This window comes from Salvelinus alpinus, chromosome 5 (genome assembly GCF_045679555.1).
Source record: "Salvelinus alpinus chromosome 5, SLU_Salpinus.1, whole genome shotgun sequence".
NCBI classification, from domain to species: Eukaryota; Metazoa; Chordata; class Actinopteri; order Salmoniformes; family Salmonidae; genus Salvelinus; species Salvelinus alpinus.
In genome coordinates, this window is record NC_092090.1 from 75,633,008 (window position 1) to 75,777,186 (window position 144,179).

Below are 144,179 nucleotides of genomic sequence, written 5' to 3' on the forward strand. Positions count from 1 at the left end.
CTGGCTGTGCGTTTCAGGTCGTTGTCATGCTGGAAGACCCAGCCACGACCCATCTTCAATGCTCTTACTGAGGGAAGGAGGTTGTTGGCCAAGATCTCGCGATACATGGCCCCATCCATCCTCCCCTCAATACGGTGCAGTCGTCCTGTCCCCTTTGCAGAAAAGCATCCCCAAAGAATTATGTTTCCACTTCCATGCTTCACGGTTGGGATGATGTTCTTGGGGTTGTACTCATCCTTCTTCTTCCTCCAAACATGGCGAGTGGAGTTTAGACCAAAAAGCTCTATTTTTGTCTCATCAGACCACATGACCTTCTCCCATTGATCCTCTGGATCATCCAGATGGTCATTGGCAAACTTCAGACGGGCCTGGACATGCGCTGGCTTGAGCAGGGGGACCTTGCGTGCGCTGCAGGATTTTAATCCATGACGGCGTAGTGTGTTACTAATGGTTTTCTTTGAGACTGTGGTCCCATCTCTCTTCAGGTCATTGACCAGGTCCTGCCGTGTAGTTCTGGGCTGATCCCTCACCTTCCTCATGATCATTGATGCGCAACAAGGTGAGATCTTGCATGGAGCCCCTGACCGAGGGTGATTGACCGTCATCTTGAACTTCTTCCATTTTCTAATAATTGCGTCAACAGTTGTTGCCTTCTCACCAAGTTGCTTGCCTATTGTCCTGTAGCCCATCCCAGCCTTGTGCAGGTCTACAATTTTAGCCATGATGTCCTTACACAGCTCTCTGGTCTTGGCCATTGTGGAGAGGTTGGAGTCTGTTTGATTGAGTGTGTGGACAGGTGTCTTTTATACAAGTAACGAGTTCAAACAGGTGCAGTTAATACAGGTAATGAGTGGAGAACAGGAGGGCTTCTTAAAGAAAAACTAACAGGTCTGTGAGAGCCGGAATTCTTACTGGTTGGTAGGTCATCAAATACTTATGTCATGCAATAAAATGCAAATTAATTACTTAAAAATCATACAATGTGGTTTTCTGGATTTTTGTTTTAGATTCCGTCTCTCACAGTTGAAGTGTACCTATGATAAAAATTACAGACCTCTACATGCTTTGTAAGTAGGAAAACCTACAGAATCGGCAGTGTATCAAATACTTGTTCTCCCCACTGTATATATACACAAACACAACCATATGCAGGTCCTCATCAAGTCTATATACAAAATGTATAAGGTTGTAAGTAGAAGTTAAATACCCCTATATATTTTATTAAATTGTTAAATAACTTCCTGACAAAGTTGAATAAAAAGGTGCAATTATGACAGCACTATTTGAGGTAGATTGTGCTTTCTTTCATACTAGGGCTAGGCCTATTGAGTTGTACTGTATTTGGAATTTAGGGAAAAACAGTAACTTTCTTTTTTAATGCTTGTATAAACACAATATTTACAAATCATACAATGGCTGCAAATGGCTGAACAGACAGGCACCACTCACCTTCTTACAGATAGTTTACAGAAAACATACCATCATTCATTTCAAACACATTGCTTATAAATAAGAACTTCCATAATTACTCAGTGTCCTCTTGTAGCGTGATGTAGCAGCCACAGATAACTTTAGACCAACAGTCAAAAGGGATTGGCTCTCATTTCAGTCTTGATTTGATCAAGTGAAAATATCCTATTAATTGAACTGGAATGACTGAAGAAAACAAAGAAAATAATCATTAAGCCAGGCTGTAATCTGGAAGCTTTGCAATAAGACTATAGTCAACAGTTCATTTTATCCCTGTACAATTAAACCTATATAAGGCTGACACTGGGGATTCTCAGCATGAAGTCAATTTACACTGCAGTTCCCCTGCCATAATCTGTCAAAATTGACCCACCGCTCCTCTGGGAATCGCCAGAATACTGTCATGTCAGATAGGTAGGCCCTCAATCCATGTACGATGTGTCCATACCCTCACTGTCTGGGTGAAGCAGTCGCCCGGCCAGGCGTTCAATGTCATCCAGGCTGAGTTGCCGAAGTGAACGTTCATAATCCTTAAAAGAGAAAGCAGTGTTAATCAATAGCTAGAAAAATATAAAATAATTCATACAGTACAAAAGTAGTTGTAACTACACAGTCTCAGGTGAGAACATTCAGTGAATTATGTACTTCAGCGAAAGTACAGAGGGATGTTTTTGAACACTTCATTGGTAATTATTCTAGCGTAGAAACAGCATTCCATGGGTGTGCATGCAAAGCAGCTTATATACTCCGAAATCAGTATAATGATTTCCTGAGTGTTTTGTTTTTGTTGGTGAGCATGATAAGACCTATGGATATGGACCAACAGCTGCCTACTCTTGTTAATAGAAATACTGTACCTTGACAAGCTGTTCTTGCACTTTAGCTGCATCTGCAGGGCTGAAGTGCTTCGCCAGGACAGTGGACAGAGTCTGCCACACCCCACCAACAGCACTGCTACTGCTAGCCATCCCAGTCACACCACTCCTCTCCCCCGCAGGACGAACCACCAAATTTAACTTGGCCTCTGGCCCAATGGAATAATCACTCAATCGGTGTTCATCTGAAAGGAAAATTGACAAAGAGGTGTATAGCTTTGTAATATACATTGAGCATACAAAACATTAAGAACACCTGCTCTTTCCATGACAGACTGACCAGGTGAAAGTTATAATCCCTTCTTAAATCCACTTCAAATCAGTGTAGATGAAGGGGAGGAGACAGATTAAATAATTTTTAAGCCTTGAGACATGGATTGTGTATGTGTGGCATTCAGAGGGTGAATGGGCAAGACCAGGTGTAATGGTGCAGACAGTTTGTGTCAAGAACTGGTTGTCATCAAGGCAAAGGGTGGCTTGCTGCTGGATTTTTCACACAACAGTTTCCTGCATATACCAAGAATAGTCCACCACCCAAAGGACATCCATCCAATTTGACACAACTGTGGGAAGCATTGGCGTCAACATGGGCCAGCATCCCTGTGGACGCTTGACACCTTGTCAAGTCCAGGCCCTGATGAATTGAGGCTGCTCTGAGGGAATAAGTGGGGCGTGCAACTCAATATTAGGAAGGTGTTCCTAAAGTTTGGTATACTCAATGTATGTACAGGTATGGATGTTACAAAGAGTATTCAAACATGCAGCGGGTCAATGTGTAGCTTGGTAGATTCAGTGACTTGACATCATCATACACAGTTGTCTACAATACCCCAGCTATGTATGATTGTCATATGGCAGAGTCTAGTAAACTGGACTTTTCCGTTAACTACTAGCTACGGTAGTTGGTGTAGGTACCTGCAAGGGCTTTCCCTTTGTAAAGCAATCGCTGCTGATTTGCAGGTATATTCAGACGTTCAGACACCAGTTCTTTCACAGTGGATACTTTTTCATCTTCTGTGACCTGAAATTGTGACAGATTAAACAACTGACATTTAATATTCGTGACTATATTGATGAGCTACTGCACAATTTATATAATTGAACAAGTCTGCCTGACTTGAACGCGCACTAACGCCCTGAACCAAAACTACAAAGTTAGCTAGCTATCTTGCTTCTACACCTGCATTGCTTGCTGTTTGGTGTTTTAGGCTGGGTTTCTGTACAGCACTTCGAGATATTAGCTGATGTACGAAGGGCTATATAAAATAAACTTGATTTGATTTGATCTTCACTACTAGTAAGAACAAGAAAGCTACAGTAACTAGTTAGCTAGCTGACACTGCATTTGTAGCCAGCTAGCTATCATTTCATTAAGTTACAGCCCTGCTGTGAACAACATATCTATCAAGACACTCTGTAGCTAACGTTAGCTAGTTACATTTTTTTTAAATACAAATTTCTTTAAAAATGCTAACTAGCTAGTTTCCTAACTGTAACCTGTACTGAAGCCCGTGATGCAGGAAAACAACATTTTCAGCTAAGCTAGCCAAACATAGCCACCGGCTTGGGCTGACTTTTGCTCTGCTTACCTGTACGTTGCACTCCTTTCCTTGAAGTGGTTTTACAGTTAAAATCATTGTATTGACTGTTTAATTAAGAACGATTCGACGTTATTATATCAGGTTTGTTGTTTCTTCAAACAGGCCGAACCTTATCAACAATCCATGTTCTAGTTACTTCCCTACTGCTTTTACTACTCAATATGTGCGTGCTGCCCCCTATTGTGTGGAGTATGTTCGACCGGTCACTTATGAACCATTGGTGCAAGGATCATTTGTGCATGATGATATATATATATATATTTTAAATGTCATCATGATAATTTTGTTATCGAGAGCATTACACACATGTAATATTATTATTTATGTTATCGAGAGCATTACACAACTGTAATAGTATTTCTTTATAACATTAGGTTATTAAAAATGTTGAACTTGCTCATCAAATTCAGAAAAAAATCCTTAGATATAGCCTTTATGCAATAGGGCTATGTGCACCACGATTCCAATTTGTAATATGATGACATGACATCCACGATTTTACCTACAAGAAACTTTGGAGAACAAACACCCCCTTACTATTGAGCGAGTCATGTAGGCTAATTATGTACGAAAAACACTGAAAGGAGTGTGTCCCGTGTCCCAATTAGGTACGAGAGCAATGTTGGGCGACGCGAGAGAACAGGGAATCTGAGAGCCAAGAGTAGCCTACTGGCGAGAGCGTTCAGGCGTCATCTATCCATAGTCTTTCTGTAGCTACAAACATCTAATCTTCACTGACAGTATTGCAAGTGCCTGTGCTGCACCTGTCCATTCTTTTAAATCGAGCGAAAACAGAATCGAAAACAGTCAGCGACAGATGTGATTCGATTCTTTAAAACTAAAAGATAGACTATACTGCAGGCATTCGATTCTCAGACTTTCTTGCTGATGTCCTTCTGCTTAGACAGGTAGGTAAGTTATTTTACTTTGTGATTTATAATTGTTTTGCTGTGAAGTTAAAGTTTCATAGCTGAATGCATGTATACTCTTAACAATTTTACATATTTTGTTGCGTACTATGCCTATTATTTCATCAACTGCATCCTTAGTAAGAGATTCGTTTTTGAGCTGTCTTTTCAATCAAAGACAGTCTATTTAGAATGTTCTGAAATGCAACAAATAAACATTTGCAATGTAACACGCACTCTTAAGTATCTCATAATTCCCTTGCCGATCAGCTCTGCACCGCTCTACAGAGGCAATGGGTACACTTCGAGACTTGCAGTTTGCCCTGCAACTGAAGATTGAGGAGCTTCGCCAGAGGGATACACTCATTGATGAGCTGGAGCTGGAGTTGGATGCTAAGGACGACTTGATTCGGAGGCTGCAGGGTGAACTGGACCGCTACAGGGCAACCATCACTCCCCCAGAGTCTTCTGGAGCTATTGAAGGTAAAACATTATGCAAAAAGTATATCCACATTTCAGGCAATGTTTTTATTTTATGCTCTTATACATCTTATTTATCACATACAGTGCCTTCAGAAAGTATTCACACCCATTTACTTTTTCCACATTTTGTTGTGTAACAGTCTGAAATAAAAATGGATGAATTTGAGATTTTGTGGCACAGGCCTACTTATACAGATTAATTAAAAATGAAAAGTTGAAATGTCTTGAGTCAATAAGTAACCAACCCCTTTGTTATGGCAAACCTAAATAAGTTCAGGAGTAGAACTGTGCCCAACAAGTCACATCATAAGTTGCATGGACTCACTCTGTGTGCAATAATGGGGTTTAACATGGTTTCTGAATGACTACCTCATCTCTGTACTCCACACATACAATTATCTGTATGGTCCCTTAGTCGAGCAGTGAATTTTAAACACAGATTCAACCACAAAGACCTGGGAGGTTTTCCGATGCCTCACAAAGAAGGGCACCTATTGGTAGATTTGTAAAAAAACAAAACAGATATTGAATGTCCCTTTGAGCATGGTGAAGTTATTCATTACACTTTGGATGGTCTATCAATACACCCAGTCACTACAAAGATACAGGCGTCCTTATTAACTCAGTTGCCGGAGAGGAAGGAAACCGATCAGGGATTTCACCATGAGGCCAATGGTGACTTTAAAACAGTTACAGAGTTTAATGGCTGTGATAGGAGAAAACTGAGGATGGATCAACAACATTGTAGTTACTCCAAAGAAGGAAGCCTGTACAGAACTAAAGTAAAACAACAACAAAATTGTCAAAGAAATTTACTTTATGTCCTAAAGACAAAGCATTATGTTTGGGGAAAATCTAATACTTAAAATGGGTGTCTAGTAATGATGAACAACCAACTTGACAGAGCTTGAAGAATAAAACAAATAATAATGTGCAAATATTGTACAATCCAGCTGTGCAAAGCTCTTGAAGACTTACCCAGAAAGACACACAGCTGTAATCACTGCCAAAAGTGATTCTAGCATGTATTGACTCAGGGGTGTGAATTCTTATGTAAATTAGATATTTCATTTTCAATACATTTGCAAAAATGTTTTCAGGTAGTCATTATGGGGTATTGTGTGTAGATGGATGAGAAAATAAGTCAAGGAATATGAATACTTTCTGAAGGCGCTGTATTTCTATATGTGCCGACACAGGATACATTGTATTGAGTGTCTGAATATAATTTTTTATTTTATTTATTTAACTAGGCAAGTCAGTTAAGAACAAATTCTTATTTACAATGACGGCCTATTTGGGAATATTGGGTTAACTGCCTTGTTCAGGGGCAGAACGACAGACTTTTACCTTGCCAGCTCGGGGATTCGATCCAGCAACGCTCTAACCACTAGGCTACCTGCAAATACTCTACATTTGGCTATTTGTTGTTTTTAGACTTAAATTGTGCTCCTTATATGTTGCACAAAGTAAGTGAGCAGAGAAATATATGTATTTGCCTGTTTTAGGGCATTCTGCACAGTGTGAAGAGATCCAGAGAACCAGAAGAAAGACCATATTGTCAAAGCCCCTCACTCAGGATCCAAGGCAACGTGCTTTGGCCACCCTGAAAAGCTACAACAAAAGCCAACAGTGAGAGAACACACTAAAGACACCGTTAGCCTTGGCAACATTCCCTTTTAACTGTTCCACTTGAGAAATGTGCTCCTAAAGGCCCTTAAGGCTGATCAAGTGGTACCTGCACAGACACAAATGTCAATAAGGATTTTCATTGATTTATACACACTGTATGAAACTTGGCTCAAGGCTTTAGAGCCTTTGTTGTCAAACACTAGCCACAGTGAAATTACTTATTGATTGCCTCACACAATCTTTACTCCTTCAGGTCACAGGAGCTGATTCAAACCTCCTTTTTAGAGAATGACTTTCTAAAGAACCTGGAAAGTGGGCAAATCCTGGCTATAATGGACTGTATGTACCCCACCACGGTCAACCAAGGCTGCTGCGTCATTCAAGAGGGAGACAGTGGAACTCTTGCCTATGTTCTAGAAGGTAACAAGTTAAATCAACAGTGGTTTAAAAGTGGTGAGTATAGTGTGGATTGGCAATACAGTCACTTCAAGGTCCAAACCCTGTTGTCTTCTTGAATTTCCATGCATAGCCCCACTCTCAAAAAGAGGACTTAAGTATTCCCAAAGTCCCCAAGATATAGTAATTGCTCAAGATGTTTTGGTGAATGATTCTTTGAGCACTTGGTTCCACAATCTAAGAGCAGGCAGCTCTTGGTCTTTAATGTATGTTGGTTATTCGTTTTTTAAGTTTGCTCAGAGATATGCCCAGTAAATGTTACTCAAGTACACATCTCTCCCCTCCTAATTTCTTCCTCCCTCTGGCTCAAGTTGAGTTGGTATGCTCCTCTGTTAGTGCCGGCACTGCTTTCTGGCGCAATGAGGGGGAATGTTAGAATGACCTGTTTCTGGAAGGAGAGAGGGGGAGATGGTGTTGTGCATGATAAGCGGCATACAAAATGTTTAATGTCAGACAGGGACAGGGCAAGAGGCCCATTCATGATCGGCCCTGGTTTGCAATGCTCATTGATGCTGGAGCTCAGGCATTTCTCCTGCTACCCTCATATCTGATGTGACAGGCAATCGGGCACGGTTGTCCAATTTGCTTTTCTTGTTACCTGAGCCCTAGACTGTTTCTGTTTCTGCTGTGCTGTTGTAGATGAAAGTGTCTCTACCTGACACATGGCATATCTCAGACAGCTGCGTTCATCTGATTGTGTCAGTCACACTCCCTGCACCTGCAGCTGGGAGCTGGGTGAGGGGGGCTGAGCTAACGTGTGGTCACACCTCCTCAGCTGCCACCCTGCTGTTTGTATGGACGCCTCAGACTGCCATCACCATCCTTTACCATCCTCCTCTGAAGGAGATCAAACAGCAACTGCACTGTCATACACACACATAGTCTAACACGCACATGCCAATGCCATAAACACACACATGCAAACATAAACATGCACAAAGGTAAACACATACATGCATACTTAAACACAAGGACGCCACATATTGCTGCAACATCACTGGTGCACTTTGATTTTAAGCATTTGTAATCTGTTGATAACAATATATTCTGTATTTGCTGCATTGTGTATTTGTGTTTTAAATGGGCATTTAACAGAGGGGAAGATGGAGATGACGAAGGATGCCAAGAAGCTTCTCACAATTGAACCAGGAAAAGTGTTTGGAGAATTGGCACTCCTGTACAGCTGCACCTACACCTACACTATATCAGGTACTGGAGCGTTGTGCATGGAGTGCTGTGTAATGTGGTTGTTCTATTCCTTTTGTAACAACAGCTGAAGTGAATGCAAAACATGTTGTCTTGAAATCCTTTCACAATTTTGCTGTGCTTGGATTGATTTTTCATTGGCCTAAAAAAAGTATTGTTCAAGAGAGCATCGCCATCACAGACCAGCCTATTCATCACAGCTGAGTAGATTTGGTGTCAGATTGGGAATTTCTGTAGAATTTCAAATCAAAATAACTTTTTCAAACACTACATCACAGCTTCAAACACTCCTCTCCTCTGAAATGTGCGGAATAAGAAAACACATTGGCTCAAAAATTACCTGACTGCCTAACTCATCTCCTTTCTCAGCTTTCCTGCTATTTATACCATTTACTTGGAAATGGAAATTAACATACGCACATATGTATAATGATACCAGTATATCAAAACAACACATTTTATTTGGTTATACGTTTTCTCTTTATTGATTTCACTGCACTTTTCCTCATGACTGACCAAATAACCTCTCAACGAGACCTATTATTGCTCAGTGACTTGCAGTTGATTTTCTCAATGGAAAATTCAATGTGTGCGATCGTCTCTCTACACTGTCTGTGCCCATAGCCCACTGGGAAACGCAGCCACTGCTGCTCACATCTGACCTGCTTTCACAAAGAAATAGGTTGACGGAATGGACAGAATCGGTGCAAATGAAAAAAATCTGTTCATTTCTCCCCCTCTTATAGTGTTTCCTTTGTCATCCTCCTGTCCTCTTTTCCACTGTGCCACCATGTCCATTTTCTGTTTCAGTGCATTGCCGGTTTCCTGTTTAATTGTATAGTACATTTATCTTTCAGTCAATCTCCCTCACCCTATCTGTTCTCACAGCAACGTTTCAATTTATGTTCCTGGCCTTTTCTCTTTCTTCTGTATGCACGCTTCCCAACCCATTCCCTGGTTCTCCTGGCTGACCTGAAATTACTTTTTCCCTTTGTTGCCATCAAAGAACATCAATAAAGCTTTCTATCCTGTAGTCTAAAATCACTGTAACAGTAAGAGGTTTAGGTGAAAAAATGTGTTCCCTGATTTGACATTCATGGTCACACAGGATGTTCTTCCCAGAAAATGGCAAAGAGTATGACATTTAAAAGGGTTAGACTAATATCTGACATTCACATTTTAGACTCAAATATACACGTTACAATTCCCACCAAGTGGGTTAACCCTATTGGCACGATAGGGTGTTTGCCTTTTCACGACAGTGACCTGGGTTTGCTTCCCTGCCTGGTTGCCCTGCCGTTTAGTACATTGGTGTCAGAAGTGGGATGGAAGTTGTCGAGACCATCGGAATGCATGGCCAGACACGTGAGGGGGCTGCGGTAGTGATGAAGCACGGGGACGTGCCTTCCCGTTCGAAGGCAGCAGTGTAGTGACCCTTGCTATATGAGCCACGTTAGAATTCCCACCAAGTGGGTTAAACCTATTGGCGCAATGCGTAGGCCAGCGACCCGGGTTCACTTCCCTGCCGTTCGCTGCAATACGTACCATATAAAGATAACAATGGCATGTTGATTTCCCACCGTGCTTTCATTACCAACTTAAATAATGGCATGATTGGGAGGGGAAGGACTAGAAGGATTGGAGTTGTATGGCCAGTGCAGGACAGAGGCTCCTGTTCGCACAAAGCCCTGCTGAATCAATTCATCTGGATCATTATTAATTTACAACATCTGTATCAGAGTTCCATTACTGTCTGCACAGAACAGACAAAGGAAGAGAGGAAGGCTGCGTGGGGAATGTAATCTAGAATCTGTCCTCCTTATTCTTTTATCCACAACACTTTCAGAGAAAGGAACACAAACACTCAGACATTCCTTTTAAGAGTACAGGAAACATTTATGGTAGTGTTATGTAACTGTGTTTCTAGGAGTAAATTGTTTGTAGAGCCTCGTTTGCAAACCCGGCCTTGACATCTATTTATAGAGATGAAAATGTTGTGAAATAGAAGACATTTGCTAAGTCCCCTAGCCTTACATTGTAATGCAACAGAGGGTACTATCTATAATACTAACATAAACTGTAAGGGTAAGAATTTAAATTTCCACTCAACACACATACGGTATACTCACAGAATACAGAATACATTAATCCGTAAAGAGATTTCTGTTTCTTCCTACCACTGCTCTTGACATTGTGTGATTTGGAAGATCTTCTTTACCATTCCCTGTCTTTCTCTGCAGCCCTAAAAAACAGCATGTTGTGGGTTATTGACCGGCAGAGCTTTCAGACCATCATGGTGCAGAGTGGCCTCAGCAGACTGGCCCAGTTCAGAGAGCTCCTCTGCAGGTCAATACCACCCTCATCACTACACAAGGAAAATACATATCTGTGTAAAATTTAAAATACATATTTGTGTAGAATTGACACTAATCTACAATCTACGCGACTATAGTAGAACAGTTCAAATGTAATATGTTGTGAGTCAGTCGTTCTGCTGTTTTTGTGTTTGTCTGGCTGCAGAGTACCCTTCCTGCGCTCGCTGCCAGAGGATGTGCTCATGAAAGTGTCTGATATTCTGGAAGAGGTACAGAACATATGAATCTATTATACACATTCACTCCTCAGATTCACTAACACAACATGCTATAGAAAAGCCATGTTCCACAAACAGAATCTAGCTAGCTAATGATTTTTGTATGTCTTCCAAATAATAATTACCCATCTGCTATGCATTCTCTGACAGTTTACAGGTATATTTGCATTGCATTGGTGGCCTAATCAGGTTGGCACACAGACAAAAATATCTGTGTTGATTGGTTGGTGATGTACTCATGCCAAGATTCTCAACATCTCACATGCTACATATCCCTTCTCCCCCTGCCGTCATACTGCTACTTATTTCTAACTCCCGTCGCTCATTTTCCCACCTATCCACCATCTCTCACCTGTCTGTCTCAACAGAGTCGCTACAGTGAAGGTGATTATATTATTCGCCAGGGTGCAACAGGGGACACGTTCTACATCATCAGTAGTGGCCAGGTAAGGATGAGGATGGCTGAACCTTACCTTGAACTCAATAAACAAGCTTCAACTAGTGGAGGACAGAAATAGGCATCTGCAGGGGTTAGTCTGACACAACAACTGTACGGGCACAGATGGTGCTAATTAATCCGTGCATCGCCACATTTCAAAGATGGCATGAAAGAGACAAGACAGATAAGCAGTCTCTACCCCTCTATCTGCTTCCCGACCTAGGTGAAGGTGACAGAGAACAAGTCAGCCAATGAAGAGGCAGTACTCCTGTCAACTCTCTCTGAGGGCCATTGGTTTGGAGAGAAAGCACTGAGGGGGTGAGAAACAGTAATACATCATTTGCTTTTATCCAAAGGTCTGTTATACAGCAGCTTACATTCGTACACATTACATGGCTTGATATACAGTGACATACTAGCTCTCTTGTATCACAAATCTCAATAACCACTAGACAGTTGTAGTTACAGAGTAATAGAACATACATACATTATACTATATGTATAATTCAGCTATTACTAAGCCAACGTTGCCAAGTTTGATTGACGGAATCATCTGGGGAATGAGACATACTCTCCTCATGTGATTGCATTTTGCTCATCATGTTGTCCCTCATAATCAACTACAATCAATAGGACAGTGTGAGCTAGTGACAATATGCAAATTCATAATGAAAATATCGAGGTCAATGGATTCGAGAAAATGATAGTAATAAAAGCAACACAAGGTCTCACAGGTTTCAAGAGAATATTCTGAGCGATAACATTTTCTGTCTGCATGGTGTCAGTACTGTTGTCATTTATTGCAATGCCATTTTGATAACCTTTCAATTACAAACCTTTTGTTCGATTTCCAGAGAAGATGTGCGGACAGTGAATGTAATTGCTGCTGGTGATGTCACATGCCTGGTTGTGGATAGAGAGTAAGTGATTTGTTTAGACTATGGCATGATTATTTGAGAATGTTGGACATTCTGCTTCAATCTTATTTGTAGAATATGTAGTACAGATCTCCAACATGCACACAATGCCCCACCACAGTGACCCCCAAGCACACAGTGCCAGTATAGTTTTTATAAGCAACTTTGTTATGATGTGAAAATTGTTAAAAATGTTTTAAGTGACCTGAGATCATATCATCTCTCATCAGGTCTTTCAAAAAGATCATAGGTTTGGTAGATGACAGTCATAATGTGCACAAGAGCAGCGAACTCAAAGCCCAGTAAGTAGCAACTGAAACTATAGGTAACACTTTCCAGCCAACAGGTATATTGCGTTAGTACTTGTTATAAGCATGGTATAAACCTTTATAATGTCTTATCGTAAGGCTTACATGTTTTGTCTCTCTAGCTCGCTGCTTATATTTTAATGAGCCTTGATCCAAATGAACCATTTTTATGGATTTAACCTTTATTTAGAACAAGTAAAGCAACATTGGCTAATTCATATTTTCCACGTGAGCAGGTCAGAGGAAGATGCAGCTCTCCTATCCAACGCGTCTCTCAGAGATTTCCAGGTCATCTGTAACCTAGGAGAGGGAGAAACCGGTCATTCAGAGCTGGTGAGTTGTTTCAAGTTTTATTATTAGTATGTACGGGATATGCATGGAATACATCATCCAAGGAAATGCTTACTTGCAGGTGCCTTCTTGACAATGCAACAACAATAAAAAAGAATAAAAGATAAGAATACAAACAAAAAGTAAATGGCAGTAGAATAGAATAAACATTTTAGCATAAGTATTATAAAGGAAGGCACAATTTATAGTCCAATATTTACACGTGTATTGGGGAAGGGGGACAGTGTATAAACTGAGCCGTATAATAAGAGTCTGTTAGCAGCAGTTGTGTGTGTGTGTGTGTAGCATGATTGTATATGCGTGTGTGTATGTCTGTCTGGGTGTGTGCATGACTGAGGGCATGTGTGCTAAGGTGCGGAGAGTCAGAGCAGATGGTCAGTCCAGTTCAAGTGTTCAGCAGTCTGATGGCTTGTAGATAGAAACTGTCTCTGAACCTGTTGGTATCAGACCTCATGCTCCGATACCGTCTGTCCAACGGTAAGGGAGATAACAGTTCATGGCTGGGGTTTGTGGGGCCCTTGATGATGCTGTGTGACTTCCTCAGGCACCGTTTCAAGTAGATGTCCTGGATGGCTGGGAGTACGGTCCCAGTGATGTACTGGGCTGTCTTCACCACTCGCAGGAGGGGCTCTCAATGGTGCAGCGGTAGTATTTGGAGAGAATTTCTTCAGCCACCTTAAGAAGTAGAGACTCTGTTGTGCCCTCTTGACAAGAATGGTGGTGGTGTTGGTCCATGACAAGTCCTCTGTGATGTGGACGCAGAGGAACTTAAAACTCGTGACTCTCTCTACTGCAGTCCTGTTGATGTGGATCAGGTCAACAATCAACTCCTTTGTTTTTTTGACGTTGAGGTCTTTATCATGTCACCATAATGCCAGTTCACTTACCTCCACCCCATAGGGTGACTTGTTGGTTATCAGCAAACTTGATGATAGAGTTGGTGTCGTGCAAAGCCACGCAGTTGTGGGTGAACAGGGAATACAGCAGAGGACTGAGGACACACCTGGGGGGGCCCTGTGTTAAGAGAGTGTAATCACTTGGTCCTCCGGAGCAGTGAGAGTATTCCTGGATGGTTGGGTATTGTCTGCCTCGAAGCGAGCATAGAATGTGTTAAGCTTGTCTGTGAGGGAGGCTTCGGTGGGCAACGTACAGCTGGAGTTGCCATTGTGACGCGAGTCTGAGTTGTCGACCATCAATTCAAGTTTGAGTCTGTATTGTCATTTTGCTTCCCGAATGTATTGAGCTCGTACCTGCTTGTCTTGTACGCGCTGTGCACAACCGAGTCATCGGGGTTCGTTCTGCTGACATTGAATGCTGAAATGCGGGCTCTCAGCATTGTACGGATATCGCCGTTCATCCATGGTTTTTGGTTGGGGTATGTCCAGATTATTATTGTGGGTACAACATCATCAACACATATCCTAATGAAGCCTGTGACTGACGATGTATATTAATGTTGATGGATGAGTCCTGGGTGGATGAATCTTTGAACATATTCCAAACATTCTCAAAACAATCCTGCAGCATTGAGTCTGCCTCCTCTGTCCAGCGCCTCACTATTCTCTGTGTTGGTGACTCCCTCTTGAGTTCCTGCTTGTAGGAATACCGATGTGGTCTAATTGGCCGAAGTTGGGAGTAAGTAGTGGGTCAAGCTTGAAACTGTGTCAGTAAATCCCAGTGCATTATTGTCTGGTTTCCATGTTGCTTTTAATGGATTAACCTACATGTTGAGGTTTTTGCATTCCTTCTAGGTACAGCTTAAGACCAACATCAACTGCCCGTTCACCATGAGGGTGTTGAGGAAGCATCAGATCCTAAGCACTGCTCAACAGGAGTGCATCCTGAGGGAAAGACACATCCTCATGGCAGCTCATAGTCCATTCATCGTCAGGTGTGCTGTGCACCCAACCACCAGCCAAACATACCTAGGCCGGGATTCAATCCTATCGCGGGTTATAGGCATTGCGGCTTAGGCAATGTTCCCACGTTCGCGGAGATCCCATTCACTGTATAAACGCTGCATATATCGGCTCAATTGTTTTTTTTTAACTCAATGCCTATCACCTGTGATCGGACTGAATCCTTGCACTAATCTTAGATTGGTTAACTCACTATATGCTTATCAACTGGACAACACCTGTCTTCTTTGCCACTCCTAGGTTACACCGTACCTTCCGAGATGCAAAGTGCCTGTACATGCTGACAGAAGCTTGTTTAGGTGGTGAGCTCTGGAATCTACTGAAAGACAGGTAACTTCACTACTGTCTACTACATGTTGTTTTTGTATATTTTACAGTATGAATTTTATAACTGAATTGATAGCATTGGAATTCTTATTTTTAGGGCACAACATCAATATGTCCCACATTCTAATCACTATTGTGCTCTTGCTCCTACATTTCAGAGGCTCGTTTGATGACAGTAGCACACGTTTTTACACTGCCTGTGTTGTTGAGGCCCTTATCTTCCTGCACCAAAACAGTATCACATACAGGGATCTGAAGCCTGAGAATGTAGTTCTGGACCAGCGTGGATATGCCAAAGTGGTAACATGAGCTCCTTTCACTGCATTTCAAACCCACACAAGATGGAGAGGGGGTTACACAAAGAAATACAGTACTTTCAAAGGTTACATTTACAGTGCATTCGGAAAGTATTCAGACCCCTAGACTTTTTCCACATTTTGTTACGTTACAGCCTTATTCTAAAATTGATTGATTAGGGGTGGGGGGGGGACTATTTAATCTACACACAATACCTGGCCACTCTACCATCAGGGAGGTGACCAAGAACCTGATGGTCTCTCTGACAGAGGTCCAGAATTCATCTGTGGAGATGGGAGAACCTTCCAGAAGGACAACCATCTCTGCAGCACGCCACCAATCAGGCCCTAATGGTAGAGTGGCCCACTTGGAGTTTGCCAAAAGACACCTAAAGACTCTCAAACCATGAGAAACAAGATTCTCTGGTCTGATGAAACCAAGATTGAACTCTTTGGCCTGAATGCCAAGCGTCACATCTGGAGGAAACCTGGCACCATCCCTACGGTGAAGCATGGTGTTGGCAGCATCATGCTGTGGGGATGTTTTTCAGCTGCAGGGACTGGGAGACTAGTGAGGATCGAGGGAAAGATGAACGGAGCAAAGTACAGAGATCCTTGATGAAAACCTGCTCCATAGCGCTCAGGACCTCAGACTGGGGCGAAGGTTCACCTTCCAACAGGACAACGACCCTAAGCACACAGCCAACACAACGCAGAAGTGGCTTCTCTGAATGTCCTTGAGTAGACCCAGTCAGAGCCAGGGCTTGAACCCGATCGAACATCTCTGGAAAGACCTGAAAATAGCTGTGCAGCGACACTCCCCATCCGACCTGACGGAGCTTGAGAGGATCTGCAGAGAATAATGGGAGAAACTTCCCAAATACAGGCCTGCCAAGCTTGTAGCGTCATACCCAAGAAGACACAAGGCTGTAATCGCTGCCAAAGGTGCTTCAACAAAGAACTGAGTAAAGGGTCTAAATACTTATGTAAATGTCATATTTCCGTTTGTTTTGTTTTTATACATTTTCAAAAAATTCTAAAAACCTGTTTTTGCTTTGTCATTATGGGGTATTGTGTGTAGATTGATGAAGGAAAGGAACAATATAATACATTTTAGAATAAGGCTGTAACGTAACAAAATGGGGGAAAAAATCAAGGAGTCTGAATAATCTATGGAGAATATCACTTTGGAAAATATATGTTATGGATCCATTGAGATACTGAACATCCATATTCATGACTTGACTGTGCTACTATTCCTAGGTGGGGTTTGGTTGTGCTAAGAATGTGGGCTTGGGTAAGAAAACGTGGACGTTCTGTGGCACACCTGACTATGTGGCCCCTGAGATAATCCTGAACAAGGGGCACAGTGTGTCTGCAGATCTCTGGTCTCTAGGCGTCTTCGTGTTTGAACTGCTGAGTGGAAGGTGCGATTATAAGACAGTCCATTTCTCTCCAGAGCTCCAGTTTTTTGTTCTTGTCTCTGTCAGTCATTCTCGTAGATGTCTCTTCCCAATCTTTACCTTTCTAGTCTCCCATTCTGTGGCCCTGATCCTATGAAGACTTTCACAGCCACCATCCGTGGGATTGACCTGGTTGAATTCCCAAAAACCATCAGTAAGAGTGCCTCAAGCCTGATCAAGAAGCTCTGCAGGTGTGACACATTTAGCAATGACTGAAAACAGACATTCATTGTATCACACTTCCTCAGCTATTAGTTGTGTGTCATGATGACGCTCTGTCCTGGTCTCTCAGGAACAACCCTGCAGAGAGACTGGGGAACCAGAGAAACGGGGCCAAGGACATCCAGAAGCACAAGTAAGATGAAAGGCTGAGATGAAAACATCAGACTGTGTGACTGTCATCTATATAGCAGCAGCTTATAGTCTGTTATCTTGTTCTTTCTTTCAGGTGGTTTGAAGGTTTCAACTGGGAAGGACTTCGCAAAGGCACTTTGTCTCCCCCAATCATACCGAAAGTAAGTACTTGGCAGAGCTACAGTTGAAGTCGGAAGTTTACATACACCTTAGCCAAATACATTTAAACTCAGTTTTTCACAATTCCTGACATTTAATCGTAGTAAAGATTCCCTGTTTTAGGTCAATTAGGAACACCACTTTATTTTAAGAATGTGAAATGTCAGAATAATAGTAGAGAGAATGATTTATTTCAGCTTTTATTTCTTTCATCACATTCCCAGTGGGTCAGAGGTTTACATACACTCATTAGTATTTGGTAGCATTGCCTTTAAATTGTTTAACTTGGGTCAAACGTTTTGGGTAACCTTCCACAAGCTTCCCACAATAAGTTGGGTGAATTTTGGCGGAATCCTAACTGGCCTAAGACAGGGAATTTTTGCTAGGATTAAATGTCAGGAATTGTGAAAAACTGAGTTTAAATGTATTTGGCTAAGGTATATGTAAACTTCCGACTTCAACTCTATATAGTACCAGTCAAAAGTTTGGACACACCTACTCATTCCAGGGATTTCCTTTATTTTTACTATTTTTTACATTGTAGAATAATAGTGAAGACATCAAAACTATGAAATAACACATATGGAATCATGTAGTAACTAAAAAAGTGTTAAACAAATAAAAATATTTTATATTTGAGATTCTTCAAAGTATAGCTACCCTTTGCCTTGATGACAGCTTTGCACACTCTTGGCATTTTCTCAACCAGCTTCATGAGGTAGTCACCTGGAATGCATTTCAATTAACAGGTGTGCCTTGTTAAAAGTTAATTTGTGGAATTTCTTTCCTTAATGCGTTTGAGCCAATCAGTTGTGTTGTGACAAGCTAGGGGTGTTATACAGAAGATAGCCCTATTTGGTAATAGACCAAGTCCATATAATGGTAAGAACAGCTCAAATAAGCAAAGAGAAACGACAGTCCATCATTACTTTAAGACATGAAGGTCAGTCAATCTGGAAAATGTCAAGAACTTTTAAAGTTTCTTCAAGTGCAGTTGCAAAAACCATCAAGCGCTATGATGAAACTGGCTCTCATGAAGATCGCCACAGGAAAGGAAGACCCAGAGTTACCTCTGCTGCAGAGGATAAGTTCATTACAGTTATCAGCCTCAGAAATTGCTGCCCAAATAAACGCTTCACAGAATTTAAGTTACAGACACATCTCAACATCAACTGTTCAGAGGAGACTGCGTGAATCAGGCCTTCGTGGTCGAATTGCTGCAAGGAACCACTACTAAAGGACACCAACAATAAGAAGAGACTTGCTTGGGCCAAGAAACACGAGCAATGCACATTAGACAGGTGGAAATCTGTCCTTTGATCTAATGAGTCCATATTTGAGATTTTTGGTTCCAACCGCCGTGTGTTTTTTAGACGCAGAGTAGGTGAATGGATGATCTCCACATGTGTGGTTCCCACTGTGAAGCATGTTGGAGGAGGTGTGATGGTGTGGGGGTGCTTTGCTGGTGACACTGTCTGTGATTTATTTCGAATTCAAGGCACACTTAACCAGCATGGCTACCACAGCATTCTGCAGCATTAGTGGGACTATCATTTGTTTTTCAACAGGACAATAACCCAACACACCTCCAGGCTGTGTAAGGGCTATGTGACCAAGAAGGAGAGTGATGGAGTGCTGCATCAGATGACCTGGCCTCCACAATCACCCGACCTCAACCCAATTGAGATGGTTTGGGATGAGTTGGACCACAGAGTGAAGGAAAAGCAGCCAACAAGTGCTCAACATATGTGGGAACTCCTTCAAGACTGCTGGAAAAGCATTCCAGGTGAAGCTGTTTGAGAGAATGCCAAGCGTGTGCAAAGCTGTCATCAAGGGTGGTTGCTTTGAAGAATCTAAAATATTTTTGATTCCATATGTGTTATTTCATAGTTTTGATGTCTTCACTATTAATCTACAATGTCAACAATAGTAAAAAGAATAAAACCCTTGAATGAGTAGGTGTGTCCAAACCTTTGACTGGTACTATAATAATCAGAAGTTGACTATATATATACTTGCATATTGTATTTTACCCTTAGAAATATAATTTTTTCAGTTCATCAGTCACTTGGAGGACAGCAAATTGGACCCCTTCACTGACATCCTTGAGGACTCACCAGCTGTTGAGGACTCAGACTGGGACATAGATTTCTGATTGAACAATATAATGCTGATCTGGGTTGAATCCTACACATGATCTGATACGAAAATAGTTTTTGGTACTGGAAATATATTAAACCGAAGAGACAGAGCAATGGAATGCCATTGTGTTCAGCATTCTTTTATTTCAACTGGTTAGAATATTTTGTAATTCCATATTTTGTGAACTAGCAAAGAAGTAAATGTTGATAGCTGTTCCTATATTATCATGTGATATTTCTTACTTTGTATTATTGTTTTACCAAAAGTGTTATGTAGGCATTTTCAATTCATAAACCTATGAGTCAACATCTGAATATTTGGAATTAAATAAACAAACAAATAATAATCTGAGCTTTATCATGTAATTGCATTCAATAACTGGTTGTTAAATCATAGGGTGTTTTAAAGCACTTTAATTAATATATATTTCTTAATCACCTCCAGCATTTTTTTGGTTTTTTTTGTTGAAGTGCTTTACTAATTCAATAGCTTTTTTTCTCTCATGATCATTTATTTCAAGAGCAATAGAATAGCTGCAGACCTCATCTCTCAGGCCCATCATCTCTCAGGCCCCTCTCTATACTGCCACGTACTGGAGACCTCATCTCTCAGGTCCTTCTCATCGCTCAGGCCCCTACCCCTCATCTCTCAGGCCCCTCAGTGACGAACGACCCAGGAAAAACGAACCCCCTCTATCAAAAGGCTATTTGATGCTTCTCTTTCTATTGGCTTGTGACTACTTTATCGTTCTACGGGTCGCAGTAGCAGCCATTTTTTGACAGGCTACTGTTCCTGATTTATATGCTTATTTGTAAGTATTTTATTAATGGAATGCCTTTCATGTCGCTATCCCAATTGTTTCATTGACTTGTTTATTTCATTCTATTTGGGAGACAACAAATTGAACCCTATTTTGCATTATTGAAGAATTATGAATTATGTTGGATGATGACGATAATCCTGTCTGACATGTAGAGTTCAGTTCTATGGCAACAGTTCTATGGCAATCTCTGATAGATGAGAGGTGCCTGAGGATGAGGGGTATGAGAGATGAGGGGCCTGAGAGATCTCCAATAGGTGGCATTATAGAGACGAGCCTGAGAGATGAGGTCTCCAGTAGGTGGCGGTATAGAAAGGGGCCTGAGGGATGAGGTCTGCAGCTGTACCCCTCTCAAGAAGAGGGGGGTTAAGGGTTACACTTTGGTGTGTTTGGTGTCGGTTGGTGATTTCGCTACTCCTGCCGAAGTAGAAGAACACAATTTGAAGAAAATTGGGTGACCTAGATTTTGTTCAGGTAAGAGTCAGTTGCCTCGACTCTTGTGAAACTATTTCTTTAAAACTGTGGGGAAAGTTCTCTACTAGGTACAAATTAGCTAGAGTAGGTAATTGTAACACACTAGTAGTGACACTATTGGATACAAGCGAGCGTACTCATCGTGGGGCATAAGTGCAATACACTTGCTTATAACCTGTTTACCATTTCCATTCGATACAAGCTTTGAAACAGGTAACGTTACAGTACATTTTTGACGATTTTGAGTTGTCCTGCACAATTATGTCAATGAAGAGAGAGAGAAAGGCGTGTGTCTTTTCTGAAGATGATGCATGTTAAGTTATGTATTGGTCATGAATGGGACAGAAATAAGATTTTCGAGCTCGACATTCTAAACTTTGCAATGCATGGTAAGAAATTGTCAGCTGCCATAACAGTAAGTTATCAGTTTCAAGTAAGGATATATTTTAAATACTTCTTTATACTTTTAATTCTAGCATATGAGGTGAAAACACCCATTGCAGAATTATGTGGTCCTTCTTTTTCCCCAAACAAAGGTAATTGCTATATAGCTTGAAACCCATTGTATTTGGCCAGCTGGACCAAACACATGTATAGCTTGAGTTCTGTACAGTTACCAGACATAATGTCTGGCTGCATGTACCCATATGTCTGCATTGAGTTTGTTTTTGCAGGGGCTTTATGCCTTTGCATTAATATTGAAGTCTATGTCTGTCTATGGAAACCACAGGCAACATGTTTAAAAGTTGTCCATGTTGCTGGAATGCAGTCTGGGCAGGGCTGAGTTGGCATACTGTTGTGTCGCTGGTACAGTCAGATAGTGGAGGTATAGTAACACTGGGTAAAAGTAACACCTTGGACAGCTGAAGTTTGAGTGTCCATTTATGTATAGTGAGCTGTGCTGCTTTAGTGCACAAACACACATTCAAGACAGGCCCTCCTTCTAATCAATACCATGGGAGTCTAATGATGGTGGTAGGAGTTCTGCAAAGAACTCCTGTGTTCTCTGAGTGTGTGTTGACTAGAGTGATGCTGCTCTGTCCGCTCCTGGACAGTTAATCTTCCCAGCAGCCATCATCGTGACGCATACCGTGCCATCTTTCTTCCTCTCTGTCGCCTTTCCCTTCCCAAAACCCTAATTGTGACTATGTCGGTGTTTTTCACGCTTCATTTGGGAATCACAGCCGGAAAACAACCGTGCATTTCACTTGTTCTCCCCCTTACTCTGTCACTTATTCACTAACCTCACGTGTCCCCAGTGCTCTCCCCATCTCCATTCAGAGAACCGTTTGGTGTAGTGCTAGGCTATGCTGCCACTCAGTCCTTCCTCTCACCACCTGTAGTTTTCTGGGTCAGAGAATAACATGCCATTTGTCTTTCATCAGGGATGGTCTTCGAAGCCAACATCCCATTTGCTCACACGCGTAATGAGATTTTTGTAGTGTGGTGGCTTTTGATCACTGTAAATCTGGAAAATAATGAATCTGCTTGATGAAGAAATCCCTTGCCAACCATATTCCCCCATACACCTCTCTCCTGTAGAACATAGATCCAGGTCTGCAATGACATAGGTACCTATGTTATATTAGTACAAAGACAATGAGGATACAGACAGTGGCTGCAATACTGCTCCTGATCCTCATTATTTTCCATTGGACAGAATTACACATTGTGTGGTTTCTGCTTTTGTCTTAGTATTGCTCTGTTTTTTTATCTCTGTTTCTGCCTGCCAGCAGGAGTGAATATGCACAGACATGCAAACTGCCTTTGGGTGTCTGTTAAATATTTGTCACTTTTGAAACTCTTAGCTGGTGCTTTATGCCACCCTTTAATGCGTATCTTACTGAGCAGTATAGGTGATTAATTCCAGATTGTTGTGTTTAATCTACACGTTATAACACAGCAAATATATGTTAGAGGCCTACAATGGATGTATTTAATCCCTCTTAGATATTTCATTTGCTTAGTAACTGTTTCACATGTCTCCATTATTCCCTTTGTCTCATCTCTGTTTGGGAGTAAGTGCCAGGGAAGCACAATAGTCCCTGTCTGGCTCTGACAATAGCCACAATGAATGGGACTGAGGGAAGAAGGGAGATGATGCTACATTCTAATCTAGATAAAGAGAGAAATAGGGGAACATAGGGGGATATTCTTCTTAGCAAACCATTTGTTATGTGTCATATATGAAAGACCATTTATTTTGTCTTTGTATATGTCAAAGGAGCCATGGGGACCTTCCAAACTCAGACGGCCACTTTTCAGCAGGTGTTGGCTCCTATTGTAGTGCAACGCTTAAGACAATTGTAGCCATATTTATTATTTTATCGGCTAAAAGAATTGTAATTATTATGAATGCTGGGCACAGTATGAATTATGTGACCACTCCAACATGCCATTTTATTTGAGTTCAGGGCAATATACAGTGGGGCAAAAAAGTATTTAGTCAGCCACCAATTGTGCAAGTTCTCCCACTTAAAAAGATGAGAGAGGCCTGTAATTTTCATCATAGGTACACTTCAACTATGACAGACAAAATGAGAGAAAAAAATCTAGAAAATCACATTGTAGGATTTTTTATGAATTTATTTGCAAATTATGGTGGAAAATAAGTATTTGGTCACCTACAAACAAGCAAGATTTCTGGCTCTCACAGACCTGTAACTTCTTCTTTAAGAGGCTCCTCTGTCCTCCACTCGTTACCTGTATTAATGGCACCTGTTTGAACTTGTTATCAGTATAAAAGACACCTGTCCACAACCTCAAACAGTCACACTCCAAACTCCACTATGGCCAAGACCAAAGAGCTGTCAAAGGACACCAGAAACAAAATTGTAGACCTGCACCAGGCTGGGAAGACTGAATCTGCAATATGTAAGCAGCTTGGTTTGAAGAAATCAACTGTGTGAGCAATTATTAGGAAATGGAAGACATACAAGACCACTGATAATCTCCCTTGATCTGGGGCTCCACGCAAGATCTCACCCCGTGGGGTCAAAATGATCACAAGAACGGTGAGCAAAAATCCCAGAACCACACGGGGGGACCTAGTGAATGACCTGCAGAGAGCTGGGACCAAAGTAACAAAGCCTACCATCAGTAACACACTACGCCACCAGGGACTCAAATCCTGCAGTGCCAGACGTGTCCCCCTGCTTAAGCCAGTACATGTCCAGGCCTGTCTGAAGTTTGCTAGAGAGCATTTGGATGATCCAGAAGAAGTTTGGGAGAATGTCATATGGTCAGATGAAACCAAAATAGAACTTTTTGGTAAAAACTCAACTCGTCGTGTTTGGAGGACAAAGAATGCTGAGTTGCATCCAAAGAACACCATACCTACTGTGAAGCATGGGGGTGGAAACATCATGCTTTGGGGCTGTTTTTCTGCAAAGGGACCAGGACGACTGATCCGTGTAAAGGAAAGAATGAATGGGGCCATGTATCGTGAGATTTTGAGTGAAAACCTCCTTCCATCAGCAAGGGCATTGAAGATGAAACGTGGCTGGGTCTTTCAGCATGACAATGATCCCAAACACACCGCCCGGGCAACGAAGGAGTGGCTTCGTAAGAAGCATTTCAAGGTCCTGGAGTGGCCTAGCCAGTCTCCAGATCTCAACCCCATAGAAAATCTTTGGAGGGAGTTGAAAGTCCGTGTTGCCCAGCAACAGCCCCAAAACATCACTGCTCTAGAGGAGATCTGCATGGAGGAATGGGCCAAAATACCAGCAACAGTGTGTGAAAACCTTGTGAAGACTTACAGAAAACGTTTGACCTCTGTCATTGCCAACAAAGGGTATATAACAAAGTATTGAGATAAACTTTTGTTATTGACCAAATACTTATTTTCCACCATAAATTGCAAATAAATTCATAAAAAATCCTACAATGTGATTTTCTGGAATTTGTGTACCTATGATGAAAATTACAGGCCTCTCTCATCTTTTTAAGTGGGAGAACTTGCACAATTGGTGGCTGACTAAATACTTTTTTGCCCCACTGTATTCTGGCTAGATATTGTGCATTTGGAGAGGTCCTAGAACTTTCAAAGAACTTGAAGAACAAGTAATGAGAAAAAGAATGATGGATCTCTGGTAATTATTTTCTCCAGGGGAGCGAACTGGGACATGGTTGGCCTGGTTCAAAGACTGAAGGAGAGGGACACCCTTTATCCCCTTCACTTTTGAAAGAAGGGGAGAGAAAGTGGGTGAGAGGTTGAGGGGTATAGGGGAGGGGGATTTATTTGGTGAAGTGAATTCCATGTGCATAAGCAGAGAAAGTGGAACTGTGGGCAAACTCATAGTTTGGAAGGACATACAAGATTTTAGAAGACAGGAGGGTGTGAGAATGAAATGTTTTCGTAGATGTACGTTTGTTTCACGTTTGTTTTGGTTAACATAGTGTCCATGTTTCTTTCTCATACTCTGGTTTGGTTATGAGCAATTACAGACTGGCAGGGAAACATGAGGGTGGACCTACAGGCCATCACGCTGTCCCTCCCATCTCGCCACCAAACTGTTACTGTATGCATCTACTCTCCCCCTCACTCGCTCTTTCTTTATTCTCTCCTCTCTCTAGCTCCATCTATGTTGGTAGAAACAGCATTGACTAAGAGTAACCTAAGCGCATGTTTCTGGTTAGCCAATCATGATTACTTCCGAGTCCCTCTCCCCTTTACTCCCCAGCCCATTAATTCTCTCCTCAGTCCCCTTGTCTGTCTGCTGAGCCGGAGGGCCAGTGTGCTTCGGCTGGGCTTTTTAAAAACAGTGGATGTTGCATTATTTAGTTTTGGTCACCAAGTTTGTTTGTAATTTTGCTTTATTCATTTTGGGCTGTATACAATCTGTCAGCCTCATTCCTAATTGTTCCATAAACATTGACACCCCCCCCCAGCCCCTCTTATCCCTGAAACTGACATGTTCAGTCGTGGCCAAAGGTTTTGAGAATGACACAAATATTAATTTTCACAAAGTCTGCTGCCTCAGTTTGTATGATGGCAATTTGCATATACTCCAGAATGTTATGAAGAGTGATCAGAAGAATTGCAATTAATTGCAAAGTCCCTCTTCGCCATGCAAATGAACTGAATCCCCCCAAAACATTTCCACTGCATTTCAGCCCTGCCACAAAAGTACCAGCTGACATCATGTCAGTGATTGTCTCGTTACACAGGTGTGAGTGTTGACGAGGACAAGACTGGAGATCACTCTGTCATGCTAATTCAGTTCGAATAACAGACTGGAAGCTTCAAAAGGAGGGTGGTGCTTGGAATCATTGTTCTTCCTCTGTCAACCATATTTACCTGAAAGGAAACACATGCCGTCATCATTGCTTTGCACAAAAAGGGCTTCACAGGCAAGGATATTGCTGCCAGCAAGATTGCACCTAAATCAACCATTTATCGGATCATCAAGAACTTCAAGGAGAGCGGTTCAATTGTTGTGAAGAAGTCTTCAAGGCGCCCAAGAAAGTCCAGCAAGCGCCAGGACCGTCTCTTAAAGTTGATTCAGCTGCGGGATCGGGGCACCACCAGTACAGAGCTTGCTCAGGAATGGCAGCAGGCAGGTGTGAGTGCATCTGCACGCACAGTGAGGCGAAGACTTTTGGAGGATGGTCTGGTGTCAAGAAGGGCAGCAAAGAAGCCACTTCTCTCCAGGAAAACATCAGGGACAGACTGATATTCTGCAAAAGGTACAGGGATTGGACTGCTGAGGACTGGGGTAAAGTCATTTTCTCTGATGAATCCCCTTTGGGGCATCCGGAAAAAAGCTTGTCTGGAGAAGACAAGGTGAGCGCTACCATCAGTCCTGTGTCATGCCAACAGTAAAGCATCCCGAGACCATTCATGTGTGGGGCTGCTTCTCGGCCAAAGGAGTGGGCTCACTCACAATTTTGCCTAAGAACACAGCCATGAATAAAGAATGGTACCAACACATCCTCCGAGAGCAACTTCTTCCAACCATCCAGGAACAGTTTGGTGACGAACAATGCCTTTTCCAGCATGATGGAGGACCTTGCCATAAGGCAAAAGTGATAACTAAGTGGCCCGGGGAACAAAACATCGATATTTTGGGTCCATGACCAGGAAACTCCCCAGTCCTTAATCCCATTGAGAACTTGTGGTCAATCCTCAAGAGGCAGGTGGACAAACAAAACCCCACAAATTCTGACAAACTCCAAGCATTGATTATGCAAGAATGGGCTGCCATCAGTCTGGATGTGGCCCAGAAGTTAATTGACAGCATGCCAGGGCGGATTGCAGAGGTATTGAAAAAGAAGGGTCAACACTGCAAATATTGACTCTTTGCATCAACTTCATGTAATTGTCAATGAAAAAGCCTTTGACACTTATGAAATGCTTGTAATTATACTTCACTATTCCATAGTAACATCTGACAAAAAATATCTAAAGACACTGAAGCAACAAACTTTGTGAAAATTAATATTTGTGTCATTCTCAAAACTTTTGGCCACGACTGTAGAATACTTTTGTATAAGGGAGATTAGCTCCTCTTTCTTGCATACAGCACATGCTTTATGTTCTGTTTTTAAATTACAATAGCACCTCTGTGGACGTCTTTTCACAAGTTTGTAGAGAATTCCTGGATGTAATTGCTTCCCCTTTCACTTTGACTCTCTCATTACATTTCTCTCTCATTCATTCAGGCAAATACACTCATTCTCTCTCTCTCTCTCTCTCTCTCTCTCTCTCAGCTATGCATTTTCAGGAGTGGTTACAATCCCTTCGTACCAGTGGGGGGGTTCGAGGACCTGTAAACAAAGACTTCTGGAGCCTTGTCCCCTTTCTCCCTTTGTCGTCCTCTTTCTCCTTCTCCTCCCTCTCTCTATCCCCGTCCTCTCTGCTGGGTATAGGTGCTCTGGCCTCCTTCACTGCATACTGGCTGGTGACTCGCCCTCGGCCCATGCGCCCCCCTTGTGATCTGAATGCCCAGTCTATCCCTGTACAGGTGAGAGTATTGTGTTCTGGAAGCTTCAAGGAGCAGATGAGTGTTAATAAGAGTAATATTTATTCAGAACAGTCATGTTTGTTTGTGTGAGTAATAGTAGTTGTATTTATCGCTGTATTTTGGTTTGTAGTTATACTACTACATTAACGTTGATTATATTAAAGAGCTGAAGAGGGAGAGTTTTATGGAGTCTGTGTATTGCAGGGAGAGCCCAATTGGAGGCGTTCAGCTTTGCTCAAGGACGATGTCCTGTTGGAGTTCTACTATGATGACACCAGGACAGCCTATGACATGTTCCAGAGAGGACTGAGAGTGGCAGGTGAGCTGGCCGGACACAGTGGACTAATGAGCTAGTTAGGAGCACTGACAACTTACCAGACATGCCAGAGTGTACCTGACTAGACTGTGTTGATGCACAGGGGATGGCCCATGCCTTGGCTTCAGGAAACCTGGGGAGCCTTACCAGTGGATCTCCTACACTGAGGTCTGTGGAGTGTGGATCTTTGGTCTTTGATTGTTATTACCAAGTAATTACATTATACGGTATGCTCAAGCTCTATTCATTGATTTGAATTATTGTTGCTGTCTGATTGTCCTGTTTTAGGTGGCTGAACAGGCACAGGTGCTGGGCTCTGGGCTTTTGGGCAAAGGCTGCCAACCAAAACCTGAGCAGTTAGTTGGAATATTTGCCCAGAACAGGCCAGAGGTACAGAAGGCTACACATTCCTTCCCTGCTATTCTACGTAGTGAGATGCCATGATGTTTAATCCTAAGATTTCCCTGTCTGTTAGAGCACTGTCCTTGTAGAGACACCACTAACATAGTGACCAAGCATCAGTTAGGAAGGAGTCTGGGCTCTGTCTTTCTAATAGTGTTGCTCTGTCTCCCTCTGTTGGTGGCAGTGGATCATTTCAGAGCTGGCCTGCTACACCTTCTCTATGGCTGTGGTGCCCCTGTATGACACACTTGGAGAGGAGGCCATGGTGCATATCCTCAACCTGGGTAAGGCTGGAATACTCTGTTACAACATACTGTAATATATATGTATAGTACCAGTCAAAAGTTGACACACCTACTCATTCCAGGGTTTTTCTTTATTTTTACTATTTTCTACATTGTAGAATAATAGTGAATACATCAAAGCTATTAAATAACACATCTGGAAGGATGTAGTAACCAAAAAAAGTGTTAAACAAATCAAAATATGTTTTATATTTGAGACTTCAAAGTAGCCCCCCTTTGCCTTGATGACAACTTTGCACACTCTTGGCATTCTCTCAACCAGCTTCATGAGGTAGTCACCTGGAATGCATTTCAAGTAACAGGTGTTCCTTGTTAAAAGTTAATTTGTGGAATTTCTTTCCTTAATGCGTTTGAGGTCAGTCAATCCGTAAAATGTAACGAACTTTGAAAGTTTCTTCAAGTGCAGTCGCAAAAACCATCAAGCGCTATGATGAAACTGGCTCTCATGAGGACCGCCACAGGAAAGGAAGACCCAGAGTTACCTCTGCTGCAGAGGATTAGAGTTACCAGCCTCAGAAATCGGCAATTAACTGCACCTCAGATTGCAGCCCAAATAAATGCTTCACAGAGTTCAAGTAACAGACACATCTCAACATCAACTGTTCAGAGGAGACTGCGTGAATCAGGCTTTTCTGGTTGAATTGCTGCAAAGAAACCACTACTAAAGACACCAATAAGAAGAAGACTTGCTTGGGCCAAGAAACACGAGAAATGGACATTAGACCGGTGGAAATCTGTCCTTTTGGTCTGATGAGTCCAAATTTGAGATTTTCAGATCCAACCACCGTGTCTTTTTGAGATGCAGAGTAGGTGAACAGATGATCTCCGCATGTGTGGATCCCCTCGTGAAGCATGGAGGAGTTGGTGTGGGGGTGCTTTGCTGTTGCCCCTGTCTGTGATTTATTTCGAATTCAAGACACACATAACCAGTATGGCTACCACAGCATTCTGCAGCAATATGCCATCCCATCTAGTTTGCACTTAGTGGGACTACCATTTGTTTTTCAACAGGACAATAACCCAACACACCTCAAGGCTGTGTAAGGGATATTTGACCAAGAAGGAGAGTGATGGAGTGCTGCATCAGGTGACCTGGCCTCCACAATCACCAAACCTCAACTAAATTGAGATGCATTGGGATGAGTAGGACCGCAGATTGAAGGAAAAGCAGCCAACAAGTGCTCAGCATATGTGGGAACTCCTTCAAGACTGTTGGAAAAGCATTCCAGGTGAAGCTGGTTGAGAGAATGCCGAGTGTGCATCAAGGCAAAGGGTGGATACTTTGAAGAATCTCAAATATAAAATATATTTAGATTTGTTTAACACTTTTTTTGGTTACTCCATCATTCCATATGTGTTTAATAGTTTTGATGTCGTCACTATTATTCTACAATGTAGAAAATAGTAAAAGTAAACAAAAACCCTGGAATGAGTAAGTGTGGCCAAACTTTTGACTCGTACTATGTATGTAATATACAGTTGAAGTCGGAAGTTTACATACACTTAGGTTGGAGTCATTAAAACTCGTTTTAAACCACTCCACAAATTTCTTGTTAACAAACTGTAGTTTTTGCAAGTTGGTTAGGACATCTACTTTGTGCATGACACAAGTCATTTTTCCAACAATTGTTTACAGACAGATTATTTCCCTTATTCACTATCACAATTCCAGTGGGTCAGAAGTTTACATACACTAAGTTGACTGTGCCTTTAAACAGCTCGGAAAATTCCAGAAAATTATGTCATGGCTTTAGAAGCTTCAGATAGGCTAATTGACATTTGAATGGCAGCAGGCAGGTGTGAGTGCATTGAACCATTTGAGTCAAATGGAGGTGTACCTGTGGATATATTTCAAGGTCTACCTTCAAACTCAGTGCCTCTTTGCTTGACATCATATGAAAATTTAAAAAAATCAGCCAAGACCTCAGAAAGGCAATTGGAGACGTCCACAAGTCTGGTTGATCCTTGGGAGCAATTTCCAAACGCCTGAAGGTACCACGTTCATCTGTACAAACAGTAGTACGCAAGTATAAACACCATGCAGCCGTCATACCGCTCAGGAAGGAGACGCGTTCTGTCTCCTAGAGATGAACGTACTTTGGTGCGAAAAGTGCAAATCAATCCCAGAACAACAGCAAAGGACCTTGTGAAGATGCTGGAGGAAACGGGTACAAAGGTATCTATATCCACAGTAAAACGAGTCCTATATAGACAGAACCTGAAAAGCCCCTCAGGAAGGAAGAAGCCACTGCTCCAAAACCGCCATAAAAAAGCCAGACTACGGTTTGCAGCTGCACATGGGGATAAAGATCGTACTTTTTGGTGAAATGTCCTCTGGTCTGATGAAACAAAAATATAACTGTTTGGCCATAATGACCATCGTTATGTTTGGAGGAAAAAGAGGGAGGATTGCAAGCCGAAGAACACCATCCCAACCGTGAAGCACGGGGGTGGCAGCATCATGTTGTGGGGGTGCTTTGCTGCAGGAGGGACTGGTGCAGTTCACAAAATAGATGGCATCATGAGGGAGGAAAATTATGTGGATATACTGAAGCAACATCTCAAGACATCAGTCAGGAAGTTAAAGCTTGATCGCAAATGGGTCTTCCAAATGGACAATGACCCCAAGCATACTTCCAAAGTTGTGGCAAAATGGCTAAAGGACAACAAAGTCAATGTAAATGACTTAAATGTAAATGTAAATGTATTGGAGTGGCCATCACAAAGCCCTGACATCAATCCTATAGAACATTTGTGGGCAGAACTGAAAAAGTGTGTGCGAGCAAGGAGGCCTGCAAACCTGACTCAGTTACACCAGCTCTGTCAGGAGGAATGGGCCAAAATTCACCCAACTTATTGTGGGAAGCTTGTGGAAGGCTACCCAAAACGTTTAACCCAAGTTAAACAATTTAAAGGCAATGCTACCAAATACTAATTGAGTGAATGTAAACTTCTGACCCACTGTGAATATGAAATAAATAAAAAATGAAATAAATCATTCTCTACTATTATTCTGACATTTCACATTCTTAAAATAAAGTGGTGATCCTAACTGACCTAAGACTGGGAATTTTTACTATGACTAAACGTCAGGAATTGTGAAAAACTGAGTTTAAATGTATTTGGCTACGTTGTATATAAACTTCCGACTTCAACTGTGTGTGTGTGTGTGTGTCTGTGTGTGTGTGTGTGTGTGTGTGTGTGTATATATATACAGTGGGGAGAACAAGTATTTGATACACTGCCGATTTTGCAGGTTTTCCTACTTACAAAGCATGTAGAGGTCTGTAATTTTTATCATAGGTACACTTCAACTATGAGAGACGGAATCTAAAACAAAAATCCAGAAAATCACATTGTATGATTTTTAAGTAATTAATTTGCATTTTATTGCATGACATAAGTATTTGATACATCAGAGAAGCAGAACTTAATATTTGGTACAGAAACCTTTGTTTGCAATTACAGAGATCATACGTTTCCTGTAGTTCTTGACCAGGTTTGCACACACTGCAGCAGGGATTTTGGCCCACTCCTCCATACAGACCTTCTCCAGATCCTTCAGGTTTCGGGGCTGTCGCTGGGCAATACGGACTTTCAGCTCCCTCCAAAGATTTTCTATTGGGTTCAGGTCTGGAGACTGGCTAGGCCACTCCAGGACCTTGAGATGCTTCTTACGGAGCCACTCCTTAGTTGCCCTGGCTGTGTGTTTTGGGTTGTTGTCATGCTGGAAGACCCAGCCACGACCCATCTTCAATGCTCTTACTGAGGGAAGGAGGTTGTTGGCCAAGATCTCGCGATACATGGCCCCATCCATCCTCCCCTCAATACGGTGCAGTCGTCCTGTCCCCTTTGCAGAAAAGCATCCCCAAAGAATTATGTTTCCACCTCCATGCTTCACGGTTGGGATGGTGTTCTTGGGGTTGTACTCATCCTTCTTCTTCCTCCAAACACGGTGAGTGGAGTTTAGACCAAAAAGCTCAATTTTTGTCTCATCAGACCACATGACCTTCTCCCATTCCTCCTTTGGATCATCCAGATGGTCATTGGCAAACTTCAGACGGGCCTAGACATGCGCTGGCTTGAGCAGGGGGACCTTGCGTGCGCTGCAGGATTTTAATCCATGACGGCGTAGTGTGTTACTAATGGTTTTCTTTGAGACTGTGGTCCCAGCTCTCTTCAGGTCATTGACCAGGTCCTGCCGTGTAGTTCTGGGCTGATCCCTCACCTTCCTCATGATCATTGATGCCCCACGAGGTGAAATCTTGCATGGAGCCCCAGACCGAGGGTGATTGACCGTCATCTTGAACTTCTTCCATTTTCTAATAATTGCGCCAACAGTTGTTTCCTTCTCACCAAGCTGCTTGCCTATTGTCCTGTAGCCCATCCCAGCCTTGTGCAGGTCTACAATTTTATCCCTGATGTCCTTACACAGCTCTCTGGTCTTGGCCATTGTGGAGAGGTTGGAATCTGTTTGATTGTGTGTGGACAGGTGTCTTTTATACAGGTAACGAGTTCAAACAGGTGCAGTTAATACAGGTAATGAGTGGAGAACAGGAGGGCTTCTTAAAGATAAACTAACAGGTCTGTGAGAGCCGGAATTCTTACTGGTTGGTAGGTGATCAAATACTTATGTCATGCAATAAAATGCAAATTAATTATTTAAAAATCATACAATGTGATTTTCTGGATTTTTGTTTTAGATTCCGTCTCTCACAATTGAAGTGTACCTATGATAAAAATTACAGACCTCTACATGCTTTGTAAGTAGGAAAACCTGCAAAATCGGCAGTGTATCAAATACTTGTTCTCCCCACTGTATATATATATATATTTTTTTTTATAAAAAAATATTGGTCCACTCCTATACCACTGTCCTTTTACTCTTTATGTTCATTCTGTCTGTTTCACCTCCTAGCTGAGATCTCCCTGGTGATCTGTGACAAGGAGGAGAAGGCAGAGTCCCTTCTGGGGAATAAGGAGAAGGGTGTGACGCCTACTCTCTCCTGTCTGGTGCTCTTCAATCCCTGCAGTGATGCCATAGTGGAGAGGGGGAAGAACTGTGGAGTGGAGATTCTAGAACTCACACAGCTCATGGTGGGAGGAGGGTAGATGTATAAAATGTAAAGAGGATGAATTGATAGAATAGATGCCTGCTTCTTTGGTTGTGATACTGGATCAACATCACAAACAAAAGATCCCATCACACACCCTTTCGCCGGGGTTAGATTAGAAGTCACCTTGAGTACCACAGACATGACCGTGTGTGTGTGTGTGTGTATATTGCAGGAACTTGGACGACAGAACCTCAGAGATCCTGCGGTGAGTTTTCCTCTGGTAAATGTCGATTAGGTCACAATTACAGTTTTTGCTGCTTCCCTACTGTTTTTGATCCTGTTGTCATTCATCCGTGTCTGTTTGTTGCAGCCACCCCAACCCCAGGACCTGGCAGTCGTGTGCTTCACCAGTGGAACCACAGGTACCATGTGTTTTTATAGATCTCTGTGTGAGTCCTCAAGTACCCCCACTACCCTGCATGTTAATCATATACTTAAGCATTTACCCACGCTACTAGGAATGTGCCCATGGGGGCCCACTGACAACCTCTCATTAAGTTATGAGATAAATTCCGGTGTTACACAGAGCCGTGCAGTGATGCCCTCCTCCAAACTAAACTGTGTTCTGTTTATTTGGCCAGGAAAGCCCAAGGGAGCCATGATCACCCACGGCAACATCGCCTCCAATTCCTCCTCTGTTATTAAGATCCTGGAGGTCTGTTCTGGCTCCCACCTCTGTCTTGAATTCAGAAGGAGTTTCATGGCTAGCTCCATTTTCTCTCTATTTGTCTCACTCCATCCCTCGTTCCATCTCTCTCACTGTTCTTCTCCCTGTAGTGTTTTAAGAGATGATACATGGGATGTTTAATAGCCCTTGTGAATGTGAAATAGTTTACCCATAATTGTCCTTGTAAAATATACATTGCTGTTGTAAAATCTAGATTGCATATTTTAATTGGTTGTATGTCATCTCTATTATCCACTGTGTAAATTTTTTTAATGCGAAATTATTTCCCTCCAATACAGGGGTCATTTGTAATTCAGCAAGAGGACGTGTCCATATCTTACCTGCCTCTTGCCCACATGTTTGAGAGGATGATTCAGGTAGCTCAATCTCTTATGATTACAATACTACTTTTCTATGTCTGTCTTGGTGACTAAACATGTCAGACAGTGCTCTAAATGATCCTGTTTGCCTCAGGTGTCCATGCTATGTCATGGGGCCAGGGTAGGATTCTACCAGGGGGATATCTCCCTGCTCATGGACGATATTAAGACTCTGAAACCCACCTTCTTCCCAGTGGTGCCTCGCCTACTCAACCGCATCTACGACAAGGTCAGCAGATGAGTGCAAATCCTATGATACTGTACCAACCATACCAATTGTATTTGTTTATGTAGCCTTACTTCAAATTTTTTCTATGTTCTCTTCTGTGTGCATGCATGTCTGTGTGTAGATCTTAGGCTCCGTGACGTCCCCATTACGCCGGGCAGTGCTGCACTATGCAGTGAGGAGGAAGCAGGCTGAGCTCAGCAGTGGGGTGGTACGTAACAACAGTCTGTGGGACTGGCTGGTGTTCAACAGGATTCAGGTACGTCACTGAACACATACGGTGCATTCTGAAAGTATTCATACCCCTTCCCTTTTTCCACATTTTGGTATGTTACAGCCTTATTCTAAAATTAATTAAATATGTTTTTTCTCATCAATCTACACACAATACCCCATAATGACAGAGGTTTTTAGAAATTTTTGTACATTTTTGAAATTTAAGTATTCAGACCCTTTGCTATGAGACTCAGAATTTGAGCTCAGGTGCATCCTGTTTCCATTGATCATCCTTGAGATGTTTCTACAACTTAATTGGAGTCCACCTGTGGTAAATTCAATTGATTGGACACACACCTGTCTATATAATGTCCCACAGTTGACAGTGCATGTCAGAGCAAAAACCAAGCCATGAGGTCGAAGGAGTTGTCCATAGAGCTCCGAGACAGGATTGTGTCGAGGCACAGATCTGGGGAAGGGTACCAAAACATTTCTGCAGTATTGAAGGTCCCCAAGAACACAGTGGCCTCCATCATTCTTAAATGGAAGAAGTTTGGAGCCACTAATACTCTTACTAGAGCTGGCCACCCGGCCAAATTTAGCAATCGGGGGGAAAGGGCCTGACCAAGAACCCGATGATCACTCTGACAGAGCAGAGTTCCTCTGTGGAGATGGAAGAACCTTCCAGAAGGACAGCCATCTCTGCAGCACTCCACCACTGTGGAGATGGAAGAACCTTCCAGAAGGACAACCATCTCTGCAGCACTCCAACAATCAGGTCTTTATGGTAGTGGCAGCATCATGCTGTGGGGTTGTTTTTCAGGGACTGGGAGACTAGTCAGGATCAAGAAAAAGATGAACGGAGCAAAGTACAGAGAGTCTTGATGAAAACCTGCTCCAGAGCGTTAGGTCCTCAGACTGGGGTGAAAGTTCACCTTCCAACAGGACAACGACCCTAAGCACACAAGCAAGACAACGCAGGAGTGGCTTCAGGACAAGTTTCTGAATGTCCTTGAGTGGCCCAGCCAGAGCCCGGACTTGAACCCGATCTAACATCTCTGGAGAGACCTGAAAATAGCTGTGCAACGACGCTCCCCATCCAACGTGACAGAGCTTGAGAGGATCTGCAGAGAAGAATGGGAGAAACTCCCCAAATACAGTTGTGCCAAGATTGTAGCGTCCATACCCAAGAAGACTTGATATTGTAATCGCTGCCAAAGGTGCCTCAACAAAGTTGAGGCGGCAGGTTAGAGCATTGGACTAGTAACCGAAAGGTTGCAAGATCGAATCCCCGAGCTGACAAGGTAAAAATCTGTCATTCTGCCCCTGAACAAGGCAGTTAACCCACTGTTCCTAGGCCGCCATTGAAAATAAGAATTTGTTCTTAACTGACTTGCCTAGTTAAATAAATAAAAATGTACTGAGTAAAGGGTCTGAATACTTATGTTAAAATGTTTTACGTTTTTTTTATTTTATATATTTGCAAAAATGTCTAAACATGTTTTTGCTTTGTTATTATGGGGTATTGTGTATAGATTTGAGGGAAACATCTATTTAATACATTTTAGAATAAGGCTGTAGGGTAACAAAATGTGGAAAAAGTCAAGGGGTCTGAATACTTTCTGAATGCACTGTTAAGTCTCCCTTTTCAGAAAACTGTATTTGTTAGATGTAATTGGATTCTCGTTGTTTCTTTTGTGTTTCAGGCTAATTTAGGAGGTAATCTGAGGTTCATCCTGACCGCCTCTGCGCCCATCGCCCCCACCGTGCTCTCCTTCCTCAGGGCCACCCTCGGCTGTCTGGTGAGAATGCCTGCCTGGAGCTCAGACTAAATGTGTGGGTTTATTTTAGATGGGAGTGTGAGGTTTAGTGATGTGGAATGTGCCTGCTGCTCTGTGCAGATCTTCGAGGGCTACGGGCAGACTGAATGCACAGCAGGCTGCACCTTCTCCATGCCAGGTGACTGGAGTGCAGGTAAGGTGCTGACTCTCTGACTATGACTATGGGAAACTATGTACTTCATATCTGGAGACAACTAGTCACTGATCCCAGTAGCTGCGTGTTGGTTATACTCTGGTACTGTGTGTGTGTGTCTCAGGCCATGTTGGTGCTCCATTGCCCTGTGCCATGGTGAAGTTGATTGACATTCCTGATATGAACTATTATGCCAAGAACGGAGAAGGAGAGGTGAGTTGGTAACAAAGCATCATGGTATTACCGTGTTATTGTACAACATACCCAGCAAAAATGTATCCCTCTGGCTGTTGTGTATCATATGCTGTTCCTATATTAACACTGTTCCTACCTTTCTGCTGAGTTAGATCTGTATCCGTGGCCACAGTGTGTTCCGGGGATACCTGAAAGATGAGGAGAAAACAACAGAAGCCCTGGACAGTGATGGCTGGCTGCACAGTGGAGACGTGGGCCAGTGGCTACCGGTGAGCTGGGTTACAATAGAGGACAATGATCAGTAGATACTCCAGTCAGTCAAGTCATATAGACTTTTATGTGAATGTGTGTCGGTATGTTTTCCTGTTAGAATGGGACACTTCGCATCATCGACAGGAAGAAGCACATCTTCAAGCTGTCCCAGGGAGAGTACATTGCCCCTGAGAAGATTGAGAATGTCTACATGCGTTGTGTCCCTGTGCTACAGGTCTTTGTGCACGGAGACAGCCTACAGGTATTTGTGATATTCTGGTACTCACTGTCAGAGAATAGTCCCTTTTCTAAGACACAGTCATTCTCACTAACACTGTTTTATGTTCTGTTTCCAGTCTCACCTGATCGGTATTGTTGTGCCAGACCCAGAAGTGTTCATTGACTGGGTTAAGGAGAGGGGAATCTTTGGATCCTATGAGGAACTCTGCCAGAATCCAGTATGTGACATCACCCTGGTTCACTCAATAGGCCATCTGCGCCTTTACAATGTTTGCTGTTGTTGGATTGTATCAACTCCGAAGGTACTGATTGAAATCTTCTCTCACTACAGGATGTGAAGAAAGAAGTGTTAGAAGACATGACAGCCGTGGGGAAGGAAGCTGGGCTGAAGTCATTTGAGCAGGTGAGGAATCTTCAACATGAATACAGGCATACATTGACTTCATATTTGTAACAAATGTGCCATGGTATATGAAGACATAAAACATGGTGTAACAGGAAACTGAAAACAACATAAAGACATGAGTCTGATCGTTTTGCCATCTCTTTCCTCACTGTCAGGTGAAGGATCTGCACCTGCATCCAGAGATGTTCAGTGTTAGCAACGGTCTCCTCACCCCCACTCTGAAGACCAGACGAGTGGACATCCACAGGGTCTTCCAGGAACAGATCACAAACATGTATAGCACAACAGCCATCTAGAAGAACTCTATCCACTGTAACATGCTCACACACTCCAATGACATTTACAGTTGAAGTCGGAAGTTTACATACACTTAGGTTGGAGTCATTAAAACTCGTTTTTCAACCACTCCACAAATGTCTTGTTAACAAACTATAGTTTTGGCAAGTCGGTTAGGGCATCTAAGTAATTTTCCAACAATTGTTTACAGACAGATTATTTCACTTATAATTCATTGTATCACAATTCCAGTTGGTCAGAAGTTTACATACACTAAGTTGACTGTGCCTTTAAACAGCTTGGAAAATTCCAGAAAATTATGTCATGACTTTAGAAGCTTCTGATAGGCTAATTGACATCATTTGAGTCAATTGGAGGTGTACCTGTGGATGTATTTCAAGGCCTACCTTCAAACTCTGTGCCTCTTTTGACATGGGAAAATCAAAAGAAATCAGCCAAGACCTCAGAATATTTTTTTAAACCTCCACAAGTCTGGTTGATCCTTGGGAGCAATTTCCAAACGCCTGAAGGTACCACGTTCATCTGTACAAACAATAGTACGCAAGTATAAACACCATGGGACCATGCAGCCGTCATACCGCTCAGGAAGGATACGCATTCTGTCTACTAGAGATGAGCGTACTTTGGTTCAAAAAGTGCAAATCAATCCCAGAACAACAGCAAAGGACCTTGTGAAGATGCTGGAGGAAACAGTTACAAAGGTATCTATATCCACAGTAAAACGAGTCCTATATAGACATAACCCGAAAGGCCGCTCAGGAAGGAAGAAGCTACTGCTCCAAAACCGCCATAAAAAAGCCAGACTACGGTTTGCAACTGCACATGGGGACAAAGATCGTACTTTTTGGAGAAATGTCCTCTGGTCTGATGAAACAAAAATATAACTGTTTGGCCATAATGACCATTGTTATGTTTGGAGGAAAAAGGGGGAGGCTTGCAAGCCGAAGAACACCATCCCAACCGTGAAGAACGGGGGTGGCAGCATCATGTTGTGGGGGTGCTTTGCTGCAGGAGGGACTGGTGCAGTTCACAAAATAGATGGCATCATGAGGGAGGAAAATTATGTGGATATATTGAAACATCTCAAGACATCAGTCAGTAAGTTAAAGCTTGGTTGCAAATGGGTCTTCCAAATGGACAATGACCCCAAGCATACTTCCAAAGTTGTGGCAAAATGGCTTAAGGACAACAAAGTCAAGGTATTGGAGTGGCCATCACAAAGCCCTGACCTCAATCCCATAGAGAATTTGTGGGCAGAACTGAAAAAGCGTGTGCGAGCAAGGAGGCCTCCAAACCTGACTCAGTTACATCAGCTCTGTCAGCAGGAATGGGCCAAAATTCACCCAACTTATTGTGGGAAGCTTGTGGAAGGCTACCCAAAATGTTTGAACAAGTTAAACAATTTAAAGACAATGCTACCAAATACTAATTGAGTGTATGTAAACTTCTGACCCACTGGGAATGTGAAGTAAATCATTCTCTCTACTATTATTCTGACATTTCACATTCTTAAAACAAAGTGGTGATCCTAACTGACCTAAGACAGGGAATGTTTACTAGGATTAAATGTCAGGAATTGTGAAACTGAGTTTAAATGTATTTGGCCAAAGTGTATGTAAACTTCCGACTTCAGCTGTACATGAACTGTCTCTGTGTTTTCTGTAACTGGACAAAGATATGCAGTTTGTTGTATCTCACTATAGTACTAAAAACTGAGCATGTAGCCAAGCCAATAGAGGTTATTCCTACAGTACACCGCTCAATACTATCAAACACAATTGGTACGGTTTTCAGGGGATTCCATACTTTTTAGATTTTTGTACATACATCAGTATGTCAAATGTATTTTCATTGTTTGCATATCATAGACAGTAGGAACAACAACATTAAATGGGACCAAACAATTTTTTTCCTTGCAGAAAACCTGGCCATATAATTATTTTTTTAAGTGGTAGAGAAAGTGGGTAAGTAGACATTAGGTGAGCCTGATATTGCCCCCCTGGACCACATTTCCATCCTTCTTACCAATACGTAGCATCTAAACCTCGGGAAAGCTGTTTCTTACAGTGCAAATTAATTAATATTCACGTGTGTATTCTCTGATTCTAGAGATGATTTAGTGTTCTCAGTGAAGCTGTGACTGAGATACAGTATCTTTGAACAAGATATCTGCAGTAAATCATTCCCATTTACTGACCACTGTCCTTTCTCCAAAGTTATATAAGGGATTCAACTGAAACATTACCCTTAAAGACATGCTCCAGAACTTTTTTTTAAACCTCCCGCTTTGGGCTGGGTGTGTCAATGTGTAGTTCATACATTCATAAGCTACGAGCAGAATTACCATCTTCTCAATTAGCCACTACATCCTTAGTTTGAAAGGGATTGTGCTGTGTCATTTTCCCCCAAATGGGCCAGCCCCTAGCAATTCAAGATGTAGCCAATGAGCTTCGACCCCTCGCTATTTGGGTGACCGCTAGAAAGGTGCATACACAGTAGAGCCCGAGAAAGCGCAATGACGTGGTGCACATATGGCATAAAACAATTTCGGGGACTATTTTTAAAACTACTGGCAAGAAATTATACAAAAGTACTGGAGAATCTCTAATATAATTTATGCAGTTGCCATTAAATAGTGAATTTGTAAATGGGAAGTACATTTTAAACTGAATATTGATGAAATATGTTCACTGGGCACTATTTTGACTAATTCCCAACAATGTAGAAATATTATTGTATGTTCCTTAATAAAGAAACTGATGATTATCGTCAGTCAATTTCATTTAGTTGAAATGTATGACAAGGCAGATCACTGAAGGAGACTCTTCTTACATCCATTTATTGCATGGTTGTTCATAGAAAATGACAATGGAAAAAGCTTCACTGAAAACTGTCTAAACAGGATGGTAAGTAATAGAGCTAAAATAAAACAGCTTAATAAAAACCATTAACATTAAAGAAACAGATTACAAGTCATGTTTCTCACTCAATAATAATGGTAATTAAATTGAACTAGAACTATGTTTTGGATAAGCTAAAAAAAATTATAATACACATTTAGTCAAGAATGCATTTTGTACATAGCTGTCCACAAATAAAAGGCACATTCATTGCATTGTTCATAGAAAAAGAGTCAATTTGTCATGTTTTGAGGGAATTCTAAGGAACAATTTCATCCTCAATCAGAAGCATTTTTCATTAATAAATATGCAACAAAGGTGGGTATAATAGTTAGGTGATGTACTTAAATCATATGCCATGACCTCACCTTAGGCAATAACTGATAGACATTAGGAATATTTACTGGAGAGTTTAAATCAATAATTAATCTGTTTGCACAAATTAAACTGAGGACAAACAATGGAACAAAGAACCACTTCGATAACGGTCAAATGAAGGAAAGCTATGGGAACAATGAACAGTAAGTGTCACTAGAGGGAGCAAGAGCGTTGCTTTTGGAAGGCAAGTACTCTAGCTTGACTTGTAAACCTACTGTACGTGAAGAAGAACAAGAGAAGGGTATAAGGACTCAGTCTAAGACTGTCAGATTCTCCTTTTCAGAAGTAGGGGACGATTAGGGAACAGACAAAAACATTTTGACACCTTTTATACAGCCACCATCAGAGGTCTGAAGATGAAAGAGTTTGACATATATCAATAGCTGGGAAGCTGGAGTGGCTAGTGTTAAATACTACTTTCAATATATATATTTTTTTACCCCAACAAATAAGCTTCCGGTCCACAATGCACAGGCTAGATCACTGTGCATAAACACTGAGGGAGGGAGAAATACAGAGATTCAAATTAATGTAGCTTTCTGACCTACACTTCATCCTCTAGTCCGATAACATTTAAATACTAGTGTTCAATACAGTACTACCAATTTGTTACAATAAATTCCATATTGGTACGTACCTTGATTTGGAAAAGATTACAAAACTCAAAATGATCATAAACGAGTATGCAGCTTTGAAAAGAAAGTGTGATCCACGGATATCCTATACATCTATAGTTCTATGTGTAATTCTACGGTGTGACCCACAAATGAGTTCTTAGAACGGTTTCATTCCATCATTTAAAAAATATATACATATTGGCTTATGATAATAGCACTTGGGTGATGGCTTGGTGGCAGTTAAAATGCTTTGAGTTGCTATCAGTGTTTCTTTAGATGTGAGGAAAGGGTCAGATGAGAGATGTGAGAGAGGTGGGAAGATGAGTGCAAGAAACCAGTTGATGATTAGGATATGACCAAAGCTGTCCATTTGCACATTGAGAAGGATCCTGAAGAGCAATCCATTCACTGAGGTTTGAAAGGAGTCAAGGCCAGAGCTATAGAGCGAGCCCTTCCCCTCCTTGGTGTTCTCACCCCCTCTCAGTCATCAGCGACAATGGACAGAGCACGCAGCTCACTCAGCTTGGCTTCATTCTCCCTCTCACTCTGCTCATCAGTCAGCCCTGCCTGGTCCATCTGATCCATCAACTCACTGAAAATATTGTGCATCTCCGTGAAGTACACCACCTGAAAGAGAGAAGGAAAGAGAATGGTGAATTTACTGAGGTGGAAAACTTTAAGACGATGAGGGTCTTACGGAAAGAGAGCAGTTAAAGTTCAAATCAGAACCCTGCCCAGTCCACCCCCACAATCTAGCCACAGTTTACTTACAACATGCAGAGGCTCATGGTCCTATAGCCCTTCACCTCCACTAATGAGAAGCCATTCAGAAGTAAAGGAGCGAGCCCGTAGAAATCAAACAACTAAAACAAAGCCCAAACCCCAGCTCTTCAGTGGGTAGTGACCCTGCCTTTTCTCTTCCAATCTGAACATGAGATAGAGAGTGTTCGCTGAAAGCTTTCTTGACACATCCCACCCCTGCTTCTTCCCCCAGTTCATGAGTCAGGATCCCAGGAGAGATGCTTTGATGATTAATAGACTTTAATCACATTACAAGACTCCAGAAGAGTGGGCCGAGAATGAAAGTACTGGGAAATACAACCCCTTGAAACCCACACACATTTCAATATTTATTCATGCAGCGATGCATACGCTACAGTGCACTTTAGGGGACATTTCAGACTTATTTGTAAATGCACACGTGTGTTCTGCATAGAGGCTGGAATAAAAGAAGAGCTGCTGGCAGATCAAGGCATTGAAGAATAGAGAGACAGGCCATTTCAGATAGGAAAATGAAGATCTCTCTCTTGGGCAGGGAGAAGACGAAACCACATGCAACTATAAGAGATTTGTCACAGGATGCATGCTGGTAGAGAAATGATCATGTAGCCATTTTCAACTAATTACATTTGAACTGTGATTAACTATCCAAATGTCTATTCCACAGGACGTGTGCCAGCTTCAGTCCAGTTATATTAACAGAAGCTAGTTGGTATACCCAGTGACTAACCGGAAGAGGAACCCAGTTTGAAAAGCCTCTGTGTTTATACCGAACTCTGTCACCTAGACCACATGAGTGGGCCATGAGTATTGGGTTACCAGTGTATGTGGGGGCAAAGCGGATATTTTTCATTTAAAAAGTGGCTTGGTGAAAAAGCTATGGGATACATGTCAGTTATAATGTACACCAGATCACTGTGTCCGGTCTGGGGTGAACATCCTTTATGTCATCCGGTCTCTACAATTAGCCCAGTAATCATGTGCCATAAACTCCATGGACCACCTATGAAAAGGAGCCAATGGCCAAATTCATAATGGTTTATATTACCTCCTCTGACCTCAACTCTTTATTTCACTAACAAAATTTCAAAAACATACAGTACGTGAGAGAAAAGATTTGGCATCCAATAAGATCCCATCTCTATCAATCTGGTCTATCAATTGCCTCAGAAGTGCAATATAACTAAATCATTATGACAGTAGCGTGTCAAAAGAACACATTTCTTTCTGCTAGTACAAGCAGTACAGAACACCCTAACCAAGAACAACCACAGGGAATCCACACTCAGACAATGTCTCAATTATCCAGCATCCGTACAGGTGGACAGGCACATCCGATCACAGCAGAGCATTGCGTCCCATTCATAGCCGTTTCATGAAACTCCTGCTAGTGGTGCTAGAGCCTCAGAACAAAGGGAGGCATTGTGAGGGCGCCCTGGGAGCCATGGAGCAGGTCCGGGGGAGAGAAAAGAGGGGGAGTGGGAGTCCAGACCGTGCATGGGCTGCTGTGCTGACTGACCACCCAGGAGCGGCTGTGTTGGAGGAGTGGGTGTTTAGACCAGCCCAGCACTGGAGTCTGTCGCTCTGGCCCAACTGCACCCCCCCCCACCCCCGCCTCCATTCACAGTGTTCTGGAGTTAGAGATGAGCTTTTGAATTTGAGTCATCAGCGCTTATCCTTCAGAGGGCCCTCATTACTGTTTCAAGTCATTCTTTGCAGATGACTGAGTACAGACCTGCACCAATGTCCATAGAGGACAGAGCACTGAAAAATGGACACTAACAGTGGGAAGGCCCAAAATCTTCACCCAATAATTTTATATCCACAACCTGTCTCTATTAAATCCTTATCTTATAGGGCATTGGGTCCATGTTTCTATAATCATCATTCTAGGGAGAGATAATGGCTCAGTGATGTCCAGTGTTACATTACAGAGCTACTATGGAGGAGATAATCCTGATCAGTTAACAAGATTACCAGAGACCTAATGGCAGCTGCCAAGTTTATTCAGACTGCCTCCAGTGACACCATCTCCTGAGCTGTGAAGATCAGGCTACGTTACTGTTACACAAGTCTGTCTTTACTCAGACAACCCAGGAGGGCTCCATTCACTTCCAGTCTTCCAGTAACAGTCATCACATACAAGCCTACGCCCTTGTTGTAATCTAACAGAAACACAGAGAAAGTAAAGAACTCTGTCACGGAAGACAGAACTATGGATAGATCAAAGGGCGCAAATATCAACTTCTTTTGAACCCCCTCTGGGCTTGCCTGGTAGTATCAATGACAAAATGTTGTTTGAGTCTGATAGGCAGCTGTCGGTCTGTCAGTGTGTTTGGGGGTGGGGTGCCAGCCTGGCCTAGTGACGTGGCCACTACTCAATCTGATTAGGCGTGTGCCAGTCTCTATCCCAAAAAGGAAATGACATGGCTGGGGTGGGGTGCGGGGGGTAGGCGTGGGCGACAGTTGCGGGTGCCCAGCTCAGCTGCTGGGCTGGTTAAAGCGAGACGGGCTCGCGGGTTAGAGGGGCTAGAGCCAGACAGATAGACGGACAGACCTGGGCCTCCTGGGCTAATCAGGGAGGCGTGGGGGATTAATCACATTAAGACTAGGTGGAGGGAGACAGGGAGGATTACACTCTCTCTCTCTCCACTCCACTACCACTCTCTCTGCTGTTGGTCAACAGACAGCTGGGGGCAACACAACACTACAGATCAACAATATACTAAAATGACGAATAAAACCCATTGGAAACTTTTTGGCCTGGGATTGGACAGATGTGAACATGTTTTGTGTATCAACTGAATGCTCATACATACCTAGGCCTAATAATTAATAACTGTGCATGTATGTATGCATTACAAAGATGGCTCACGGGAGTTAAACTGGGTATGTGTGCACCCAGCCACACTATAGCTCACCTGTGCCCGGATGAGTGCCTCAAAGCTGGGCTGAAAGTAGTCGATGCGGCTGTGGTAGAACTTGGGCATCTCGTCCAGCAGCTGCTTGTTCTTGGCTTCAAAGTCCTCCCTGACTGGTCTCAGGTCCTCCCTGGTCTGGCCAGGGGCAAACAGAAGACAGGTCAAGACTTCAACAAAACACACCTCATCATCACTATGGAGTCTCAACAATCACATTCCAGCTACGTTCTCAGGAATGTCATCTGTCAATAACCATGAAAAACAATAGGAGAATGAAAATGTGTTCTGACGCAGAACAATAGAGAAAAAAAGAAAAAGACTAATCACGACCACAAGTGAAGAGGAGTGGGTTATGTGGGAAGACTTGGCTGTGTGCAGACCACACCATCGCTGATCAGGATGTGTGATGTATTAGTACGTAGTCTATTGGTGGGCATAAAGAAATGATATCTCAACGAATATGTATGATTTAGAGTGCATGATGTGTGTGTATGTTCGTGGGGGGGGGGGGGGGGTGTAACAGCATCACCTGTGAGCACTCATGTTTATCTTGAGAATCCACTCTGTGTGTCCGTCCTTAGTGAGTCTGTTAAAATGGTGTGGTAGTGTTTTGTCAAGATCATTTCTCTAAGAGCTGTGGGATTCAAAGACCAAGGAGATAGGGGGCCTGTTTAGGCTTTGTGTCCCTGACAATGCTTTTCTCAATGTGTGTGGGTGGGCAGCCATGTGAGGGTGTGAGCCCAGGCAGCGCTGCATTGATATCTGTGAATGTGTGTGTGCTACTGAAGAGGTCTCTGTGAGTGTGTCTACAATACTCAATTACGTGCCTGTATATGTGCAGCAGTGTCTTTTCTAAAGGCTATACTTGAGAGCCTGGTAGCTTGTGTGGGTGAACAGAGAGCACATGTACAGTATGCATTGCGCTCAACTATTTTTGTTCACAGCCAGTCAACATTTGTACCTTGTTCACTTCTTGATTGTATTGAACACACTAACATCATACTAGGATTTCTATTGCCCAACAGAGAGATGGAGTGAGAGATGGAGTGGCAACACGTGCCAGCAGAAGCTGTTAGCACTGTTCCGTTACATTGAAAGAGCAGCGTACCTGGTGCAGTTTGACCATGGTGGGGCCCGGCCCGTCCACTCCTTCTCCTCATACTTCTCTACTTTGGACTGTAACCTCTTGTAGTCCTGTAGAGCCTGCTCCCTTCGTTTCACAGCCATGTTGAGGCTGGGGAACACACTGCTGTACCTGAGACGCACAGACAGAGACACAGTGAATCAGACCTGACACACAGAGGCAGACCTTGAGACACAGAGAGACAGAGCGACAGATACCAAAGAGCCAAAGTGACTGCTTTGTACCTGAGATGTGGACATAACGAGACATGACATTGCTCTGTGTACATGGACATACAGACAAGAGCCTGTCAGAGGAACAGCTGCCTATTGACAATCTGAATGAAACTTCCTACATATTGCAATGTGTCCGCAATTCAGACCAATAAATCTAAACAAATCATGCGAAAATGAACCTACGGTGTTGTCTTAAAATGATAAACATGTGCATTGAAAAAAGTATTGCACTTTAAAATCAAAAGTAAACTAAACAAGAATAAGCTTTCTCTAAACCACTGACAACTTGTTGAAGTGCTCATGTGAGATCTCGTGGATCGATAGCATGCAGCACAGAAAAGTGTTCTCAAGTAGGAGACATCTTAGTGTAGACTGGAGTCACTTTCAAACAACCAAGGAGGCCAATTTTCGGTCAAACCAACTCCAATTTTTATTTAACTACTATAGTGCAAATGGCATGAAACAATTCATTTGGTTTCAATGATTTTATTCCAAATGAAAATACAATCTTTCCGAGAGAATCCTTGTCTCAGGTACTAAAAATAGGAAACACTTTTGTAACTTAGCAACAGGAGTCCGTGCCTCATCCTGGGACTTACTTTGCTCCAACACACTGGTTCTGTACGTTCTGCTTTTATGGGAAATACAGTACAGAAATGCAGCTACACCACTTAATTTGCAAAAGATTTACATTTTCCAAACTAGAAAACTAAAACGGTTGCAAACCTGTTTAGTCAGAAAATCTTACCATTATAGACTAACCATCAAGTCAATGGTGGAGATTTTCACACATTTGAGAGCACTTTAATGTACTTTGTATGATTCTATATAGGCACAGTAAGTCAGGTGTCACATCCACCATGCATGTTTATTTACCCAGGTCTAAGTTTCATAACCTGATGACAATGCTTTGTTTTTCTATGATTCATCTGGGAGGATTCCATACAGGCTGCAGCTAGCTATAGCCTAGTTCCTTGAACGTCTGCTACTCTCACTAGTGTAAAGTGTGCCAGTGATTCATTTTTTCCTCAAACAATGAGCCAATTCTCCTGGTCCTCTTCTTAATATACCACAGGTGAGGGGAATCCACAATGGACCTGACATGAGGTTGCGAAATCCAGTCTGCCTCAACAAAGAGTAGAATAAGCCCTGTGAGGGGGTGGCCAGCTGGGGTGGGGGGAGTTGGGCAGTGTGACGTGACCTGGGCTCAGCCTAAGACAAGCTGTGGATTGTTTCCCACAGGAAGTTGAGAAGGGAGCGGCCCTGTATCGTTCTGGCGACGTCACAGAGCCCAGCCCCACGACCCACGCTCTCCCTCTATTTATAAAACAACACTTTGGCCCAGTTTACGGCAGGCAGCCAGGCTGGGTGGATGCCTTCCTCTAGTAATTTACGATCTGTCTCTTGCTCCAGTGTAGTGTACACATACTTCAAGTGCCAGGGGATTACACAACCGCCCCCCTAAGCACGAATGCACTCCGACACGATTCCATTGGCCCATGACAACAATACACACCACACTGACTCATTAAAGACATAAAGGCTGACCGCATTCTCCTCCTCCAGAGCACCTCACTTCACACCACCTCTGCACGGCATCATGAGGTGCCATGTGATCAGATGCTCGCACTTCAGACTACATCACAATAGAGTAGTAATGATAACATCTGGGTCACTCACACATGATCACATTGTAGATAGGAGGTATCCTGACAGTCAGCAGGACCACCACTTCCTTTCTCTTAATGATGTGGACTGAGAGAACACCTGTGTGAGCCGATATTAGGAGGTCACTGTTCTAATGCTGTCATACCTAGAGGATGCTAATGTGTCTGTTGTGCTCAGACTATCTAAAGAGGAGCTCTGTGGGAGCCTGGCTGACTCAGCTGTAACTGTGACATGTAGAGGAGTGACAGTGGCTGTGTTTGAAGGTCACTGTACACACTGCGTAATGATAGTTTGGGATCGCTGGCTGGGCTGGACATTTCCCTAGATGTCTCTGGTCTGACTTCCACATACTGACCAGTTAGCTCCAGACCAGCCTATATTTAATCCGGCCTCGTCTAGGCCTAAGCTCTGCTGGACGAAGGGCGCACCACCACTGTCTGTGTGACAGGTCAGTCAGGGTGTGGTGGCTGGCTGGATGGAAAAAGCAGCTGGACGAGAGCTTGTTTATGACAAGTTGATCCACAGCCGGACCGACACAACCAGACAGCCAGCCAGACAAGCCTGAGTCTGGACCAACCAGCCCGAGTCTGGACCAACCAGCCCTGCCGGAGCAGAGACAGTAGTCTGGCAGGTTGACTGACCGGTCCACTGAACACTGTCACATGACAAAAGGCCTCTCTAAGAACATGTTCACCTTCCATGTCTCATTGTCTATGAAATGAGGAAGTAACACAGTGAAAGCCAAGTTTACGCAATCACATAAGACATTATTTATGCGTAATGAAAATACAAAGTCACTGTAGGCTAAGTGTTGTGTGAAGGCTAGAGTGCCAGCAGAACCTCTGTTTTGATAGGGAAGGTTTGCTCTGCCGCAACATGCCTGATGCTTTGTCTCTGTTGATCGAAAGTGAGAGGACGACTCACGCAAGCTAGATACCTGATACACCAGATATTTAAAAAAAATATATGTTTTTATTGTCACATTCACCAGATAGGTGCAGTGAAATGTGTTGTTTTACAGGGTCAGCTATCAGGCAAGAGCAGAATTTTTTTTCTAGAATAACTTAAATTAAAAAAACATTTCTGTGATTGTGAACTAAAATGTAGGCTAGTTTATAGGCTACATAATTTTGAGACACCCTCGTAAAACACATCTAATTGCTTCAATCTGACAGTGACAGAAAACAAAACATCACCTTGAGTAACTCCCAAAGTAGACTAAATGAACCATAGTGTCAGGGGCAGTCACTTTCTTCCCCCAACCCCAGGTCTTACAACAGGGCTGCCTTCTGTCTCACCTAAAAGAGCAACAAAGCAGAAAGGATTAGGATAGGAGGCCTCATACCCACTCACTCCCCCTTAGGTATGAGCATGAGTAATCGAGTCCTCAAACGCACATCAAAGCTCGATCTTTAACCAGAGACCACTTTTTTTTTTTTTTTAAATACTGTAAAACTATTTGGTGGAATGTGCTTTGTGGCTGCCAGAATAGGCAAGTGAAATTTTGTCTTGGAGACAACGGTAATTTGCTTTGACTCTAATGTTCCATTTGTACATGCGCCTTTCCGAGGAACAACAAAAAATAAAACAAGTAAAGCATCACACTGTTCTCCTTAAATTCCCTTTCACCTCCATATCTCATTCACTCAATGGCATTCTGACTCCTCCCGCCACACACGCGTGCTGAGTGCGCACACAAGCTCCTTTGGCTTACAGAAATACATGTCTATAAAACAAATCTGATGGGATTCACAAGATATATTCCTTGTCAAGTGTTATCACAAATTCAAAATGGACTGTTTGATTGAAGTAGGAAAATATGTGTTCCAACGAGCTGCAGTTTTGGAATAATTGCGTCCTGTCTATTTCTCGCTTATGCTACTTTGCGACCTGCTAGTGCCATTTAGAATTGGTTAGCCTAGGGCTCTAGGCTATAACCCCCCTAAACATTGACAAGTTCCACACTGAAAATATGCAAAAATAGTTTGATAAAGACAAAGAGCCTACTTTCATCAGAACCATTGAGCATAGGCCTACTCACCAAACTGATGTCGTGGCTGTAATTCATCACCATACAATGTTCAATGTGGAATTGTTCATCCACTTAAATTCCAAAGAACAGGCAGAATAAACTAAATCGAACATCTGTATGTCGAAAATATATATTTCAACTTGCCAAATTGACCCAGGTTTCAAATGATCACTCTTTGAGAATAACTGTTCCAGGCACGAGATGTGAATTACTTCACAATGGCAACTTTTTACATTAGATTTAAAAATATATATTTTATTACATTATATTAAATTTCTTTACAATGAAATAGGCGTGTCTTGACTATGATAAGGACTCGAGAAATAAGAACATCTTGTCTGCTAAATAAATAAAAAACAAGGCATTTTGTTTATTTTTAAACAAGGCTTCTAGAAGCAAGCACCACTGCTGAGGTTACTGCCTTTTTGAAGATTATGTTCCACAATGTAATACACTGCTCAAAAAAATAAAGGGAACACTTAAACAACACAATGTAATTCCAAGTCAATCACACTTCTGTGAAATCAAACTGTCCACTTAGGAAGCAACACTGATTGACAATAAATTTCACATGCTGTTGTGCAAATGGAATAGACAAAAGGTGGAAATTATAGGCAATTAGCAAGACACCCCCAATAAAGGAGTGGTTCTGCAGGTGGTGACCACAGACCACTTCTCAGTTCCTATGCTTCCTGGCTGATGTTTTGGTCACTTTTGAATGCTGGCGGTGCTTTCACTCTAGTGGTAGCATGAGACGGAGTCTACAACCCACACAAGTGGCTCAGGTAGTGCAGCTCATCCAGGATGGCACATCAATGCGAGCTGTGGCAAGAAGGTTTGCTGTGTCTGTCAGCATAGTGTCCAGAGCATGGAGGCGCTACCAGGAGACAGGCCAGTACATCAGGAGACGTGGAGGAGGCCGTAGGAGGGCAACAACCCAGCAGCAGGACCGCTACCTCCGCCTTTGTGCAAGGAGGAGCCCCGCCAGAGCCCTGCAAAATGACCTCCAGCAGGCCACAAATGCTAATTGCTTGCTAATTGCCTATAATTTCCACGTTTTGTCTATTCCATTTGCACAACAGCATGTGAAATGTATTGTCAATCAGTGTTGCTTCCTAAGTGGAGAGTTTGATTTCACAGAAGTGTGATTGACTTGGAGTTACATTGTGTTGTTTAAGTGTTCCCTTTATTTTTTTGAGCAGTGTATAACCAGTTGATATTACGATTTCAATAAATTAATTAACATTTTATTGACAGAATATATATATGGGGCAATTTAGCAATTAGGATTTGTAATGGTTATGATAAATTAGGCATTGTTGCGATCTGTTGGCATATAGATAAACGTGCAATTTTTATTTTCCATTGCGGCCCTGAGTTCTAAAAATAGATTTGCTTTTCCAATCGAGTACTCGAAAAACAAATCCTGCAGGTACTTGAACAGTCAAAGAATGTCAAATTCCCATCCCTACATATAAATACCCTGATGTCATTCACTGTCCCCCCTGAGTCGATGGAATTCACGGCTGGGAGAGAGGGACAGAGAGGGACAGAGAGAGAGAGAGAGAGAGAGAGGGACAGAGAGAGGGACAGAGAGAGAGAGGGAGGGAGATTACAGAGAGCTGGTAGTCCCATCCACCAAACTACCAGGTGTGAAATAGGGAAGAGACTCAGGGGGTATGCTAATTTGGTATATAGCAGACCTAACCCACTCTATTAAATTAGTCAAAACAGGAACATTTTACATTTGGCTAGAAATGAATAAGGACATTATCTCAACTAGAGGTCGACCGATTATGATTTTTCAACGCCGATACCTATACCAATTATTGGAGGACCAAAAAAAGCCGATACCGATTAATGATATTACTAGTTTATCTAGCGTGTCCTGCGTTGCATATAATCGATGCGGTGCCTGTTAATTTCTCATCGAATCACAGCCTACTTCGCCAAACGGGTGATGATTTAGCACTGTCGTTACACCAAACTTAACCATAAACATCAATGCCTTTCTTTAAAATCAATACACAAGTATATATTTTTAAACCTGCATATTTAGTTAATATTGCCTGCTAACATGAATTTCTTATAATTAGGGAAATTGTGTCACTTCTCTTGCGTTCCGTGCAAGCAGTCAGGGTATATGCAGCAGTTTGGGCAGCCTGGCTCGTTGCGAACTGTGTGTAGTCCATTTATTCCTAACAAAGACCGTAATTACCAGAATTGTACATAATTATGACATAACATTGAAGGTTGTACAATGTAACAGCAATATTTAAATAAAGGTGTAAAAAAAAATATAATAATAATAATAATAATAATTCGGCCAAATCGGTGTCCAAAAATACAGATTTCCGATTATTATGAAAACTTTAAATCGGCCCTAATTAATCGGCCATTCCGATTATTCGGTCGACCTCTAATCTCAAAAGAGAAAAATGTCCTCATGTGTGCTAGCTATATCCCCCAGTAGAATCCCCATACTTTAATGATGACAGATTCTCCATCCTAGAGGGGGAGATCAACAATTTCCAGGCCCAGGGACATGTACTAGTCTGTGGCGACCTAAATGCCAGAACTGGACAAGAACCTGACACCCTCTGTCACGACTTCCGTCGAAGGTGGCTCCTCTCCCTGTTCAGGCGGTGCTCGGCGGTCGTCGTCGCCGGCCTACAAGCTGCCACCGATCCCTTTTCTTTTTAGTTTGGTTTTGTCTGTCTTGTGTTCACCTGTGTCTAGTTTAGGCTAATCAGTGGGGTATTTAATCTCGCCCTACCCGCTAGGTTTTTTGGATTGTTTGTGTTACTGTCGTTTGCTTGGGTTGCGTTTTTCCCTGTTAAGCAGGTTTATTTCACGGGACTGTTTTTCCCGCACGTTAGTTTTGTAGAGGAGTGTGTTCCTCCGTTTTCGACAAGACTGCGTTCCTGTTTTCTAGTGGCTGCTTTTGTGGTCCTGTACCTGTTTTGTTGGTGGACCAGTAAATAAAACGCCCTTCTTGAAATTCTTGCTCTCCTGCGCCTGACTCCACACCCACCTCTCCTAGGGAGATATTGACACCCTCAGCACACAGGGGGACAAACACCTACCTGGGATGTGATAGCATTCCCTCCGCCATATGCCCCACTAGACACAACTACGACAACATAACTAACAAAAACGGGTCACAACTCCTGCAGCTCTGTCGGGCGCTGGGTATGTACATAGTCAATGGTAGGCTTTGCGGGGACTCCTATGGTAGGTACACCTATAGCTAATCTCTTGGCAGTAGTACTGTAGACTACTTTATTACTGACCTCAACCCAGTCTCTTAGAGCATTCACAGTCAGCCCACTGACACCCCTATCAGATCACAGCAAAATCACACTCTACTTGAACGGAGCTTTGCTCAATCATGAGGCATCAAAGCCAAAGGAACTGAATAATATAAAAAAATACTATAGATGGAAGGAAAGTAGTGTGGAAATCTACCAAAAAACAATTAGGTAACAAATTCAATCTATTCTAGACAATTTCCTGGACAAAACATTTCACTGTAATAGTGAAGGTGTAAACTTGGCAGTAGAAAACCTAAACAGTACATTTGACCTCTCAGCTTCCCTATCAAATCTAAACATTTCAAGCAGACAACCTAAGAACATTAACAACAATGACAAATGGTTTGATGAAGAATGCAAAAACCTCAGAAAGAAATTGAGAAACCTAACCAACGAAAAACATAAGAGACCCAGAAGACCTGAGCCTACGCCTTCACTATGGTGAATCACAAAAACAATACAGAAATACACTACGGAAAAAGAAGGAACAGCACGTCAGAAATCAGCTCAATGTAATTGAAGAATCCATATAATCTAACCACTTCTGGGAAAATTGGAAAACTCTAAACAAACAACACGAAGAGTTATCTATCCAAAACGGAGATGTATGGATAAACCACTTCTATAACAAAGAACAAACAGCAAAAACATATACAAATCTTAGAATCAACTATTAAAGACTACCAGAACCGACTGGATTATCCAATTACATTGAATGTAATTAAACTACAGGACAAAACACAAACCCTCCAACCTCAAAAGGAATGTGGTGTTGATGGTATCCTAAATGAAATGATAAAATATACAGACCACAACTTCCAAATGGCTATACTCTTTAACATCGTCCTCAGGTCTGGCATATTCCCCAATATTTGGAACCAAGGACTGATCACCCCAATCCACAAAAGTGACCCCAATAACTACCATGGGATATGTATCAACAGCACCCTTGGGAAAATCCTCTGCATCATCATTAACAGTAGACTCGTACATTTCCTCAGCAAAAACAATGTACTGAGCAAATGTCAAAATTGGCTTTTTACCAAATTACTGTACGACAGACCACGTATTCACCATGCACACCCTAATTGACAAACAAACCAAAACATAGGCAAAGTCTTCTCATGCTTTGTTGATTTCAAAAAAGCTTTCGACTCAATTTGGCATGAGGGCCTGATATACAAAAAATATACAACATTATAAAATCCATGTACACAAACAACAAGTGTGCGGTTACAATTGGCAAAAAACACACACATTTCTTTCCACAGGGCCGGGGGTGAGACAGGGATCCAGCTTAAGCCCCACTCTCTTCAACATATATATCAACGAATTGGCGAGGGCACTAGAACAGTCTGCAGCACCCGGCCTCACCCTACTAGAATCTGAAGTCAAATGACTACTGTTTGCTGATGATCTGGTGCTTCTCTCCCCAACCAAGGAGGGCCTACAGCAGCACCTAGATATTCTGCACAGATTCTGTCAGACCTGGGCCCTGACAGTAAATCTCAGTAAGAAAAAAATAATGGTGTTCCAAAAAATGTCCAGTTGCCAGGAACACGAATACAAATTCCATCTAGACACCATTGCCCTAGAGCGCACAAAAGAACTATACATACCTCGGCCTAAACATCAGCGCCACAGGTAACTTCCACAAAGCTGTGAACAATCTGATAGACAAGGCAAGAAGGGCCTTCTACACCATCGAAAGGAACATAAAATTCGACATACAAATTAGGATCTGGCCAAAAATACTTGAATCAGTTATAGTCCTTTATGGTTGTGAGGTCTGGGGTCCGCTCACCAACCAAGAATTGACAAAATGGGACAAACACCAAATAGAGACTCTGTATGCAGAATTCTGCTAAATATCCTCCGTGTACAACGTAAAACACCAAATAATGCATGCAGAGCAGAATTAGGCCAATATCAGCTAATGATTAAAATTCTGAAAAGAGACGTTAAATTCTACAACCACCTAAAAGGAAGCGATTCCCAAACCTTCCATTACAAAGCCATCACCTACAGAGAAATTAACCTGGTGAAGAGCCCCCTAAGCAAGCTGGTCCTGGGACTATGTTCACAAACAGACCCCACAGAGAGCCAGGACAGCAACACAATTCGACCCAACCAAATCATGAGACAACAAAAAGATACTTGACACATTGGAAAGAATTAACAACAAAAAAACTGAGCAAACTAGAATTCTATTTGGCCCTAAACAGAGAGTACACTGTGGCAGAATACCTGACCAACGTGACTGACCCAAAATGAAGGAAATATTTGACTATGTACAGACTCACTGAGCATAGCCTTGCTATTGAGAAAGGCCGCCGAAGGCAGTCCTGGCTCTCAAGAAAAGACAGGCTACAGTATGTGCACACTTCCCACAAAATGAGGTGGAAACTGAGCTACACTTCCTAACCTCGTGCCAAATGTATGACCATATTAGAGAGACATATTTCCCTCAGATTACACAGACCCACAAAGAATTAGAAAACAATCAGTTTGTGACCTGTTGCCACAAGAAAAGGGCAACCAGTGAAGAACAAATACCATTTTAAATACAATCTATACTTAATGTTTATTTATTTTCCCTTTTGTACTTTAACACATCATTACAACACTGTATATAGACATATGACATTTGAAATATCTTTATTATTTTGGAACTTTTGTAAGTGTAATGTTTACTGTTAATCTTTTATTGTTTATTATCTAGTTCACTTGCTTTGGCAATGTTAACATATGTTTCCTATGCCAATAAAGCCCTTAAATTGAATGGAGAGAGGGAGTGACTGAGAAAGGGAGAGACAGAGAAAGGGAGAGCATATTTTCATGCTCATCATTTCCTGGATATGTTGGTGGGTGCTTATATTTGTCCTAATACAGTGAGTGTTAATTACCCAACTAAGTGTAGCCTAAATTTGAATACACATACTCTGGCACGTACACAGCCCATTGAAGTGACAAATAAAAAAAACTCCATTAACACTGTCCAGGCTCAAGCCATTCTCTGCTCTATTTAAGATTCCACACATTTTCTTACAGATCGACACAAAAACATCAAGACTATTGAGACTTCAGAAACAATGATTAACATTCTGTTACTGGTGGACTAATGGCATTTTATTTCTAATGGAAGCTTAATGTATGGTGGCTTAATAGAGCAGTCCTCTACTTTGATGGCTAATTACAATATGCGGAGCTTCAACGCCATAAACATGCAACAGGGCTGATGGCTTGTTTTCCTCGTCCTAAAATAGTGGTCACCAACCTTTTGAGTCAAGATCACTTTCCGAGTTAAAATGCAAGCCGAGATCTAGCGCTCAGGTTTTTTTTTAAAAACACATCTTCAAAAATGTAAGCATGTAACAGTTCTGTAGCAATGAGGTTTGTGCAGTAGGCTATAGGCCCAAATATTATCACTGCATATTAGCTATGCTTGAATTGCCCTGCCAATGTTGTTCTTCCCAGACCATTTTGAAATTCTATCAATATTTTTTAATTAGGTATATGATCACACAGATAATGGATAATTTGTTGTATTACTTGTGAAGCACAGCTGAGTGAGCTTAATAATTTGCTTTTTTTTACTGATGGGCCTGCATCTGATGGTCAGTCGGAGAGGGAGGGATGGAGGGAGCAGCGTTGAGGCTGCCTCTCACCCATCCCCCCGTCCCCTCCGCTGAGAAAAGGTGACATAGTCTTCCAGCTGATGGCGAAACTCAAGTCGCACTGCCTCATGCACCAATTCATGTTGTTACTCCTATGACCAGAGAAAGTGAAATATTCCTTGATATTAAAAAAGACACACAGGCTGCAAATAATAACAATGTAGGCTTATCGGAACACTTTTGCTATACTCATTAATTGCAGCTGCAGTGCTGGTTGTAGCGTGTGGAAGTAGGGATAACTGTAACGATTGTCGTCGGAATGAGAAGGATCGGACCAAGGTGCAGCGTGGTACGTGTTCATGATATTTATTTTAACTCAGAATACTAAGACAAAATAACAAAAATAGACCAACACGAAACAGTTCTGTCTGGTGCAGACACAAAGACAGAAAACAACTACCCACAAAACCCATGTGGGCAAGAGCTACCTAAGTATGGTTCTCAATCAGAGACAACGATAGACAGCTGCCTCTGATTGAGAACCACACCCGGCCAAACAACAAAGAAATACAAAACATAGAACACAGAATGCCCACCCCAACTCACGCCCTGACCAAACCAAAATAGAGACATAAAAAGGATCTCTGAGGTCAGGGCGTGACAATAACGTGCATTTTATGGCTAATAAAGAAAGGTGTTGAACAAAAATGTTTACAGTGCTGAATAACAATTTAAACATGAACTTACACAAAAACAGCAGCTCTTTGCTGTATTCGTTCAGTCTCTCTCTAGTCATGGTTTTAAGTTTTGAAATCACAGTATCAACTTTGCTGTGCATTCTAGGCTTTTTCCCCAGTCTATGGCTCGAAGAAACTGTGCAGACACAGTGATCTGAGCTATCTGATTGGTCAGCGGTGGGCCTATAGGTGCACTTGATTTGTTCTCTGGGCCTGCCGGGTAGGCGGAGTTCTACCTTCAGTTAAAAATGGGAACATTTTGCCTTCCCAGCGCTAGGGCTGCTGAATCAAGAGCACCTACCACCAACAGTGCAAAACTAATTTTAAAAAATAGGAACGCAAGGCTGTCACGAAATTGGGGAGAAAAAGGGGTAAAAAAAAAAGACATTTCAAAATAAAAGTTTGGTGATAAACTAGGAAGGCCTAAGAGATCAACCAGGCTGTTCCCACAATGTGTTTGTCCAATGCAGTGTATGTGTGTGTACTGTCCTGAGACAGTCCTGCTCCCCAGCCAATCCCCTGCCCCTGGCCCAGGAAGCTGGGCCCTCTGCCATATTCAGAGCCTGCCCACACGTCCGCCTGCCGCCCACCAGGAAGAGGAAATTAGAACCATTCCATCCTGTCACAGCTCTGCTACCAGAACACACGAGGAGACAAATAGTGCATGCACACAATCACTAACTAGTGCATTCATATGTTCCATCAAAGTTCATTTTGCTAGGGGTTTGACATGACAAGATCAGGAATTTCAGACAGATATTTTGTTATAAACAAAAAAGTTAAAACACACACAAATTCACCAGACAGCAAACACATTGAATCTCTCTCTCTCAAACACACCCCACTCCAAAAAGCAGCCTCTGGGGGAGGGGTCAGCAGGAGGAAGCAGGACCTTAACAAGCACTACGGAAGACGGATGGGATCCCTGCTCCCAAGCCTGGCCACTCCCTCTACCGCCTCTGCACTCTCTGTGTGTGTGTGTGTGTGTGTGTGTGTGTGTGTGTGTGTGTGTGTGTGTGTGTGTGTGTGTGTGTGTGTCAGGGCCAGGCTTCAGGAATGGAATAGCACTCACTGCGTGCTCGGACGGACGGGGGCGAGTATAGGGAATTAAACTTTAAACTTTCTTCCAGACACACTACCACAGCAGCCCCATTCCCTGTCCAGTTCAGTTTTACTATCTGCTATGCTTTATTACAGCGCCTTCTGGAGCTAATGCTACGTTCCAACTCCCCTTGTGTGTGCGCTCCTTCCCACTCTACAGACACAGCAGCTGTGGCTTGTGATGTATTAAAAACATGCGGACAATGGGAGAGGTGCAGGTCTAGATAGACACATACTTTTTAAGAGGATCGATCACCGTCTTCGAGATCTGGTTCACCTGTGGACGAACAGACACGGGTCAATGTTAGAGATAAAAAAAATATATACAGTACTTCTCTTAATATGAATGTCTTTATGAATAAAAATTTGTTGTCAAAGTGGATTACATCAAGTTGAACATAATAGCTCCTCCAAGTCCCATGCCTCCACACAAACAATCAACAATTGTGTATTTTTCAAACAGAGCACTCAAAACAGAGGGGAGGGAGGTGAGGCGGGTTGCAAAGAAACTTTTGTGACGTTGACTGTTTTATTGTACACAAGCCCCGAGGAGAAACCCCTGAATATTCATTGAGCTCAACAATACAAAAGGATACAACTGTCAGGGGACGGACATGAAAGCAAAGCCCCACTGATTTCAAATGCTGCGGAGGGTGGGTTGCTTTACAAGATGAAAGTTCTTTGCAAACAAACATTTTAACAATAACAGTTTATATTTTCCTGCATTCTCCTTCTCGTTGCCAGAGCCGACAGAGGAAGGGAGGGAGGGGGAATTTGTTAAATGGAAGTAAATTGACATCTCATCTTGAGGCCTCCAGCCCTGACGCCAAAGTCCCATCGATAGAAGTTGGCACACAAATAACAACATGTCCAGTGTCATTTATATTGCACAGTCAAAATGAATGCTAGATCTCTGACAGAACGCTAAGTTAACCTGGCAAACAACTCCAGTGAACAACATCGCTAAGAACATTTCATGAGAAATAAAAGTGTCAAGACAACTCCATGAAGTGACAGCTCCATATGAACAGTGAGCCTAGTACAAGTAATTACTTGCTCACTAGTTATTGGAAGGATAGTCAATCACAGAATATAAGAAACAAATACTGTAAAACAGCAGAGCTTTCTGAATGCCCTGACCATCTCTGAGAAGACACACACACATCAACACTGCTTCGCTAAAACAAGTACATAACACGAATGAATTTGGTTTGAGGGAAAACAAGAGAACCAATAACAAATAAGTACATGGGAATTTACATTTTCCTCTGTTTTACATATTCACACCATCCCCCCTCCCTGGGAGAGAGAAAAGTCTGGAGCTGCGCTGCTGCTGAGGTGAGTGCATGCAGTAAGCGGGGAGAACAACAACAGCACATTTGCTTAAGCATGCTGGTGCCCTCTACCCTCTGCCCCTTCTCACAGAGGGGGGGGGGGGGGGGGGGGGGCAGGACTATTCCACTGAGGCCCAGCAGTGCCTGAGGCCGGCGCTCTAGCAGCAGTCTCCGTGAGTGAGTCACGGGGCAGAGGCCATCCCGGCACACAGGCCTCCCAAAAATACACGCAGATCGCAGAGGAAATCAATATCCCTCCGAACGGAGCATCCGCTACTGCTCAGCCGCCATTTTCACTGGGGCTCGGCTTCAGCAGCAGTGTGCCGGGGGGGCTGTGCGCCCTCCTCAGCCCCAGAAATAAACACACAGGCCTGGGCCACTGCTGCCTTCATTATCCCTGCACATTTTATCTGCTCGCTCTCTCACTCACAGCCCCGCGGCAGAACATCTTCTCTCAACACCAAAGAGAGCAAAGGGTGGTTGCTTTTGTGTCTGTTTTGCTTGAGCAGTTGAGTTGTTGGTGGTGCCGTCAGAAGGAAGGAACAGCCAGCTTGGAGGGAGAGCTGGTGGAGTATGATTCTGGTGAGCTGCGTTGGGCTTTAACAACTCTGGACTCCTGAGGTGATATTCAAAAAAATACTGAACCAACTGACCAACCAAGGGCCTAGAAACGCTTTGCTTGTGCGTCAGCTCTCAACCAGTTAATCGAATGCCAAGCTATGCGGCTCAGAGAGATATACTGTAGCAGAACACGGTCATGTCAAACATGTTGTCGACTGAGACTGTCTGAAAAGGAGGCCTCTAAACTCAAGCACCAAATTGTGATAACAGAAGGGTTGCATGTCAAAATACTGTGAAGGCCACCTAACTACCAGGCTCAATATGATGGAGAATAATGTATTTTGGTTTTTGTATTTTCTAACTTATGATGACTGCTTCACTTCCAGAAGTAAGAAGGTATACTTGGCTCCATGCTGCCTGGCTGGAGAACTGTCCAGCAGACCATGGCCATGGAGCCAAGCAGGGAAATTATACCCTATAGAGCCAGCCAACGCCTCCAATCCTACGCACTTTACAGCAAACCTGCACCTTTGTTACTGACCTGCAAAATGCCAGTGATGTAAAAATACAATACCACATAGACATCTTGCTGTTCCTGATCATATGACTCTAAGCAGCTCAAAACCGATTCGAGATGATTTCGAAAGCTCGAGTAGAGTCCAGCAAGATGAGTGCTGTGTAGTGCAGAGCTGGCCTCCCATATTTGTCCGAGGTGAAGGTTATGAGGGTTATTAGCATAGCCAGAGGGAAGAGGACTCAGAGGAGAACAGTAAGAGATGTTAACTACACTTCAGGGTTCTGACACACTGTTTAACTAAGAGGGAAGTGGAGAAGGAAAGAGAAAAGCAGACTAAAAATGGATGATCACAAATACATTTGCCTTGGACATTTTCATAGAAATGGGTTAGAGAATATTGACTACTCTTCATCTTTTGCAAGGGTTCCAGATTTTAAGGGGAGAATAACTCTTGTTCTGATGTAAAAATGTTACTCATTTCCAATCTTCAGAAGAATGAGAAGACATTTCATCTTAAATACAGTCAAAATGGAAGGACTGTTCTTGGCAGACCACCAAGCCAAACTCTTGAAAAGACCTACCATAGGTCACAAGCTGTGAACCACAAGCACAGTCACCACACATCTTAGTCCAGTCATTCCAAATGGCTACTGTAAAACTTGATCTGAGCACAATGTGTGTTTTACGTCCAGTCTTTGCTGGAAGAATGCCTGAATGCCTTGTTGAGTGCTTGAAAGGAATTCACAGAGATCTTCAGAATATGTACAGAGAGGGACATTGTTACTCAAGGTAAGGCCACGAGACACATAAAAGGACGCTGGGAAAACCAGTCTAAAGTACACTCATGGAAAAAGCACTCTTCTAAAATTGTAGTACAATCAGGTCTTGTACATATTTGTTTTTCTGCATTCTTGATGATCAGTGTGATTCCCTGTTGACTGACTTCTCTCTCTTAACAGAGATGTCTCTCACAGTGCAATGCCCTGAAGAAACGCACATGCAATGCCATCCCTATGATTACCTGCAGCGATGATTTTAATCAAATATGTGATGTACACATGGCAAATAATATAAAGGAGCTGAGAGCAGAAGCAGCATTCCTCACAGAGAGAGACTGTGGAAGATCATGCAGAGAACAAATCCCATTAAAACAGCCTGTGACATTTCCAAGTGAAGCTATTCCATAGTACGAGTTATTTTAAACACTAGTGAGTCACAAATGCATCCGATCTACAGCTCTCTGATATTCGACAAAGACAAGCAGCTAATAGACCAGTGTGCTGCTGGAGACGCTCTCAAAACAAGACAAGAGAAGAAAAGAGATCCTGAGTGAGTTTTTTCTTCTCGTTCACACAATATTGACAAAGATGAAAATACACTTAGGAAAACCAAACCCTTTTGGTTTCAGCCCTTTGAGTGTTTGAAGAGAGGGGAGCATATGAGGCATACCTGTCAGAATTCTGAATCAAATGCTCATAGGTAGAGCTGTGAAAGCTAGGCTGGGGGAGTGTTTCTTCTACCATTGTATAGGCCCCTTGCCTAAAAGAGTATACAGTTTATTGGCCCCCTGCCTAGAAGAGTATATTGTATATTTTGGTTTCAATAGACAATTTCGATGCAAGAGGACCTGACCTAGATGTTGCTCTGGGGTTTTTGCAATTGCACCCCACCTGGAAAATAATCTAGGGGAACGACTCAGCTGTGGTGTGAGGCTGAGGAAGAGCACAGACAGGACCTTCTCCTGATTGAAGGAGTCCATCCTCTTCATGGCTGTGTCCAGAGCAGTCATGGACTCCAGAAAAGCCTGGTCCTGTTCACACAGTGGGTTACTGAGCAAGTCCCCTGAGATCTTCACTGCTGCCTTGGACATGGCTGAGAGACACATATAGAACTCCCAAGGAATATTGTTATTACCATGTTAAAACTGAGCCTGAGAAGGGAAAGGAGGGAGGGAGAGAAAGGATAAGAAAAAAAACACCAAAACCAAATAGATATGGTGGAATGTAGAAACATCACCATGCCAACATACAATCTGTGTTATTAATTGTTGGCCTGGTTTGACTATTTGGCCCAGACATGCTTGGTGGGCATGGCTAACAGCAGAGGTTAGCACTGTGCCAAGACTGACACAGCGGGAGGGGTTCAAAAGTTTGAGCTTTTCGTGTAATAAACTAAAAGAAAAAGTAGGATAGAGCAGCACAGCATCAGTTGGAAGGAGTTGAGGGTGTGGTGGGCTCGGCTGCTGTACTGAATATTCAAAAAAGCAATAGGAATCAGTGCAAATGTTTCTACAGTCCCAGCGCCAATTACTGTTAATCTGCACCCTTGACACTTTATCTTTAGACCTAGAGTGCATATCGGATCACAGCATCACAATCAAAATAAATGAGCTGCACTGGGGACATGCAAAGAAGTTGATAAGGCAGGAAGTAAAAAAAGAAAAACATCAGACTCAACGTAGGACTCATTCAAACACTCTTAGGATCGGGTAAAGACCCATTTACTGTCAATCAAACATATGCAGGTGGAGTTTCTGGTTTTGTAATAACAGGTTGAGCCTGCCCTAACCTGGCATTCACATGAGAATGTATATGTGGGTAAAACAAGCCACGTTGATTTAGTGGTTATGAAACAGACTAAAAGGCCCTTTCTCACCAAACCCTTTATTTTTGTCCGAATAATTTAGACGAAAAAAATAAATACAGCACGTCTTGTTTATGACACCTATCCCACTAATTGCGAAATATCCTGCCGCAATCAGTCAATTATTTATTTTTGGCCCAGGTTCGATTTTTGCATCTTTTCGCAAGTGAAAATAAACTGTTAACCAATAGAAATTGTTATCTGGGATACTGCCACTGCACTACCCCTGACAGGTCTGTGTTCTTTGTGTGAATTCATTCATTTATATTTGCCTGTTTTTTGCGTTTACAATTAATCAATGCTGCAATGTATCAATTTAGCCAACGTGATCACATCACACCAGAGCTACACGTCACTCTCGCCATTAAAACTTCTCCGTCAGTTCATTGCCAACGCTGTAACCTATTTCATTGCCATTCAGCAAGCAAGAGGATCGATCGATGCTTCTCTTCTCAAATAGGCCTATCAGTTTAACCCCCTAGAGTCAATGTCCGCGCCCCTGCGAAAATAAAAATAGCATAATAAAAATAGCTTGAAATATATTTAAACAATATTGCTGTTCATTGTCTATCTATACGTTACTCGTTCAAGACCTAGAGGGAAAAGAGAGTGACAGTGGCTTTGCCAGCAGAGATGCGTGAATTGCGCAAGAAGGGAACAGTGAAGACGGAGATAATATATTAATTAACTTCTAACTTAACGAATCATTCATATAGCCTATATATTAGGCTATGTATTACAGGCCTGCTAAAGTGTGATATAGACAACCCTAAAATACAGACCAAAAAATATCTGCTGGAGTTTACCCTTATCAATACGTTTTTGCGAAGATTTAGATAAAGCACTCACTCAAAATAAAATGTAGGCCTAGTGTCAACATAACCACCCGTTGCTTCACTAAAATTGATCAACGGCTATGGACAGGTTGTGTGCATGTGTTCCTATTTTCTAATGGTTGTCAATTTCATCCTGATATAGCCTTATATCACAGCTGTCTCGATATCTTCTCCTTACAACTTTCGTCAAATTATATGATAGGCTACATTGATTTAGCATTATCCTATAATGTAGAGTGGTTTTTGATATCCTACAAAAAGGATTTAAAGACAATGTTTTTCATACGTTTTGTTTTGGGGAAAGGAGAACTGTGATTTGCTTATGTGTCTAAGTGGTATGCGCTGCAGGCTGCTTTGATTGACGGGTCCTTTTAGGTGGGTGGGTGTGCGTGTATGAGTTCGCTAATTATCCATGTCCATTCAGGAAGTTTCCTAAAATAGGTCTAGCCTGTCTGGACTTCACCTCTTTAATCAGATAGAAAGAAAACTATTGGCAGCAAGCATCATGATGGTCAGTTTAAGTGCGTGGAATGACGACAGTTCCCAGTTTTGCTTTTAACTGAATGAATCGCAGCCAAGCTCCTTTCATGAATAGCCTATCCTAATATTTTCAGTTGCATATTGTTTGTCCGGAAGTATTTTAATTTCCTCTCATTCTGCATCCTCTCATAGCCACTTTGAACAACATATTGCAACGGATAATGACTGCAGCAGTGTTGGTGGCGTTATGCGATGTTTTCGAAAACGTATTGGCTGGCGTGTCAAAATCGGATTGTGTATTTTTTCTGAATTCGGACAAAAAGATTGCACTGCAGTTGGTGAGCAAAGATCTTAACATGGTTGTCAAGCTACAGAAAATCTAACTGTTAAATTCCATTGTATCAGGTAATGAATAAACCGTTTGTGTTGCCAATGTAGAACTTGACTCAGCTTTTCTGCTTGCAGTCAAACAGATTGAAGAAAATGGCTCGTGGCCAGTGATATACAGACTCAGTAAAGATTTCTCTCTAAAGGCTTATGGACTTACCTCAGAAGAGCCCACAATTTCATTGTCTTACTTTAAATAGACTAGACAAATGATTGTGTTATGAAAAGCTGTGTGGAGCACACTGTGTGCTAACATATTGTGCAGGCAGGTCTACTCTTTGTTTGGTTGGTGGAGAAAGGACCTGTGCAACAGATGGAATCCATTAATTCTAATGAGACATTGACAGCTCTGATACTTTGATGAGGCATCATCCCATATTCCAGAGCACAAAGCAGAGGAAATGAAGAAGCCCCATCCTACTCCTCTCCACCCTCAGACTAGCTATCTACCAGGGGCACATTCTGCTACTGCTCCTCCCAAAGATACCCATTTCCATCTCCAAAAGAGCCAACCAAAAATATATATTTCTTCTGTGCAGAAATACACAAGCTATGAGTAGGAAGCATGTGAGATATATTGCTAATCTTTAAAGGCTACTGAATAAAACCTCACATTCCAAAAAATTCATTTTTCCAAAATTGCATAACAGACATGTCCCTGAAAAACCTGACAGGCACAACAATTAGGTGTCAGTAAATGTATGCCTAGCATGTGAAAGAGATGAGACGAATGAGAGCAAGTTAATGACAAAGGAGATTTGTACATGAAAGAAAAGATGATCAGTGGGAAATCCATTTTTTTCTGAGATTGGCCAAAATATACAACACTGGGTCAACAACAAACCTATATCAGCCTGTGCTTTTCTTCGTCTTTGTGGAGCTTCTTTGTCTGATCTTCCAACCTGTAAAGGAAGGGATTTTGTTTTTTTTCAGGTGTACCTTGGATATCACAATAATATAACATATGACATTTGGAAAGCATCTGTCCAAGTACAGTTTTGCATCAACCGAGCAAATTGACGGTAGGATCATGTTTTTACATTCAGCAGGGAGAGTACTGAAAAAGGGTGGACTGTGTCCATCCTGATCAAACCCCTCTAATCTCTATAAAGCATTCACTGACACAGTCTTAATGGGATATCTCAGTCCAGCCTGCATGTTACAAATAAACACCTACAAGTCACTATGGACTGGGACATTCAATAGGATTACAAAAATGCATTGATTTAATATAAAACACATTATTATGACTTCCCTTTTGCTAATTAAAAATACTAGGATTGCTTTTTGTTACTGTCAACTAAATTCTGGCATAAAAGCATTTATGTCTTCAATCATCCCTCCGCATTCATTTAAATGATGGGTGTTAAAATGGCAATTACGAAACTATGGAGGCTGAATCGTGTGCCGTTCATTATATCAATTAAGGGAAACGAGGGGCTGTTTAGCAACTCCCAGGAGAATGCTGTCACATCAGTTTTCAGGGTTTCATTAAGGGAGGGGGGAGGAGAAGGGGACTGAAAAAACAACAGTTTTCCTATTTCCATCTTCATTCTCCAATCTGTATGAACTGACGGGAGGCAGGAGAATGCGAGGGCTGAGGAGGGCTCTTCTGGATGTGGGCCAGAAGTCCATTTCTACAAGGTGTTAATGGAGGCCTGCTGGAGCAGCTGCTACTCCTCGCTCCTGTGTGCCCCAACAGTTTGCCCTTTACTGCCGCCAACAGCCAGCCTCTACACTCCCAGATGCTGCGGTATAATGCCGTAGGAGTATGGATTTAGAAGCTGATCTCAGGTAGACATACTGCTATGGGATTATAGATGCTAGACTTACTGTGGAAGGCATTGGATGATGAAATAATTTGCTAAATTTGACCCGACCTGTCTTTCAAATGACACGGTATATTTCCACACAAATTAATAGATTATTGAATTCAACAACAGTTCAAAGAGCTAGATGGCAGATTTATGTTCACTAAGAGTTAACGATATGTAACAGAGGGGAGTGCTAAGACGTCTGTACATGCCTGCTCCTCTTACTCATCATGTGTAAGAAATGTGTATTGTGGTGCCATGTCTCCTACTCAACAAAACCTAAATGTGAAGTGCTCTCACTCAGTCTGCAGGCCCCTCGGGGAGTCTCTTTAACCTCTGACACACAACAGGGGAGGGCCTCCTATGTGCTAGCTCACAGAAAGTCTTGGGCAAGAGAATGCTTCTCTCCCTCGTTTCACACAAACCATCTACACTGAAGAAAAAGATAAACGCAACATGCAACAATGTCAAAGATTTTACTGAGCGACAGTTCATATAAGGAAATCAGTTAATTTAAATCAATTCATTAGGCCATAATCTATGGCTTTCACATGACTGGGAATACAGATATGCATCTGTTGGTCACCTAACTTAAAAAAAAAAAAAATAGGGGCATGGATCAGAAAACCAGTCAGTATCTGATATGACCACTATTTGCCTCATGTAGCGTGACACATCTCCTTCACATAGAGTTGATCAGGCTGTTGATTGTGGAATGTTGTCCCACTCCTCTTCAATGGCTGAGCGAAGTTGCTGGATAATAGCGGGAACTGGAACACGCTGTCATACACGTAGATCCAGAGTATCCCAAATATGCTTAATGGGTGACATATCTGGTGAGTATGCAGGCCATGGAAGAACTGGGACATTTTCAGCTTCCAGAAGTTGTGTACTGATCCTTGAGACATGGGGCCGAGCATTATCATGCTGAAACATGAGGTGATGGCAGCGGATGAATGCCACCACAATGGGTTTCTGGATCTGGTCTCTGTATCTCTGTGCATTCAAATTTCCATCAATAAAATGCGATTGTGTTCGTTGTCTGTAGCTTATGCCTGCCCATACCATAACCCCACCACCACCATGGGGCACTCTGTTCACAACGTTGACATCTGCACAATACATTTGAACCCGGGATTAATCCGTAAATAGCACAACTCCAATGAAGTCGGTTACGACGACGAACTGCAGTTAAGTCAAGACTCTGGTGAGGACGACGAGCACGCAGATGAGCTTCCCTGACAGTTTGTGCAGAAATTTTTGGGGTGTGCAAACCCAGTTTCATTAGCTGTCCGGGTGGCTGGTCTCAGACGATCCCGCAGGTGAAGAAGCCAGATGTGGAGGTTCTGGGCTGGCGTAGCTACACGTGGTCTGCGGTTGTGAAGCCGGTTTAACGTACTGCCAAATTCTGTAAAACAGCATTGGCAGCTTATGGTAGAGAATTTATCAATTATCTGGCAACAGTTCAGGTGAACATTCCTATAGTCAGCATGCCAATTGCATGCTCCCTCAAAACTTGAGACATCTGTGGCATTGCGTTGTGACAAAACTGCACATTTAATTGTGTCCTTTTGTCCCCAGCACAAGGTACACCTGTGTAATGAACACGCTGTTTAATCAGCTTCTTGATATGCTACATCTGTCAGGTGGATGGATTATTTTAGCAAAGCTGAAATGCTCACTAACAGGGATGCAAACTAATTTGTGTACAACATTTGAGAGAAATAAGCTTTTTGTGTGTATGGAAACAAGGGACCAACACTTCACATGTTGCATTTATATTTTAGTTCAGTGTATATTGTGTAACCTAACTCACTTCAGCATTGGGTCAGAAGAGAGAGGTGTAAGATTCTAACATGGTATTTCCCATGAAAATAATTATTTCAAGGTTAAATGTTGAGAACAGGCATGTGTGTTCACCTCTAAAAATCAATGGGAAACTTACACTTAAAATAGCACTCGTTATGTTTTCTAGTCTGTCAATTCCGGGTTCATCTGCAATGAGGGTTTTTGCTGCACTAATGATGCAGAGTCAATACATACAGTATGTAAAACGGAGTACAAATGACAAATTAAGTCATCTCCAGCACAATAACAGTGTCTACATATGTAAAAATTGCAAATTTCTATGATCTGTGGTTAAAAAGAGAGAAAAAAGGTCCTAAAAATGCCTCTCTGTGACATCACATAGTAGGATTAAAAGTTTGCTATTTTTAAGGGTATTTTCTTGCTGCACACAAATCTCATAGTGTTTGAAGATCAGTTCATTGGGTAGAACTTTTTAACGTTATTTTTTTTCTACAAAATGTAGAAATGTGCCGTTGTAGACGGCACATAGACACTGGTTTGGTGCTGGAGATAATGAATATGAGTTTGAAAAGAGGAGTTCCCCTATAACATTAGTGGCAACAAACTTACTTTTGGAGCTTGTTATATTCTTGTTCAAAGTCTCTTTCAACCTGTAAAAACACATTGAAACTCATTGTTAGATACAACATTATCATCTTTATGTTCATGTTTGTTCATTCAATGTTGTTACCTTCGATTATGGTCCTAACATGTGCTTGATGAATACTGAATATCCCTACTATTGGAGAGCCAATAAAGCCATATCCTGAGCACAGCCTGGCTCCCCCTAATTTGCTTCATGTTGTTAGTTCTAAAGGTCTGGTTGACAGCCCCCACCCACCCCCTCCCTGCTCCACCTCAGATCAGACTGGACTGATTGAACAGGCCAGCGCTGGTTATGGAGGTAGCAGGGGTTCCTGTCTTGTGGTTCTGTGGGCTTCTGGATAAACAAATAAACAGTGAGGGAGGCAGCTGCCTGTCTGTCAGTGGAGGCAGGGTTGTCCACTGGGCTCCCTGTACTGTAGCCCACTCCCTGGGTCTGGCCTGGGATGTCACAGGAAGCTGCCTGGGAGCCCGTTCTGACTGTCTGCCACTGCCGGACCACAGAGACAGACAGATTACTGGGGAAGTGGTTTTCCCCAAAGGAAGGCACCCACTCACCAGCACTTCAAGGCAGCCACCTCTGCCCCCTCACATGGTTTGGACAAATTGGCACCCCACAGGCCCATGCTCATTGATGAGAGTGCAGTCACTTGTCTGACGATTTGCTGTTGGTTACCTCTAGTACACTATGTTAATTTTGTGAATAGACTCATACGCCTTATACAATAAAGATATTTCAGAAAACCCAAGAAACAAGTTAAAGATGCAGTTGGTTAGAATGAGGGACTTAATTTGGGTTTCCTTCTCATCTTTAAACTTAATTTCTGATTAGAGGCTCCTTTGGAGGTCAATGATTGGATGTAAAAGCTGTATAACTCCTGTCCATTCAGTTCCGAAAACAACCATGCTGTGGGACCTGGAACATTGTTTGAGGTTTATGTGTGATTCTCTCCACAGGCCAAACAGACATGCATTAACTCCTTCACTGTCCAGTGTGTGGACAGAAGTGCTCTGCTCTCCCCAAGTCTAAATCCAAGGTTTCAGAGAAAAAATTGACAGGTTAAGCCAAATGTCCTCTTCCATAGCCACTACAGGGCTTTGATCTTTTAGCATACAATTTGAACAACAAAATGCAACCAAATATTTTTATTAGTTGGGCCAGACTTAGCCTTCCCCTATAAAAGAGGTTAAAATATCTAGCTTGTATTTCTGCAGTCTGAAAGTCTCTTACTCATCTGTAACAAAGTGAGGAGTCGTAAGATCCCAGTGTGCTTCCATATACACTACATGACCGAAAGTGTGTGGCCGCCCCTTCAAATGAGTGGAATTGGCTATTTCAGCCACACCCGTTGCTGACAGGTGTATAGCATCGAGCACACCGCCATGCACTCTCCATCGACAAGCATTGGCAGTAGAATGGCCCATACTGAAGAGCTCAGTGACTTTCAACATGGCACAGTAATAGGATGCCACCTTTCCAACAAGTCAGTTCCTCAAATGTCTGCCCTGCTAGAGTTGCCCCGGTCAACTGTAAGTGCTGTTATTGTGAAGTGGAAACGTCTAGGAGCAACAATGGCTCAGCCACGAAGTGGTAGACCACACAAGCTCACAGAATGGGACCACCGAGTGCTGAAGCCTTAGCGTGTAACAATTCTCTCTCCACATTTGCAACACTCACTACCGAGTTTCAATCTGCCTCTGGAAGCAATGTCAGCACAAGAACTGTTCGTTGGGAGCTTCATGAAATGGGCTTCTATGGCCAAGCTGCCGCACACAACGCTAAGATCACCATGTGCAATGCCAAGCGTCGGCTGGAGTTGTGTAAAAGTTGCCGCCATTGGAGCAGTAGAAACGCGTTCTCTGGAGTGATGAATCACGCTTCACCAGCTGGCAGTCCGACAGACAAATCTTGATTTGGCGGATGCCAGGAGAACGCTACCTGCCCCAATAAATAGTGCGAACTGTAATGTTTGGTGGAGGAGGAATAATGGTCTGGGGCCGTTTTTCATGGTTCGGGCTAGGCCTCAGTTTTAGTGAAGGGAAATCTTAGCGCTACAACATACAATGACATTCTAGACAATTCTGTGCTTCCAACTTTGTGGCAACAGTTTGGGGAAGGCCCTTTTCTGTTTCAGCATGATAATGCCCTTGTGCACAAAGCGAGCTTCATACAGAAATTGTTTGTTGAGATTAGTGTGGAAAAACTTGACTGGCCTGCATAGAGCCCTGACCTCAACCCCATCAAACACCTTTGTGATGAATTGGATCACCGACTGCAAGCTAGGCCTAATCGCCCAACATCAGTACCCGACCTCACTAATACACTTGTGGCTGAATGGAAGCAAGTCCCCACAGCAATGTTCCAACATCTAGTGGAAAGCCTTCACAGAAGGGCTGTTATAGCAGCAAATGGGGGACCAACTCCATATTAATGTCCATGATTTTGGAATGAGATGTTCAACGAGCATCTGTCCACATATTTTTGGCCATGTAGTGTAACAACCATACAACACGCTAAATAAAGCCTGGTAGCAAATGTCTAGTGAAATTAGACATTTAATTATGTATTGTCTAGTTTCATAGGTGTTGCAACACAAATAATGGAAGATCTTATGTTGACTCATTAGTATTTATTTTTATTTTTGGGGGGGACAGAAGACTGAACACTTACCGTTTTGGAAACAATCTGCTTTTTTGGTTGTCCAATCTTGAAGGGCATCCTAGAAGTAGACAAAATTATAAATTGGTGGGACAGACCACATTCCGCACATCACAAATACAATCTAACACATCCAAACAGGCATTTAACTGAAATGAGGCATTTTTAAGGGGCTGGCAGACAGGTACTCTGACTGGTAGGTAATAATGTGTTGCGAGGTGGGTACAAGTGAACAAGTGAATCCTTTGGCTCAGTCACAGCTAGCCAAATCCAAATGCTGTTAACCCCTGGCCTTCTGGAGTGTGCTTCAGGAGCCCTGTGCATTGACTTCCTGTCATCACACGCCACATCTGGCTTCCATTACTGGTGGATATCACTAATTAGAAGTGGCTGTCGCCTCTGCTCTGTGTGGCTTTCCCGCAGGCCCACATGTTGTACTGGCCATGGCCTGACAGATTGCTGTGAATGGAGACTGCAGCATGGCAGTTCACAATGCATCACTCTGCACCCCTTACAGAATCCAGTCTGCCTACACCCTAAGCCTACAGTGCATTCAGGAAAGTATTCAGAGCCCTCGACTTATTTCCACATTTTTACGTTACAGCCTTACTCTAAAATTGATTAAATGGTTTTTTCCCCCCTCAATCTACACACAATACCCCATAATGACAAAGTGAAAAGTAAAAATGTTTTGCACATTGATTCAAAATAAAAACAGAAACACCTTATTTACATAAGTATTCAGACCCTTTGCTATGAAACTTGAAATTGCATCCTGTTTCCATTGATCATCCTTGAGATGTTTCTACAACTTGATTGGAGTTCACCTGTGGTAAATTCAATTGATTGGACGTGATTTGGAAAGGCACACACCTGTCTATATAAAGTCCCACAGTTGACAGTGCATGTCAGAACAAAAAACCAAGCCATGAGGTTGAAGGAATTGTCCGTAGAGCTCGGAGAGGCACAGATCCGGGGAAGGGTACCAAAAAATGTCTGCAGCATTGAAGGTCCCCAGGAACACAGTGGCCTCCATCATCTTAAATGGAAGAAGTTTGGAACCACCAAGACTCTTCCTAGAGCTGACCGCCCAGCCAAACTGAGCAATCGGGGGAGAAGGGCTTTGGTCAGGGAGGTGACTAAGAACCCGTCACTCTGACAGAGCTCTAACGTTCGACTGTGGAGATGGGATAACCTTCCAGAAGGACAACCATCTCTGCAGTACTCCACCAATCAGGTCTATATGGTAGAGTGGCCAGACGGAAGCCATTCCTCAGTAAAAGGCACAGGACAGCCCGCTTGGAATTTGCCAAAAGGCACCTAAAGGAGTCTCAGACCATGAGAAACATATTTCTCTGGTCTGATGAAACCAAGATTGAACTCTTTGGCCTGAACGCCAAGCGCCATGTCTGGAGGAAACCTGGCACCATCCCTATGATGAAGCATGGTGGTGGCAGCATCATGCTGTGGGGATGTTTTCAGCGGCAGGGAGACTAGTCAGAATCGAGGGAAAGATGAACGGCACAAAGTACAGAGATCCTTGAAGAAAACCTGCTCCAGAGCACTCAGGACCTCAGACTGGGGCGAAGGTTCACCTTCCAACAGGACAATGACCCGAAGCACACAGTACTGAGTCAGTATAAATATGTGTATAGAGTCAGTATAAATATGTGTGTGTGTGTGTGTGTGTGTGTGTGTGTGTGTGTGTGTGTGTGTGTGTGTGTGTGTTATGTGCGAGTGAGCAAATGAACTGTGTGTTGGTGCCTGTTGGTGTCAGACTTCTTGCTCCGGTACGACTTGCCGTGCGGAAGCAGAGAGAATAGTCTATGGCTTTAACAAATTTTCCGGACCTTACTTTCACACTGCCTGATATAAGAGGTCCTGGATGGCAGGGAGCTGTGATGTACTGGGCTGTCCGCACCACCCTCTGTAGCGCCATGCAATCGAGGGCGGTGTAGTTGCCATACCAAGCAGTTATGTAGCCGGCAGTGGCGTGCCGTGGGCCTGGGGCCTAGGCCTTCAGTGAGGTACTACACAGTCCCACCCGAATTAATCCACCTCTTATTATCATCAATTATGCCATGGCTCTAGACACTATACATTTAGACAGAAACGCAGTATAACCAGGCGTTGCGTCACCTTGAAATTGACAAATTGAAATTTTTGGGTAAACAGTGTTTAACAGACAACTCAAGTTTGCAAAGCCAGTGTGGCTCCAAACACCAAATCGATCACTTGCAAATAATAGGCATTCCCAGCAGTACAGTTTGCAGTGCTTCTCGGAGCCTTTGAGCCATTGACAGCGCTCGTAGTTGAAACTTTGAAAGTGGCGAGCGAACGAACCCCTTTCCCGCCTGTGACAGGCTTTGTGGCGTCGGGCGACCTCTCCTTACAATGTCTAACTTTTCTTGAAAAGTTCGTCTTGAGAATGGCGTTATAATTATATCCTCGACGAAATCGATATCTTCTCCTCCTTCCGCCATTGTGGGTTCAAAAAACAGCTTAGTAGAGTTTCCTAGATCTGCATAGACCTGCCCATAGGACCTGCCTCTCAATATTGGTAATCCAATCAAAAGACGTGGACGCCCTAGGCCTGCTAGCTGGCTCCTGTGTAACACTGGAGCCAGCCAGCAGGCGTACAATAGCCAACTCTAAAGCTGATTGGTTGACACAAAATTTTAATTTCCATTCACTTTAAGCTACAAGCGCCCGCACTGTTGATTCTGAAGGCCTGAGAGCAGATTTTAGACCCCTGGCAACACATGATGGCTGAATATGATTGGATAAAAGATCTAACATAAAGACCAGCCCTCCAAATCTCAACCTGGGGCTGGAAGCAGTGCAACCAAGAGGAAAGCTATGAAATGAAGAGTATAACTCTTACTCTGGGGAATAATTTAATACATATTTGTGGGAAAATATATTTAAAAAAAAATTATATTCTGATGATGTTTAGGCCAGCAGAGAAGGCCTTGCAGGCCCTGACGGCCCACCACTGGTAGCCGGTCAAGAGGGCCCATGCCAAATCTTTTCAAAATCCTGAGGGGAAAGAGGCGCTTTGAGTGTGTGTGGACTAATTTAGTGATTTGGACACCGAGGAACTTGAAGCTCTCAACCCGCTGCACTGGATGGGGCTTGCTCGCCCACCCGTTTCATGTAGTTCACGATCAGCTGCTTGGTCTTACTGACGTTGAGGGAGAAGTTGTTGTCCTGGCACCACACTGCCAGGTCACTGATCTCCTCCCTGTAGACAAGGGTTCCCCAACTGGTGGCATGTGAGCTGAATTTGGCCTGCAGGTGGTTTTAATTGGCCACCCAAGTAATATATACAGTGGGGCAAAAAAGTATTTAGTCAGCCACCAATTGTGCAAGTTCTCCCACTTAAAAAGATGAGAGAGGCCTGTAATTTTCATCATAGGTACACTTCAACTATGACAGACAAAATGAGAAAAAAAATCCAGAAAATCACATTGTAGGATTTTTTATGAATTTATTTGCAAATTATGGTGGAAAATAAGTATTTGGTCAATAACAAAAGTTTATCTCAATACTTTGTTATATACCCTTTGTTGGCAATGACAGAGGTCAAACGTTTTCTGTAAGTCTTCACAAGGTTTTCACACACTGTTGCTGGTATTTTGGCCCATTCCTCCATTCAGATCTCCTCTAGAGCAGTGATGTTTTGGGGCTGTTGCTGGGCAACACGGACTTTCAACTCCCTCCAAAGATTTTCTATAGGGTTGAGATCTGGAGACTGGCTAGGCCACTCCAGGACCTTGAAATGCTTCTTACGAAGGCACTCCTTCGTTGCCCGGGCGGTGTGTTTGGGATCAGTGTCATGCTGAAAGACCCAGCCACGTTTCATCTTCAATGCCCTTGCTGATGGAAGGAGGTTTTCACTCAAAATCTCACGATACATGGCCCCATTCATTCTTTCCTTTACACGGATCAGTCGTCCTGGTCCCTTTGCAGAAAAACAGCCTCAAAGCATGATGTTTCCACCCCCATGCTTCACAGTAGGTATGGTGTTCTTTGGATGCAACTCAGCATTCTTTGTCCTCCAAACACGACGAGTTGAGTTTACCAAAAAGTTATATTTTGGTTTCATCTGACCATATGACATTCTCCCAATCTTCTTCTGGATCATCCAAATGCTCTCTAGCAAACTTCAGACGGGCCTGAACATGTACTGGCTTAAGCAGGGGGACACGTCTGGCACTGCAGGATTTGAGTCCCTGGCGGGCGTAGTGTGTTACTGATGGTAGGCTTTGTTACTTTGGTCCCAGCACTCTGCAGGTCATTCACTAGGTCCCCCCGTGTGGTTCTGGGATTTTTGCTCACCCTTCTTGTGATCATTTTGACACCACGGGGTGAGATCTTGCGTGGAGCCCCAGATCGAGGGAGATTATCAGTGGTCTTGTATGTCTTCCATTTCCTAATAATTGCTCCCACAGTTGATTTCTTCAAACCAAGCTGCTTACCTATTGCAGATTCAGTCTTCCCAGCCTGGTGCAGGTCTACAATTTTGTTTCTGGTGTCCTTTGACAGCTCTTTGGTCTTGGCCATAGTGGAGTTTGGAGTGTGACTGTTTGAGGTTGTGGACAGGTGTCTTTTATACTAATAACAAGTTCAAACAGGTGCCATTAATACAGGTAACGAGTGGAGGACAGAGGAGCCTCTTAAAGAAGAAGTTACAGGTCTGTGAGAGCCAGAAATCTTGCTTGTTTGTAGGTGACCAAATACTTATTTTCCACCATAATTTGCAAATAAATTCATAAAAAATCCTACAATGTGATTTTCTGGATTTTTTTTTCTCATTTTGTCTGTCATAGTTGAAGTGTACCTATGATGAAAATTACAGGCCTCTCTCATCTTTTTAAGTGGGAGAACTTGCACAATTGGTGGCTGACTAAATACTTTTTTGCCCCACTGTATATATATATATATATACAGTTGAAGTCGTAAGTTTACATACACTTAGGTTGGAGTCATTAAAACTCCACTCCACAAATTTCTTGTTAACAAACTATAGTTTTGGCAAGTCGGTTAGGACATCTACTTTGTGCATGACAAGTGATTTTTCCAACAATTGTTTACAGATTATTTCACTTAATCACAATTCCAGTGGGTCAGAAATGTACAACACTAAGTTGACTGTGCCTTTTAAACAGCTCGGAAAATTCCAAATGTTGTTATGGCTTTAGAAGGTTCTGATAGGCTAATTGACATCATTTGAGTCAATTGGAGGTGTACCTGTGGATGTATTTCAAGGCCTACCTTCAAACACAGTGCCTCTTTGCTTGACATCATGGGAAAATCAAAAGAAATCAGCCAAGACCTCAGAAAAAACATTGTAGACCTCCACAAATCTGGTTCATGCTTGGGAGCAATTTCCAAACGCCTGAAGGTACCACGTTCATCTGTACAAACAATAGTACGCAAGTATAAACACCATGGGACCATGCAGCCGAAGAACACCATCCCAACCGTGAAGCACAGGGGTGGCAGCATCATGTTAGATGGCACAAAATAGATGGCATCATGAGGAAAGAGAATTATGTGGATATATTGAAGCAACATCTAAAGACATCAGTCAGGAAGTTAAAGCTTGGTCACAAATGGGTCTTCCAAATGGGCAATGACCCCAAGCATACTGGCTTAAAGACAACAAAGTCAAGGTATTGGAGCGGCCATCACAAAGCCCTGACCTCAATCCAATAGAACATTTGTGGGCAGAACTGAAAAAGTGTGTGCGAGCAAGGAAGCCTACAATCCTGCCTCAGTTACACCAGCTCTGTCAGGAGGATTGGGCCAAAATTCACCCAACTTATTGTGGGAAGCTTGTGGAAGGCTACCCGAAATGTTTGACCCAAGTTAAACAATTTAAAGGCAACGCTACCAAATACTAATTGAGTGTAGGTAAACTTCTGACCCACTGGGAATGTGATGAAAGAAATAAAAGCTGAAATTGTAACGCTCGTCGTTAGGTGGAAGAGAGGAGGACCAAGGCGCAGCGTGGTAAATGTTCATGATGATGAATTTTAATGCGAATCCAACAAACAGAACACTAACAAAATACAAAACAATAAACGAATGGAACAAACGAACGAAACAGTACCGTGTGGCGAACAAACACTGACACGGCAACAAACACCCACAAACCAAAAGTGAAACCCAGGCTGCCTAAGTATGATTCTCAATCAGGGACAACGATTGACAGCTGCCTCTGATTGAGAATCATACCAGGCCGAACACAAAACCCCAACATAGAAAAACACACAGACAGCCCACCCCAACTCACGCCCTGACCATACTAAATAAAGACAAAACAAAGGAAATAAAGGTCAGAACGTGACAGAAATAAATCACTCTCTACTATTATTCTGACATTTCACATTCTTAAAATAAAGTGGTGATCCTAACTGACCTAAAACAGGGAATTTTTACTAGGATTAAATGTCAGGAATTGTAAAAAACTGAGTTTAAATGTATTTGTAAGGTGTATGTAAACTTCCGACTTCAACTGTATAAATATATTTCACTGTTGGACATGAAAGACTAAATAACCAGGAAATCAGCTCCAAGTGATTTACATTTTGGAAATATGTTCCCACGTAATCCCACACATAATAGATATGTAAGTAAGGTTTGAAATTATTATGTTTTAGTCAAATATTGTATCTGTTTCGGCTTCTTGTGGTCAATTTGCAGTCTACAATTATTTGTAATTATGTTCAGGCCAGTCGATCAATAAAGAAATAAATAGTCCCGTGGTTGAATCTAGTTGATGATCCATGTTGTAGGCTGTCTCATTGTCAATGGTGATCAGGCCTACCACTGTCGTGTCGTCAGCAAACTTGATGATGGTGTTGGAGTCTTGCGTGGCCACGTAGTCGTTGGTGAACAAGAAGTACAGGAGGGAACTAAGCACACCCCCCTGTAGGGCCCCCGTGTTGAGGGTCAGCGTGGCAGAGGAAATGTTGCCTTCCCTCAACACCTGGGGTTGGCCCGTCAGGAAGTCCAGGATCAGGCTGCAGAGGGCGGTGTTCAGTCCTAGGGTCCAAAGCTTGGTGACGAGCTTGGAGGGGACTATGGTGTTGAACGCTGACCTGTAGTAAATGAACAGCATTCTCACATAGGTATTCATCCCTCTTATCTAGGTGGATGGGGGCAGTGTGGAGTGCAATTGAGATTGCATCGTCTATGGATCTGTTGGGACGGTATGCAAATTGGAATGGGTCTAGGGTTTCTGCGATGATGGGAGTTGATGTGTGCCATAACCAGCCTTTCAAAGCACGATTACAGATGTGTGCTACAGGGCGGTAGTCATTGTGGCAGGTAAACTTAAAGTTCTTGTGAACAGGAATGATGGTGGTCAGCTTGAGATGTGGGAATTACTGACTGGGACAAGGAGAGGTTGAAAATGACCGTGAATATGCCTGCCAGCTGTTCTCCGCATGCTCTGAGAACACACCCTGGAATATCACCCGGCCTCGCAGCCTTAAGCGTGTTTACCTATTTAAAAACCTTACGACAGCCTCGGAGCAGCGACATCAACCAGTCCCCTGGGTCAGCGGGGGCCCTCGTTCCCGACTCAGTGTTATTTTTTGTCAAAGAGTGCATAAAATACATTGAGTTCGTCTGGTAGAGAGGCATCGTTGGCAGATCACAGCTGGGTCTTCCTTTGTAATCCGTAATGGACTGTAGCCCCTTCTTAATGCATCGAAGCCTATGTAATAGGATACCACCTTGTTCCTATATTGCCCTTTCGCTTGTTTGATGGCTCTGCGGAGGTCGTAGCGGGACTTCATGCACTTGTTTGTGTCTTCAGCCGTAGCCTCCGGGTTGGCTGCGATAGCCCTGTGTGCGGGAGCCCTGTTCTTTAGCTTAGCGCCAACCTCTGTGTTAATCCAGGGCTTTTGATTGGGGAAGGAGCGAACCTTCACTTTGGGGACAACGTCGTGATGCATTTCCTAATGAAGCTGGTGACGGAGGTGGTTGGCTTGACGGAGCTGGTTAGCTCTGCTATTGGCAGAGTCCTGGGACATATTCCAGTCAGCGCAAGCAAAGCAGTTTTGTAGCATAGCATCGGAAACAGAGGACCATTTCTCAACGGAGCGCATCAAGGGTACTTCCTGTTTGAGCTTCTGCTTGTGACATCTTATGATAGTTTTGATAGGTAACAACTTATTTTATTAATGCCATCCGTCTTTTATCTGCCTGAATCCAACTTTCTAAACCATGTCTTGCTACATAAGTTGTTACTTAAAATCACCAGAATGATGGAGAATCCATGAAAAAGAAAACACTATTTTTATTGCCACCAAACATGGCTGTAGGTTGACATTGACGTGACACTAATAACATCCAAGGAACATGATGGACGGTTGCCGTTGACAGGCACAGTGAGACAACAGCTGCGTCAAAAGAAAGGTGTGTAAACTAATGAGATGGAAAGATGAGGGTGCGAGGCAGGGCCGTGTTGTGTAACCAGGGAACACCACTGATGTGTGTGTGGCAGTTCCCTTTGATAACAGCTCAATCAGAAAACCCAACACAGCCAAGAGAGGCAACAGGAAAATGGGCTTAATCCGAATTACAACAGAAAGGATGCTTTCACTGGCAGGAGGGAGTATTAAGTCCCTATCAAACTAACCCTGGTAAAGCGCTGGGGAAAATATGTTCTTTGATTCCCCTTTTGACTCCGAGAGATAAGCAGTGTTGTAACAACATGGATGCATCCCATTCATAAATCACTGACTCATATCAGATCAAGTTCTACGGTCAAAATAGCTGATTCAGGAGGAAAAGTTTCACATGTCATACTTTTGGTGAGCCAACGCCATCATGGAAAACTACGTTTCGTCACCCACTGACATTCCTGAGGTCCACGGGGTGAATCATCTTACTACCCATGCAACGCATCACTAGAACACTATGGCAGTAACTGGGCCTAGCCTACCTATCTGAGCAGTGATCACATAAGACTTGGCAAGGACTGTACGATATGTCAACTGTTTGTTAATCACGCAGTAACTTTCCAAGAAAGAAGGTAAGATCATAAACGTGGCAAAGACTGCTAGAATTCATGCAAAACACCACGACTCTATATCTTTGGCCCAATACAAAAGATCTTGGCCCAGCAGAACATACAATCGAGCCCCACAGTCACAAAGTATACAGTGCATTCAGAAAGTATTCAGACCCCTTTACTTTTTCCACATTTTGTTACGTTACAGCCTCTAAAATTGATTAAATAAAGAATCCTCATCAATCTACACACAATATCCCACAATGCGAAAACAAAGCGAAAACAGGTTTTAATAGAGTACCAGTCCAAAGATTGGACACACCTACTCATTCAAGAGTTTTTCTATCATTTTACTATTTTATACGTTGTAAAATAATAGTGAAGACATCAAAACTTTGAAATAACACATATGGAATGATGTAGTAACTAAAAAAGTATAAAACAAAACAAATTATATTTGAGATTCTTGAAAGCAGCCACCCTTTGCCTTGATGACAGCTTTGCACACTCTTGGCATTCTCTCAACCAGCATCATGAGGTGGAATTTCTTTCCTTCTCAATGCATTTGAGCCAATCAGTTGTGTTGTGACAAGGTAGGAGTGGTATACAGACGATAGCCCTATTTGGTAAAAGACCAAGTCCATATTATGGCAAGAACAGCTCAAATAAGCATAGAGAAACGACAGTCCATCTTTAATTTAAGACATGAAGGTCAGTCAATCCGGAAAACTATAAAGAACTTTAAAAGTTCCTTCAAGTGCAGTCGCAAAAACCATCAAGCGCTATGATGAAACTAGCTCTCATGAGGACCGCCACGGGAAAGGAAGACCAAGAGTTACCTCTTGTGCAGAGGAAAAGGTCATTAGAGTTACCAGCCTCAAATTGCAGCCCAAATAAATGCTTCACAGTGTTCAAGTAACAGACACATCTCAACAACTGTTCAGAGGAGACTGCGTGAATCAGGCCTTCATGGTCGAATTGCTGCAAAGAAACCACTACTAAAGGACACCAATAAGAAGACTTGCTTGGGCCAAGAAACACAAGCAATGGACATTAGACCGGTGGAAATCTGTCCTTTGGGCTGATGAGTCCAAATGTGAGTTTTTTGGTTCCAAACGACGTGTCTTTGTGAGACACAGAGTAGTTGAACAAATGATCTCCGCATGTGTGGATGCACGGAGGAGGTGGTGTGATGGTGTGGGGGTGTTTTGCTGGTGACACTGTCAGTGATTTACTTAAAACACTTAACCAGTATGGCTACCACAGCATTCTGCAGTGATACGCCATCCCATCTGGTTTGCGCTTAGTGGGACTATCATTTGTTTTTTAACAGGACAATGACCCAACACACCTCCAGGCTGTGTAAGGGCTATTTGACCAATAAGGAGAGTGATGGAGTGCTGCATCAGATGACCTGGCCTCCACAATCACTCGACCTCAACCCAATTGAGATGGTTTGGGATGAGTTGGACCGCAGAGTGAAGGAAAAGCAGCCAACAAGTGCTTAACATATGTGGGAACTCCTTCAAAACTGTTGGAAAAGCATTCCAGATGAAGCTGGTTGAGAGAATACCAAGGGTGTGCAAAGCTGTCATCAAGGTTGGCTACTTTGAAGAATCTAAAATACAAAATATATTGATTGTGTCACGATCGTCGTCAGGGTGGAAATGACAGGACCAAGGTGCAGCGTGGTGAGTGTACATTTCTTTTATTGTTATAAATGTCGCCAACAAAACAAGAAATACCAAAAACGAACGTGATGCTGACTAGGGCTATACAGGCCACTAACACAGACAACTACCCACAACTACCAAAATGAAAAAAGGCTGCCTAAGTATGATTCCCAATCAGAGACGATAGACAGCTGGCCCTGATTGAGAACCATACCCAGCCAAAACATAGAAACAAACAACATAGAATGCCCACCCAAAATCACACCCTGACCTAACCAAATAGAGAAATAAAACGTCTCTCTATTGTCAGGGCGTGACAGATTGACACTTTTTTGATTACTACATGATTCCATATGTGTTATTTCAATAGTTGCTGTCTTCACTACAATGTAGAAAATAGTCAAAAATAAACAAAACCCTTGAATGAGTAGGTGGGTCCAAACTTTTGACTGGTACTGTACATTTTTGCAAATGTATTAAAAAAAAAAAAAATATAGAGAAATACCTTATTTACATAAGGATTCAGACCCTTTGCTATGATACTCGAAATTGAGCTCAGGTGCATCCTGTTTCCATTGATCATCCTTGAGATGTTTCTACAACTTGATTGGAGTCCACCTGTGGTAAATTCAATTGATTGGACGTGATTTGGAAAGGCACACACCTGTCTATATAAGGTCCCACAGTTGACAGTGCATGTCAGAGCAAAAAACCAAGACATGAGGTTGAAGGAATTGTCTGTAGAGCTCTGAAACAGGATTGTGTCGAGGCACAGATCTGGGGAAGGATACCAAAAAATGTCTGCAGCATTGAAGGTCCCCAAGAACACAGTGGCCTCCATCATTCTTAAATGGAAGAAGTTTGGAACCACCAAGACTCTTCCTAGAGTTGGCCACCCGGCCAAACTGAGCAATCGGGGAGAAGGGCCTTGGTCAGGGAGGCGACCAAGAACCCGATGGTCACTCTGACAGAGCTCCAGAGTTCCTCTGTGGAGATGGGAGAACCTTCCAGAAAGCCAACCATCTCTGCAGCACTCCACCAATCAGACATTTATGGTAGAGTGACCAGACGGAAGCCACTCCTCAGTAAAAAGGCACATGACAGCCCGCTTGGAGTTTGCCAAAAGGCACCTAAAGGACTCTCAGACCATGAGAAACAAGATTCTCTGGTCTGATGAAACCAAAATGTAACTATTTGGCCTGAATGCCAAGCTTCATGTCTAGAGGAAACCTGGCACCAACCCTACAGTGAAGCATGGTGGTGGAAACATCATGCTGTGGGGATGTTCTTCCCTAGGTCGTGACTGGGTCGAGGGAAAGATGAACGGAGCAAAGTACAGAGAGATCCTTGATGAAAACCTGCTCCAGAGCGCACCTCAGACTGGGGCAAGGGATCACCTTCCAACAGGACAACAACCCTAAGCACACAGCCAAGATAACGCAGAAGTGGCTTCGGGACTAATCTCTGAATGTCCTTGAATGGCCCAGCCAGAGCCCGGACTTGAACCCGATCAGACATCCCTGGAAAGACCTGAAAATAGCTGTGCAGCGACTCTCCCCATCCAACCTGACAGAGCTTGAAAGGATCTGCAAAGAAGAATGGGAGAAACTCCCCAAATACAGGTGTGCCAAGCTTGTAGCATCACCACCTTCCGGAAACACCTGAAACACCACCTCTTTAAGGAATACCTAGAATAGGATAAAGTAATCCTTCTAACCCCCCCCCCCCCTTTAAAAGAGTTAGATGCACTATTGTAAAGTGGTTGTAAGTCGCTCTGGATAAGAGCGTCTGCTAAATGACTTAAATGTAAATGTAAATGTAGCATCATACCCAAGAAGACTCAATGCTGTTATCACTGCCAAAGGTGCTTAAACAAAGTACTGATTAAAGGGTCTGAATACTTATGTAAATGTAATATTTTTATTTGTTTTTTCTTTGTCATTATGGGGAATTGTGTGTAGATCGATGAGAAAAAAAAGCTGTTTAATCAATTCTAGAATAATACTTAAACATAACAAAATGTAGAAAAAGTGCGAGATTTCTTGCATGACAGTTTTCTGACTCATGCAGGAATTGGGGATTGTGGTATGAGCACAGTCGGTCTGGACTAGTCATCCGATACATATTTTACATTCTATTTTAGATTAAATTAAGAAATTTGTGGTTTTTTATTTTTAATACATTTACAAAAATGTCTGTTTTTGCTTTGTCATTATTGGGTATTGGGTTTAGATTGAGGAAAATAAAATGATTTAATCAATTTTATAATAAGGCTGTAACGTAACAAAATGTGGAATAAGTCAAGGGGTCTGAATACTTTTGAATGCACTGTACTTAGCTAACAGCCTGTGGACACTGCCTTATTTGCTCAAATCCCAAAGCGATCCAAAGAGAATGGTAGGCTAGAGGGGTAGAGGAAGGAGGATGGTCTATGCTGTGGGAATCGTTTGTTATGTTTCTTCACACACAGTGGCATTTCAGTAGAGGCCTGTACATTTAGAAACTTTGGTTAGTCTGTAAGCCCTGATCCCATGACCTACTCAAAGAAGGGCAGGAAAGACAGAGAGTGCACAGAGCATGTTACATTAGGTAAATAAAGAGCACAACTTTCTCTTCTATGGACAGACTTACAACTTAAGCTATCAGTCAAAGTGAACACTACACAGGTGTTACAGTGAACCAAGCACAATTGCACTAAATTGTACTCAAACTACAATAGGTTAGATGTCTTGTTCATCGACTGTATGGATAATTCCATAGGCTAAATTGTTATACTGCATTGTTGGTTAAGGGCTTGTAAGTAAGCATTTCACTTTCACCTGTTGTATTCGGCACATGTGACAAATAAAATTTGATTTGAAATATCAGGTAAAAAATTATTATGCTTTGCAGCTTTGGACAAGTTCCAAAGCTGACCATTTTTGACAAGGAGCATGTGTGCACCTACGTTGAAAAATGTAGGCGCACACAAAGAAACTTAGGAGCACAATGCCAAATATTTTAGGTAATAACACTGGAATCCTTATTTTTCTAGGCGCAGTGATGTTCCTAAATACAAATTCCAGGTCGCACAGCAAAATATTTAAGCACATATGCGAGTAAAATTGTCTCACTGTAGAACCTTACTTAGCCTATAGGACAATATCCTTGATATAGCCTGGACCTATTCTGAATTATGTTAAAAGTAAAAGCATTATTATAGTATATTAGGCTATATTGTATGGTGTTGTTGTTTAAGGCAGGGCAATTCCATGCCAGCGTAGACTGAAACATTTTTGGTATCTCAGATTGTTCTGGCACTTCTCACATAGTAACTTCATTGGGAGGAAAGACGCTCGAGATGCTTTTTACTTGTATGACAAACAATATTTTTGAAAATCATGATGAAAGTGCCCATTTTAGACCTAGTATACATTCCTCCTGTATGATCTGTGAACTGTACAGATCATGATACAGACAACATCTTGGTGTCATTATACTCCTTATAGTGTTCTCAAATTATAGTGTTCTCAAATATGGAGTAGCCTATGTCTAAATTCTGAAATACACATTGACTTTTTTTATTCAACATTAAGAATAGTAATATCTCAAAAGTACCCTTTCTGAGATTGCTTATTTTTAAACATATTGTTTGTAAGAATATACTCTTCAAACATCAACTTTCCAGAGTGGGCTCTCTGGTACCTTTAATGATATGACCCATTTCATACATAGAAATTGACATTATAGGTAATTAACCAATCACAGTCCTCCTTTAGGATTGCACATTCAGAAAATAGCCAGCAGAGGGAGCTCTGTTTGAATCTATTTTCCCATTCACTGTGTTGGTGGTGCTCATAAAATGTAAAAATACTAATAAAACGAATATATCTTGATGAAATAAGTATTCAACCACCTGAACCAATACACGTTAGAATCACCTTTGGCAGCAATTACAGCTGTGAGTCTTTCTAGGTAAGTCACAAGGAGCTTTCCACACCTGGATAGTACAACATTTGCCCATTATTATTTTCAAAATTCTTCAATCTCTGTCAAATTGGTTGTTGTTCATTGCAAGACAACCATTTTCAGGTCTTGCCTTAGATTTAAGCAGATTTAAGTCAAAACTGTAACTCAGCCACTCGGGAACATACCCTGTCTTCTTGGTAAGCAACTCCAGTGTAGATTTGGCCTTTTAGGTTTTTGTCCTGCTGAACAAAAAGTGAATTGCTTTGCCACATTTTTTGCAGAAAGTATTTTTTGATTGTATTAGGATCCCCATTAGCCGATGCCAATTGATGATAGTTAGTCTTACTGGTGTCAGACACGTAACAAAAAAAATGCATTACAAAAAATACTTTACAATTTACATACAGTACCTACTCATTCAAGGGTTTTTTCTTTATTTTTACTATTTTCTACATTATAGAATAATAGTGAAGACATCAAAACTATGAAATAACACATATGGAATCATGTAGTAACCAAAAAAGTGTTAAACAAATCAAAAGTATTTTATATTTCAGATTCTTCAAATTAGCAACCCTTTGCCTTGATGACAGCTTTGCACATTCTTGGCATTATCTCAACCAGTTTCATGAGGTAGTCACCTGGAATGCATTTCAAATAACAGGTTAAAAGTATATTCGTGGAATTTCTTTCCTTCTTAATTCGTTTGAGCCAATCAGTTGTGTTGTGGCATGGTAGGGTTGGTATACAGAAGACAGCCCTATTAGGCAAAATACCAAGTTCATATTATGGCAAGAACAGCTCAAAAAAGCAAAGAGAAACAACAGTCCAGCATTACTTTAAGGTCAGTTAATGCAGAAAAGTTCAATCGCAAAAACCTTCAAGCGCTATGATGAAACTGGCTCTCATAAGGACCGTCACAGGAAAGGATGACCCAGAGTTACCTCTGGTGCAGAGGAAAAGTTAATTAGAGTTACCAGCCCCTCAGATTGCATCCCAAAGAAACACTTCACAGAGTTCAAGTAACAGACAAATCTCAACATAATCTGTTCAGAGGAGACTGTGTGAATCAGGCCTTCATGGTCAAATTGCTCCAATGAAACCACTGCTAAAGGACACCAATAAGAAGAAACTTGTTTGTGCCAAGAAACACGAGCAATGGAAATTAGAACGATGGAAATGTATCAACATATGAGATTTTTGGTTCCAACCGCCGTGTCTTTATGAGATGCAGAGTAGGTGAACGGATGATCTCCGCATGTGTGGTTCCCACCGTGAAGCATGGAGGTGTGATGTGCGGGGGTGCTTTGCTGGTGACACTGTCTGATTTATTTAGAATTCAAGGCACACTTAACCAGCATGGCTACCACAGCATTCTTCAGCAACACCCATCTAGTTTGCGCTTAGTGGGACTATCATTTGTTTTTCAACAGGACAATGACCCAACACACCTTCAGGCTGTGTAAGGAGAGTGATGGTGCTGCATCAGATGACCTGGCCTCCACAATCACCCAATCTCAACCCAATTGAAATGTACTGGGATGAGATGGACCACAGAGTGAAAGAAAAGCAGCCAACAAGTCTTCAGAAAAGCTGTCATCAAGGCAAAGGGTGGCTAGTTTCAAGAATCTAAAATATGTTGATTTGGTTTAACACTTTTTTGTTACTACATGATTCCATATGTGTTATTTCATATGTTTGATGTCTTCACTCTTATTCTACAATATAGAAAATAGTAAAAATAAAGAAAATGCCTTGAATGAGTAGGCGTCCAAACTTTTGACTGGTACATTACTTTTAAAATCATTAACATGTACAGTGGCTTGCGAAAGTATTCACCCCCCTTGGCATTTTTCCTATTTTGTTGCTTTACAACCTGGAATTAAAGTGGATTTTTGGGGGGTTTGTATCATTTGATTTACACAACTTGCCTACCACTTTGAAGATGCAAAAAACCTTTTGGGGTGAAAGAAACAAGAGATAACAAGAAAACTTGAGCGTGCATAACTATTTACCCCCCCAAAGTACTTTGTAGAGCCACCTTTTGCAGCAATTACAGCTGCAAGTCTCTTGGGGTATGTCTCTATAAGCTTGGCACATCTAGCCACTGGGATTTTTGCAAAACTGCTCTAGTTCCTTCAAGTTGGATGGGTTCCGCTGGTGTACAGCATCTTTAAGTCATACCACAGATTCTCAATTGGATTGAGGTCTGGCCTTTGACTAGGCCATTCCAAGACATTTAAATGTTTCCCCTAAAACCACTCGAGTGTTGCTTTAGCAATACGCTTAGGGTCATTGTCCTGCTGGAAGGTGAACCTCCGTCCCAGTCTCAAATCTCTAGAAGACTGAAACAGGTTTCCCTCAAGAATTTCCCTGTATTTAGCGCCATCCATCATTCCTTCAATTCTGTCCAGTTTCCCAGTCCCTGGCGATGAAAAACATCCCCACAGCATGATGTTGCAACCACCATGCTTCACTGTGGAGATGGGTGTTCTCGGGGTGATGGGAGGCATTGGGTTTACGCCAGACATAGCGTTTTCCTTGATGGCCAAAAAGCTAAATTTTAGTCTCATCTGACCAGAGTACCTTCTTCCATATGGTTGGGTAGTTTCCCACATGCATTTTGGCGGACACCAAACGTGTTTGCTTATTTTTTTCTTTAAGCAATGGCTTTTTTCTGGACACTCTTCCGTAAAGCCCAGCTCTGTGGAGTGTACGGCTTAAAGTGGTCCTATGGACAGATACTCCAATCTCCGCTGTGGAGCTTTGCAGCTCCTTCAGGGTTATCTTTGGTCTCTTTGTTGCCTCTCTGATTAATGCCCCCCTTGCCTGGTCTGTGAGTTTTGGTGGGCGGCCCTCTCTTGGCAGGTTGTTTGTGTTGCCATATTCTTTCAATTTTTTAATAATGGATTTAATAGTGCTCTGTGGGATGTTCAAAGTTTCTGATATTTTTTTATAACCCAACCCTGATCTGTACTTCTCCACAACTTTGTCCCTGACCTGTTTGGAGAGATCCTTGGTCTTCATGGTGCCCCTTGCTTAGTGGTGTTGCAGACTCTGGGGCCTTTCAGAACAGGTGTATATATACTGAGATCGTGTGACAGATCATGTGACACTTAAGACTTTATTTAACTAATTATGCGACTCCTGAAGGCAATTGGTTGCACCAGATCTTATTAGGGGCTTCATAGCAAAGGGGGTGAATACATATGCACTAACCACTTTTCCGTTTAAAACGTTTTTTGGGAATTTTTTGAAACAAGTTATCTTTTTCATTTCACTTCACCAATTTGGACTATTTCGTGTATGTCCATTACATGAAATCCCCAAAAAAATCTATTTATATTACAGGTTGTAATGCAACAAAATAGGAAAAATGCCAAGGGGGATGAATACTTTTGCAAGGCACTGTAGTGTGCATCTATCAGGTACACATACATGTTAGTACATACACACAACAATAGGAGAGGCGTTGCTTTATTCGTTTTTTTTAAACCAGGTTTGCTGTTCACTTGCGCTATCCTTTTTGAAATGGGAGTTCCATGCAATCATGGCTTTGTAAAATACTGTACATTTCCTTGAATTTGTTCTGGACCTGGGGAATGTGATAAGACCCCTGGTGGCATGTCTGGTGGGGTAAGTGTGTTTGTCAATGCTGTGTGTGTAAGCTGACTATGCAAACAATTTGGAATCTCCAACACATTAAACGTTTCTTATAAAAACAAGAAGTGATTCAGTCAGTCTTTCCTCAACTCTTAGCCAAGAGAGACTAGCATGCATAGTATTGATATTAGCCCTCTGACTACAATAAAGAGCAAAGTGTGGTGCTCTGTTCTGGGCCAGCTGCAGCTTAACTAGGTCTTTCTTTGCAGCACTTGACCATATGACTGGACACAAATCAAGATAAGACTAGAGCATGCAGGACTTTAGTTCCGTGTTGCAAACTGGATTCATCTTTTGGAGTATTTGTATTCTGTACAGGCTTCCTTTTCACTCTGTCAATTAGGTTGGTATTGTGGAATAATTACAATGTTGTTGATCATTCCTCTTGTCTCCTATCACAGCCATTAAACTCTGTTTTAAAGTCAACATTGCCCTCATGGTGAAATCCCTGAGGTTTCAATCCTCTCTGGCAACTGAGTTAGGAAGGACACCTGTATCTTTAGTGATTGGGTGTATTGATACACCATTAAAATGTGTAATTAATAACTTCACCATACTCAGAGGGATATTCCATGTCTGCTTATTTTTACCCATCTACCGATAGGTGCCCTTCTTTGCGAGGAATTGGAAAACCTTCTTGGTCTTTGTGGTTGAAACTTTGTTTGAAATTCACTGCCTAACTGAGGGCCCATACAGATAATTGTATTTGTGGGCTACAGAGATGAGGTACCTATTCAAACACTATTATTGCACACAGTGTGAGACCATGCAACTTATTACGTGACTTGTTAAGCAAATATTTACTCCTGAAATTATTTAGGCTTGTCATAATAGGGTTGAATACTTGCCACAAGACATTTCAGCCTTTCATTTTTTATAAAATAGGTAAAAACATAATTCCACTTTTGACATTATGGGGTATTGTGTGTAGGCCGGTGACCCAAAAAATCTAAACGTAGTCCATTTTAAATTCAGTCTAACACAACAAAATGTGGAAAAAGTCAAGGGGTGTGAATACTTTCTGAAGGCACCATAATTAGCAGCGAGCCCATTCTGGAAAATGTACTTGTAGAGTATATTGTTCCAAACAATAGCCTGTCTTACAATTAACAAAATTAAAAAGTGTACTTTTAATATATTAATATGTTCCATGTTAAATAAGAATTTTTTATTTCAGAATCAAGACTTGCTCCATATTTTAGAGCACACTATAAGGAATATAATGACACCAAGATGTCTGTACAATTTACATGTACGCTTCACAGATGTCTGTACGATTTACATGTACGGTTCACAGATCTCTACCTTTTTTTCTTGTAAAAATTTAGCTAATGAGAGCAAGGCATAACCCCTAATTTGCCCTGAGTTCAACACAACAATATGGCTGTTGGTGTAGGCCTAATTAATGTAGGTAAGGCCCACTGTTTTAGCTGTCAGCAAACTGCGGTGCCCGGTTTTACATTCCCTAAAACATAGTGACTCATGTTAAAACCAACAGTTTAACACCCCTGCTCTCCCCCTTGACCAAACCTTCAGAACTAAGCTGTTTCCTTATGGACGTCACTCTACTCTAGTCTAGACGTATGCATGCCCAGAGAAACAACCGTCTTATTTACCAGCACAGCCATTAGCTCTGCATGATAAAAATACAGAAATTATGCTGCTACAGGAAGAACCAATGACTACGTTGGAACTATAAATGTGTGCGCCATTGGCAAGGGGATAACATATCACTTCAATTGGGGCTATTGCCTGGAGTACAGAGGGCTGGTTGAGGACATTAGGAGTGCAATTGTTCGGATGACCCGAGTCAAATCTCTCACGTCACAGAAGCAAGAGTGAGGGCCTGACTGGAATGCGTTGGTCAGCATAGTTGATAAAGGGCTCTTTCACTGGACATGCACCACACATTTGACCTTGTGCTTGGCTGTGCGTAGAGGCCTGCACGGGCAGGAATTTTAAGCCTGAGCCCTACCCATGCCAGCAACGATTAAGCCCTACCTTACACAGGCCCGATTGCTCCTGCAAAATTTAAGGCACCCCACATTTGACCCTGTGCTTGGCTGTGCGTAGAGCCCTGCACGGGCATACATTTTAAGCCCAAACCCTACCCATGCCCGTGACCATCAGGTCCTACTCCACCAGGCCCAATTGTTTCTGCCAAATTTAAGGCCCGGCCAAAATAACTTCAATCATTAGTATCCATTAGCTACTGATCTCTGTCTGTCTGTCCCCCTCCCTGCAGTGCTCACACAGCATGCACTCTGCTGCTAGTCTGTCACCCTCAGTCGGGCTGTAAAAAAACAGGATGCGTCCGGTTTTCAGGATGCGACTTCTGCTTTTGGACATTAACAAGGCGACACTCAATCTTAACTCCTCTACAACATTTACTGGATTGGTTGAACAGTGCAGAAGAGAACCTTCCTTGACAGCTTGTTTTTCTCTCATCCGGACCAGAAAGAGACACTGCTCAAGTGTTTCTTTAACGCCTGCTACGTTACATGCTGACCAGACCGGACACGTCGCGTGCGCGAGCGTCGCAAAATAAATTTAGAAATCCATGTTATTCAATTATTGCACCCACACTGCTCGCGCGCGCCAACGAGCGTCTGCAACGCCAAGGGCTAAAATAGAACTCATTCTTATTTCTGATGCAGATCGCGGTGCAAGTCCTGCCTCTCCCATCTCCTCATTGGTTTATAAAAGCAGGTACCCACGTGCCATCTCCTCATTGGTTATATCCACGTAGGTGATTGAAAGACTAACTGTTTTGCCGGTAGTCATGGTAATACAATGAAAGTTTAGATGCAATCACCATATAAATGAAACGATGAAAAAGCCTGGAAGGAGGAGAGATAACTAGAAACGATTCGGTTGGCCGTTTTATGTGTGGATTAATTGTCGGAGTAGAGGTCCTTGTGCATTTCAGGTAAAATAACAACTCAATGTTTATATCCCAGGACAAATTAGCTAGCAACAGCATGCTAGCTAAATAGGACAAATTAACGTTAGCTAGCAAGTGCAAGCTAACTAGCTAAATTGCCATACATGTTTAATGCTTTTCGACCTGTCCCCAAATTATGTAGGGGGACAAAATACATGTATGCACGATAGCGCACGCGCGCAGCCGGTTTGGGTTCCGTGTTAGGTTAATAGTCTGCCTGTGCGAGTATCCAGAGCAATGGCTCCGCCTCGGGCTGCTCAAAGACGAGACAAGTTTTTGTCACTCTAAACTCAGGAACATTATTTTCTGTGAAATAATCTGTCCTGTCGACTCGGACAATGTTCTGGTCGTATATTTGACGTGGTTGAAGCACGTCTGCCACCATGTTATGATCTTAGTAAGTTAAGACCGTAGGCTAGCCTACTGAGCAGCAGAGCATGAGCAAATGGCTCAGCTGCAAAATGCTTGATCAATTTAGTGATACACGAGCCCTGCCCGTACCCTAGTAACGTTAATTGATGAAAAAAACAGGCCCAAACCCAATAAAGGTGTGTAGTAATTGAACCTCCCTAGGACGAGCGTCGTGACTCTTTAACAAAACTCGAGCAGCTTCTATGAATGGGTTAGCGCCTACCTAAGCAGGTAACGTTAGTTAGCTAAAATTGGCAACCTGACTAGCTAACTAAGAATTTAACTCCACTACAACGTAACATTGAAGTTAAATCCTAAGGTTAGTGCCAGGTAAGTATTAGCTCTCTTTGCTAGACAGTTGGTTAGTTAGCTAGCAAGCCAACACGTCATAAGTTGTTGTTTATGGTCACTATGCTAACGTTAGCTGGCGAGCTAGGGTGCTAACTATCTAGCCAATGTAAATAACAGCTCACAAGCTACGCTCGGGATGCTAGCCTTTTAAAGTTAGTTGACGAGTTTGCAAGGCAAATGACACCATACTGTAAGCTATAATTGTTAACACACATGTGTATAATATTTCTAAATAGCTTGGCCAGTTCTAGACACCGTTAACTTACTGAAAGCTAAGCCAATGGCTAGCTGTTAAGTTAGCTAGCTAACCCCACAATTTCACTAGTCGAGTCAAACCGTTAGCTTGTTGAAGACGATTAATTTGTCTAGCTGTCTTATCAAAATACATACCAGCTCATTTTGTCTGAATTTCTCATCCAGTTTCAATGGGCAGCTTTTCTCTCTTCAGATAACCTCATCCCATTTCACATAAAATACTTGCTAACTAGATAAAGTAACCAGAAAGTGGCTACAGTAGTAGCACAGATAGATGAGAACATATTTGGTAGTAGTTTTGGAAGGGGGGTTAAACTACGGAAAGCAGAAAGGCCTGCACGGCGCACTTGGTTAGTGAGAGGGAGACTAGGTATAGATCCAACTATTTATGTGGGCTTGTCTGTTCAGCAATGTCATTTTTGGAGTTTGAAATGTAATATTATAGCTTAGAAAATTATGTTACTGACAGATGAGCTCGTATCAAGGAAAGATCAGAAATAAAAGAGATCCTGGACTTTCAGGATTTCATGCTGATCTCTCTTGATTTCAGCCCAGAGGTGGAAGCATGGAGATAGTATGGATGGAGTAGGATGCCATGCCATTAAGTGTGTAGGCAGATCACATTTCTAACTATATGCTATTTCATAACATAATACACCTGTTGATAGGCATAACATAATGTTTGAGGACTATTCCTCTAATAAATCAAATATAATTTGAGAAGTCTGTATAGGCATCAGGCTGGGGAACACACCATCCACGTCGTTCATTATTTTCCATAGAACACATACTGTAACCCCTCATTGATTATCCCTTACATACTTATATACAGTACCAGTCAAAAGTTTGGACACACCTAATCATTCAAGGGTTTTTCTTTATTTGTACTATTTTCTATATTGTCAAATAAAATTGTATTAGTCACGTGTGCCAAATAAAACAAGTGTAGACCTTACAGTGAAATGCTTACTTGTGAGCCCCTAACCAACAATGCAGTTTAAAAATAATATATAAAAACATATGAATAAGAAATAAAAGTAACAAGTAAATAAGGAGCAGCAGTAAAATAACAATAGCGGGACTATATACAGGGGGGTACCGGTACAGAGTCAATGTGCGGGGGCACCGGTTAGTCAAGGTAATTGAGGTAATATGTACATTTAGGTAGAGTTATTAAAGTGACTATGCATAGATGATAACAACAGAGAGTAGTAGCGGTGTAAAAAGCGTGGGCAATGCAAATAGTCTGGGTAGCCATTTGATTAGATGTTCGGGAGTCTTATAGCTTGGGGGTAGAAGCTGTTTCGAAGCCTTTTGGACCTAAACTTGGCGCTCCGGTAGCAGAGAGAACAGTCTATGACTAGGGTGGCTGGAGTCTTTGACAATTTTTAGGACCTTTCTCTGACACCGCCTGGTATAGAGGTCCTGGATGGCTTTGCCCCAGTGATGTACTGGGCCGTACGTACTACCCTCTGTAGTGTCTTGCGATCGGAGGCCGAGCAGTTGCTATACCAGGCAGTGACGCAACCAGTCAGGATGCTCTCGATGGTGCAGCTGTAGAGCATGTTGAGGATCTCAGGACCCATGCCAAATCTTTTCAGTCTCCTGAGGGGGAAGAAGTTTTGTCGTGCCAGCTTCACGACTGTCTTGGACCATGATAGTTTGTTGGTGATGTGGACACCAAGGAACTTGAAGCTCTTAACCTGCTCCACTACAGCCCTGTCCTGTAGTCCACAATCATCTCCTTTGTCTTGATCACGTTGAGGGAGATGTTGTCCTGGCACCACACGGCCAGGTCTCTGACCTCCTCCCTATAGGCTGTCTTGTCGGTGATCAGGCCTACCACTGTTGTGTCATCGGCAAAGTTAATGATGGTGTTGGAGTCATGCCTGGCCGTGCAGTCATGAGTGAACAGGGTGTACAGGAGGGGCCCCTGTTTTGAGGATCAGCGTGGCGGATGTGTTGTTACCTACCCTTACCACCTGGGGGCGGCCCGTCAGGAAGTCCAGGATCCAGTTGCAGAGTGAGGTGTTTAGTCCCAAGATCCTTAGCTTATTGATGAGCTTTGAGGGCACTATGGTGTTAAACACTGAGCTGCAGTCAATGAATAGCATTCTCACATAGGTGTTCCTTTTGTCCAGGTGGGAAAGGGAAGTGTGGAGTGCAATAGAGATTGCATCATCTGTGGATCTGTTAGGGCGGTATGCAAATTGGAGTGGGTCTAGAGTTTCTGGGATAATGGTGTTGATGTGAGCCATGACCAGACTTTCAAAGCACTTCATGGCTACAGATGTGAGTGCTACGGGTTGGTAGTCAGTCATTTAGGCAAGTTACCTTAGTGTTCTTGGGCACAGGGACTATGGTGGTCTGCTTAAACGATGTTGGTATTACAGACTCGGATAGGGAGAGATTGAAAATGTCAGTGAAGTCACTTGCCAGTTGGTCAGCGCAAGCTCGCAGTACACGTCCTGGTAATCCGTTGGGCCCTGCGGCCTTGTGAATGTTGACCTGTTTAAAGGTCTTACTCACATCGGCTGCGGAGAGCGTGATCACACAGTCTTCCCGGAACAGCCGGTGCTCTCATGCATGTTTCAGTGTTTTTTTGCCTCGAAGCAAGTATAGAAGGAGTTTAGCTCATCTGGTAGGCTCGTGTCACTGGGCTGCTCTCGGCTGTGCTTCCCTTTGTAGTCTGTAATGGTTTGCGAGCCCTGCCACATCCGCCGAATGTCAGAGCCGGTGTCGTACGATTTGATCTTAGTCTGTATTGACACTTTTCCTGTTTGATGGTTCGGGGGTTATAGCGGGATTTCTTATAAGCTTCCGGGTTAGAGTCCCGCTCCTTGAAAGTGGCAGCTCTAGCTTTTTAGCTCAGTGCGGATGTTGCCTGTAATCCATGGCTTCTGGTTGGAGTATGTACGTATAGTCACTGTGGGGACGACGTCATCGATGCACTTATTGATGAAGCCAATGACTGATGTGGTGCACTCCTCAATGCCCTCGGAGGAATCCCAGAACATATTCCTGTCTGTGCTATCAAAACAGTCCTGTAGCTTAGCATCTGCTTCATCTGTCCACTTTTTTTAATGATGGAGTCACTGGTGCTTCCTGCTTTCATTTTTGTTTGTAAGCAGGAATCAGGAGGATAGAATTATGGTCAGATTTGCCAAATGGAGGGTGAGGTAGGGCTTTGTATACGTCTCTGTGTGTGGAGTAAAGGTGGTCCAGAGTTGTTTTTACCTCTGGTTGCACATTTAACATGCTGATAGAAATTGGTAAGACTTATTTAAGTTTCTCTGCATTAAAGTCCCCAGCCACTAGGAGTGCCGCCTCTGGGTGAGCGTTTTCCTGTCTGCTTATGGCGGAATACAGCTCATTGAGTGCAGTCTTATTGCCAACTTCAGTTTGTGGTGGTGTGTAGACAGCCACGAAAAATACAGATGAAAACTCTCTAGGTAGATAGTGTGGTCTACAGCTTATCATGAGCTACTCTACCTCAGGCGAGCAAAACCTTGACTTCCTTAGATATCGTGCACCAGCTGTTATTTACAAAAATACATAGTCCGCCGCCCCTTGTCTTACCAGACGCCGCTGTTCTATCTTGCCGATACAGCGTATAACCAGCCAGCTATATGTTGATAATGTCTTCGTTCAGCCACGACTCCATGAAGCATAAGATATTACAGTTTTTAAAGTACCGTTGGTAGTTTAATCTTCTGCGTAAGTTATCGATTTTATTTTCCAACGATTGCATGTTTGCTAGCAGAATGTAAGGCAGTGGGAGTTTATTAGATCGCCTACGAATTCTCAGAAGGCAGCACGCCCTCCGGACCCTTTTTCATCGCCTTCTCTTCACGCAAATGATAGGGATCTGGGCCTGTTCCCGGGAAAGCACGAAGTCATTCACGTCGGACTCGTTAAAGGGAAAAAAAAGGATTCTGACAGTTTGTGGTGAGTAATCTCAGTTCTGATGTCCAGAAGTTATTTGCGGTCATAAGAGGTGGTAGCAGCAACATTATGTACAAAATAAGTTTTTTTTAAATAAGTTACAAACAACGCAAAGAAATTAACAAAAAAATACATTTTGGATAGGAACACGTAAAACGTCAGCCTTCTTCTCCGGCACCATCTTAGCGCCCGGAGAATAATAGTGAAGACATGAAATAACACATATGGAATCATGTAGTAACCAAAAAGGTGTTAAACAAATCAAAATATATTTGAGATTCTTGAAAGTAGCCACCCTTTAACTTGATGACAGCTTTGCACACTCTTGACATTATCTCAACCAGCTTCCCCTGGAATGCTTTTCCAACAGTCTTGAAGTAGTTCACACATATGCTGAGCACTTGTTGGCTGCTTTTCCTTCATGAGGTAGTCACCTGGAATGCATTTCAATGAACAGGTGTGCATTGTTAAATGTTCATTTTATGGAATTTCTTTCCTTCTTAATGCGTTTGAGCCAATCAGTTGTGTTGTGACAAGGTAGGGGTGGTATACAGAAGATAGTCCTATTTGGTAGTCCATATTATGACAAGAATAAGCAAAGAGAGACGGTCCATCAATACTTTAAGACATGAAGGTCAGTCAATTTCAAGAACTTTGCAAGTTTATTCGCGTGTAGTTGCAAAAACCATCAGGAGCTTTGATGAAACTAGCTCTCATGAGGACCGCCACAGGAAAGGAAGACCCAGTGTTACCTCTGCTATAGAGGATAAGTTCATTAGAGTTACCAGCCTCAGAAATTGCAACTCTGCTTCACAGAGTTTAAGGTACAGTCATCTCAACATAAACTGTTTATCGGAGGCTGCGTGAATCAGGCCTTCATGGTTGAATTGCTGCAAGGACACCAATAAGAAGAGACTTGCTTGGGACAAGACAACACGAGCAATGGACGTTAGACCGGTGGAAATCTGTCCCATCTGGTTTGCGCTTAGTGGAACTACCATTTGTTTTTCAACATGACAATGACCCAACACACCTCCAGGCTGTGTAAGGGCTACTTGACCAAGAAGGAGAGTGATGGAGTGCTGCATCAGATGACCTGGCCTCCACAATCACCTGACCTCAACCCAATTGAGATGGTTTGGGATGAGTTGGACTGCAAAGTGAAGGAAAAGCAGCCAACAAGACTGTTGGAAAAGCATTCCATGTGAAACTGGTTGAGAGAATGCCAATAGTGTGCAAAGCGGTCATCTATGCAAATTGGTGGCTTCATTGAAGAATCTAAAATCAAAAATATATTTTGATTAAAAAATAAATAAATTCTTACTACATGATTCCATATGTGTTATTTCATAGTTTTGATGTCTTCACTATTATTCTACAATGTAGAAAATAGTAAAAATAAAGAAAAACCCTTGAATGAGTACGTGTGTCCAAACTCTTGACCTGTACTGTGTATATATATCAGTATGTAAGGGATAATCAATGAGGGGCCACAGTATGCGTTCTATCGAAAGTAATGAACAACATGGAAGGTGTGTGTCATGACACCCTAGCTGAGTGGAACTATTATTTTCAGAGTTGATTATCCCTCTTATACCATGGCTATAATTGACCACATTTGCCGGTAGTAGCTGTAAATGTAAAATGTAAATGTAGTAGCTAGCAAGTTTACTAGAGTGCTACAGTAGTTGCCATGGTAACCAAATAACTAAGACTTGCTAGTTTAGCTAACCAAACCGTCAGTCCTACCTTGCAATTATGAAAATCGAATTCAACAATGCCAAAAATGTTTTCAATTCGACTTTTACTTTCAAAAGCAGCTCAAACATAAGAAGAACTATAGGCATTGAATTCTAACATGCAAATATACAGTGCATTATTTAAGCAATAAGGCCAGAGGGGGTGTTGTAAATGGCCAATATACCCCGGCTAAGGGCTGTTGTTAGCATGACGCAATGCGGTGTGCCTGGATACAGCCCTTAGCCGTGGTATATTGGCTATATACCACAAACCCCCGAGGTGCCTTATTAAGTAATAATGCCAGAGAAGCCGGTGTTTGGAGGATATATTGGCACGGGTGTTAGGCTCGAGACTAAGACCTCCAAACAACGGCTTCAAAGGAGCTTATCACTCAATAAGGCACCTCAGGGATTTGTGGTATATGGCCAATATACCATGGCTGGGTATCCCTTTCCTACGCATGCCTTTGCTAAGCACTTCTCAGTAGGTGGTATTCAGACTTACCTTGTGCAGGTGCGTAACAGGCTTTGCATGCATGGTTTCCTTGCACGCGCTGAATACATTTAATTCAACCACTGAAAACCCTCAACAGATTTTCTCATGGAGTTTTCATTCAATAGGGTTTTCAGTACATTTATCTAAAGCCATCCCTGGAAATTTGGTGTACCTTTTTTAGGGTTAGGAAAGTATATTTATGCCAAATACTTAAAAAAAATTGTTTTGGAGAGCCTTTATGCACAAAATATAATGGTGAATAAAAAATGCAGTTTGATTCATCCTGAAAGTTGCCATATTCAGTTGTTCAATACATGAAATATTGGAAAGTGAGAAAAGTGTACAATAAGGGTTGAACAGTAGCCCTATAAATCTACCCGAATAATCCTCACTAATCGTGAAACTGTGATGACAACGCTCCAGTCGTCGTGAACTGTGCGCCAGGCTCCAGGGTTTAATTAGGTGATAATGACGAGAAGCCGGTGTTTGGAGGATGTATTGGCACTGGTGTTGTGCTTTGAAGGCATTATCACTTTTATACAACAGGTTACCAACATATTCAAATAATGATTGACATATTTCATAAAAAAAATTATTTTGTTGAATTTATTCATACTATTTCATCCTTCCACAAGGTATAGTCCCGGCACAAATCTAGGGTTGCTACCCAAGCTGGCTGGTCGTTTGTTCTATCGATTCAGTTGCCAGAGACGCGAACCAGTCGTTCAGTCTTTTTGTTCTGTATCTATGGAAGAGACCCAGTTGTTCGTTCTAAATGTTCCATTGCCATACTGGCTGGCAACGTTCATATCCCTTGCTTGCTAACTACGGCCAATTTACAGTCACGTCAAACAGTGCAGCCAGAATAACAACAGTAGATGCATTTTAATTTGTTTAAGTTGTTTTCTAGTGACATTTATTTAGACGTATCCATAACATAACCGTGAACGAATGAGGCGCCATTTCGCCTGGCATAGAAAATGTGTTTCTCGTCAGGGCACTGGTGTTCAGAGGAGCTAGCCAACAACACAGCTAACGCAATCACTTCAAACTGTAGCTGTAAAGACTGCAAACTAGCTGCACTTCGTTTCGTTTTACCTTTTTAGAATTTACATTTCTTTGTATATGTCCATAAAAATGATGCCAGCTGATTTTAAGGATTTCAACTGGCTGAGAAACGCTGCGACCGACTCCCGACATGTTCATTACTATGGGACAGCTGGAGATCGAATTTGAATATTGAAACAATGCTGCAAATGAGATACAGACTGCAAGGTTTATACAAATATCCGTTGTTGACAACTAAATGTTAGTCTAAATGAAATATGAGATAATGTATAGATGCTTTTTATAGTAGAGCTCATGTTTATAAATTGACTTGCTGGGCTGATGAGACAGTGGATTGCGCAGAGTAAATAGGCATTTTATAGTCATGGATTTAGCCAGTGGTAACTTGTGGAATAGACATAATGTGGTAATTTTAATGTGGTTTTAACCAATCAGCATTCAGGATTAGACCCACCCGCTGTGTAATTGCTATTATAAACTGGTTACCAACATAATTAGAGCAGTGAAAATAGATGTTTTGTCATACCCTTTGTATACCACGTTTTTTCAGCCAATCAGCATTAAGGTCTCAAACCACCCAGTTTATAAAGGGAAATAATGCATTCTCTAGAATACCAATCCGAAACAAGTATTCAACAACGCCATGGTATAAACATACAGTTGAAGTCGGAAGTTTACATACACTTAGGTTGTAGTCATTAAAACTCGTTTTTCAACCACTCCACAAATTTCTTGTTAACAAACTATAGTTTTGGCAAGTCAGTTAGGACATCTACTTCGTGCATGACACAAGTAATTTTTCCAACAATTGTTTACACACTGATTATTTCACTTATAATTCACTGTATCACAATTCCAGAAGTTTACATACACTAAGTTGACTGTGCCTTTTTAAACAGCTTGGAAAATTCCAGAAAATGATGTCATGGCTTTAGAAGCTTCTGATAGGCTAATTGACATAATTTGAGTCAATTGGAGGTGTACCTGTGGATGTATTTCAAGGCCTACCTTCAAACTCAGTGCCTCTTTGCTTGACATCATGGGAAAATCAAAAGAAATCAGCCAAGACCTCAGAAAAAACATTGTAGACCTCCACAAGTCTGGTTCATGCTTGGGAGCAATTTCCAAACGCCTGAAGGTACCACGTTCATCTGTACAAACAATAGTACGCAAGTATAAACACCATAGGACCACGCAGCCGTCATACCGCTCAGGAAGGAGATGCGTTCTGTCTCCTAGAGATGAACGTACTTAGGTGTGAAAGTGCAAATCAATCCCAGAACAACAGCAAAGGACCTTGTGAAGATGCTGGAGGAAACAGGTACAAAAGTATCTATATCCACAGTAAAATGAGTGCCTATATCGACATAACCTGAAAGGCCACCCAGCAAGGAAGAAGCAACTGCTCCAAAACCAGCATAAAAAGCCAGACTACGGTTTGCAACTGCACATGGGGACAAAGATCGTACGTTTTGGAGAAATGTCCTCTGGTCTGATGAAACAAAAATAGAACTGTTTGGCCATAATGACCATCGTTATGTTTGGAGGAAAAAGGGGGATGCTTGCAAGCCGAAGAACACCATCCCAACCGTGAAGCACGGGGGTGGCAGCATCATGTTGTGGAGGTGCTTTGCTGCAGGAGGGACTGATGCACTTGATGACATCATGAGGAAGAAAATTATGTGGATAAATTGAAGCAATGTCTCAAGACATCAGTCAGGAAGTTAAAGCTTGGTCGCAAATGGGTCTTCCAAATGGACAATGACCCCAAGCATACTTCCTAAGTTGTGGGAAAATGGCTTAAGGACAACAAAGTCAAGGTAATGGAGTGGCCATCACAAAGCCCTGACCTCAATCCTATAGAAAATTTGTGGGCAGAACTGAAAAAGCATGTGCAATCAAGGAGGCCTACAAACCTGACTGTTACACCAGCTCTGTCAGGAGGAATGGGTCAAAATTCGCCCAACTTATTGTGGGAAGCTTGTGGAAGGCTACCCAAAACGTCTGACCCAAGTTAAACAATTTAAAGGCAACGCTCCCAAATACTAATTGAGTGTATGTAAACTTCTGACCCACTGGGAATGTGATGAAAGAAATAAAAGCTGAAATAAATCATTCTCTCTACTATTATTCTGACGTCTCACATTCATAAAATAAAGTGGTGATCCTAACTGACCTAAGACAGGAGATTTTTTACTTGGAATGTATGTCAGAAATTGTGAAAAACTGAGTTTAAATGTATTTGGCTAAGGTGTATATAAACTTCCGACTTCAACTGTATATATAATAGTGCAAATGGTACACACACACATTTTCATTTTCTTTATTCAAGTACTTTACATAGAAATAACAAAAACAATTGCGTTACAACAAACTGAAGTGCCAAGTTAACAATGAGGGGAGTACATCTCCCCACCACAAAAGGATAATACATTTCATTACAATATTCAGAATTTATATTAGGACCTTATTATAAGGTAATAGAAAAACATGAAGTAAGACAATCCACAACATTTTCAACAAGACCTCTTGTTTTCTTTAAAAAAAATAAACCCCTGTGTGTTTTCCAAAATGTCCATATTTGTAGCTCCATAGTTTGTCCCCTTTTACTTATGTTTTTGTTGTAATCATTATTTTCATGCATAATAAAATCATTTAGCACCACCTTTTAGAACGTGAAGGTGGCTCTAAACATGGTTGGAACATTTTCGTGCACATGCAAACAAGAAGATATAATGAAAAGCAAACACAGGAGATAACAAAGAAACATTTCCCCAAAACATTTCAGTGCCATCTACCAAAGATTAACCTACTCTAGTATGGACCACCTTGAAAATGTCTGGTACCATCCTCAAAATGTGCATTTAGGATAGATTGCTATGCAAAAAAATGTTTTATTAATTTTTGGGTTATTATTATGAGATGAGCTGCCAGTCATTTATCCTGGTACAAAAGTGGTCATGGAGGTTTTGTGTGGAATGTTTACTTTCAGTCTTTTATGACCTTGCACAAAGGCAGCTTTACAGGGAGTAAATTAATGAGTAAACACGGACATCAGCACAGGGATGCCTTGAGCTGTAAGCTGACTGAGGTCACATTTACATTTTGTTACTTTTGTGGAGTTCTCATCGCATATTGTTCCTAATCACCCAACCTTGCATCCCAATTTGGCCCAAACATGGCTGTTAAGGTTGGCTCGAGTCCAGGACTGAGCAGAGAACTATCAGGATGATGAGAAGATATGAAGGGAGATCTCTTATTTAAATCTCTTACACACTTAACGTATCCTCTAAAATCATACCAGTTCAAGACAAATACAAAAAGGAAAACAGTCTTGAAAGTACTGTGTTCAGGTCATATGGGACAAAGAAAGCACTATTGAATCATGATTCATGAGGACAGTTTTTGATTTCAGACCTTTTTACAGTGATTTTATATTTAACAGTAATGTGAAATAAAAATGTACAATTGTTAAATGTAATATAGACCATGCTTTTACACTGAAATTTGCATGAGTCAGAAATATGACAGATGTCAACATCCCCTTGTAATTACATGTCTTTGGGTGACAGATTAAAGTATGTTGGCGTATTCTCCTCTCTTCCGAGCAAAACTTCAACTCTTCTCACCGAGAGCTAGATAAACACAGTATTCTTTAAAACCAAACCTCATTCACCATAAACTTAACATTTGAACCCTCACATACGAGCATCAAATGCACAGGGCTGCCATATGATCTCTGAAAACTGTCTTTGTTATTCTACTCTTACTACAAGGCTTTGTTGCTGAACCATGTTGGCTGAATGAAAAGGTACAGAATAAGTCTGAGGATATTTTGCTCATTATCGATGTGCCCTTAAAAAATGAAGTCATCATTCTAAACCAGAAGAGGATGAAACAATATCCCAAATCAGCAAATAATGTCTACACCAAATCCTTAGACATTTCTTGTTCCACTGATTAAAAATATAAACGCAACATGTAAAATGTTGGTCCCATGTTTCATGAGCTGAAATAAAAGATCCCAGAAATGTTCCATACGCACAAAAATATTATTTTTCTCCAATTTTGTGCACAAATTTGTTGACATCCCTATTACTGAGCATTTCTCCTTTGCCAAGATAACCCATCCACCTGACAGGTGTGGTATATCAAAAAGCTGATTGAACAGCATGATCATTACACAGGTGTAACTTGTGCTGGGGACAATAAAAGGCCACTCTAAAATGTGCAGTTTTGTCACACAACACAATGCCACAGATTTCTCAAGTTTTGAGGGAGCATGCAATTGGCATGCTGACTGCAGGAATGTCCATTAGAACTGTTGCCAGAGCATTGCATGTTCATTTCTCTACCATAAGCCGCCTCCAACGTCATTTTAGAGAATTTATCCGTATGTCCAACCGGCCTCGCAACCGCAGACCACGTGTACAACGCTAGCCCAGGGCCTCCACATTCAGCTTCTTCACTTGTGGGATCATCTGAAACCAGCCACCCGGACAGCTGATGAAACAGAGGAGTATTTCTTTCTGTAATAAAGCCCTTTTGTGGGGAAAACCTCATTCTGAGTGGCTGGGCCTGGCTCCCAAGTGGATGGGCCTATGTCCTCCCAGGCCCACCCTTGGCTGCACCCCTGCCCAGTCATGTAAAATCCACAGATTAGGGCCTAATGAATTTATTTCAATTGGCTGATTTCCTTATATGAACTGTAACTCAGTAAAATTGTTGCATATTGCATTTATATTTTATTCAGTATAGATTGTATTTGCCCTTTCCACCTGTGAGCCAATCCCGTCTCAGCTGTTGAGAATTTCATCCCTTCAATTACCCAGAGAAGTTAAGATGGATACACTTGCTTATGCACACACTTTTAACATTAAAGGCCATAACTGAATATTCCAAGCCATACATACAGTTTTCTTCACTTAGCTTAAGGCAAATCCCACTTCAAATGATACATGTTTTGAATCAATACAGACCAGTGTTATTTGAATATCATTATAGATGGACTGTAATCATCTACATTCCCCTTCTATATCGTTTATTTTTCCACTTACTACTATTCACTTGCTAACTAATCATGATCAGTGAACTATCCTTTTTAAATTCCTGCCATTCATCAAACTAGCTCAAGCAAAGTCCTGGAAATATTAATAATTGGCACCAGGAATACAACTGTCCTAAAATGCACTTCAGAAAGCAATTGATTTAAATAATAAGTGAGATGATACTGTATGTGTGAACTCGCCAAGTCTGTCAGACAATGCAAGGGGCCTGTTCATTTACCCATTTACCCAGACACTTGCCAGGAAGCCTAGCAATGAAAACCAGTTTGCACAGGAAAGAGGAAATGTGGCCTTGGAAGCACATTGGAGAATGCTGTAATTTAGTGAGCAACGCATTTATAAATCCTTGTTTTTGACCTTTTGTTGAAATTTTTAAATCAAGATTTGTGAAAGTTTTTGCTATCAGGCACAGCTGCTATGACAATAAGTAATCCATATCAAACACACAGAGAACACATTTGACTGTGGTGCATTAATTATCGCGCACAGGGCCAGATGGGGTAAAATAACTGCCCTTTCAGGGGACATCAGAGAAACGCCAAGACCAAAGCTGACTAGACCATTGAGCACAGTGAAGACAACACTCAAATGTAGTGGATCAATTCCCAAACAGTTTGGATTTACATCCCTCAAATGAATTGTAGTACATTATTACCTATACATTGTTATCATTAATGAAATTATAAGATTATATGATTTGACTACTTGTTTAATGATTTTATATATTTGACACGAGTGCATTTTTTAAATCAGTGTGACCCAAGATTATTGTAAGAAATGTATTTATCTGAATCTAAAGTAATTCAAGTAGCGTAGCCTTCAGTCAATGCCAGACTTGCCACTTGTAAGACTGTATATTGCATACTGATATAAAAATCCATGTGGATAGTGAAAAATGTTGCAGACTGTGTACTAGGCTTCTTTTTTTCAATATATTTGTCTGAACTTTGGAATCCATACATTACAGGTTTGTTTGCAATTGAAATACAAAGATTTTTGTTTATTTAGTTTAAGAACACAGTGTTTCGTCAAACCACTTTCTGCTAAGAACCCTATAGTAGGTACAAATAATATTAGATGGTTTTGAAATGGAAGATTTCAAAACAATCTAATGGTTTTTCTAATGGTTTTGGATTTCAAACCCCATTTGGCACTGTGTCAATGCTCAAGTCTTTTGCAATGACTTGTGTTCACAAAACTTGTCAAAGCATTGTCATTACTTTACAAGAAGCATTTTAAGACACCTTCTGCACAAGCATTCAGTCAATAAGAAATGTGTGTATGTATACATTTGTTTTTATATATTGTACGTCTACATACACATGCATACAAATGCACAATTTAATACTGAAGTATATGGTGCCTTTGACAGTCTGGGTATAAAAGTTGAAGTACCTGTATATATCTCTCACTATACAAAAAATAATAATCATTTTAAATTCAGGATCTCTCAAAATAGTAGGTGTAAACATGGCAATACCATGTAGATTCTATAGTACTTCTTAAAGATGTTGCTCGTTGTAACAATATGCAAAACATTTTATTTTACAATATCTCTAATTACATGAATATAACTGGCAGGTCTCTCAGTGAATGCACAGATAAAAGACCCTCTTCATCTCTGCTGTTATTCAGAAATGTTGTTGACTTGCAGTATAGATGCAGGTATTTCAATGTTTCAGTCTTATTCTCTGCGCTCTTAGCATTTCACTTCAAGTTTGGTCAAGTGTGTCTTTTAAATACACATATAAATGTGACCAAGGGGAACCCTTGGAAGATAGACGGTAATATATATATTTTTAAAGCAACATAAGCACTAAACTTAAAATATAGATTTTTGTTTTATCTTGGGTATCTTAATAAGCTTTCTGTCATGGATTTGTGTAATTTGTAGTGAATATGTTACATTCTTCATCAGTTAATGAAGATTTAGCATTAATGTTGCAATCCATTTTATTTAGTGTGCATCAGACGACAATAGATTACCACCAAAGACTGGTCCATTGAACACAGGATTGGGTTTGGATGGACAACCAATGATTCATGTGGGGTTTTTTTATGCTGATGTTTTTGAGTTTATAGCAAAAGGATTTTGACCAACTGAGTTGTAACTGTGATACTTATAATTGCTCTAATTATAATAAAATAAAAATGTATTTTGGGGCTAACGTTAACAATCTGCCTTAAATCAATGTCGGAAACATAGTTTATGTCTTTGTAATGTTTGGTTAATCCCAGGCACAATTAAGAAAACAAACTTAGCAGTATTATCCCAAATGTTTGGCACATTCTTTTGAGAAACAATAATAATAAAAAAAAATGTGTAAAGTATTTTACAACAAAAAGACAAGGCAATGGAATGTGCAGCAAATAAGGTATCAACAACAGTACACAAATACAACCAATTGCACTTTTAAACAACCAGATGAAATAAATGCATACATCCCAAACATAGCTCACCTTATTCTACGCCCAGTTGTAATTCAATCTAAACCCAAATTATACTTTTTTTTGAATCCCATCACATCCAAGATTTTTGGTGAATTTCTCAGAAAACATGATAAAGTATGACTTCAGAAACTTGAATATCATTATCAAAGATATGCCATGTCCTCTTGGACAGCCGGTGCCATGATGCCCCTCTGCTTGCAAACATTCACACAGTTGCTGTCCCTCCCGTCTATGTCCTCTTCTTCCCCTACTCTTACAAGATAACATCTCCAAATAGAGGAGGGAAATATTACATGGAAATAAAAATGAAAAAAGACGGAGTGTAAGAGAAAGAGAGAGAAAGAGTCACCTATTTGTCTCATTGTGGATAGGATCCCTCCCTCCCCAGTCTTATGTTAGGGCATGGTGATGGTCCATCCTAAGCACAGGTAGTGACAGTCATGATGTTGCCACTGCTGGGCCCCCCACTGCCACCACAGGAACTGGGGGGTGAGCTGTGGCTGCCAGCCGCTCCACTCCCCTTGTCGGCCGGCTTCTTGTCCTTCTGCTTGAGGTGAACTTTGGCATGTCTCTTGCGCTCATCACTCCGGGCAAACTTGCGTCCACAGAATTCACAGGAGAAGGGCTTCTCGCCCGTGTGCGTGCGGATGTGGGTAGTCAGGTGGTCGCTTCGGCTGAAGGAGCGCATACATATGCGGCACTGGAAGGGTTTGTGACCCGTGTGGATGCGGAGGTGGCGTGTCAGTTCATCTGAACGGGAGAAGCGTCTGTCACAGTTTTCTGCTGGGCAGGCATGTGGCCGCTCATGCACAGGGGTTTTGCTGGGCCGGTTTGGGTACTTCCGTGGTCGGATTGGTTTGAGTGTTAGTGTCTGTGGTGGCTGGTGGTGCTGAGGAGCATGCTGCTGCCCGCCCATGAAACCTGGATGAATCTGCTTGTCTTTGAATGCGCGAATGGTCTCTAGTGGTGTGATGGGTGGGGGGTTGACACGAATGGGGTCCATGGACTGGAAAGGCTTGTGCTCCATCATGCCAACCTCACCCTGATGATGGAAGAGGTTATAGTCTGGGATCATAGAGAAAAGGCTCCCGTCCATGGAGGGCTTGGAGGTGGTGTGGTAGTCATTGCTGGGGTAGCCGAGGGTAGTGCTGGTAGCAGGACTGTGGTGGAAGGAGACCTGATCCTGGTACAGCTCGCTGCAGGTGGAATAAGCAGGCAGTGGCGGACCATAGACCTGCTCCATATCTGAGGACTGGCCGCCCATGCTGGCTCCAGAGGACGATGTCTGTGTGGTGATAGTGCCAGGCGACGGGGAGACGCCCAAGATCCCAGCACTTACTAAACTAATGATATTGTTGTCTGAACACCAGCCAGAGCCCCCCATTCCACCCGACGGAGGAGTATCGAAGGCAAACTTCCCCAAATAGGTGACAGGCTGCCCGCTGCGGCTGGACTGGAAGCTAGAGCCGTACTGGATCTCTGCATTTCCCTTATCACTTCCCATCCCCAGATCCATGATATTATCTGGATGAAAGGGAAACAAATTGAAGTAGAGTGTCAATGAATAGTTCACCCAGCTGTTATAACATGTTAGAAACCTGTTAGAAAAAAAACATACGTGAAAGTGTGCAGTACTACTAGTACAGAAAAGTTTGAGTCTAGAAGCTACTAGACTATGATAAATATGAACCTGCTTGATATTTCAGTCAGAGTCCTCGATTAGTCCGAAATTCAGCTTCTCTGCATATCTCTAAAAATAGTCTGCCAAGAAGAAATCTTAAAACAAAGCAGTCCAATCCAGTTCATTAGGAAAAAGTGAGCGGTGGTGTCAGACCTGCAAGTTTATCCACTGACTTGTGCATCTGAGACAATGTTCTCTCTCTCAGATCCCACAAGCTCTCATAAATCAAGACCTAAACACCCCCCTTTGATCCAGTCATTGTATGTCCCACAGGAGGACAGCCACAGTGAATGGCAAGATCTGATTCCCTCTCAACAGGGCGTAAGCCAGACACCACTGCCAGCACTCTCACAGATACATGTATGTCCAATGTACGGTAGCTGCATGGGATTTAACAGAACATGAAATCTACACAAAATTAGCAAATTGAACTGTAAAGTTTACTTCCTACTCAGATCACTTGGTCAGCTACAGTGTACGCACATTCGGCCATAGGTCATTGGTCTTCTAGCTAAATGTTATGTTCACAGTAACTTTCTTGTTTTCTTTCACTTTTGTCAGTGTATTTATTACTAGTACTGTAGTAGCCTTTCTTAGGTACATGTGGCAGCATTACAATTATTAAATGTCATATCAGACAACTGCAATGAAAATATCCAAATGAATGCAGTTCTGAGATGGCACAGTTGTGTGCAGAGATTTTAACAGGTTTTGTGCAGACATTTTGAAAGAATTCATACATCATCAGACATAGCCTATATCAGCCCATCATTCAAGTTGCAATAAATTATACACAGGGGTGCTTATATATTCAGTCCCAGTAATTACTGTCTGTTTACCAGAATTTGGCTAAGGGCAAAGCATGATGAAACAAACAAAACCAAAACTACATATGTTTCACACAACTATTGAACACATGATGTAAATAAAAAACCTTTTGGCATATGTTTTAATTATTCTGGAGGTGAATTGAAGAAAACAAGCCTAAAAATAGCAAATGCTTAGGTGTGTGTGTTTTAGACATTAGGCTATATGAATACAAGGCAGCCATTATATCTTGCTGTAATCTTCCTCAATATTTTGACTTGAACATTTAAGCAGTGTCACGGATATTGCTCTCAAGTGAGCTGGTGTTATTGCTTTGGTGGTGAATATTGTGAGAGAACACCACTTGCACAAGGGACCTAACACCTGACTAGAGGTATCAAATAGGTACTTCAAAATGTTGCTCATCATAGTCAATAGTTATCAAAAATATATGTGATTTAAATGAGAATATGTAGTCATGAACATGTCACATTATAATTTATTGATGACTACCTGGCAAACCTGGTAAACACCTGGCTAACCCAATTGTGAGACATGGAAACCCTTTACATCTCTTTCATGACCTTTGTCAGAAATGTATTGATTGGTTATAAAAAGCATGCTGTTATCTCTGGAGTATCGAGAGGTGATACTTATATCAGAGCAATTGTAATTTTAAGGGATTGGCAAACACTACTGAACTAAGTCACGGGGATGTGTAATGATAGAATATAGCTATATCAATATTATAATTAGAAGTGTGTGGTGCTGTGTTTTCAGACATTTGAAAGGTTATTTACAATTTCTAATTATTCATCTACATTTACTTTGCAAATTAATAGGCCTAACATATTGACAAATAACAAATGTCCATAGATATTCGATTATCAATATAGATCATATTAGGACAATTTTAACCATACATTGATGAACCTCTAAAGAGTAATGACACTTCAGCTGGCTATATACTTCTGTATAGTGAAATAATTAGACTACTTTACTGTACAATATTTAATTATTAAAGATTGTATAGGCCTTTATCTTTATCTTGCCGCTAACAACTCCAACAATTATTTAATGTCAAATATATTAATTTCAGTAGGATACTATACAATTGTCATTCCTCACCTATTGAGGTCCAATTGAAATGTGTTACAGCTGTATATAGCCTACTGTCGGCTGTACATTTGAATAAAATCTGTTGGTGTGTCTGAAGCATATTGATCTGAAAACATGTATCTGCAGCTATTGCTATCAAGGATCGTTTCAATGATGATATAAAAGTGCTTCTTCTAAACTTCATTTTGGAATTGACAAACCCTTGCATTCAATTTAAACAGAATAAATTATAATTGTATGACACACATCTCCAAAAATGAAAGTTGCTGTCATCTGGAGACTTGCATTCAAGTGAGAGCAAACAAATAAATTATCTTCATAGATTTGTAGCTATATGTAGCCTAATGGTCGTAAAGCCTACAGTCTACGCGTTAGGCTATCGGCATGGGCAAGTTTGAAACGTCGGTCAAACGCCCACTTTAAAGTGGATGGCCATGCCACGCATAGTCCAATCCAAAAATAATCTCTAAATTGTCAATAAATACACAAACAGTGATGAATTAATTAATGTAATGTTAGCTAGAAATAATGAATGTCTTATGCACAGGCAATGTATGCAATGTTGTTTTGGTTACAGTGGCACATTTATTTATGGACTATCTACACAACTGTGGCTTTATCATGGTTCAATTTAAGTAAACAAAAAAGATGTAGGCCTATGCACATTCATTTATGTTTTTGTTTTGGTGATTACATTTTAATCTATGAACAATTTTTTATCTATTAATTTTTCGCCAATTTGTGCGTTTTACTTTCACTTTAAAGACATGCCAATGATTATGGGTAAGCTTTCACCAGAGCAGATAAGTTAATGTTAGGCCTATTTGCATTACTGTTTGACCTTACATGCAAATTTAAGGTTGTGAAATTGTGACAGTAGCCAGGGAAACTCATAGGCTTGGACATTGTTACGCATATTTCTGGCATAAAAGCTTGCCTCTTATAATATGGTTAACACTAACAGTTACAGCATTTGTTTTACATGTAATCGAAATAATAGTAGCCAACCATTGTGAAAAATGCTTTAAAAAAAGTATTCAATCGAGATCGATTATGTGCGTAACATCCCGAAGCGCAAACAGGTGCCTGGATGATGGTCGTTGCGCGCGCTCCAAGACAACTGTTGCCGTGCCTGCATGATCTCCACAGCTGAGACGCGCTGTAGTTACAACAGAGCCTGGATAGAACATTATCCAATCACATCCCAAATAAAGTAAACTATGCTTACCTGTATTCATTTGCGAGTAGTGGTTTATAGAATCCGTATTGGTGAAAATGTTCATAGACGTCGGAATGTCCTCTTCTGGGTAAAGACTGTCAGGAATCGTGTTTATTAAACTGCTCATGGTAAGAGGGAGCTTGTCCGCCAGTTTCCCTGTCATAGCAGTTATTTAGTCTGACATAAATGGCAACGTGCAGGTATCCGAATAGAAAAATACACAAAGATGATGATCTATAAGTGTTAGAGAGTGGAGAAAAAAGATTCTAGATGTTGTATCCAAGTTCCCTTCAGAGACAGCGTTGATATCTCTCCTTTGAGATATAGTAGAGCTTAACTGTCACAGGCAAATGTTATTAATATAATTACAATGAGACCTGTCATTACCTTCTTGTTTGCATGTTGTGTGTTTAAAGTCTGTGAATCAATGAAACGGTGGTGGTGGTTTCACAAGCGTAGCGCTGCTCTATATTGCTCGGATAGGGAACTCCAGCGCTTGCTGGTATTAAATAGGGGGACGGAACATTTATGTGACGTAGATGACCATTTATGGATACACAAAGCCAGACCGTACACAACACGTCACCAATGGAAGCACCTCATAGTGGAACATTATGCTGCATTCATAATCTAGTGGGAATGTGGTATTTACCATATATGACTGGGAAAAAACACTTGAAACCCATCCAAATAGTAGGCCTATTAGGAACTCGTTTATCATCCCTGACCTCCGACTTCTCCCACATGGTGAACTCTGACATAACCCACTAAGGAAATTACCTCGACAACAGCATTTTCGGCCGTTAAATGAAACTACAAAAAAATATTTATAAATAGCAATCTATTAGTACTGTTTTTGAACACTATATTTTGTGTGCGAGCATGATACCTGTAGCCTACTTTTATTTATGGTTGACACAGCTGGTTTGCCATTAGCTAATCAGCGTTTCTCAACGAGTTCAAAGCACGTGAATGCATCGAACTCGAGTTTATACAAAAAAACTGGAAATTACCACCTTCCCACTTGGTTATAAACACAGCATTATAGTCTGTTGCAGGAAGACATGTTGAAGCGAAGGATGAGCTCTGTGGAGCGAAGCCTGTGTTGGTCTGCTATGAAGCGAATCATGATTTCCTCATTGTGCAGTCGGCTACTTTGCTACCTGTTGACGAATTCACATTAATATAAAATGTTCAACTATGTGGGATAGCTTTGTAATGAAGCATGTTGTTTGATATGAGGTATTGCATTCGTCTTGCCCTCGAGAACATATTTCACTTTTATCCTTTGTCATATGAGAACACGCAACTGGACCGAGCGTCAGAATCATGCTAGTCAAAATGACATTGGAATCATCATTCATGTGTAAAGCTGCTTTTGCCGAATCATCGCAATTATTATTTCTGAGATAAAAAGTAAAATATTCCGTCCTTTACCTACTCAACCAGTTGAATCCATACACAATACTGGTGCCGGAGACAACTGTGCGTAAAAGTATGGAGAGGGCATGTCAGCTCTTCTCTTGAAATCTGGAAATGTTTTAGCGTGATTTAAGTCATGAATACTATTTTCACATCTTAAATGTATCTAGGGTGTTATACACATGTATTGCATTATTACACATGATAGTAAAATAAAAATTATGGCTTTATAGCCTACAATATCAGTATGGAGGCAAATAAAGATTTTAGGGACGTACAATACAATTCAGACTTTTGATTAGAGTGGGCTGTTGCTCCACACTGGCTTCTTGACGTTGACCTGTATACAGTACAGCAGTCCTGCTTGAACTTGTCCTCCCTTTATTTAAAAATAAAGTCTGAGAAATGTCATCCATACACTGTGCATGATGACACATAGTTTGCCCAACATAATGCACAGGGGTTTGATTGTCCTTCTACTCTTTAAAACCCCTTTCATGCAACAACACTGGTTTATAAATACAGTAATTGTCAGAGTTAATAGCATGTAAATATTGCAAGCGCTCTGTGAATCCACAGGCTTGCTCTGACTTTGAGAGCCAAGTTGCCGCTAAAGTGGAAACTCCAAATAAGGCATTGATCCGGCACCGCCCCTTGTCTGTATTTGGTTAGTAAAGTTCCGGTTAAGCCACTGGTAGGTGGAAAATAGATCGGAACCCACAGACATTAAATGAACCGCAGACGACAAAACGTCATGGGTCATAATTCACCAATTTGAGGAACCTGAAAGACAGAATGTTGTTTCTTACCTAATTAATATACAATCCCTTGTTTGTATTACTTGATAGAACTGTTTAAAAATGTCCATATGACAGTGTGGGCTTAGTAGGCTTGTGAAATCACCTCTGTAGGACACTGACTACTATTGGGCTATTACTAAGATACTACAAGCTACTACCGCTATACTGATGACAATAACAATAGTATGGCCAGACAAACATAACTGGCCACTGCTCTACTGCAACATATTCAAATCATTATTTTCATATTCAAATCATTCTAAACTCTCAATAATGCTGAGTGGTGTGTGTGTGTATATATGATCACATTTGTTTGAAAAAAGAAAATGTGATGGACATTTCTGAGCTTGATTATTTAAGAATGAGAGATTAAACAGTCTTGTATTAGCTCACAGACACTCCTAATAAACTGAACGTGTGTGGGTGAAAGTCTGAATCATGCTCAGTGTGTTAGGGGCTTTTTACTAACAGATCTCACAGGGAAGACCTGTGTCCCATCCCTCTACAGGCTATGTGGAACAGTCAGTGAGTAGGTGAGCCATGTGGTGACAAATTGTCATCTGTGGATTATTTTCAGTGTCCTCACTGCACTATAAATACAGTCAGATCAGGGATATTAAGAGTTATCTGAGTTATCTGGATTACATTTTCTCTAGGGGAGGCAGGTAGCCTAGTGGTTAGAGTGTTGGCCCAGTAACCGAAAGGTTTCTGGATCGAATCCCTGAGCTAACAAGGTAAAAATCTGTCGTTCTGCTCCTGAATAAGGCAGTTAATCCACTGTTCCCCGGCCGTCATTGTAAATAAGAATTTGTTCTTAACTGACTTGCCTAGTTAAATAAATAAAATATATTGTTTCATTGAAGCAAGCAACACTGGACCCTGCATGAGAGCCCCAGCTATTCCAGGACGACTGTGTGATCACGATCGCCGTAGCCGATGTGAGTTAAACCTTAAAATAGGTTAACATTCACAAGGCCGCAGGGCCAGACGGATTACCAGGACACATACTCAGAGCATGCGTGGACCAGCTGGCAAGTGTCTTCACTGACATTTTCAACCTCTCCCTGACCTACATGTTTCAAGCAGACCACCATACTCCCTGTGCCCAAGAATGACCAAGGTAACCTGTCTAAATTACTATCGCCCCTTAGCACTCACATCTGTAGTCATGAAATGCTTTGAAAGGCTGGTCATGGCTCATATCAACACCATCATCCCAATAAGAGCATCTTCACTGGCTGCATCCTGCTTGGTATGGAAAGTGTTTGGCATCTGACCGCAAGGCACTACAGAGGGTAGTCCCTACGGCCCAGTACATCACTGGGGCCAAGCTCCCTGCCATCCAGGACCTCTATACCAGGTGATGTCAGAGGAAGGCCTTACAAATTGTCAAAGACTCCAGCCACCCTAGTCATTGACTGTTCTCTCTGCTACCACACGGCAAGCGGTACAGGTGCGCCAAGTCTGGGACAAAAAGGCTCCTGAACACCTATTACCCCCAAGCCATAAGACTCCTGAACATTTAATCAAATGGCTACCTGGACAATTCGCATTGACCCCTTGTTATAATTTTTTTTTTTTTTACTGACATTCATGCACTGGCTCTATGCACACTCACTGGACTCTTGACACACACTCACACATACTGTAGACACACTTTCACACTCTTCACATACACTGCTGCTACTCTGTTTGATATCTATCCTGATCCTGGGAACAGTGGATTAACTGCCTAACATCAAGGCGGTGACCCGTTCCTGTAGGTTAAATGACGTAAATGTTCATGCTCTACAACATTCGCAGAGTACGACCCTGCCTCACACAGGAAGCGGCGCAGGTCCTAATCCAGGCACTTGTCATCTCCCGTCTGGATTACTGCAACTCGCTGTTGGCTGGGCTCCCTGCCTGTGCCATTAAACCCCTACAACTCATCCAGAACGCCGCAGCCCGTCTGGTGTTCAACCTTCCCAAGTTCTCTCACGTCACCCCGCTCCTCCGCTCTCTCCACTGGCTTCCAGTTGAAGCTCGCATCCGCTACAAGACCATGGTGCTTGCCTACGGAGCTGTGAGGGGAACGGCACCTCCGTACCTTCAGGCTCTGATCAGGCCCTACACCCAAACAAGGGCACTGCGTTCATCCACCTCTGGCCTGCTCGCCTCCCTACCTCTGAGGAAGTACAGTTCCCGCTCAGCCCAGTCAAAACTGTTCGCTGCTCTGGCACCCCAATGGTGGAACAAACTCCCTCACGACGCCAGGTCAGCGGAGTCAATCACCACCTTCCGGAGACACCTGAAACCCCACCTCTTTAAGGAATACCTAGGATAGGATAAAGTAATCCTTCTAACCCCCCCCCCCTTAAAAGAGTTAGATGCACTATTGTAAAGTGGTTGTTCCACTGGATATCATAAGGTGAATGCACCAATTTGTAAGTCGCTCTGGATAAGAGCGTCTGCTAAATGACTTAAATGTAAATGTAAAATTGCCTAGTCACATTTATCCCTACGTACATGTACATATTACCTCAACTACCTTGTACCGCTGCACATTGACTCGGTACCGGTACTCCTTGTATATAGCCTCGTTATTGTTATATTGTGTTACTATTTCTGTAATGACGTGCGCTGAGAGTCGGGAAGGAAGTTCAGGGAGTGAGTGTTTTAATAAATATACGGAACGTAATACAAAACAAGAAACTCGAACAGCACACAGACATGAAACAGAAACAATGACGCCTGGGGAAGAAACCAAAGGGAGTGACATATATATAGGGCAGGTAATCAAAGAGGTGATGGAGTCCAGGTGAGTGTCCGTAAAGATGGTGACAGGTGTGCGCCATAACGAGCAGCCTGGTGACCTAAAGGCCGGAGAGGGAGCACACGTGACAATTTCCTTTTAAAAAATGAATTTGCCAATTTTGTGTTACTTTTAACTCTGCATTGTTTGGAAAGGACTCGTAAGTAAGCATTCACGATAAAGTATTCACCTGTTGTATTCGGTGCATGTGACAAATACAATTGGATTTCCTTCGATTTTTATTATTTTGTATTTATTATTTATTTAACCTTTATTTAACTAGGTAGGCCAGTTGAGAACAAGTTCTCATTTACAACTGCGACCTAAACTCCGAACAAGAAGTCCGAGTCTGAAAATACATGTGAAAGGAAATAAATCACATTGTTTTTAAACCAGATGTGAATGGGAATATATGTTATTTATTTGACTCCCTAAGCTGACAGGTCATAGCCCTTTAGTAGAGGCCCACAAAGATGTATGTGTCTAGTAGCACAGGTGGAAAGCAGTGTCAGAGCAGTGTCATTGCACCTCCCTCTAGTAAATGGCCAACGGTTATTTTACGGATGCAAACCAGTGAGGGAATTCCCTTTGAACTAGAACACCATGAGGACCAGACTTCCCCCCCCCCCCCCCCAAAGCCTTTCCTCTGGGGAAGCCTTTGTATGTGGTGGAGAGAGGAAACTGGGCCAGCTGCAATATGATAGCTACCTGTTATATTTCCTAGACGTCCAGGTACATGAGGTGTCACAGTGCGGGAAGCAGCATGCATGGTGGTAGCAGCGCGTTACATCACCTGGACCAGAGCTCCCTGTCTGGTTTGCATATAGGGATTCCGTGGAAGCACCGGCTTATCCCAGTTAATTTCAATACTGTGTGGAAATATACAAAGGCACTATGGATATATAATCAAATTAGTTGACTTTTTTTCCATCTTCAGGGGGACCAATTCAAATGTCTGTTCCTCGTTCTTGTATCCAATGAACAGTAGCCTACTTATTCCTTACAGTAGGAAAAATATGATTTATACAAGTTATGAAACAGCAATAAAAGTTGCCCAACACCAATTTTTATTTTATCATATGGGTTCTAACACTGAATTTATACATTGTGTTGCTAGGTAAGATTGCTCATATTGCTAAAAGAATATGATTTTCATACATTGGTATCATCCAGACAAAACTATGAATCAACATTTCAATCATTGGGCCTAATCTAATTTCAAAGTCCATGGTGAGGATAAGAAAATGGATGGCTAGATTTGACACAAGAACCTCCTAGTGCATGATATCAGAGGACAAAGGCTATGCATTTATTGTAAACTTTCATTACTCATAGTTATGATCAGTAACCACAGCATGCAGTCTGAGAGCTGTTTAAAATGCCTTGCCTTGAAATACACACACCTACGGCACATCACAGGCTTTCTGTGATGAGTCAAAAATAATATTCTTCCCACATGGCAAGAAAGTATGAGTCAGTGTCACATAGCAAATTTGTGTTCTTGACTACCTGATAAAAAATATTTTTGACTCCTATAATAGGCCGGTGACGCAACTGGACCGAGCGTCAAAATCATGCTGGTCAAATTTACATTAGAATCATCATTCATACATAACGCTGCTTTTGCCAAATCATCTCAATTATTCCTTCTGAGATAAAAAGTAAAATATTCTGGCCTTTACCTACTCAACCAGTTGAATCCATACACAATACTGACGCTGGAGACAACTGTGCGTAGAGGTCTGGAGAGGGCATATCTTCTCTTGAAATCTGGAAATGTTTCAGCGTGATTTAAGTCATGAATACAATTTTGACATCTTAAATGTATGTAGAGTGTTATACACATGTATTGTATCATTACACATGATAGTAAAATTAAAATAATGGCTTTATAGCCTACAATATCAGTATGGAGGCAAATAAAGATTTTAGAGACGTACAATACAATTCAGACTTTTGATTAGAGTGGGCTGTTGCACCACACTGGCTTCTTGACGTTGACCTGTATACAGTACAGCAGTCCTGCTTGAACTTGTCCTCCCTTTATTTAAAAATAAAGTCTGAGAAATGTCATCCATACACTGTGCATGATGACACATAGTTTGCCCAACATAATGCACAGGGGTTTGATTGTCCTTCTACTCTTTAAAACCCCTTTCATGCAACAACACTGGTTTACAAATACAGTAATTGTCAGAGTTAATAGCATGTAAATATTGCAAGCGCTCTGTGAATCCACAGGCTTGCTCTGACTTTGAGAGCCAAGTTGCCGCTAAAGTGGAAACTCCAAATAATGCACACACCTACACTGGTTTACAAATACAGTAATTGTCAGAGTTAATAGCATGTAAATATTGCAAGCGCTCTGTGAATCCACAGGCTTGCTCTGACTTTGAGAGCCAAGATAGCCGCTAAAGTGGAAACTCCAAATAATGCACACACCTACGGCCCCAGGGTTTCTGTGATGAGTCCAAAATAATATTTTTCCCAGATAGCAACAAAGTATATTCATGTTTTTGACTACATGATAATAATATTTTTGACTTATCCCAGAAATGGCCGGTGACAACATGTAGGCTACAGTATGTGTCACTGTAAATACCTCCCACCTTCTGACTGAACTTGAGTCGGAAGATGTCCAAGTTGATAGCACAAACCATCCATCTGAGGAGAGACAGACAAAAGCCTCCTCTGCTGCTCTTCTCATAGTTCAATGGGGCTGGAGGGCTGGGCCAGCCTGCTAAGGTGAGATGTCAGTGTGTAGAGTTGACTGTTGACATGAATGAAACCGAGGGCACAGCATCTCACCACTCCTCCTAAGTAACATTTCAATCATTGGGCCTAATCTAATTTAAAAGTCCATGGTGAGGATAAGAAAATAGATGGCTAGATTTGAACTACAGTACAATCCCAAATGAGAAATATTTTGCAGGTCTCACACTACCAAAAGAAGAGAGAAAGTGAGACTCATTCAAATCATTATGCATATTAGATCAGTTGCTACGGTTAGGCAATTGAATTAATTATACAAATTCCTTTTAATTAATAGTTAGAATAAATTAAGGAGTTATTAAATGCTTTTCCAATATTATCAAGGCATCTGAGAGCTTGTTATTTTGTGGAAAATGCAATATATTGCACATCTTGATTCTGAACTACAGCTGTCACTTTTTCTTAATCATAATATCTTAACCTTCCTGATAATTGGAGCTGAATAAACATATTTGTTTGGCATACAGTGAGTGTCAGAATCCAGGTGTTAGTTGTGAGCTGATGGTGGTAATTGTTTAAAAAAAGGAATGGCTGTTCCATGTAATCAGACTGTACACTACACTGGACTAGACTGGAAGTATAATGGTCCTGTGTGAATTATATTGTATTGCTAATACACATATATATTTATGAACATGGATAATGCAAAAAAAGAGATTGCAACTAATCATAGTATACCAAGATTGTATAGAATGAATTGCACTGTGCTTTGTGCATTTTGCATAGATTTGGTTATGTTGTTTGTGGACTGGAGTGCTCTGACTACTAAGTCTGAAAGACAAACAAAGTAAATACAGGATAATTGATCAATGATCTCCCAGAGTTCATGGAGAGGGCACATAGAGTTTTACCAAGGCTGGCTTAACCACCAAAGGAACAAAAACCTCCATTACCTACTCCAGCCTAGCCCACTGATGAGACACCAAAATAGGGTCAATGAAACCACCAACGAAACATTGATCATCAGAACATCAAAGTCCCTCATGTAAATCCACACTTATTCAGACATCTGGGGTATTGAAACAACCCCCTCCCTGGAGGAGAGATGCTGGTTAGAATCCAATATTCCTTATGGGGTGTTCTCTGACCCACCCTCTACAAAGACCTGTGGAAGTCTGAAATGTGTACCTCAGTAGTCAAAGGGTTGAACAGTTTATCCACACCATCCTCTAAAGACATGCCAGGTGGGAGCGCATGCAACTGTCCAAAGTTCAAAATGGGTTCACCGTTCTAAAGTTAAATTAAAGGACAAATCAACACACCATGGTCTTCGTATAGTCTTCCTGAGGTTCAACAAGAGTTAAAAAATGTACCCCAAAAGGTCCTTCAAAAAGGTTCTTCAACTATCAATTAAAAGGGGTTATTTGAAGAACTTATAGGGATTCCCCTACAGTTTCAATTTGAAGAACTCTTTAAGAACTCTCTTTTTGAGTGTGCTTACAGTCATTGATGGTTATTACCTCAGCATCTTTCACACAACTGAAAAGTGGTCAATGGAAATATGATTAACACATTAACAAACAATTTTCCATTTAACCACAGAATAACAGGAAATCCCCCCAGCAGCCTCTCCCACTGTCCTGTCACTCTGTCAGTGTCTGCAGCATGGCTCAATAGTGCTGAAGAGTATTTTGGTTCAAGTTCCACTGTGGCTTCCGGCTGTGTTGTGGTCTCGGTTTCACCTCCCACTTCCTTTTTTCGCCCTGACGTATTTCCTCCCCTTAATCAGAATCTCTCTTTCCACACACAGGCCTGATATCAGGCGGTCTTCCCTCTCTTTTCAACAGGGTTTGGAAACTAACATGAAACCCCCAATCAGATCATCCATTTCCCACATCTTCAACCACACATCAAGTGACAAAAAAATCAGACTGCATCAAAATCTGCTTATGTGGTGCACCACACACTAAGGGGAATTTGATATTATATTTACTGCACCTAGGAATCAATGATCTGTACTATTCTGCACTATTAAAAGACAAATTAACTGTTTAGTTATTCCAATGTTTATTGAGTATGGCATCTTTATGTTATAAAAGGACATTTTGTCAGTGTATATACCGTAGTACCTTCAAATTACAATTATTTTGGCACAAAAAAAGTTGACAATTCATGATCAATCATTCTAGTAACACAGTCCACTTCTCATGCGACATGCACGTTATGGATCAGGAATCAAGGTCAGACCCAGATGCAGACTGTCGAAGTAACAATGTTTATTGTGGCAACAGGGGCAGGCAAAGACAGGTCAAGGCAGGCAGGGGTCTAAAATCCAGGGTAAGGCAAAGGTACAGGACGGCAGTCAGGCTCATGGTCAGGCAGAGAGGTCAGGCGGGCGGGTACAGAGTCAGGACAGGCAAAAGTCAAAAACCAGGAGGACGAGGAAAGAGAGGCTGGGAAACGATAGGCGCTGACAGGAAAAACGCTAGTTAGCTTGAACGAACAAGTCGAACTGGCAACAAACAGACAGAGAACACATGTATAAATACACAGGGGATAATAGGGAAGATGGGTAACACCTGGAGGGGGGTGGAAACAAGCACAAGGACAGGTGAAACCGATTAGGGCGTGACAGGATCATGGAGATTGAAGGTGATGTAAGTCAGGTTGTTTTTAGTCCATGTGGTTTTGGGTGAGGTACTGTACAGTAGACACAGGCCTTCTCAGACCAGATCGTTAGATGAAAGCTGGATGGTCCCAGTTGCCTGGGTCAAGAGATGATAGGAGAATAAATACTTTAATATCAGATGTTCCACAACAAAATATCAAATCATCAAAGAAATCTCAATGGCATTCAATGTAAATGTAGTTAAGGTGAAGTTATTACATGGTAATTAATGATAGCCTATGTATAACATACTGTACTTTCAACCAAACACAGCTTTATTTAGCTCACTGAGTGAGAGAGAGAAAGCTTGACTTGATTCGTTTCCAAGAATGTGTATCCTTAATGGCCACTTTCTCCCTGTTGGAGCGGAGATGAGGCCTAACAGTGCAGCACGTGTCTCTGGGATGTGAGTCACTGAGAACAGCACTGCTGAAAATAAAACATGTTGCTGTAATGCTGGAGGTGGGAACGCAAGGACTTTTTGGCAAGAAGATATGATTCAATCGCCTGGACTGTTTTTTTTCTCTCCCCTTTTAAACAAACACCAGACGGCCGTCCGGCTGGTATGACAATATCACTTCATGGATTTTGACAACCACCTCATTCCCACCAGCCCCTCCCTCCACAAAAAACGAAATAATAAGGATTCCAAGAGAACAAACTTCTCTCAGTTTCTACTTTCAGTCTTGGGTGAACTTTCTTACAAACAAATCTTTGGGGTTTGCCGAAGAGAGGGGAATGTTGAATTGTATTGACAGCTATTGTAATAAGAGCTCTGGGTACTAAATTTATAATAATTAACTGAATATATATATATATGTACAGCACCAGTCAAAAGCTTGGACACACCTTCTCATTGAAGGGTTTTTCTTTATTTTTACAATATTCTACAGTGAAGACACCAAAACTATGAAATAAAACATATGGAATCATGTAGTAACCAAAAAGGTGTTAAACAAATCAAAATATATTTGAGATTTGAGATTCTTTAGAGTAGCCACCATTTGCCTTGATGGATAGCTTTGCACACTCTTGGCATTCGTTCAACCAGCTTCACCTGGAAGGCTTTTCCAACAGTCTTGAAGGAGTTCCCAAATACACTGAGCACTTGTTGGCTGCTTTTCATTCCCTCTGCGGTCCAACTCATCCCAAACCATCTCAATTGGGTTGAGGTTGGGTGATTGTGGAGGCCAGGTCATCTGATGCAGCACTCCATTAATCTCTCATTCTTGGTCAAATAGCCAGTCACACCCTGATCTGTTTCACCTGTATTTGTGCTTGTTTCCACTCCCCTCCAGGTATCACCCATCTTCCACATTATCCCCAGTGTATTTATTCCTGTGTTCTCTATTTGTCTGTTGCCAGTTTGTCTTGTCTCGTCAAGCCTACCAGCGTTTTTCACATACTCAAGTTTTTTCTCTACTAACTGCTTCCTAGTTTTCCCGGTTTTGACCATTCTGCCTACCCTGACCCTGTCTGCCGTGCTGTACCTTGTGACACTACCCTGGATTACTGACCTCTGTCTGCCCTGAGTCTACCTGCCGTTCTGTACCTTTTGGACTCTGCTCTGGAATACTGACCTCTGCCTGCCCTTGACCTGTCGTTTGCCTGTCCCCTGTTTTTGTAATAAACTTTTGTTACCTCGAACTGTCTGCATCTGGGTCTTCTCCTGAGCCATGATAGAGCCCTTACACAGCCTGGAGGTGTGTTGGGTCATTGTCCTGTTGAAAAACAAATGATAGTGCCACTAAGCGCAAACCAGATGGGATGGCGTATCGCTGCAGAATACTGTGGCAGCCATGCTGGTTAAGTGTGCCTTGAATTCTAAATAAATCACTGACAGTATTACCAGCAAAGCACCCCCACACCATCACACCTCCTCCTCCATGCTTCACAGTGGGAACCACACATGCGGAGATCATCCGTTCACCTACTCTACGTCTCACAAAGACACGGAGGTTGGAACCAAAAACCAAAAATTTGGACTAATCAGCCCAAAGGACAGATTTCCACCGGTCTAATGTCCATTGCTTCTTATTGGTGTCCTTTAGTGGTGGTTTCTTTGCAGCAATTCGACCATGAAGGCCTGATTCACGCAGTCTCCTCTGAACAGTTGATGTTGAGATGTGTCTGTTACTTGAACTCTGTGAGGTGCAATCTGAGGTGCAGTTAATTGCCGATTTCTGAGGCTGGTAACTCTAATTAACTTATCCTCTGCTGCAGAGGTAACTCTGGGTCTTCCTTTCGTGTGGTGGTCCTCTTGAGAGCCAGTTTCATCATGGCACTTGATGGTATTTGCGACTGCACTTGAAGAAACTTTCAAAGTTTTAGAAATGTTCCGTATTGACTGACCTTCATGTCTTAAAGTAATGGTGGACTGTCATTTCTCTTTGCTTATTTGAGCTGATCTTGCCACAATATGGACTTGGTCTTTAACAAATAGGGCTATCTTCTGAATACCACCCCTATCTTGTCACAACACAACTGATTGAATCAAACGCATTAAGAAGGAAAGCAATTCCACAAATTAACTTTTAACAAGGCACACCTGTTAATTGAAATGTTAATTGACTACCTCATGAAGCTGGTTGAGAGAATGTGAAGAGTGTGCAAAGCTGTCATTAAGTCAAAGGGTGGCTACTTTGAAGAATCTCAAATATAAAATACATTTTTGGTTACTACATGATTCCATGTGTGTAATTTCGTAGTTTTGGTTACTTCACTATTATTCTACATTGTAGAAAATAGTAAAAATAATCAAAAGCCATTGAATGAGTAAGTGTGTCCAAACTTTTTATTGATACTGTATATTGTAATTGAAGCAGGGGTAAATGCCTTCATGAACACTGGTAAAGCACAAACTCCATAATTGTAGGCTATCATATTTGATACAAAGGAAGGAAACATTAAGAAATAAGGCCTGAAACTAAAAATAATGTGATAATTAGTGAGTAAATAAATAGAGATGGCCAACTCTGCATTTTCACTTGCAGGGAAACCCCGTCAGCTTCAAAGTTGCATAGCTCACCACATCCTGGAAAGAGCCGGTGTGTGTGTGTGTGTGTGTGTGCACGCGTGTGTGCAGCGGTGTGTGTGTATGCATGCGTACGCAACCAAATATGTGTACGCGACCAATAACATTTCATTTGATGCATGTGCATTGTTTGTACAAAGCTTGAGAATAACCACAACGTCTTACTTTTCATTCTATGAAAGAGACTTGAGCTCATCGTTAAGCTGAATCACTTTCTCCCCTGTTCTGATATTTCACTTTGCGGTATAAAGACTTAAACAGCTGCTATCATATTGCTAAGGAAATAACTCTTTTGAAATTAGAGCCAAATATTGAAATGCTCCCAATCTGTTGAGAGAAAGCTTTTGGAGTTTTACCCAGTGAGGGGTCTTACTGTGTCTGGATGGATCACACTGGAGCTGTAATTTCTCTCTTCCTGACTGGTTACTCCATCAGGCCACCACACACCTCCAGTGTAGCATGTAACTGTTATTATCAATGATCAAGTCTACAGGTTAAAGTACCGAATGCTGAATGCTGTGAATACAGCATTCAGAGGAAGGCCCTACAAATTGTCAAAGACTCCAGCCACCCTAGTCAAAGACTGTTCTCTCTGCTACCGCACTGCAAGCGGTACCGGAGTGCCAATTCTTGTTCAAAAAGGCTTCTAACAGCTTCTACCCCCAAGCCATAAGACTCCTGAACAGCTAATCAAAGGGCTACCCAGACCCCTCTTTTACGCTGCAGCTACTCACTGTTTATTATCTACACATGGTCACTTTAACTCTACCAAAATGTACATATTACCTCAATTACCTCAACTAACCGGTGCCCCCGCACATTGACTATGTACTGGTACCCCCTGTATACAGCCTCACTATTGCTATTGTTATTTTACTGCTAATGTGTAATAATTTTTTAAATTATATATATATTTTTTTACTTATGTATTTTTTACTAACACTTCTTAAAGCATTGTTGGTTAAGGGCTTGTAAGTAATAATTTCACTGTAAGGTCTACACTTGTTGTGTTCGGCAAATGTGACAAATACAATTTGATTTGATCTACCTACTGTATGGTGCTGTGGTTCTTACTTATGTCTCTGGACAGTGAGTGAGAAAGCCTGACATTGGGTCTGTGGCCCTTTTGGGTCATGGCAGGTTCTGAGCTCAGCTGGTGGAGATGATGAATAATAACTGGAGGAGAATATGGACCTGGAGAGACCAGTCACTGGTTTCTCCAGGTCCACTCTTTGCATGGGGACAGGGCCTCTGTAATTGAGTGAGGGCAATAGGAGTTTAGTGACCTGCAGTTATGATATGACATGACCCCAGCGGCCCCTACGTCCTGAGCACCACTGGAGATAATGTGCCGCCTCTGCAGATCCTGACCCTGGCCTGGCTCACCTGTGCCCAGTCCCACAGACCTACATACCAGCACACCGGACAGAGCTACTCAGCCAGCAGAGCCACAGAACCACACATTTAAAAGTGAATATGCAATAAAAATAAATGTTGGTTTAATAAACTATGATGGATTTGATGGGTGAATAAAGTAACTTTACCAGCAAAGTCTAATAGTACAATATAGCCTTTGTTTTTGTGCACAAAGCATACTTGCTTCTAAATTAAACAGAGGATGTTCCCATGTGGTGAGGCAATGTTTCCTTGTTTTAAGATCATATTGAAGTGAGACTTGAGAAACACTGTCTGTCAGTTGGGGATACTCTTGTATCCATTCCTCAGCACCAGTATATGTTACAAGACTCTTTTAATATTAGGAGAAAGACCGATGTCTTGGGTTGAAATGGAGACCCTTTTTATCCTTATATATATTTTTATCCTTATTTTATCCAATATTCCTAAAAAAAGTCAGTATGTTATGCCTTGAGAATAACATAATTTATTACATTTTGAGTAAATTTGTGTGTGTATGCATGTCTGCTAATTAAGATGCTAGTTACCACATGGCTTGACCAAGGAACTCAGATATTGGTTTGAAATACAGCTCTCCCTTTCATCTTTTCAACAAACATAATTGTTCATGGATACCCCCATAATTCAAACATTTACAACAAAAATAACCCAAACATTTGTTTTACTTTCACTTATGAAAACACAAATTCCCTTCACCTCAATGTTTTGCTATGCTGACATGAATTGATCAGGTGGATGAGTTCTTTCAAAGAATTCCCACATTTGAATCTTAAAATGATTACACACGGCCATTTAGAATGGGGGAAATTAGCACTGTCACAACCAACCTGTGAAACAACCAACCCCAGTCTCTCTCTGAAGTAGGGCTTGTGAAGCATACCTTTTTATAAGGCCAGGCCTGTCTACAACTGTGCCTCAGTCTTTCATTGGGCACAGACATGAAACACTCACACAAATGACAATAGCTTGTGTTGTCATGCAGGCAGGGTTGACTTCCTGCTAACCGCCCAGATTTACACATGATCTTTAAATAGTTTGGTGTCTGTTTCCGCTCATTTCAGGGCAGCAACATCTTTCCACCTCCCCAATCTGCCTGCAACTGGAAAAGACAAATAGGACCCGTGGGCGACGCTACACTGTCCCCCCTCATTCCCATTTCTTTCTGGCCCTCTTGTTTGTGTGATGCAGGAATTGCAGGGCTGATTCGGGTGGTAGGAGGTGGCAGAGAGCTGGCCTGGCACACAGAGGGAGCTTGAGGGAGGTAGCAGTGTGGGTGTTGCCCTTGTTAACCTCTCATAGTAAGTGTTGAATCATATGACCTAGGATGCACCCTGCATCAGAGAACAGGAAGTGCAACATTTAACATAAAGAACATCAAAGGCGATTTTTGTGCTGTTAATGAGATTACTCATCAAAACATTGCCGAGCCACATGCACCTCTGACTGGCCTCGACTCAAAACTCTTTACCCACATAGCCATCTGCATTGTCTCTAAATGCTATGTCATGCTATGTTAAGGACCTTGCTGTGAACACCACCATGCTCAAGCTCAATACAGCTGAAAAGGGGTGATGATTTGTGACTCCAGTGCAGATCAGGCATGGTGCAACTTCAGCTCCCTGGCTCTCCTGACTGTAGGGCTCTGATTAATGACAAAGGCTGTGGGTGGGTGGGAGACACAGATCTGCCCATTAGTACACTACAACGTTGCAAATGGCTTCAATTACTGTGGAGTGTGCTGAGCTGGCAGTATAAACAGAGAGGATCGCTAAGAGCCAGCATGAGGACCATCATGCACCATCCAGCAGCTCCACGAAGACCAGAAAACCCCTTGTTCACACGTGACGTTCCTACCTCCAGAACTCCTCCAATAGAGCTGGCCTGTCTCCTTCATCAGAGCAGAAAAGATGATAAAAGCAATTATCAAAATTCATTATATCAATTAAATGTGTTCTTCCATTCATATTCAGTTTGATGGCAGTGTTGGTAAAATATTTTTGTTTTACACTGTACATTGTGTTATACAAAATCAGAGGACAAAATATCACTTTTCCTGTTGAAAGTCTCTGTGAAAGTGGAAAGGACTGTGGACTCAAATTCCAATGAATAGTCTGACACAGAATTGCCCACTCCAGTTTCCTCTACAACATTGTTACAGTATCACCTCTAAACTGACAGACTGGACTCAGTGGCATTGAAGAGTATCATACCAAGGCTTTGCCAACTGGCTGCAAAGTGACAGCAGGCCCTGTGTGCCCACGCCTGCCCTTGGCCCCGGCTTGTGAAACCCCTGGCACGGGGGCACATTGACAGGAGCAGCCAAAGAGATGGGGATTCCCCAGTATCACACCTCCTGTGCCCAGTGCAAGGAGCAGAGTCCCCCTCAGCTACTTGTGTAACAACCAGCTCTCTATCCATCCACTGACCCACATTTCATAACCTTCACACAGGCGGCACAGCAGATTCCCATGGTTCCTCACGACTAGATCTGCTTCACCTTTTACCGTACAGGTCCCTTGTTACTTCAAGTGGCGGTCATAGATTAAAAGAAAATAACGAGATTTACAATGAAATTGTAAACACACTGGAAATGTAAAATGATCAAATCACATCAATTAATTTCATGGGCTATGAGAAATGCTCTCTGTGTCATACCACATGGAGAGAGGACAGACACTCATCAGAGAACATAATTCTCGGGGGTGGAAGGGAGAGATGGGATTCCCCCTGCTTTTCCTGTCTGTCTGTGTGGAATATCATCCTCATGAGCCATGTTTATACTGTAGGCTTACAATACTCATCACAGGTAGGATATCCTAGTGGAAAGACGGGCAGATAGTGTTGCCAGTATTCAGCAAATTCCAGCCGATCTATGACAAACTTCTATACTCAAGCTGTGTATTATGTGCAATCTTAGCATCCATATTTCTCTCATATTTCTTCCATGTTTTTCCTGTGCTGTGCTTTCAGATTACATATTTGATGATATCACAGTTGAGCATTAATTCCCTAATTTAATTTCCTTTGGACGGAGAGCAGAGTGTTGCAGAGAGGAAGTGTCTTAGAGGGAGTCAGAATCATATGGGGATTAATGATGGGTGGATCCAGTCTCACCGCTGAATTGGATCACTGAATGTTGTGTGTTCATGGGAAATGGCAGCTACTACAACTGGCTAGTAATGAAAACCTTAACCTGATCACATTGGGCCAACTCATAGACATCAGTCAATCAGTGCTCTCCATGTTCCATAAAAAGTACATGCAAAAACAATAGAGCGCTCCAGCTTCATTGCTCTTGAGTTACCGCTTATCCATTAACCTTTTTGTTATCCCTTAGTATTGACTATAGTGTTACAATTATCAAGTCAATCCCACACAAAATGCGGTAACTTTCGTGAAATATTCTACATAGTAGGGTATTATTCATACCATTCATTATAATTCCTTTGTCTAAACTACTGTATTTCTGACAGTGAATCCTTGATAATATAAAATATTTTCATCTCAACCTTCCTAAATGCGAATTAAATAAATAAAACGCTCAAGTGCATCTATTTTGACATTTCTTGCGGTGGTTCAACGTCAAACAAGCTTCACTCTAATGTGCTGGGATTGTTTTCTGACAAAGCTGTCAAGACTTCAAACAGAGCAGAGACTGGCAGCTCTGCTCATTGAAGTCTCAAACCACCCCGATCTCTCCTCAAATCACTCAGAGTGCCCATGAGCAGAGTAGACAGCCGGACACACCTCCTGTGAGGTGTTTCCAAGTACAGTCACTTTTTTGTCAAAATAGATTGAAAACTTACACAAATAACAAAGCTCTTTTAGCAGCAAGGCCTTAAAAAAAAAAATAGTATCAACTGCAGTGTTTACCCCATGAAGCCTACTGAGAGACAGTCATGGTGCCAAGGAGACATGCTGCACTTCAGCATGGCCTCTCTGAATGAGAGAGGTGATAGCTAGAGAGCTGGTCAGGAGGAGGACTGGGCAGAAGGCAGAAGCCGCAGGCACAGGCTGCAACAGAATGACTTACTAAACTAATTTTCCTGATTAAGTTCAAGCACTTTGAGAAAATAGTCTTTGGAAACTGGCTCAGAATGCTTTGATTAAGCATTCACTTATCTGTGGAGTTAGTTATTATATCTCTGACCACATAAAGAGGAAGAAAACAGCAGAGAATCACAATAAAAAAAATTAACTGCTGGGGAATATTTGATTGTTGTTTTGATCAAAAAGTTTAAGGCATTTGGGGCTCAAGTGTGCAGTCTCACTTGAACTAACATATTTAGGGATGTGAATTTATAAAGTAAAAGTGAATTGAGAACACAGAGACTGTAACGGCTTTCGTTGGTAGAAGGAGATGAGGACCAAAATGCAGCGTGGTACGTATCCATAATATCATTTAATAGAGAATGAATACAAAATACAAAAGAACAAGAGAATAAATGAAAACCGAAACAGTACCGTATGGTGCAAACACTAACACAGGAAACAATTACCCACAAAACACAATAGAAAACAGGCTACCTAAATATGGCTCCCAATCAGAGACAACGACTGACACCTGCCTCTGATTGAGAACCATACTAGGCCAAACACATAGAAATATAACATACAGAACAAAACATAGAAAAACAACATAGAATGCCCACCCCAACTCACGCCCTGACCAAACTAAAATAAAGACATAAAAAAGGAACAAAGGTCAGAATGTGACAGTACCCCCCCCCCCCCAAAGGTGCGGACTCCGGCGCAAAACCTGAACCTATAGGGGAGGGTCTGGGTGGGCATTTACCGCGGTGGCGGCTCTGGAGCGGGACGTGGACCCCACTCCACCATAGTCTCGGCCCACTTATGAGCTGACAGAGGCACCTTAGGAGTGGCGACCATAGCCACCGACCCCGGATTGGAGACCCTAGTAGAGGGCACCACTGGACTGACGGGCGCCTCTGGACTGACGGGCGCCTCTGGCAGCTCCGGACTGGCGGGCGGCTCTGGCAGCTCCGGACTGGCGGGCGGCTCTGGCAGCTCCGGACAGAAGGGCGGCTCTGGCTTGGAGAGAGAACCTGGAGGGAGGAGACGGAGAGACAGCCTGGTGCGTGGGGCTGCCACAGGACCCACCAGGCTGGGGAGACCTACAGCAGGCCTGGTGCGTGGAGGAGGCACCGGAAAGACCGGGCTGTGGGGGAGAACTGGAGCTCTGGTGTGCATCCTTGGCACCACTTCTCCAGGCTGGATGACCACTTTAGCCCGGACCCTCCAGAGTGCAGGCACAGGTTGAACCGGGCTGTGGGTGAGCACTGGAGATCTGGTGCATACCACTCGCACTTCTCCCTTAGGCTCAATGCACACATTCGCCCGGCACGAGCGGAGCGCAGGAATAGGACGCACTGCACCCTCCCAGCGCCCTGGAGACACAGCACGCAGAGCCGGCGCAGGATACGCTGGGCCGAAACTGCGTACCGGAGACCAGACACGCTGAGCCGGCACAACACGCCCTGGCTGGATGCCCACTCTCGCATGGCACTTGCGGGGGGCTGGCCTATAGCGCTCCGGGCTATGGACGCGTACTGGCGACACCGTGCGCTTGACCGCATAACACGGTGCCTGACCAGTAACGCGCTGCTTACGATAAGCACAAGGAGTGGGCTCAGGTCTCCAACCTGACTCTGCCACACTCCCCATGTTCCCCCCCCCCCCCAATTTTGGGGGGGGGGGCTGCCTCTCGTGCCTGTCGCGCTGCCGTGCTACCTCCTCATATCGCCGCCGCTCAGCTTTCGCTTCCTCCAGTTCTTCCTTGGGGCAGCGATATTCCCCAGCCTGTGCCCATGGTCCCTTGCCGTCTAGTATCTCCTCCCATGTCCATGAGTCCAGAATCCTCTGCTCCTGTTTACCACGCTGCTTGGTCTTTGGTTGGTGGGTGATTCTGTAACGGCTTTCGTTGGTGGAAGGAGAGGAGGACCAAAATGCAGCGTGGTACGTATCCATAATATAATTTAATAGAGAATGAATACAAAATACAAAAGAACAAGAGAATAAATGAAAACCGAAACAGTACCGTATGGTACTAACACAGGAAACAATCACCCACAAAACACAATAGAAAACAGGCTACCTAAATATGGCTCCCAATCAGAGACAACGACTGACACCTGCCTCTGATTGAGAACCATACTAGGCCAAACACATAGAAATATAACATACAGAACAAAACATCGAAAAACAACATAGAATGCCCACCCCAACTCACGCCCTGACCAAACTAAAATAAAGACATAAAAAAGGAACTAAGGTCAGAACGTGACAGAGACAGGGTCTGCAATGACAAGTTTATGAAGGACTTTTCAGACTTAGTAAATGCCGGCCTTTCCTATGCATGCCTTTGCTATGCACTTCTCAGTAGTTGGTATTCAGACTTACCTTGTGCAGGTGCGTAAAGGGCTTTGCATGTGTGGTTCCCTTGCGTGCGCTGAATACATTTAATTCAACCTCTGAAAACCTTCCCAAACGCTGGTCAACATATTTTCTCGTGGAGTTTTCATTCAATAAGGTTTTCAGTATGTTTATCTAAAACCCTCCCTGTAAACTTGGTGTACCTTTTAATTTGAATTTTCTCGACAGACTCACTAGCATTTATGGTGAGAACGGTTCAAAGTATTAGGGATCAATGACAGAAAGCATGTAAATATACGCTTATTCATCTCCTTTTAAGCACCAATTAGTAGATAAAAAAATACTCTGATCTTGTATATTATTTAGGGTTAGAAAAGTATTTATGCAAAAAATAAACTGGTTTGGAGAGCCTTTATGGACAACATCTAATGATGAATAAAAATGCATTTGTTTGATTCATCCTGAAAGTTGCCATATTAAATTGTTCAATACATTAAATATTGGAAGGTGACATTTACCCGAATAATCCTCACTAATCATGGAATTGTGATGACAACGGTCCAGTCGTTGTGAACCGTGCGCCAGGCTCCAGGTTTAATTAAGTAATAATGGCTGAGAAGCCGGTGTTTGGAGGATATCCTGGCACGGGTGTTGTTAGGCCCAAGACAAAGTCGACTTTGAGTGTATAATCACTTTTATACAACATGTTACCAACATATTCAAGTAATGATTGACATATTTTAATTAAAAATATTATTTTGAGGAATTTATTCATACTATTTCATCCTTCCACAAGATAGAGTCCCGACACAAATCTAGGGTTTCTACCCAAGCCGGCTGGTCGTTCGTTCTATCGGTTCGGTTGCTAGAGACGCGACCCAGTCGTTCAGTCTTTTTGTTGTGTATCTATGGATGATAAGTTACAGTATGATAAGTTACGAACTCCAATTCATAACTTATTCCAATTTGTTGTGGTTAGGGGTTAGGGTCAGGTTAGGTTAGGTTAGGTTAAAGGATTAAGGTTAGGATTAGGGAAGGGTTAGCTAACATGCTAAGGATTTGCAAAGTAGCTAAAAAGTAGTAAGGAGTTGCAAAGTTGCTAATTAGCTAAAATGCTAAAGTTGTCCGTGATGAGATTCAAACGCGCAACCTTTGAGTTGCTAGACGTTTGCGTTATACGCCCACCTGTCCACCCGTCCACCCTTTCCAACCACCTAACTTTCGTTTTTTGGCTTGAATAACCTTCTGCCTTATATAACCATACCAAACATAACATAGCATACTAATTTGAATGTCCCGGATTTACGATTACTTTGTTAAGTCTAGTCTATGAGACCAGGCTGACAGAAACCAGTAGCTTGGGTCTCCAAATTTTATCTCTGCAAGTCATAAAGCCAGCATTTCATAAACGTTACTGTGGAAAAGGTGATATGTTGATATGCTTCAGTTTGCTGCCGTATGACTGGTTTCACATTTGTCTCCAATTTTCATAAGGTAAAATATATCTAAAACAATTGTCATTTATATTTACAATCCCCTTATGCAAAACGGATTACTCATTTACCTAGCTCTTATCAATAGCTCTTTTCAATTTGTAAATTACAGTGCATGGAGAATGATGTTATTTCTATCAGAAAAAATAAAGTCGATATTGTTCCACTTGAAACCGACAGATTGCTCGACCTTCATCGTTTCATCACGCATAAAGGTGGTGGAATTATTAAGGTCACAATACAGAGTATCTGTAGACACACCTCCCCACACCTTCATTTCTTTAATCTCCACCCCAAATGATTAGTGAGTGAATAGCATGCTATTCTCGTGCTTAAGTTCAAGGTCAGAATTATAGTAAAGAGAAAAGTACATTAAAAGGGAATTACTTTCCATTTACGTGCATTTAACTCGGGTCGGAATTCTCCCCATTGTGCTGGTAGTCTATCCAGTGGTGTATACAGAAGTAAACTACTAAATTGGGCAAATCAAATTGTATTTGTCACATGCGCGGAATACAACAGGTATTCACCTTACCGTGAAATGCTTACTTACAACCCCTTAAGCAACATTGCAGTTCAAGAAATAGAGTTAAGAAAATATTTCCTAAATAAACTAAAAAGTAACACAAGAAAATGACATACCAATAACAAGGCTGTATACAGGTGGTACCGAGTCAATGTGCGGGGGTACAGGTTAGTCGAGATCATTTGTAAAGTGACTATGCATAGATAATAAAGTGACTATGCATAGATAATAAACAGCGAGTAGCAGCAGTGTAAAAACAAAGGGGGGGGGGGGGGGGGGTCAATGTAAATTGTCCGGGTGGCCATTGGATTAATTGTTCAGCAGTCTTATGGCTTGGGGGAAGAAGCTGTTAAGGAGCCTTTTGGTCCTAGACTTAGCACTCTGGTACCATTTGCCGTGCAGTAGCAGAGAGAACAGTCTATGACTAGGGTGACTGTAGTCTTTGACCATTTTTTGGGCCTTCCTCTGACACTGCCTAGTATATACAGTAGGTCCTGGATGTCAGGAAGCTTGGCCCCAGTGATGTACTGGGCCGTACGCATTACCCTCTGTAGCGCCTTACGGTCAGATGCCGAGCAGTTGCCATACCAGGCGGTGATGCAACCGGTCAGGATGCTCTGATGGTGCAGCTGTAGTGCAGCTGTATTATTGAAGGATGAGGCATGTGTGAATTATTTTCCATGGGCTATACTGACTTTGAAGCACACAATGGGAAACTGTCTAATGCGTTGACTGTTGAGCTTTCTGCATGGCAGGGAATGACTGGGTGAACATCTACTGTATGTGGAAACTGAGGGGAAAGATGGGGGTTGAGAGGGGGGACAATAAGACAAGTAACAGCCTTGAGTAGGCTGACCAATCACATCAGCTCCCTTCTGTGCCCCATCATTACGCATCATTAAGTGATCTTATCGGACACTGAGATCATGGTGCCCAGTGAGACTGTAGAGCAGACACCACTGATTAGGAGAACAACATCACATGGCTGAACTGCCTATGCATTAAACATCATAAAACTGTGGAGTTTTATGGAGTTTTATTATTTATTTGAAATACAAGCCATGTATTTAAACAACTATATGGCAACCAATAGTGGCTAGTCATATGATGGCTCTACAATAAGTAAACATTGGTACTACTTGAAGTGCATCAAAATCGAATATCAAAATTATTACCGGACAGGTTTCTGCCTTTAAAGTCCCTTCTCTTCAGTCAATTTCCCTGTAAGTTTAGGAAGAGATATGGTCCGTTTCTTGTGGGTGGTAATACTACACATTAGACTATGTGATACAAGGGGTTTGGTGAATGTAAGGTTATATTATAACAGCAGAGCCAAGGGAGTGATTGTTAGAAGCCCATCATTTGTCACCAGAGGGTGAAAATCCCAGTTTATAGGAAGCCGGACTTAAGACTCAACTGTTCACCAGGCTCCCATCTTTACTAGATCTGGGCTTAAACGTGTCAATGCGCACTACGTTTGGGATCTGCAATATTTAATATCTGGAGACAAAGACAATTCCCAGGGAAATTAAGTCTGTGATTGGATTTCAGGATAGAAAATTCCCATATTATTAATTGTATATTACCTTCTTGTTGCCTAGAAACAGGAGTTCATGCAGACTGAAATGAACTGAGCATATTTTTTCATAGGAATGTACTGTATGTTCTACATTTGTCAGGTTCAACTCAAATATCCTCAAGTACCACATGGTCAGGCACTTCACTACAAACAGAACAAGGGAATGTTTGTGTAATACACCTGGTTTCTTACTGTTGTAGGGTTGCATGCTTGTGTAGATTGTATGCCTAAATATGTTGTTTGTGAAAGTGGCCAATACCCACTTGAGGTGAGGATCTAAGTCCCCACTATACTCATCTTCAAATGTTGCTTCAGCTTTCTCCACAGTCCTGTGCTGTCTTGTCTACTGTTCAATACACACAGACTCCCCCCACAGGGTATCAAGGGTATAACACTAAAAGTAGCACAACGTTCTCACCCAATGTCAGTGGACTTTATGCAGTAATTGATGCATGTATGTTAAGAAATAACAATCCTTTTCAGTGTACAATGTGATCTCTCCCATTTTGATGTTCAATTTGCCAGCCAAAAGAGAAGAGAAAAAGTGAAATTATTTGTTCATGATCCAAACAATATGTATAGAGGTCAGTGTATTCAATCACCTTGTTGAAAGAAGAGACAATACTGCGGAATCTAAAGGCTTAATGTATGTATTATACAAATGCATGTTCAGACTAAATCCTCCCCAGGGCAAAAAATAATGATACTACCATGGGGTCTGAAATGATTGACTTGACAATAATGAGCAATAATTACTGTATAAAATAAATAATTCAAATACTGAGCTGTATTGTATGCAAAAAGAAATATGAAATTATATTAATATACTAATATACTAATACAATTGCTCAGAGAAAGAGTTTTTGTTTAACAAGTAATACATGTTTTTATCAAAAGGGTAAGGGTCAAAATGATTGACACCCCTAAAGATTCTTATAAATAAAGTAGTCAAAAGTTTTGTATTTGATCCCATATTCCTAGCACGCAATGACTACATCAAGCTTGTGACACTATAAACTTTTTAGATGCATTTGCAGTTAGTTTTGGTTGTGTTTCAGATTATTTTGAGCCCGATAGAAATGAATGGTAAATAATGTAGTGCATCATTTTAGAGTCACTTTATTGTAAATAAGAATCTAATATGTTTCTAAACACCTCTATATTAATGTGGATGCTACCATTATTATGGATAATCCTGAATGAATCGTGATGAGTGAGAAAGTTACAGAGGGTCAAAGATCATGTCCCCAAGATTTGCTAACCTCCCCTGTTAACAAAAAAAAAGAAGAAAAAAAATATGTATTTAACCTTTATTTAACTAGGCAAGTCAGTTAAGAACAAATTATTTTTTACAATGACTGCCTACCCTGGCCAAACCCTAACCCGGACGACGCTGGGCCAATTGTGTGCCGCCCTATGGGACTCCCAATCACGGACGGTTGTGATACAGCCTGGAATCGAACCAGGGTCCGTAGTGACGCCTCTAACACTGAGATGCAGTGCCTTAGATCGCTGCGCCACTCGAGAGCCACTCAATATATCATGTTCTAATTTCCTACTTCGGAAAGTTAATTAATAGTGAGATGTTAGCATGTCTTGGGGGGGTATGATCTTTGATCCTCTAACTTTCTCACTCATCATCATTCACAATTCACTCAGGATTATCCGTAATCATTGTAGCATCCACATTAATGGAGAAGCATTTACAAATTGTATTTGTAATAAAAGTAACTCCAAAATGAAAACAAGACCTTTCATTTCTATTGGACCCAAAAAAATCTGAAACACAACCAAAACAAACTGCAAATGCATCCAACAACTTTGTAGTCACAAGCTTGATCTATTCATTGCATGCTAGGAATATGGGACCAAATACTGAACTCTTGAATACTTTATTGATAAGAATCTTTAGGGGTGTCAATTATTTTGACCCCTAACTTTTTGATAAAAATGTATATTACTTGTTAAACAAAATCTCTTTCTCTGAGCAATTGTATTAGCATAACTTGTATTAGTATAAAATAATATAATGTAAAAAAGAATGGAGAATACCATATAGCTCAGTATTTGAATAATTTATTTTATACAGTAATTATTGCTCATCTTTATTAAGGGTGTCAATCATTTCAGACCCCACTGTACATTACATCTACACTAGGAAAGCCTGTCCATTAACTGATTCAGATTCCTATAGCCATCTATCCTTTTCATCATGAGGATAGGTCTATTTAGCATCTGATGCAGTAACATAGCTGCCAGAAAACAACATGAAGCCACCCTGCTTCACCCACACACTCATTGCATGCTTCACTGATCAGAGGACCCAGGACAGTCAGGGGAGGGCTCCACCACTCAGATCTGAAAGGGCCAGGGCACCCCTCTAATTGCAGATCAGTATCCTGTGAATTACTGGGTGGGAGTCCCATCCCACTGTGCACAGACGTCAGTTCAACATCTAGTTTTGATATACATTTGGTTGAGATATCAACTAAAGTGAATTCAATGTGAAATCAACAAAACATTTCACCCTGTCATTGTCTTTAGGATCAACGTTTTGTGAAAACATTTTAAAATTCCCTTACGTTGATGACCTTTTGCAAATCTAATCAGTTTTCTACGTTGATTCAACATCATCACATTTTTTGTTGTTGAAATGACGTGGAAATAATGTTGATTGAACCAGGTTTTTCCCAGTGGGATGACTGACCTGGGCTCCGTGGCACTGGCTACTACAACTCCCCCATACCCATCATGAGGTTGCTACAACCTAGCCTCTGACTGAAACTAGTTGTTCTCCAGTAACACCATGGTGCTACCCTACAGAGTGCTGTTGAGGCTACTGTAGACCTTCATTGCAAAACTGTGTGTTTTGATCAATTATTTGGTGACATGTAAATATATTTAGTATAGTTTTTCCCCAAAAATTGAGCTTTTTAAATGTTTCACAATTTAAATGTTTTATGAAATTCACTGAGGAGGATGGTCCTCTTATCCTCCTCTGAAGAGTCTCCACTGGTGCCTACTTTGATAATTTCATTAAAGCATACACTTTACCTGCAGAACTTGGTGTCTATTTTCAGCAACTAGAATCAAGATACAATATCTTTATTTTTTGTGCAATATGATCACATCAACAGTAAATCAATGCATGATGTATTAATACCATTGTCAACTTAATGTGTATATTTTAATGTGAGCTTTTTGAAGAACACAATTGT

The 144,179-nt window shown here is 42.0% G+C and overlaps 4 protein-coding genes, 1 long non-coding RNA gene and 1 pseudogene across 9 annotated transcripts; 3 read left to right on the top strand and 3 right to left on the bottom strand.

Annotated features, from left to right (window-relative positions):
• Positions 1-1,347: 1,347 nt before the first annotated feature.
• LOC139576802 (ubiquitin-like protein 4A-A) lies at positions 1,348-4,165 on the bottom strand. The gene is made up of 4 exons (XM_071403300.1): positions 3,935-4,165; positions 3,261-3,366; positions 2,328-2,530; positions 1,348-2,000 (listed from the first exon to the last, which is right to left on the bottom strand). The coding sequence occupies exons 1-4, from the start codon at positions 3,980-3,982 to the stop codon at positions 1,893-1,895; spliced, it is 465 nt and encodes a 154-aa protein (XP_071259401.1). The 5' UTR covers positions 3,983-4,165; the 3' UTR covers positions 1,348-1,892.
• A 380-nt stretch (positions 4,166-4,545) lies between these two features.
• Positions 4,546-20,250, top strand: LOC139576801 (cGMP-dependent protein kinase 1-like). Of its 5 annotated transcripts, none has more exons than XM_071403295.1 (20): positions 4,546-4,858; positions 5,125-5,337; positions 6,846-6,969; positions 7,223-7,422; positions 8,521-8,634; positions 10,872-10,977; positions 11,152-11,215; positions 11,593-11,670; positions 11,887-11,981; positions 12,518-12,583; positions 12,811-12,882; positions 13,125-13,221; positions 14,991-15,130; positions 15,399-15,488; positions 15,644-15,785; positions 17,045-17,208; positions 17,313-17,435; positions 17,537-17,599; positions 17,693-17,759; positions 19,797-20,250. In XM_071403295.1, the coding sequence occupies exons 2-20, from the start codon at positions 5,148-5,150 to the stop codon at positions 19,902-19,904; spliced, it is 2,103 nt and encodes a 700-aa protein (XP_071259396.1). In that variant the 5' UTR covers positions 4,546-4,858; positions 5,125-5,147; the 3' UTR covers positions 19,905-20,250. The 5 variants fall into 5 exon arrangements, with proteins under 5 accessions (XP_071259396.1, XP_071259395.1, XP_071259399.1 ...); XM_071403294.1 differs by having other exon boundaries at positions 4,546-4,854; XM_071403298.1 differs by lacking the exon at positions 19,797-20,250 and adding an exon at positions 19,326-19,768 and having other exon boundaries at positions 4,546-4,854.
• Positions 20,251-21,091: 841 nt separating this feature from the next.
• LOC139576803 (long-chain-fatty-acid--CoA ligase 1-like) lies at positions 21,092-41,933 on the top strand. The gene is made up of 21 exons (XM_071403301.1): positions 21,092-21,193; positions 27,905-28,158; positions 28,363-28,477; positions 28,578-28,642; positions 28,763-28,864; positions 29,061-29,160; positions 34,100-34,278; positions 34,471-34,503; positions 34,609-34,660; positions 34,880-34,953; positions 35,265-35,342; positions 35,440-35,574; positions 35,696-35,830; positions 37,494-37,589; positions 37,689-37,761; positions 37,886-37,974; positions 38,109-38,225; positions 38,327-38,470; positions 38,565-38,666; positions 38,780-38,851; positions 39,010-41,933. Exons 2-21 carry the CDS (start codon positions 27,907-27,909, stop codon positions 39,148-39,150), a joined length of 2,154 nt encoding a protein of 717 aa, XP_071259402.1. The 5' UTR covers positions 21,092-21,193; positions 27,905-27,906; the 3' UTR covers positions 39,151-41,933.
• Positions 41,934-41,969: 36 nt separating this feature from the next.
• LOC139576804 (bridging integrator 3-like) lies at positions 41,970-96,859 on the bottom strand (annotated as a pseudogene).
• Positions 66,863-67,957, top strand: LOC139576805 (uncharacterized). Its single transcript, XR_011675179.1, has 2 exons — positions 66,863-67,284; positions 67,412-67,957. It is a non-coding gene; the product is annotated as an uncharacterized lncRNA (long non-coding RNA).
• A 14,255-nt stretch (positions 96,860-111,114) lies between the features above and the next one.
• LOC139576806 (early growth response protein 3-like) lies at positions 111,115-116,601 on the bottom strand. Its single transcript, XM_071403302.1, has 2 exons — positions 116,134-116,601; positions 111,115-112,822 (listed from the first exon to the last, which is right to left on the bottom strand). Exons 1-2 carry the CDS (start codon positions 116,285-116,287, stop codon positions 111,717-111,719), a joined length of 1,260 nt encoding a protein of 419 aa, XP_071259403.1. The 5' UTR covers positions 116,288-116,601; the 3' UTR covers positions 111,115-111,716.
• Between the last annotated feature and the right edge of the window lie 27,578 nt (positions 116,602-144,179).

Bases quoted from the DNA above. Each gene is read 5' to 3' on its own strand.
- LOC139576801 (XM_071403295.1), top strand. From the start codon at position 5,148: ATGGGTACACTTCGAGACTTGCAGTTTGCCCTGCAACTGAAGATTGAG. The intron at 11,982-12,517 runs GTGAGAAACAGT...TTCGATTTCCAG, and splicing joins GGAGAGAAAGCACTGAGGGG to AGAAGATGTGCGGACAGTGA. The intron at 17,209-17,312 runs GTGCGATTATAA...TTACCTTTCTAG, and splicing joins TTTGAACTGCTGAGTGGAAG to TCTCCCATTCTGTGGCCCTG.
- LOC139576806 (XM_071403302.1), bottom strand. From the start codon at position 116,287: ATGACAGGGAAACTGGCGGACAAGCTCCCTCTTACCATGAGCAGTTTA. The intron at 112,823-116,133 runs GTAAGCATAGTT...CCTTTCATCCAG, and splicing joins CTACTCGCAAATGAATACAG to ATAATATCATGGATCTGGGG.
- LOC139576803 (XM_071403301.1), top strand. From the start codon at position 27,907: ATGCATTTTCAGGAGTGGTTACAATCCCTTCGTACCAGTGGGGGGGTT. The intron at 34,661-34,879 runs GTACCATGTGTT...TTATTTGGCCAG, and splicing joins CTTCACCAGTGGAACCACAG to GAAAGCCCAAGGGAGCCATG. The intron at 35,575-35,695 runs GTCAGCAGATGA...GTCTGTGTGTAG, and splicing joins TCAACCGCATCTACGACAAG to ATCTTAGGCTCCGTGACGTC.
- LOC139576802 (XM_071403300.1), bottom strand. From the start codon at position 3,982: ATGATTTTAACTGTAAAACCACTTCAAGGAAAGGAGTGCAACGTACAG. The intron at 3,367-3,934 runs GTAAGCAGAGCA...TCACAATTTCAG, and splicing joins GAAAGGAGTGCAACGTACAG to GTCACAGAAGATGAAAAAGT. The intron at 2,001-2,327 runs GTACAGTATTTC...TTCTCTTTTAAG, and splicing joins TGCAAGAACAGCTTGTCAAG to GATTATGAACGTTCACTTCG.